Source organism: Physella acuta, unplaced genomic scaffold (genome assembly GCF_028476545.2).
Source record: "Physella acuta isolate Inbredline_101_S28 unplaced genomic scaffold, ASM2847654v3 ptg000017l, whole genome shotgun sequence".
NCBI lineage: Eukaryota > Metazoa > Mollusca > Gastropoda > Physidae > Physella > Physella acuta.
The window spans coordinates 4,268,798-4,412,976 of NW_026731537.1; the positions used below are offsets into that span (position 1 = coordinate 4,268,798).

At 39.4% G+C, this 144,179-nt stretch overlaps 9 protein-coding genes, 1 long non-coding RNA gene and 9 other non-coding genes across 21 annotated transcripts in view; 6 read left to right on the forward strand and 13 right to left on the reverse strand.

The window, feature by feature from the left end:
• Positions 1 to 174: 174 nt before the first annotated feature.
• On the reverse strand, positions 175 to 292 carry Trnal-caa (transfer RNA leucine (anticodon CAA)). Its single transcript has 2 exons — positions 255 to 292; positions 175 to 220 (listed from the first exon to the last, which is right to left on the reverse strand). It is a non-coding gene; the product is annotated as a tRNA-Leu (tRNA).
• Positions 293 to 2,019: 1,727 nt separating this feature from the next.
• Positions 2,020 to 2,138, reverse strand: Trnal-caa (transfer RNA leucine (anticodon CAA)). The gene is made up of 2 exons: positions 2,101 to 2,138; positions 2,020 to 2,065 (listed from the first exon to the last, which is right to left on the reverse strand). It is a non-coding gene; the product is annotated as a tRNA-Leu (tRNA).
• A 1,000-nt stretch (positions 2,139 to 3,138) lies between these two features.
• Positions 3,139 to 3,256, reverse strand: Trnal-caa (transfer RNA leucine (anticodon CAA)). The gene is made up of 2 exons: positions 3,219 to 3,256; positions 3,139 to 3,184 (listed from the first exon to the last, which is right to left on the reverse strand). It is a non-coding gene; the product is annotated as a tRNA-Leu (tRNA).
• A 554-nt stretch (positions 3,257 to 3,810) lies between these two features.
• Trnal-caa (transfer RNA leucine (anticodon CAA)) lies at positions 3,811 to 3,929 on the reverse strand. Its single transcript has 2 exons — positions 3,892 to 3,929; positions 3,811 to 3,856 (listed from the first exon to the last, which is right to left on the reverse strand). It is a non-coding gene; the product is annotated as a tRNA-Leu (tRNA).
• Positions 3,930 to 4,316: 387 nt separating this feature from the next.
• On the reverse strand, positions 4,317 to 4,434 carry Trnal-caa (transfer RNA leucine (anticodon CAA)). Its single transcript has 2 exons — positions 4,397 to 4,434; positions 4,317 to 4,362 (listed from the first exon to the last, which is right to left on the reverse strand). It is a non-coding gene; the product is annotated as a tRNA-Leu (tRNA).
• Positions 4,435 to 5,495: 1,061 nt separating this feature from the next.
• On the reverse strand, positions 5,496 to 5,614 carry Trnal-caa (transfer RNA leucine (anticodon CAA)). The gene is made up of 2 exons: positions 5,577 to 5,614; positions 5,496 to 5,541 (listed from the first exon to the last, which is right to left on the reverse strand). It is a non-coding gene; the product is annotated as a tRNA-Leu (tRNA).
• A 408-nt stretch (positions 5,615 to 6,022) lies between these two features.
• Trnal-caa (transfer RNA leucine (anticodon CAA)) lies at positions 6,023 to 6,141 on the reverse strand. The gene is made up of 2 exons: positions 6,104 to 6,141; positions 6,023 to 6,068 (listed from the first exon to the last, which is right to left on the reverse strand). It is a non-coding gene; the product is annotated as a tRNA-Leu (tRNA).
• A 3,744-nt stretch (positions 6,142 to 9,885) lies between these two features.
• LOC131938988 (uncharacterized) lies at positions 9,886 to 10,833 on the forward strand. The gene has a single exon (XM_059297234.1). The coding sequence runs from the start codon at positions 9,886 to 9,888 to the stop codon at positions 10,831 to 10,833; it is 948 nt and encodes a 315-aa protein (XP_059153217.1).
• A 3,293-nt stretch (positions 10,834 to 14,126) lies between these two features.
• Trnal-caa (transfer RNA leucine (anticodon CAA)) lies at positions 14,127 to 14,244 on the reverse strand. Its single transcript has 2 exons — positions 14,207 to 14,244; positions 14,127 to 14,172 (listed from the first exon to the last, which is right to left on the reverse strand). It is a non-coding gene; the product is annotated as a tRNA-Leu (tRNA).
• Positions 14,245 to 14,810: 566 nt separating this feature from the next.
• On the forward strand, positions 14,811 to 19,590 carry LOC131938471 (deoxynucleotidyltransferase terminal-interacting protein 2). The gene is made up of 8 exons (XM_059296528.1): positions 14,811 to 14,930; positions 16,051 to 16,563; positions 16,760 to 16,829; positions 16,949 to 16,997; positions 17,763 to 17,831; positions 17,988 to 18,152; positions 18,753 to 18,862; positions 19,458 to 19,590. The coding sequence occupies exons 2-8, from the start codon at positions 16,080 to 16,082 to the stop codon at positions 19,531 to 19,533; spliced, it is 1,023 nt and encodes a 340-aa protein (XP_059152511.1). The 5' UTR covers positions 14,811 to 14,930; positions 16,051 to 16,079; the 3' UTR covers positions 19,534 to 19,590.
• A 613-nt stretch (positions 19,591 to 20,203) lies between these two features.
• On the reverse strand, positions 20,204 to 21,878 carry LOC131938480 (uncharacterized). The gene has a single exon (XM_059296539.1). It carries the CDS (start codon positions 21,504 to 21,506, stop codon positions 20,484 to 20,486), a length of 1,023 nt encoding a protein of 340 aa, XP_059152522.1. The 5' UTR covers positions 21,507 to 21,878; the 3' UTR covers positions 20,204 to 20,483.
• A 7,140-nt stretch (positions 21,879 to 29,018) lies between these two features.
• On the reverse strand, positions 29,019 to 29,110 carry Trnam-cau (transfer RNA methionine (anticodon CAU)). Its single transcript is given in 2 exon segments — positions 29,019 to 29,054; positions 29,074 to 29,110. It is a non-coding gene; the product is annotated as a tRNA-Met (tRNA).
• Positions 29,111 to 39,722: 10,612 nt separating this feature from the next.
• Positions 39,723 to 40,285, forward strand: LOC131939001 (baculoviral IAP repeat-containing protein 3-like). The gene is made up of 2 exons (XM_059297246.1): positions 39,723 to 40,068; positions 40,278 to 40,285. Exons 1-2 carry the CDS (start codon positions 39,723 to 39,725, stop codon positions 40,283 to 40,285), a joined length of 354 nt encoding a protein of 117 aa, XP_059153229.1.
• Positions 40,286 to 59,323: 19,038 nt separating this feature from the next.
• LOC131938468 (uncharacterized) lies at positions 59,324 to 74,031 on the forward strand. The gene is made up of 5 exons (XM_059296513.1): positions 59,324 to 60,123; positions 61,285 to 61,571; positions 64,549 to 64,715; positions 66,113 to 66,351; positions 73,101 to 74,031. Exons 1-5 carry the CDS (start codon positions 59,663 to 59,665, stop codon positions 73,240 to 73,242), a joined length of 1,296 nt encoding a protein of 431 aa, XP_059152496.1. The 5' UTR covers positions 59,324 to 59,662; the 3' UTR covers positions 73,243 to 74,031.
• Positions 74,032 to 76,197: 2,166 nt separating this feature from the next.
• Positions 76,198 to 105,814, forward strand: LOC131938449 (centrosomal protein of 135 kDa). 3 transcript variants are annotated; one of them, XM_059296491.1, is made up of 29 exons: positions 76,198 to 76,325; positions 79,160 to 79,362; positions 79,855 to 79,987; positions 80,366 to 80,533; positions 81,700 to 81,827; positions 83,308 to 83,406; positions 90,650 to 90,778; positions 90,971 to 91,135; positions 91,341 to 91,406; positions 91,850 to 92,000; positions 92,284 to 92,432; positions 93,183 to 93,299; positions 93,826 to 93,951; positions 94,278 to 94,370; positions 94,650 to 94,712; positions 94,819 to 94,992; positions 95,139 to 95,216; positions 95,827 to 95,978; positions 96,559 to 96,697; positions 97,522 to 97,653; positions 97,809 to 97,864; positions 97,990 to 98,158; positions 98,774 to 98,884; positions 99,103 to 99,288; positions 99,699 to 99,908; positions 103,376 to 103,578; positions 104,664 to 104,768; positions 105,004 to 105,174; positions 105,443 to 105,814. In XM_059296491.1, exons 2-29 carry the CDS (start codon positions 79,174 to 79,176, stop codon positions 105,558 to 105,560), a joined length of 3,780 nt encoding a protein of 1,259 aa, XP_059152474.1. In that variant the 5' UTR covers positions 76,198 to 76,325; positions 79,160 to 79,173; the 3' UTR covers positions 105,561 to 105,814. The 3 variants fall into 3 exon arrangements, with proteins under 3 accessions (XP_059152474.1, XP_059152466.1, XP_059152481.1); XM_059296483.1 differs by having other exon boundaries at positions 76,209 to 76,345; XM_059296498.1 differs by lacking the exons at positions 76,198 to 76,325; positions 79,160 to 79,362; positions 79,855 to 79,987; ... (1 more) ...; positions 81,700 to 81,827; positions 83,308 to 83,406 and adding an exon at positions 88,438 to 88,524.
• Positions 105,815 to 127,794: 21,980 nt separating this feature from the next.
• Positions 127,795 to 129,364, reverse strand: LOC131938501 (uncharacterized). Its single transcript, XR_009386304.1, has 3 exons — positions 129,010 to 129,364; positions 128,694 to 128,748; positions 127,795 to 127,905 (listed from the first exon to the last, which is right to left on the reverse strand). It is a non-coding gene; the product is annotated as an uncharacterized LOC131938501 (long non-coding RNA).
• A 1,163-nt stretch (positions 129,365 to 130,527) lies between these two features.
• Positions 130,528 to 138,214, reverse strand: LOC131938490 (uncharacterized). The gene is made up of 5 exons (XM_059296548.1): positions 138,069 to 138,214; positions 137,222 to 137,276; positions 131,708 to 131,827; positions 131,281 to 131,389; positions 130,528 to 130,666 (listed from the first exon to the last, which is right to left on the reverse strand). Exons 1-5 carry the CDS (start codon positions 138,162 to 138,164, stop codon positions 130,618 to 130,620), a joined length of 429 nt encoding a protein of 142 aa, XP_059152531.1. The 5' UTR covers positions 138,165 to 138,214; the 3' UTR covers positions 130,528 to 130,617.
• A 2,270-nt stretch (positions 138,215 to 140,484) lies between these two features.
• LOC131939037 (uncharacterized) lies at positions 140,485 to 141,591 on the forward strand. The gene has a single exon (XM_059297288.1). It carries the CDS (start codon positions 140,485 to 140,487, stop codon positions 141,589 to 141,591), a length of 1,107 nt encoding a protein of 368 aa, XP_059153271.1.
• A 1,419-nt stretch (positions 141,592 to 143,010) lies between these two features.
• The window catches only part of LOC131939048 (uncharacterized), a 6,791-nt gene continuing 5,622 nt past the window's right edge, over positions 143,011 to 144,179 (reverse strand). Inside the window, exon 2 of the mRNA XM_059297298.1 lies at positions 143,011 to 144,179. This exon is cut by the window's right edge and continues 896 nt beyond it. Within this exon, the coding sequence (XP_059153281.1) occupies positions 143,043 to 144,179 (1,137 nt within the window). The 3' untranslated portion in view covers positions 143,011 to 143,042.

The following is a 144,179-nucleotide window of genomic DNA, read 5'->3' on the forward strand; positions in this document are numbered from 1 at the left end:
GTAGTTAAGGACTTTGGAACGAAAAAGTGTACCATTTTTTTCTGTTACGACGCAATCTTCCTTCATACATATGGGTTTATTTTCCGTAGAGTTAACTCGTCAAAAAATGGTGAATATTTATTTTTATATTCTGTAAGTTGAAAAAAAAATGTTTCTAGCATGAACTAAAATAAGTGTCAGAAGTGGGATTTGAACCCACGCCCACATTCGTGGACCAGAACACTCGACCCCGCCAGCAGCGAGAAGGTTTGAACCTTGAGTCTGGCGCCTTAGACCGCTCGGCCATCCTGACTTGATAACTTACAGCCGATTGATAAATATTATCGAACAAAAGGTATCGACTATCAGTGAAGTTACATTCCCGAGGATGTGGTGAGGGGGCGGATAAAATGTTTGCGACGATGTACGATTAGAGGAAGGTAGTTGTTAAGAAATTGTGCCTTCCCACTTTTATACACTGAAATTGTATTTTTCAACTAAAGTTTAAGTTATTTTACATTTTTAAAAGATTAATTTTGGTAAGTGGTAATGAAAACCAATCAATGAAACAGTGGCGGAACTATAAAAAAAGGGCCACCCTGCAAACATTTTTTAGGGCCCCCCCATATATATATATATATATATATATATATATATATATATATATATATATATATATATATATATATACGAACATATGATACTTGCCTATTCGGGTTTTGAAAAAAAAAATCAATTAAAACAAATTATAACATCATGTCGTGTGTAAGTGCCTTAGTGTGTTTTGTGAAAATCAGTTTTATTTTATTTTTGTTATAAGACCTCTTAACCTGAAGTCGGTCAAAAGAATTTAAAACATGAAAGCTTTGTAAAAGTAATGGTGTCTCGTGTTATGTTTATTTTTATGTTGTTTTTTTTTTGTATTTATATTATGAATTTTAAATTTATTTCCTTTTTGTACAATATCATTCTTTAGTAAATACTTAATGAAAAATAATAATTAAAAGAAATAATTCCTTTTTAATTTGTTTAGTACAAATCAGAGTTTCTTCCAGGCATCTCTTCGAGGGAGGGGGGCTTAGACCCCCCACCCCCACCCCCCCGAAGAAAGTCTACCGCCCCCCCCCCCGAACAAGATGGATTTTATATAGTAAACATACACTTTTACTAGAGTCCGACCGCCCCCCCCCCCCGAAAAATGTTGACTGCCCCCCCCCCTTCCGAAAATATCAAGTGCGCCTCCGGAGAAAAAGTCTGGAAGAAACACTGGTACACATCTATTAAAATGAGCTTATGAGTACCCTAATAAGTCATGGAAGTGGTTTGAACGTTTGCTTATCTTTTATAAGTTTGAATGTAGGAGAAATAGGACTCGGATTTCACAGTGGTTTAAAAACAAAGGGAAAAAGAATATACATGAGCGTGGGGTGGTATAGAATAAAGATAATCCAACCGCAGCTACTACGTTAATCTTTTTGCAAAACAACCATCAAGTCAAAAATGCAAGAACATAAAAAAATTTAAACTATAACAAAAAAATTATTATGGTCGGCTGTTGGGCCCCTATATGGCCTGCCCCCCCCCCCCCCCCCCCCGCATTGCGGGGTCTGGCGGCACTGTAGTTCCGCCCCTGCAATGAAACGTCTGTAATATAGACCCGGGATGCTAAAATGTGTCGGCAAGTATTACATGACTTTATGGTGACATGACATGGCAATTCGTCATTTAACAACAAATGTCAAAAAGTACAGTATGACCCGCGTATAACATGCTACAAACCATGTCATACATCAATGTGTTTGTGTTATTTATTTACCTTAAATTAATAGCTGCTATGTGTTTTAAGTTGGTATTTTTATAACCGTAGTGGGTAGTTTTGAACCAGCGCAAGTAAATATATATATATTTCCTTACAAGGGGCTAAAATGCAATCCTTGTTCCTCCAAAGTTTTAGGTTTATGGTTCAAAATGTTCAAAAACATATACATATAACAGAGACATTTTTTTTTAAATTTGTAATGTGAAGCAAAATAAAAACTTTGTCAGAAGTGGGATTTGAACCCACGCCCACATTCGTGGACCAGAACACTCTACCCCGCCAGCAGCGAGAAGGTTTTAAACCTTGAGTCTGGCGCCTTAGACCGCTCGGCCATCCTGACTTGATTAATTGAGCAATTATCTGATTAAAAGGGTTTGATCATGTCTGATTTACGACCTTAAAAATATTCTGGTAATTTGAAAAGGGAATTTTAGCAGTTATTTTTCATTTTTAAAAATATTTTGTTTTGGCACCGAGACCGCTTAAAACACGCAAGCAAGAATTCAAAGAACTAATAATATCATGTCACAATTTGACATTTCCCTTCATTGTCAGTAAATGTCGATTTACTAAAAATCATGTCACTATTTGACATTTCAATGTAATGTCAGTAAGTGTCGACGTAATAAAATCATGTCACAATTTAACATTCACTGTAATGTCAGTAAGTGTCGACTTAATGATAGTATGCCACAAGTTGACATGTCGCAATGGCGGTAAAGAGAATATTAAACCTTTCCAATGTAAAGCAAAAAAGATAATTCAGAAGTGGGATTTGAACCCACGCCGACAATCGTGGACAAGATCACTTGATTCAGCCAGCAAGTATGGCATCCTAAGTCTGACGCCTTAGACAACTCGGCCTTTATTATGACTTATTAACAGCTCATAATAATAATAATTCTTAAACTTAATTAAGGGATGGCCAATTACTGGTATGAAACATGCACATGCAGAAAGGGGATAGTGGCTAAGTAGATTTTTTGTTAAGAGATCAAGATGGGGGGTTATGAAATTGTGACTTCACACTTGTACATATTACAACTTAATATTAGCAGTTACTGAACATTTTTCTAATATGGTAAGTTGTAATAAAAATTGATCAATGAATCTTATTTAATAATTTAATATTTGACCCGGGATTTGTAAAATATATCACTCAGTGAGTATTACAAGACTTAATGGCGTGTAGTTTTGGTTAGGAATTTTGAACGAGTGCGTGTAAAAAAAAATTTTTAATGTGTAAATAGAATCTGTCTTCCTCCATGTTCATGACATAGTAAGCCTTTAAAATGAGTACAATATCTTAAATGTAAAGTAAAATTAAAAAAAAAAAAAGTTGTCAGAAGTGGGATTTGAACCCACGCCCACATTCGTGGACCAGAACACTCGACCCCGCCGGTAGCGAGAAGGTTTTATCCTTGAGTCTGGCGCCTTAGACCACTCGGCCATCCTGACTTTATTTATTCCTTCTTTATCTAACTAACTGAGTTAAATCATGACCAATTACCTGGAAATTTGAAAACTGAATTTTAGCCGTTTTTTTTTACATTTAAAAAATATTTTGATTTGGTCCTGAGTCCGCTTAAAACTTGCCACCAAGAATTCAAACAGCTAATAATAGCATACCACAACTTGACTATTCCTTTTTTGTGAGTAAATGTTGACTTAATGAAATCATGTCACAATTTGATATTTCCCTTTATTGTCAGTAAGCGTTGACTAAATATAATCAAGTCACAATAGAGGTAGGAGTAGGTGTACATATTACAACTTAATGCTAGCAGTAATTTAACAGTTTTCAAATTTGGTAAGTTGTAATAAAAATTAATCAATGAATCTAATTTAATATTTGACCTGAGATTTCTAAAATGTATCACTCAGTGAGTATTATATGCCTTAATTGCGTGTAGTTTTGGTTAGGCATTTTGAAAGAGTGTGTGTAAAAATCTTCTAGTAAGCCTAAAAAATGTGTAATAATATTTTAAATGTGAAGTAAAATTTTAAAAAGTTGTCAGAAGTGGGATTTGAACCCACGCCCACATTCGTGGACCAGAACACTCGACCCCGCAGGTAGCGAGAAGGTTTTGAACCTTGAGTCTGGCGCCTTAGACCACTCGGCCATCCTGACTTGTTATGTCATAGCTCGATAATAATTATCAAGCCTAGGATTGAGTTCACATTCCTTGGAGAGAGTGGAAGGGAAAGGAAAAATGAGGCATTAGACTTTTGTAAAGAGAATAAGATGGGGAATGTTTTCGAACTTGAAATTAGCAGTTACTTAACATTTAAAAAAAAAGATAAATTATAATAACATTCGATCGATGATTCAAATGTTATTTCGATCCGGGATAGCTGAACATAATCAGCATGTATTACATACATTAATAATTTGCGTGCAGTTTTGAACCAGTTCGTGTACATTTATTTTTTTCTGTGTAGGTGGAATCTACCTCCTTCATAATGTGTCTAAAAATTATGTGTAAATAATTTAAATGTGAAGTAAAATAAAAACTATTGTCAGAAGTGGGATTTGAACCCACGCCCACATTCGTGGACCAGAACACTCGACCCCGCCAGTGGCGGGAAGGTTGTATCCTTGAGTCTGGCGCCTTAGACCGCTCGGCCATCCTGACTTGATTTATTCCTCCATTATCTAACAAACTGAGTTAAATCATGATTGATTTACCTCTTTTAAAAATAAACTGGTAATTTGAAAACTGAATTTTAGCAGTTATTTTACATTTAAAAAATATTTTGATTTGGTAATGAAATCATGTCACAATTTGACAATTCCCTTTATTGTCACTAAGCGTTGACTGAATAAAATCATGTCACAATTTGACATTTCACTGTATTGTCAGTAAGTGTCGACGTAATTAAATCACGTCACAATAGAGGTTAGAGTAGACTTTTTGTTAAGAGATCAATATGGGGGTTATGAAAGTGTGACTTCACACTTGTACATATTACAAATTAATATTAGCAGTAAGTTAACATTTTTCTAATTTGGTAAGTTTTAATACAAATTGATAAATGAATCACATTTAATATTTGACCCCGGTTTTCTAAAAAGTATCCGTGACTATTGCATGACTTAATGGCGTATAGTTTGGATTAGAAATTTTGAACGAGTGCGTGTAAATACAGTTGTATTTTTTAAATGTGTAGATAAAATCTGTCTTACCCCATGTTCTTCATGACATAGTAGGCTTAAAACAAAAAGATATCTATATATATAATTCTCTTCTTGAAAACACCAAGCTGTAAGCGCGCCTAGCAGCCCCCTCTCTTCATCTCTAAGTATATCCCTACCACCCCACCCCCACATGGTCTGGTGAGCTGTGGTTCACGCTAAATGTTTACAATCGTAGAGCCGGGTTTAGTGACGGCTATTAGGGGCAGATAATTTAGTTTGAAACGATTTTAAACTTAGGGGAGGTAACTAAAAGGAGGCTGCTTTCACGGGGGAAGGGGGTAGGGTTGGGGGAAAGGAGGGTGGGGGGTATTGTCCTTAACGACTTACTGATAGTGTTTTAAAGCAAATATTTCCAGTGGCAGCATTGGTACTGTCGAATTCACAAATTATGAATTACTGAAAAGTAGAAAATAAAACAACTAAATAGCGTCGTATGATACGCCGCGGGTCGGCTGGTGTAAAATATTTTAAATGTGAAGTAAAATTTGAAAAAAAAGTTGTCAGAAGTGGAATTTGAACCCACGCCCACATTCGTGGACCAGAACACTCGATCCAGCCAGCCGCGAGAAGGTTTTGAACCTTGAGTCTGGCGCCTTAGACCACTCGGCCATCCTGACTTGTCACGTTGTGACTTGATAATATTTATCAACGCTAAGAGATCGTCAATTATTGAGTTCACATTCCAGGGAGAGATGGGGATGGGGGAGGGGAAGGAAAAATGAGGTAAAGAGAATACAATAAGGAATGTTATCAAACTTGATATTAACAGTCACTTAACATTTTTAAAAATGTATAAATCGTAATAACATTCGATCGATCATTCTAATGTTAAATTGGGTCGGGATTGCTGAACAGTATATAAGCATTTTTTACTACATCAATTAATGGCGTGTAGTTTTGAGATAGAATTTTGAACCAGTTCGTGTACATTTATATTTTCTGTGTAGGTGGAATCTATCTTACGTAATGAGTCTATAAATTATGTGTAAATAATTTAAATGTGAAGTAAAAATTTTTAAAAATTATGTCAGAAGTGGGATTTGAACCCACGCCCACATTCGTGGACCAGAACACTCGACCTCACCAGCAGTGAGAAGGTTTTGAACCTTGAGTCTGGCGCCTTAGACCGCTCGGCCATCCTGGCTTGATATGATGCGCATTGTAACAGTAGACAAATTAGGTTGTTACATATATCGAATCAAGATTTAAAGGAAGAGTGTCTGACTCTTTGTGACGATTCGGGGAGGTGAGGGGGGGGGGGGGGAAGGATTGAGAGGCTGGGTAACTATTAGGAAAAAAACATGACGTCATAAAAGGCGCCCCTGAAGAAAATAAGCAAAATAAATATTTTTTTGCACCTGGTTGTTTAAATAAAACACAAAAGTGCCGTATTACATGCTGATGAGAATTGAAATGACATTTAAAGACATCTATTAATTAATACGGCTTTATTAACAGCAAAAAATAAGAAATGTGAAGATTTTGAAAGTCAAGGCACATTTTTTTGCCCATTAATGCAATTCTCAAGTCGCCAGAACCTCCCTTGTCCAAATATAAAGGACACGTGGGGTTCTGGCTTAATTAAAAGGAATTGCAATGATAAGATAATGAACTAGGTATGTAGAATGTATTGAAACAGACTACTAATGAAAATGTAATGAAAACGTAATGAAAAATGTAATAAAATAACTGAAAATGTAATGAACATGTAATGAACATGTAATGGACATGTAATGAACATGTAATGAACATGTAATGAACATGTAATGACATGATGAAAATGTAATGAGCATGTAATGAAAACGTAATGAAAACATGATTACAAAAATATTGCACCCCCATTTCCTCACACAGGCACCTGAGTGTCCCATGTGTTCTGGTCTACGGTCTTCTGCGGACATGTGAGGACGATGTCGTTGTCTTAGAGCAATGTGGTTGTCGGGTCAATCACGTGTGGAGCCTTGTCTTGATACAGGTGAGTTAATCTGATACAGGTGAGATAATCTGATCAGGTGAGTTAATCTGTTCAGGTAAGTTAATCTGACCAGGTGAGTTAATCTGATCAGGTGAGTTAATCTGATACAGGTGAGATAATCTGACCAGGTGAGTTGATCTGTTCAGGTAAGTTTATCTGACCAGGTGAGTTAATCTGTTCAGGTAAGTTAATCTGACCAGGTGAGTTAATCTGATCAGGTGAGTTAATCTGATACAGGTGAGATAATCTGATCAGGTGAGTTAATCTGTTCAGGTAAGTTAATCTGACCAGGTGAGTTAATCTGATCAGGTGAGTTAATCTGATACAGGTGAGATAATCTGACCAGGTGAGTTGATCTGACCAGGTGAGTTAATCTGACCAGGTGAGTTAATCTGATCAGGTGAGTTAATCTGAACAGGTGAGTTAATCTGACCAGGTGAGTTAATCTGACCACGTGAGTTGAACTGACAAGGAGAGTTAAGTTGACCAGATATTTCTATAAGCCAGGCGAAAATCCAACCCAAACAATGCTTGGCTTATATCTCAAATACCAGTCCTATTCGTTTTGAACAAACATCCACATATTCACATTGAACATATAAACATATGCTAGGTGGGTTTCTTTAACATTTTCTTCGCTTTACAATTAAAAATATGTTTGTTACTAATTCTAATAATTCGGCCTGTTTACGACAGTGCGTTTCTTGCGATGTAGACGTGATTCTACGGATGAATTCACTCATAATTTTCCTTTTTCGTTCCTTACGGACCATAGGGCCTCCATCAAATCTTTCCACTCCCCAAGGTCTCCTGCCACTCTTTTTAGCTTTTCGCAAATCCTACCTCTTCTTCCAGCACGTTACGTCGCCATGTCTTCCTGGGTCGACCCCTACGTCGCCATGTCTTCCTGGGTCGACCCCTACGTTGCCATGTCTTCCTGGGTCGACCCCTACGTCGCCATGTCTTCCTGGGTCGACCCGTACGTCGCCATGTCTTCCTGGGTCGACCCGTACGTCGCCATGTCTTCCTGGGTCGACCCCTACGTCGCCATGTTTTCATGGGTCGACCCCTACGTCGCCATGTCTTCCTGGGTCGACCCCTACGTCGCCATGTTTTCATGGGTCGACCCCTACGTCGCCATGTCTTCCTGGGTCGACCCCTACGTCGCCATGTCTTCCTGGGTCGACCTCTACGTCGCCATGTCTTCCTGGGTCGACCCCTACGTCGCCATGTCTTCCTGGGTCGACCTCTACGTCGCCATGTCTTCCTGGGTCGACCCCTACGTCGCCATGTCTTCCTGGGTCGACTCCTGGTTCGCTTGCCCCGGGGATTCCTCCATGCCAGGACTTGTCGGGCTCTATCGCCAGCGTCCTTCCCAAAATTGTGCCAAATCCATCGCTATTTCCATGATAAACCTAATGACGAGCAAACTCTGTGTACGGTTGACTTAGTTTGTCCATCATTAAATATTTGTTCATCATAACATGTTTACATTTTACGTTTTTCACCATTAATGTTTTTTCATCATTACATTTTTTTCACTATTATATGATGTTTGTTCACTGTTACATAATGTTTCATCATCATCTTTTTCCGTTCGTTCCGAAAACATTCGGATCAAATGAAATCAACCTGTTTCAATGAGCTCGAACTACAGGGGAACAATGTGGTCAGCATTATGCCAGCCGCCTTAGTTTTCCCGACATCCATTAGAGCGAGATAGACTCTATAACGTCTTATAGATTAGAGTCAGGGCTCTGAACTCGAGAGATCCCGGGATCCGAACTTTTAGGTTAGCAGTCGTAAACCATAACATCCGACCACACCATCCCTACATAATGTTTGGTCATCATTCAATGTTTTTCATCATTCCATAATGTTTGTCCATCATTACATAATGTTTGCCCGCCATTACATAATGTTAACTCGCCATTACATAATATGATCTCACCATTACATAGTGTTTGGTCACCATTACATAATGTTTACTCACCATTACATAATGTGATATCACCATTACATAATGTTTGCTCACCATTACATAATGTTTGCTCATTATTACATAATGTGATCTCACCATTACATAATGTTTGGTCACTATTACATAATGTTTGGTCATCATTACATAATGTTATCTCACCATTACATGTTTGCTCACCATTACATTATGTGATCTCACCATTACATAATACAATCTCACCATTACCTAACCAGGATGAATGGAGGTTCGTTGACTGTGCGTGCGGGGGTGGATACTTCAATGAAGACTCGCCCACGGAAACTTCACACGAATACTTCTTTTTGACCGACCCGGAAAACTTCATTATGACTCACTTCCCAGTGCGCATGCGCAATAAAGAAATAGCGGAGATAGAGGAGACAGAAATAACAGTCTGTGAATCGTCAAGTAATGAGGTATGTTGACAAAACAGGCTGTCACTATGTTAACAAATACTGTTGGAGATTTGAAGTGCATTGACAAGACCAGGCATCTCTTCGTGATGCCCCCCCCCCCCCCCCGCCCAGATAAAAATGTGTGAAAGAAACACTACACTACGAACTAACCGGCATGCTCTTATTCTTAAGACCAATCACAGAATGTAAAAAAATCCAGAAACTACAGAGATTTAGAGATTTGCGGGGTGTGTTGTGAGTAGGGATGGGGGGGGGGGGGGAATTGTATTTGAATTTTTTTTATTTTAGTGTTGTTGTTTTATTTTTATTTTTAATAATCAGGTAAAAAGTGCTCTGCAAATGTTAGAGGTGCCATTAGGATTCGACATGTTCTGTAGACACAGCGTGTTGTCGCCCCTGGCAGTGGAATGTGCTCTAGAACGCAAGTCGCATTTATTCGCTAACGTTTCGCTCATAAAATGCGAAACATTTCTTTTCAAGTCAAAACACTTAGACAACATGGCCGCCATACTCAGAGGGCGAAATTCTAATGACGTGTACAAGCATAGCGTTTTATGCACTCGGGGTAGCGATGGCGGATTTCAGATCATAGTCAAACCAAAAGAAAAAGGCGAATACAAACTTAGTGTTTTTGGTCGGAAAATAAACTCGGGAGATGCATCGTTCTATCTGTTGGTGAACTACTTTCTTTCGGCGGATGAAGTGGAAGAGAATTTTAACCCTTTCCCGGAACATTTTGGAGTTTGGGGAGCCAATTCTATGGCGGGGCACTGTGGCTTCACCCCTGCGATAGAAAAATTTGACGTGCTTGCCTGTCGCAGTGGGGAAATTTACATGAAGCTGCCTGTTTCGCGACTCGTTCAAACGAAATCTGTAGTGAGGCCAGCTCAAAACGAGGCAGGTGGTGATTTGTATCAAAGCGAGGCCGTCTGTAACCAATCAACGTTGAATCAGTACTCACGTGGTGTGGTTCATGTCAGAACGAGGCTTCCAAAAATAGGTTTCTATTCTTTGTGTCTGTTTGCCCAGTACCATGATCCTGTGGACAACAGCACGGGTTACGTCAATGTCGCGAATTTCTTCATCAACTGCCAAAACTCGTCTCTTACACCATCCCCCTACCCCAGGACTTTTCCAATGACGCAATGTTTCGAGTGTCTTCTGCTAGAGCCTTTAGTGGGGGAACTACTGGTCAACGAACAAGTCCGATTTGTGCTCAAATCTCCGCTTTTAACGAAAGCTACGATAGGAAGGGAGGTTATGCTGAAAGGTCAAGGTGACCCAGACGATGACGTGTGGTGGCTCGTCTATACACCGAAATGTTCCGGAAAACAAATTTTTGTCTACGGTAGTGTCGAGGAGGACCAAAGCTCGCTAACGGCGATCTATATGTTCTCTGTCGTAGGCGGGGAAGATGACGTTGTCACAGTTAGTACACATATGTGATGATGTGTGAATGACATAGCGAGATGACGTACACACCATGGGGCAACACATATGTGGTGTCTTACATCAGTGGCGTCACTAGGTCGGGTGTCTCCCAGTGCGGTAACTGAGGGTGGAACCCCACCCTTCTCCAACAATTTAGCAATTTCGGTTTGGTTTCACCCCTCTCCCCCTCCTATTATGTTATTTCAACCGGATAAAACATTATTTTAACAGTAACACCTTTCGTCATGGCGTCACCCCCTTAATGGTGTCACACGGTGCGGACCGCACACCCCTCCCCCCACCCCGCCTTGTGATGCCCCTGTCGTACATTGATTAATTGATGGTTTGATTATGGTAACATACATCATAACACTCAATGCACATGTGATGACGTATTACACATCGTTTCACCTCCACAATTTGTCATCTTATCCATTACAAACTCAATAACCGCCACAGATAAAACCCGTTTTGATTACATTTTTATATTACATTATTTGTTATTCTTGGCGTTAAGGTAATTTTATTTTCAGCAAACTTTTGAGAATCGTTGGGAAAACAAAACTTTTAAATGCATCAACTGATCAACTTTGTGTTAATTTTTTAAGTTATCTCCCTTGCTTTACAATTTAAGAATGGTTGTTACACACAGTGATATGAGTTGAGTGAGGTAGGATTTACATGGCACGTATACAAATCAAATAATAAAGTTCGTTAGGCCACAAAAAAAGGTTTGAAACCGCATTTCAGCTCACAGATGACGAAAACAAATATCACGGAACAATAAAGAGTTAAAATAATTTGAAATTGTATTCTTGTTTTTTTTTTATATTGTTCACTTTTCTGTTAATGGTGGATTCACTTTTGTTTTATTATTAACTGTGAAATTTTTTTTTGTATGTTTCAAACGGTTAATTGTATGTTTTATTATTGTTATTTTTTTTCGTTTATGTGTTTGTTTGAGATCAGCTAATTGTATGTGCATGAGTGCATGTGTTTTTGTTAATTTTCTTTGCACTAGCTTAATAAGGTAGAGATTCCCCTTTAGACCAAGCGATCCGTTGGGCAGATGAACTAGAGTTCTTATGTTTCTTGACCTCGGCAAGTGAATGGATGGGTCAAAGCTTGCTGAACTTAGGGACGTTCTACTGACTTGATGAACCCGGATTCGACCTTTAGACTTTCGGTTTAGCAGATAGCGCTATAACGCTAGGCCACTATGTCCTATGTTTGCAATAGAGTACTAGTTTATATATCAAACTTAATGATGCAAAAACGCTCTTCAGAGAGGGATTTGAACCATCGCCCACATTCGTGGACCAGAAAGCTCTATCCCGCTGGGTCGCAAGAGTGAATTGACACCTAAAGTCCATCCTGGCATAGCGACATTTGTGCTTCATAAATATTTCTAATATTTTGAAATTACAAACTTAGCATTTTCATTTAAATCAATCGATATTCGCCCAGTGAAGTGCTCGTCTAAGCCCCCCCCCCCCACCCAAACTTTCGATTAACATATTATAAACCCTCCCCCCTCTCCCCATAAAATATCGCCAGAATTTACCCATTTGCGGTTTTTATTAAAACACTAGCGTACTCGTCCCCGTGCGTTGCCGCGGGAATAGAAGAAAGTATGTAGAAATATATAAGAATGGTTTCATCAATGCGTTACCAATCATAAGTACTTAAATGCGTGACTTTGTTTTCTAAAACCGAGTTATTTAAATGTAAACAATGCCTGGGCTTGGATCATATTTATCGGGGCATGCTTTCCTACACTACCGCCCAAAAAAGCCCGGGGCGCCAAATCGCACACTGCCGTGGCGCCGGCGGACGCGCCTGATCATGCTTAGTCTTTTTCTTCTTCTTCGTTCTTAATTTTAAGTGATGAAAGGGACCGAGAATTATTTACCAGAGGGTTTGAACTCGAGACTTTTTCGAATTTAGCAACCATGAGCTTTTTTGCCGACTCGACCACGCCTCCAACACAATTAAGCGTTACGTGTCAACTGGTTATGCGTCATTGAGACCATTGACTCCGATTTCAGCCTGCTTTTCTTTTTGGATTTGCTTCCATAGCCTTTGTCCAACCAAGAACAAACTACAAGGCAGCAGTTGTTTGATTTTGGAGTTGTCTCTCCTAGAAGAGTGGCTGTCCCCAGCTAACGAGCCTCATCTGCCCGAGGGTTCGAACTCAAGACTTTTCGGTTTAGCAACTATGAGCTTTACAGACTCGACCACGACGACCCCTATCATTCTTAGTGAACGACTCTAAAACCAAAACTTATGCATAGTCTTTCGCAATGTTTAAAACGAACGTAGGCGCCATAGCGCTCACGGGATATCACGGGGCGCCAAATTGCACCCTGTCTGTGCGCCGGTAAACGCGCCTGATTCAATTTAGTCAATGACTATAACGCCGCATCTTATCCATGGTCTATCTCACTGTTTAAAACAAACGTAAGCGCCATAACGGGAAAGACCAGGGCGCCAAATCGCATCATGCCGAGGTCAGCCCGTGCAAAATTAACTCTTCCCCCCCCCCCCCCAATCACAAGATAACCTTCTCGGGAGTATTCTCATCAACTCCCCAAAGTTTTATGGCACGCGGTGTTGAACCGCATCAGACTTTAATTATTTTAATAGACCGTTTATAAAGAAAAATCGCACCCTCCCGTGGCGCCGCCCTTGTGAAATTAAAAAAAAAGATTTTTTGCAGAACCCTTCCCTGGAGTGTTCTCATCAACTTCCCAAAGTTTGATGGCGATCGGATGAACGGTGTAAAACCGCAATCGACTTTTATTTTTTTATAAACCGTATATAGAGAAAAAAACAAATCGCGCCCTGCCGGGGCGCCACCCCTGCGAATTTGAATTTTTTCTTTCGCAAAAACCTCCCCAGGAATATTCTCAACAAATTCCCAAAGTTTCACAGCGACCGGATGAAAGGCGTAGTCATGCATAAAATACTGACACACAGACAGACACACACTTCATGAACTCTCGTCACAGATCAGCACATAGGTTTGACTTTCCCTCTCCCCTAGGTCATTTATCGACAACTTCTAAAAGCCATCCAACAGCTAATATTTTTCTAATAACAAAGATTTGTGTGTGTGTGTGTGGCCATCTCAATTCAAGCCCTTATTGTCAGAAATATTGTAGAAATGGCACTCGTTGGTTTTTAGTTGTTTAATAAAGATAGAGAATACACAGCGGACGTTTAACATACTATTTAGTTGCTTCAATAATTTCAGAATAATGCTTCTTGAAAAATTTTTTTTTTAAAACAAGTATTAGCAAAAATATTGTCAGAAGTGGGATTTGAACCCACGCCCACATTCGTGGACCAGAACGCTCTGCCCCGCGACAACGCAGGAAGGTTAATCCTTGAGTCTGGCGCCTTAGACCACTCGGCCATCCTGACTTGAACACATTTGGATTTCTAACGATCATATACCTAAAGAAATTGTATCTTAACGACTTTCAAATATACATATTTAAAGTTTATGCCTAAATCAGTTATTTTTATTATTCGAGTATTCCCTAATTGTAAAAGCAACCCAACGGCAATGCGTTTTGCTATGGATAATGCTGCTTGGCTAAAAAGTCATGTAATCTTTTATCTGTCTAGAAGGGCATACATAAAAATTATTATTTTAAAGGCCCTTATTTAAATGTTGGGCCTTGGTACTAGATCTAGTACTGCTAAGCTAGTAGTAGTGGACCTAATATGTTGTAATTAAAATAGTAATATTCTAAATAGGAGATGTATCAAAGGTCAAAAAAGGCCTAATCAAAATAAATAACTAAATACTAAATAAATAGGCCTACATAAAAACATCTTTGTCATGTGCCTACAACAATATTACAATTTAAATATGTAAGCAAACAACAGAAATATTCGAAACAGGGTCAAATCCTTACTAAATCTACTAGATCTAGATTCTAAAACAAGATTTAGAATCTAGATCTAGATTAGAACTGTTTATCTGGCATCTGCCTAATGTTATTGTACGGTTACTTTGTTCTAGAAATCTAGATCGAGATTCTATGCTTTTCGACATTTAGCGAAACCAAATGTTTTTCTACCATGCTTAATAAAATTTTAAGGTAAACAAAGATACTTGATCAAAATTTTTTTCAAGGTGATGCAAAGCACTAGTCTATATTTACAGATCAAGATTAGTAGATTAGTTAAATAAAGAATTAATTTCTTAGTTATTTAGTTAGACTAACATGATTACAACTGTTACATTAACATTTTAATTGATTTTAAGTGTAGGGCCTAAGTCATTTGACATTTGATTTTAAGCGTTCGTTGTCGACTAATTGTCAACATCACAACAATTCTGTCAATTCACATGTCACATATTGTTACATTTCTACATATTGAATGATATTGGCAAGTTTAAGTAGGCCTACTTAGTAGTCTATTATAATTAATATAATTATTTTAAGCTTTGGCTTTGCAGAAGCCAAGTGTGTCTTACACGATAGACAGTGACTCTGCTGTCTAGTCTACTCTAACTAATCTAATAAAATCTAATTCATAGTTGAATAAGTAGATTGTCAATTGTAAGATAGGATACTTGGCGAATTTCAATCTTATTTTAATATTTATTCCAAAACCTAGATTAATTAATCTAGGTGTAAAATCAGACACCAATCCAACATTTGTTACCTAGGCCTATACCCCTCCTATGGTATAGATTATAGTATTATAGATAGTAGGCCTAACAAGTTACTTGTCATACTTGACTTAATATTATATTAATAAGAGTACTCAAGACTGAAACTATAAATTTATCAAGACCAGAGCCAGATAGACTCGATAGTAAAAAAAAAAAACAACCTGTAAAAACTTAACATAGCTAAAGCGCCCTAAGGCTAAGTACTAGAAAATAAGTAGTAAATAGGCCTAGGGGTCATTCATTTATAACGTCCACACAGGGGGGTGGGGTCTGTAAAGAATCGATTATTGTGGGGAGGGGGGGGGGGTTGATAAACAATTTCTTTTTGCATTATTTTACATTTGAAATCAAAGTTATGTTTTTGGGCTGTCATTGTAATGACTGCCTTATAAATATTGTTGTTATATTTAAGACCTTTATGTAATTACTATTTAAAAGGTTACCCCAGAGAATAGATATGTGTGTGCTTTTACTACATGTTTTGTTTATTTATGATTTACAAAAAAAATAAGATCTTTGTTTTTATTTTTTAATTGAAGTAATCTCCCCTTATTGTGAGATTGTGAGGATGGCAAAGAAAAGAAACACTGTTAACAAGTCAGATGGAGGGTCACAGAATGAGAAGACTACACTACAAACACATTCAGGCGAGGCCAGTATGGAGGAGTCTGATACAGATACCGATGTAAAAAAGCCAAACTTGAATAAAAAACCCACATTAATAGATAGCTCAGATGAAGAGGATACTTCAGGATCAGATGAATCTAGTGCCAGTGATGATGAAGATAGTTCTGACACAAATGAAAATATTCCAGACAAACAACTTAAGCATAAAAACTTCAGGTTGTCTTGTTTACATGACTGGGATGAAGAAAAATTAACATCCTGTGTCAAAAAGTTTTTTGAAGAAACAATTGCTAAAAATCAGCAATCAGGGTCAGCTCTGAAAATAGGAGGTTACTCAGAGGATTACACGCCTTGGTGGGAGGAGTTTTCTAAACCTAAACAGATTGGAATCATGCATGCTGCAAAAAAAATTCACCAAGTTCAAGGTTTGTAACATAGTTTTTAAACTACTTGTTCCCTTGTTGCAACATGTTTAATTTTATATAATTTATTTTTAGGTGTCGTTTTGTATTTTCAGACAATACTTTCTCATGTTGTTGTTTTAAATTTCTTTAATACATAACCTGAAGATAGGATTTATTATGTTGTAATTATTTAGATTTCATTGTTTGATTCTGACAGATGATGACACATTTGATAACTGGTTTGACAAGACTCCAAAAGAAGGAACCAACTGGTTATGTGGTCCAAGGTAAACCATAATTTACTCTAGTGATGTAGGATATATCAAAATAGCAACTCATAAAAATACAGTGAAATGATAGATAAAAACAATCACCTATGGTATAACTGTTTGAATTGTTTCCACAGCTCTGCACCCAAATTACAATCAGAGAAAAAGTCGGCTGTAGAGGATATTGTAAGTAACTTCGTCATATATTATTTACACTTTTTCATCTATACACAGCTGTAGAAAAGTTTATAATTAAACAACTAGGCCCACCTAGATCAATCACAAGTGTTTTTTTTTTAAATGATCTTTTTTTATCTAGATTTAAAAAAAATAGTTATTCAAGAAATAAGGGAATTTTAAACATGTGTGATCACCCTCTCACATTTTCTGGTGAGCAGGAGAAAAATCCTGACATGGTCTAGGGGTCACTGTGAGTTCACATTGGTTTAGATACTGGTAATGTAGTCTTATACCATATGTCATAGTTACACAGTATCCAATTATAATGGAAAATCTATGGTCTTATTAGTGAAAAAAGTTTTTTTAAAGTTGGCAGCCCTGTATATATACTCAAAACAAAATAGAATAAAACCTATTAATTTAAATACATTGTTCATTTAAACTATTTTTTGACATAACTTTTTCATTTACTTTAGCTGTAAAGATATTAACACCATTTTAAATTAAAACTTACATGGCTTTCTTAGAATTTATGACCAAGGTGTTTCTGCAAGGGGAGGGATGGTTAACGAGACATTGTAATGTTGTAATATTGGAATGTAATTTAAATGATACCAATGCAAGTTTATTCAATAATCATATTAGCAATGTAAAACAGATGTTAGTAAACTAAATCACTAAGTAGATTATTACATTCTCCTGTCATATTTTGTGGAAAGTGTGTTGTGCATTCACTGAGGCTTTCATTAAATTTACCAATTTTGTTTTCAGGAAGTGCCCTCTATTTATGATGTCAGACCTCCAGCTAAAGGACGCAGAGCACTCAAGAAGGAAAGAAGAGTAGGTATCAGTTAGTTGAAAATGGACTTTTTTACAGCCCATTATATTCTCCTGTTCAAGCTTGATGAATTTTTTAATCTATTCTTTCAGTTATAATATGTTGACATATAAAAAGCTATTTGTTCCCTGATGCAAGATTTGATTTTGTTTGATTAGGCTGAGAGAGAGAAAACACTTGGTGACAAATGGTTTGGAATGAAGGCGCCAGACATTGATGATAAGCTCAAGAATGACATGGAACTTATAAGAATGAGAGGGGCGCTGGACCCCAAAAAGTTTTACAAACATCAAGACAGGAAGGCATTGCCAAAATATTTCCAGGTAAATCTTCATCATATAAATATATACATTGCATATATATTGTTATGCTACTATGCATTTTATAAAAAGAGAAATTCTTTTCCAGGCAAAATGTGATAAGTTGATTTTGGAGATGGATTTAATCAAGATGTATAAAAAAAAATGAAAAAATACAAAACAAATACTTAAATATTTCTTAATTGCAAAATATCTAAAAATAAAATTTAAAAATTCTAGAGGGAATAAGCTTGTTCTACACCTTGCTGGTTTCCTACATGGCTTTTTATAGAATGTTTAGGCAAATTAGACACTTTTCTTTTCTAATCACTTTTTTAATAATATAAGGCAAATATAAAATTCTATTAGCATGTTATGTTGATACAAATAGTTATCCATTTTCACTAAATAACATTCTCAATCTTATCAGTTATCAAAATACCAGAATTCATAACAACATTTTATCATATTATCATTGTGTTATCACTATTAGCATTTACTGTTATATTATAAGCATTCCATCATCCTTTTTCAGTTTGATCGTATGAAAATTATTTTTTTCACTGATTGATGGTAACAAAGTTGTTTTTGTAGTGTTTAATCATACCACAATATTTTTTCCAGATGGGCACGGTGGTGGATGAAGGCACTGATTTCTACAGCAGTCGTCTCACCAAGAAGCAAAGAAAACAAACTTTGGTGGAGGAGCTTATGGCAGATGCTAATATACGACAGTATGTTGGATTTTTTCAACTTACTTTAATTCAAACCACGTTTATAAAATTTTAAGAAACGTTTTAAAATTATGTATATTATTTTTATTAATTCTCTATAAAATCTTTCTCAATTGTAATTTTGTAACTTTTTTAGATATTGGTACTTAAATTGAAACTTTTTGTAGATAGTACTACCGAAATCATGACTCTTATCACAAATTGACACTACCAGTGATACTAGCATTACTCTGCTGGTGGTTCACAAATTGATTTATATATGTTTGTCAGTACTAAAAATAACTAGTTTTAGGTTGTTTCAAGGTTCAGTTTAAAATCTTGCTCCTTAGTGTTTGTTTCTAGTTAAAGTTATCAAAATACTAGTTAGAATGATCAAATTTCTAGTTAAAGTATCACATTATATAGTTTAAGTGATCATATTTCTTGCTATAGTGATAAAAATTTCTAGTGATGAAATTTCTAGAAGTAAAGTGATGAAATTTCTAGAGTTAAATTGATCAAGTTTTTATAGTTAAAGTGAACAAATTTCTAGTTAAAGTGATCACATTTTTAGCTAAAGTGATGAAACTTGAATCACATTTTCTTTTCTTCTCAGATACAACAAGAGGAAATACTCTGAGCTGCAACAGAAAATGAGAGTAAAGAAGTCCAAACTGAAACAGAAGTCTTAGTGTTGTCAACATCCTTATATTCTTTGTTGTATCAGTTAATTAAAATTATGGTGATATAACTAAACCAGCTTTGTCCTTATTTTTATAAATGTAGTTTTACTTCCTTTTAAATACTTCAACCTTTTATTGTGATATGTTATATTTGTTGGATATTTTTGTTATTAAATGTAAATGTCCTGATAAAAGGAAGTAAATTGTATTAGGAGGGGTAGGATTGATGAGGAATTGACATGTATCGAATTTTTCTCTGGATGAGGAATATTGAAGGGATTGTAACCACGTTTGATTAACCATAAAGAGTTGTCTCCCTTTAATACTAGGTTGTTTCCCATATGAAGCAAAACTGAACAGTTGCCTACAATATTTATTACGATTGACAGTGTCAATGTTTGTATTGGAGATTGCTGTTTTCTAGTTAATGAACAAATGGTCTAAAAAGGTTCAGTTCTAAGAAAAACTTTTTGTTTCTCCCAATGCTAAAGTTGGGTTCAAGAATTGAAACCTTCTAAAGTACAGTGTACTAGTAGTAATGTATTTAAAATACCATAAGTAATCTACTACTTGCCAGCAGTTAACCACTCTATGAAGTACTGGTACTCAAGAAATTTAAAATGATGATTTATTGATTTTTGTGTAACAAAAATATTTGACTGTAAAGGGATGAGTGTACATCAATAAACATTCTGAACATTTTATTAGCGACATTTGCTGTGATATAAACATAAAGAAATATTTTAATGGAATAATCATTTTGGGAACAAGTGGCCTGTGTTTTGGTCAAACAAATGCCATTTATATGTTGTTTTTTTTCACTGGATCTATTACTTCCACACATCAAATAAAAGGCGAAAATGTATTGGTTTATGTACCTCATAATGAGTGTGTTGAAAAATAATCCTTGGACCTGCCATAGGAATAATAAAAGAATTGTATCAGCATTTAACCCTGTTTCACATGTGGAGTTGGTCTGGGGTACTCATTGACATGACACCGGAAGACACGGTGCGCATTTGGTTAGGTCTGTCTCGACACTTGCACAATCGTGTGCAGTATTCTTTCAGCACGTCGTAAAAGTCCCGGTTCTGGCTGGCGTAGACAAAAAAGTTTGAGCAGAAGTGAACGCACGTGATTGTGTTGAGAGCTTGAGCTACTTCTGCCTTGAGCTCAGATGGGCTGGTCAGTGTTTGAAACGCCTGAAAGTAGGTCCAGGGACTGACCGTGCAGAAGTAGGTCGTGAAGACGATCAGAGACATCTTCAGGGCTTTCCAGTTCCGGCATAAAATATAATGCGTCTCTTCACAGGAAGTCCTGGTCTTGTAGTCCGGCCCAACGACCAGTCTGAGGATGGCTCTTTGTTGACGGTAAGAGATGACGATGATGTGGACGTAGGCGGAGAAGATGACGAAACTGACCACGGTGTGGGCAACCGGAAATACGTACTTGATGTTGGCGGAGAATAATCCTCTACTTATCGCGATGTAGCTGCCTGCGAAAGAAGCAACCGAAAAACCCAGCAACCCTAAAACTGTTACTTTAACATTCCAGCTTCTCTTGTAGACCAGCGGATGAGCTATGAATATCCATCTCTCCAGCGTGATTAGAATCAAACAGCCGTAGCTGTAAATAGTCGCGAACCACCAGAGAAACTGTAGAGCAGACGAGCCAGCGTATCCCAGGTCGCTCCAGTCGTTGGTGACGCAGCCGTAGATTCTGATCCCGTTGAAGATGAGGCCGAAGATTCCTTGGAACACGTCGCACACGGCTAGGGAGGCGAAGAAAACGTTGGAGAGGATCCTCAGCTTGGAGTTGCAGCTGATGACAGCGAGGGTGGTGATGTTGGTCAGTACCGTGACGACACTGAGCACGATCTCAACGTGGTAGTACACAAGAAAGCGAGCCTCGATCTGAGTGTAAATAAACAAAGAGGAGATGATTTGGGTCAGGTTACCGGTGACGTTGTTCAGTGGCGCCATAGTTCATTCATACTTGTGAAAAAGTTTTGAGCTGTTGATCTGGTAATCCATTTTTCTAGAACAAAAACAGCACAGACCACAGAAAGTCCTTTCAGGTAAGATTTAGCTTCACATTTTTAAGTAAACAAATTATTTTTTCTATTGTGTAATACAGGGGGCTCTATGCTTAGAGAACATGTCAACATAATGATGGATCAGAAAGCTAATCATTGCTTTGTCATCTTGTGCTACTTTATTCCATGAACTGGTGTGATTATTCCGCCAAAGAACTGGGAGATAAGGAGATCACGTGATACAAGGTGGCCTCGTTCAGCACCGGAAACGCCCAGAACAATATGGCTGTTGACAGCATTGCTCCGTCGATGAAGGGTTATTTTTTTTTTAAAGATACGCTAAAATTGTCAGTGTCAAAGTGGACTGATAAGGTGTGTTGGAAGACAAGAACAATAACACCATCCATTGTTTGAACAATTGAGAGTTTTAACGTGGTTTGGATGAAGACGCACGCAGATTACGCCTGCAGTAAAGTAACTGATCCAGGTCATTCGGTAAAGGCCCATCACACAAGACTGTCTTCTGAATTGGAAAACAACTCAACAAAGAATATTAAAAATACATCATAAGTAGACATTATATTCCACAGAAAGCCTAGAAGTAATACATGTAACGTGGTCAGTGTTTCTTACAGACTTTTTTCTCCAGGGGGGGGGGGTGCACTTAAAATTTTCGGGGGGGGGGGGTAGACTTTCTTTGGGGGAGGGGGGGGGGGGTGGATACTGTAAAATGTATATATTTTCTATATAAATTCCATTTCGTTCCGGGGGGGGGGGTAGACTTTCTTGGGGGGGGGGGGGGGAAGCCACCCGAAGATACGCCTGGAAGAAACTCTGAACGTGATTCAATAGGCAAAATATTTGTATGTATTGTAAGTCCAAAAATATACCACTTCTTACTGCTCTGATTTCCATAGTATTTCCATTTAAACCATAACACAATAACTAATTAGGCTAGTACACAATTAGTCCTGATTACAAAATTAGATGCAATTAAAAACGTCACCTGTTAGTTTCCGAACCATTTTTAGATCGCATTTTCTGATTCACCAAATTTTAAGAAAACACCGAATTAGTTTCTAATTGTAGAAAATAATGAAAATATTATGTGCTACAAGACACAATATGTCTTACATACATCTTTATGGCCTAAACTTTGAGGATACTGTAGTAAAGCAATATTTGTATGGCATATCACGAAAAAGAAAATTGTTTATTAGTTAAGATAGAGCCTGCCAAAGCTAAATTTTAAAAGAAAGAAATACTGCAGATAGCAGGCCTTATCAGCGTCCCAATCTATAATTAGGGTAATTTTATCTCCTTCGGCTATTGATGTAATCTCGTCTTTGTATTGGTTGAATGTAAGCTCAATAGCTGTTAGTGTTGGTTTTATATAAGCGTCTTAGTACTTTTTGTTAATTGAATGTAAGCGTTCTAGCTGTTTGTATCGGTTAAATGTAAGCGCCCTTGCTGTTTGTATCGGTTGAATGTAACTAATTGTAAGCGCCCTTGCTGTTTGCGTTGATTTGCGTTGAGTGGATGTAAGCTTTCTATTCTTCAAATCTCTGAAGTGGTCTAAAGCTTTCTTATTTTGTTTTTATTATATGACTAAAGTAAATTTTAAGTGGTCTCCCCTTATTTCTTATTCATATTTACAAGGGAGATAACAATAATAACATTGTGATTGCATGTGTTATTTCCCACCTTGTGTTTTAAAAACTAAGAACTAAAAAAACGTTCTAAACTGCCACATAGACTTAAGGTTAAGGGTAGAAAACGTTGTTGTGGGTCGGGGGGAGGGGGTGGTGGAGGGTAGTTTAAAAATGCCTTTAACACACACTTTAACAGGTAAATATTTAATAAAATCCACCAATTCTACAACTTTGGACTTGATATCTTGACTTTCATGCATTCTTGATACTCTTTGCACCCAAGTTGCAAACTCCCCCCCCCCCCCTCCTCACCGTTTCTAACTTCTTCTTACATTCCCGCACCCAAAGATAATCTACACATCCATCTCCCATCACACGATCTCCGTGTAAACACTCCACATATTCATCTACCAGGCTGTCAACCACAATCTCACTCTGACATTTTGTGTCAATTTAGAAATGGGCGTGTTACTTCCCCTTGAGTCTACCCCAGCCTGTTGACTCTAGTTTACATAAACCCCGTGCATCCATACACCACCATCATCAATACAGCAACTACATCCATACACCACCATCATGCAAACACCACCATCATGCACACACCACCATAATCCACATACCACCATCATCCACACACCGCCATTATCCAAACACCATCACCATCCACACACCACCATCTCCCACACACCACCATCATCCACACACCACCATTATCCAAACACTACCATCTCCCACACACCACCATCATCCACACACCAACATCATTCACACACCACCATCATCCATACCCCACCATCATCCACACACCGTCATCATCCATACCCCACCATCATCCATACCCCACCATCATCCATACCCCATCATCACCCACACACCACCATTATCCATACCCCACCATCATCCATACACCACCATCATCCATACACCACCATCATCCATACACCACCATCATCCATACACCACCATCATCCATACCCCATCATCACCCACACACCACCATTATCCATACCCCACCATCATCCATACCCCACCATCATCCATACCCCACCATCATCCATACCCCACCATCATCCATACCCCATCATCACCCACACACCACCATTATCCATACCCCACCATTATCCATACCCCACCATCATCCATACACCACCATCATCCATACACCACCATCATCCATACACCACCATCATCCATACCCCATCATCACCCACACACCACCATTATCCATACCCCACCATCATCCATACCCCACCATCATCCATACCCCACCATCATCCATACACCACCATCATCCATACCCCACCATCATCCATACCCCACCATCATCCATACCCCACCATCATCCATACACCACCATCATCCATACACCACCATCATCCATACACCACCATCATCCATACACCACCATCATCCATACACCACCATCATCCATACACCACCATCATCCATACACCACCATCATCCATACCCCACCATCATCCATACACCACCATCATCCATACCCCACCATCATCCATACCCCACCATCATCCATACCCCACCATCATCCATACACCACCATCATCCATACACCACCATCATCCATACACCACCATCATCCATACACCACCATCATCCATACACCACCATCATCCATACCCCACCATCATCCACGCACTGCCATCATCCACAAACCACCATCATCCCACCACCACCATTATCTATACACCACGATCATCCATATACCACCGAGCACCAATACAGCAACTGCAATCCATACACCACCATCATCCACATACCACCATCATCCACACACCACCATCATCCACACACCACCATCATGCACACACCACCATCATCCATACACCACCATCATGCACACACCACCAACATGCACACACCACCATCATCAATACACCACCATCATCCATACCCCACCATCATCCACACACCACAATTATCTATACACCACCATCATCCATATAGCACCAGCATCTACACTCCATCATTATCCAGTGACCGTCAGTCGGATAGATCACCAACCTTATAACTACCACCTCGAAGAAATTTCTAGGCACGCGGCATGAATATGCAAATTTCTATGTCATCAGAAATGATAGGTGATTTTCTAAAAAGGTCATTCTAAAATCTGCCAGCAGATGGTAGAATTCAAGGTCGCCATACTTTTGGTCTCTAGTATTTGAACAGGAATAAACTGCTAGGCTGGTGCTTGGTGTAGGTTTATTTCAAATAGAAAATACCATCGCGAGACCAGAACAGAATTAAATCAAAGCTGTGATTTTATAAAATAATAATTACTAATATTCTCTCTTGATAATTTGTTAGCGGAATTTTCTAATAATCCAAATGAAAATAAACCGGGAGTGATCTCCCCTAAACTTTCTCGAATATTCTTATATAAAATAACAGGGGATGGGAACTCGGGCTATAGACATGATTTTTAATCCATTTTTAAATACTTAAAGTTTTAAAAATAGAATAAAATCTCGTAGACAAATTAATTGCACACCAAGTGAACGCCAAAGAAAAAAGCGCATAATGGTGCGCAATATTATTATTACTTTTAAAATTTACATTAGTTTTTTGAGAAATCGGAAGTAGCGTAAAGTACTACTTCCAGTCAACGGAAATGACTCAAAATTTGATAGAAGGTAGAGAATTAGATCTTTTACTTACATATGAAATTTCATTTATCTATCTGAAATAGTACTCAAGTTATAGGCTTTTGAAAAATTCAAAGTAGGAAAAGTACCACTTCCGGTTCGGAAATCGCTCAAAAGTTGATACGGATCTACGATTTTGATAAAATACTTATATATGAAATTTCATCAACCTAGCTGTAACGGTTCTCAAGTTATCGTGTTTACACACGGACAGACAGACACACAGACACACAGACACACAGACAGACACACAGACATACGGACAAGATTGCAAAATTATGTTTTTCCGTATCAGTGAGGTGTGAAACGTCGAGATTTGTAAAAATCTCGATTTTTTTTTTTGCACGATTACAAGACTTTCTCTATACTTCGTATATACGAGAAAGTAAAAAAGATAAGGTAAACATTTCAGTAATAAAAAAAATGATCTATAGCCTATATAGGTTTATTGATTGAATAGAAACACAAACAGGCGTTGTTGATATACGAGCACTAAACCTTTCACACTTAGAGCAGAAAGATAGTTACAGTTACCTAATTCAAAATTAGCGCTTAGAAAATTGAAGAGTTATTGTTAAAACACTGAAGATGAGAAGTGTAAAATGTAAGTAACATATACACAAAGCAAATATAGCCACAAATACACGGAGAGCATCATGCAACTACACTAAAACTAACGTCATATGCCTAGATCTGCAAAAAAATCATCCACCTAAAAATGTCCAATATGTTTACAATATTTATAGCATTTAATATGTCTTCTAATTCTCCAAAACTTCTTGCATTCCAAAAATATAGGCCTCTAACGCATTAAATTATAAAACCTCTCTTATTTTATAAGTTTAATGAGCGCAAATATTATATTTAATATGTCATGATCCTCACTGGAAACTAGCACCGCGCATAACCTAACCGTAACGAAACTTGCTTTTCAGTAAAAGGCTACACCATTGACATCAAACTTTAAGTCCAAGGTCGAGTGCTTGCTCATGCCGTCAATATAAAGTTGACGTATTGGGTTAGGGATTAACAGGTGAAAGGTTAAGCCAACTCATTAGATTTCTAGGCTGTTCTTTTAGAGCCAGGGACGGCGCAGATTAGGCTTGGCCTCACAACAAAACAAAAACTTTTACCCACACAGCCAGGGTGGGTTGGACATGGGTAGGGGGGGGGGTGACCCGGGGGTTGGAGATGAGGGGGGGGGGGGGGGCTAGTTCAGACTTTAGTGGCAATTTCCGACGTCGGTGATAAGATAGTGGTACATTTCGGCTAATAAAATCAGTGACGTCATTATCCCCCCCCCCCCCCCCCCCTAATCGAGTGATAATTTTACCCCCTTTCAACGCTCTTAAACACTAAGGGTGTGCGCGTGAGTGTGGGAATAATATCCCCCCCCCCCTTTTCCTCCAAAAAAACTATTTTAAAATAATATGTCTGATAATTAAATTTAAAGAGTGCAAACTGTCTTTGGTTTCAACACAAGCTATTTATATCCCGCACGTGACGTAAGAAAAACGAAGCCTATAAATAGCAACGTGTCAGCCTATATAGACACATGTCCACCAGCCACTATCAAACTTTTTCTTCTCTTCAAACAGATCGGGGATTCCGCATTCCCAGCAGCCCTTGTGTTGACGAAGCAGGATAGGTTCGTCTTTTTGAAAGGCCACTCGACTCAAAGCTAGAAGGCCATGGCAAGGAGCGGGGTGACTGGTTCAAATAAACGAAATTTAAAGATGGCGGCCATGACGGCGAGTCTGCCGACGTGACCTGAATGGGTTATATGTAACTATAAATAGGGGCGCCTTCCCTTTACGTGTAGATTAAATTAAAAAAATATTTTACAATTAATTTAATGGTAATTTTGTTAAAGTAAAAATATTTTCCGAAATACAAATTCCTCAATGCGAGCAAATACTAACGTAATAGATGTGAAATAAAAACGATAATAGCATAACCACAACACTCAATCAATGGAATAGTTACACTCGTAACAGTTCGCACACTTTCATCAACACAACCATGTAAATAAAACTTTATTTAACTTTAATCGCCTTCTGTGTGAATGAGGTAAATTTTGTAAATACATTTTGATCCACTTCTTATGCAGAGATTTCATTCAAACTTTCCAGATAGGCCTACATTCGTCTCTTAAGTGAAAGAAAGAATATCTATTTATAAATTAAAATTTTTATAATTTAATCCGAGATCAAATGAATTATTAAAAAATGATTTATAGGCTACTAAATTAAAAAACAAAACGGGAGACAACAAGATTAATTCATAGCTTTTATCATAGTGATTGGTTTTTTATTTCAATTATAAAGTTATCATTGCCCTGAAAATAGTTAAATACAACAATCTCTTTTTAGTAAAAAAAAAAAGTATTGGTCGCTTTTGCAGTCCACTACACATTTAATGACCAATGCTTTACTAAAGAAGGCAGTCTGCTTTACTTTATTATGTTCTTTGCTTTCAAAAACTAATTATAAAGGTTTTCCCACATGTTTTAATAAGTTTTAACGAATTAATGTCAGGAACTTGGAATACGGTACTGTAACTCTGAGTGAGTGGTCATGCACCAATGGCTCGGATCTACCTCCCTTGGAAGACATTCCGTTCCTTTATTAATGTAGCTCTTGTTACATTATAACAAGAAATAGTACGCCAAATGTATAGAAACGATGTTTAACTGTTAATGTAAATAATTATCTAGACGAATTATTTGAACACATACCACGCGAAGGGACTAAAGATGTCCCCCGGTCAAAAGAAAGCTACGGCAGACGGGATACATGGCTATTGTTCGCGGTGTTACGGATAGGTCGTTTACACAACCGTCTGGAAAGATCCGGTAATGTCCCATAAGTTGGGGGGGGGGGGGGGGTAAATTGTAACATGGTGGATTTATACATGAGTGTAGCATCGTAAAATGGTGGATTATAGATTTAAGTAAAGGGTAAGATGATAGATTTTTGGGTGATAGTTCAAAATTATACAAGATTTTTATATAGGCCTAAAAGTTATATTATAATTTGATAATACCATAAGTCCAAAATACAATTAACGCTCAGATATGTTGCCAATTAACATTTATGTAATTGCATTAACTAAATTTCTATTGTCATGAAGAAAAAAAAATTATGCCCCGGGTGAGGATCGAACTCACGACCTTCAGATAGCTCGACCTAGTTGTGATTATGAGACTGACGCGCTACCTACTGCGCTACCGAGGCTACGTGTTATCACCGCTTTATAAATTGGAAATTATTTTTCCTAGACTGTTTCGTCGATTTTGACTTGTGAGTGTATTTAGGTATTTAGTAACTAATTTTTTCTTCACTTGACTTCAATAAAGAATGTTAATTATGTGGTTTTATGTGGTTTTCGATTTGTCAGTGTGGGGGGAGAGGGTGGTTAATTATTTTTCTATCCGCCATTAACTGAAGCACAACCAACACATTTGCCCCCAAAAAAATAAACGTCAAGGATGAATATATTCTCCTTAAAACACGAGACTTTTCTATCTATAATAATAGTTTCGCTGTCTGTCTGACAAGAACCCTCTGTCTGACAAGAACGCTCTGTCTCTATAATAATAGTTTCGCTGTCTGTCTGACAAGAACGCTCTGTCTGACAAGAACGCTCTGTCTGACAAGAACGCTCTAGAGAAAACACAAGCAATTTAAAAACATGCACAGTAATTCGAAAAACGAAATATGACGTCGACACATTTAGCGTAGAGTAGAACATAATCTCAAACCAGAGAGTGCACACAGTAATGTAATGACGTCATTGATTCTCGCGTAAACATTGAAAAAAAGGAAATGTTGTCTAATCTAAATGGTTTGCGTGAAGAGTTTCTTGCATACAATTCTTCGGGTAGGGGCGAAGCCCCACCCCCCGCGTAAGAATGTCTGAGCCCCCCCCCCCTCCCCAACTCAAAAGAAATTTCCTCATCGATACTCTATAATAAAATTACCGCCTAATTAATGTGTCTAATCTAAAAAGTGGTTTTCTTGCAATGGGACGGTAGACATGTTTTTTTTGGGGGGGGGGGGGGTGGAGGGGTGGGGGGGGGGGTGTGGGGGGGTGGTGTGTGGGAGTGGGGGTGGGTGTGGTGTGTGGGGGGGGTGGGTTGGTTTCAGTGTTTCTTTCAGACTTTTTCCTCCCCGGAGAGGGGTGGGGGTACTTGAAATTTTCGGGGGCGGGGGTAGAATTTTCTGGGAGGGGGCGGACACTGGAAAAAGTATATAATTATATTTCGTTGAATGGGACGGTAGACATGTTTTTTTTTTGGGGGTGGGGGGTGGTGGAGGGGGTGGGGGGGGGGTGGTGGTGGTGGGGGGGGGGGGGGTGTGTGTGGGGGTGGTGGTGTGTGGGGGGGGGGGGTGGGGTGGTGTGTGTGGGTGGGTGGGTTGGTTTCAGTGTTTCTTTCAGACTTTTTCCTCCCCGGAGAGGGGTGGGGGTACTTGAAATTTTCGGGGGCGGGGGTAGAATTTTCTGGGAGGGGGCGGACACTGGAAAAAGTATATAATTATATTTCGTTGAATGGGACGGTAGACATGTTTTTTTTTGGGGGGGGGGTGGGGGGTGGGGGGGCGGTGTGTGGAGGGGGTGGTGTGTGGGGGTGAGGGGTGGGGGTGGGGGTGGTGTGTGGTGAGGGGTGAGGGTGGGGGTGGTGTGTGGGGGTGGGGGGTGGGGTGAGGGTGGTGTGTGGGGGGGGGGTGGGTTGGTTTTAGTTTAGAGATAAGAGACAGCACTATCAGCCAGCCTAGCGCCCGTTGTACCCTTCCTCAACGGGCCATTTTTCTCGTTAATACTAATAGTTTCGCTGTCTGTCTGACAAGAACGCTCTGTCTGACAAGAACGCTCTGTCTGACAAGAACGCTCTAGAGAAAACACAAGGAAATTAAAAACATGCATAGTATTTCGAAAAACGAAGTATGACGTCGATACATTTAGCACAGAGTAGACAATAATCTCAAACCGGAGAGTAAACATTGAATAGGAAATTTTGTCTTATCTAAGTGGTTTGCGTGAAGAGTTTCTTTCATACAATTCTTCGGGTAGGGGCGAAGCCCCACCCCCGCGTAAGAACGTCTGAGCCCCCCCCCCCCCTCCCCTCCCTAACTCAAAAGAAATTTCTTCATCGATACTCTATAATAAAATTACCGCCTAATTAATGTGTCTAATCTAAAAAGTGGTTTTCTTGCAATTTCTTTAATGCAATTCTTCGGGTAGTGGCTAAGCGCGACACCAGTGTTTCTTTCAGACTTTTTCCTCCCCGGAGAGGGGTGGGGGTGCTTGAAATTTTCGGGGAGGGGGCGGACACTGGAAAAAGTATATCATTATATTTCGTTGAATGGGGCGGTAGACATGTTTTTTTGGGGGTGGGGGGTGGGGGTGGGGGGGTGGGGGTGGGTGGTGGTGAGTGTGGTGGGGGGGTGGGGTGGGGTGGTTTCCTCATCGATACTCTATAATAAAATTACCGCCTAATTAATGTGTCTAATCTAAAAAGTGGTTTTCTCGCAATTTCTTTAATGCAATTCTTCGGGTAGTTACTAAGCGCGACACCAGTGTTTCTTTCAGACTTTTTCTCCCCGGAGAGGTGTGGGGGGTACTTGAAATTTTCGGGGGCGGGGGTAGAATTTTCGGGGAGTGGGCGGACACTGGAAAAAGTATATAATTATATTTCGTTGAATGGGACGGTAGACATGTTTTTTTTTTTTGGGGGGGGGGGGGGGGGGTGGGGGGGGTGGTGTGTGTTGGGGGTGGTGTGTGTGTGGGGGGTGGTGTGGGGGGGGGGGGGTGGTGGGGGTGGTGTGTGTGTGGGGGGGGGGGGTTGGGGGTGTTGGGGGGGGGGTTGTTTTAATTTAGAGAAAAGAGACAGCACTATCAGCCTAGCGCCCGTTGTATCCTTCCTCAACGGGCCATTTTTCTCGTTAATACTAATAGTTTCGCTGTCTGTCTGACAAGAACGCTCTGTCTGACAAGAACGCTCTGTCTGACAAGAACGCTCTGTCTGACAAGAACGCTCTAGAGAAAACACAAGGAAATTAAAAACATGCATAGTATTTCGAAAAACGAAGTATGACGTCGACACATTTAGCATAGAGTTGAAAATAATCTCAAGGCGGAAAGTGCACACAGTAATATAATGACGTCATTGATTATCGCGTAAACATTGAATAAAAAGGAAATTTTGTCTAATCTAAATGGTTTGCGTGAAGAGTTTCTTGCATACAATTCTTCGGGTAGGGGCGAAGCCCCACCCCCCGCGTAAGAACGTCTGAGCCCTCCCCTCCCCAACTCAAAAGAAATTTCCTCATCGATACTCTATAATAAAATTACCGCCTAATTAATGTGTCTAATCTAAAAAGTGGTTTTCTTGCAATGGGACGGTAGACATGTTTTTTTTGGGGGGGGGGGGGGGGGGGGGGTGGAGGGGTGGGGGGGGGGGTGTGTGGGGGGTGGTGTGTGGGGGTGTGTGTGTGGGGGGGGGGTGTGGGTGGGTGGGTTGGTTTCAGTGTTTCTTTCAGACTTTTTCCTCCCCGGAGAGGGGTGGGGGGTACTTGAAATTTTCGGGGGCGGGGGTAGAATTTTCTGGGAGGGGGCGGACAATGGAAAAAGTATATAATTAATTTTCGTTGAATGGGACGGTAGACATGTTTTTTTTGGGGGTGGGGGGTGGTGGAGGGGTGGGGGGGTGGTGTGTGTGTGTGTGGGGGGTGGGGGTGGTGTGTGTGTGGGGGGGGGGTGGGGGTGATGTGTGTGGGGGGGGGGGGTGGGGGGTGGTGTGTGGGGGGTGGGTTGGTTTCAGTGTTTCTTTCAGACTTTTTCCTCCCCGGAGAGGGGTGGGGGTACTTGAAATTTTCGGGGGCGGGGGTAGAATTTTCTGGGAGGGGGCGGACACTGGAAAAAGTATATAATTATATTTCGTTGAATGGGACGGTAGACATGTTTTTTTTGGGGGGGTGGGGGGTGGGGGGGCGGTGTGTGGAGGGGGTGGTGTGTGGGGGTGAGGGGTGGGGGTGGGGGTGGTGTGTGGTGTGTGGTGGGGGTGGTGTGTGGGGGTGGGCGGGTGGGGTGGGGTGGGGGTGGTGTGTGGGGGGTGGGTTGGTTTTAGTTTAGAGAAAAGAGACAGCACTATCAGCCTAGCGCCCGTTGTACCCTTCCTCAACGGGCCATTTTTCTCGTTAATACTAATAGTTTCGCTGTCTCTCTATGTATCTATCTATCTATCTGTCTGACAAGAACGCTCTAGAGAAAACATAAGCAAAAATTCTATCTGACAAGAACGCTATAGAGAAAACACAAGGAAATTAAAAACTTGCACAGTGAAACGAAAACGAAGTATGACGTCGACACATTTAGCATAGAGTTGAAAATAATCTCAAGGCGGAAAGTGCACACAGTAATATAATGACGTCATTGATTATCGCGTAAACATTGAATAAAAAGGAAATGTTGTCTAATCTAAATGGTTTGCGTGAAGAGTTTCTTGCATACAATTCTTCGGGTAGGGACGAAAGTAGTATATTAGGTCACTTTTGATTATTATTTTTGGCGGAGGAGCGGAGGGTGAGGAACAATGACATATAGTAAAATACTCAGAGCAGGATCCGCAGCCTGGTACAATGAGATATAGCAAAATACTCCCAGCCTGGCGCATCGGGAGGGTAAGGGTGGGTGAGCAGGATGTGCAGCCTGGTACAACGAGATATAGTAAAATATTACGCCAACTGGTGTTGGCGGAGGAGTGAAGGGTGAGTCACCTTTTGGTGACCTTGTGACGTAATCATTGACCGTGTGACGTAATTAGTGACCTTGTGACGTATTCACTGACCTAGTTACGTAATTTTAATGCGTTTTTTAATTAGATTTAATGAGTTTTTAAAATTTTAATTAGTTTTTATGTTTATATTGTGTAATTTTTATTAACGAGTTACATAATTTGATTATTTGTTTACTTTTTAATTATTTTTATTTTGTTTATATTTTGTAATTTTTAATTAGTTTGAATTTAATTACTTTGTTTATTTTGTGTAATTTTTATTCAAGAGTTACGTAATTTGATTATTTTGTTTATTTTAAATTTTATTTTATAATTAGTTTAATTATTTTAATTAGATTATTAGTTTGAAATTCATTTTATTTCTTTGATTTTAATTACTTTGTTTAATTTAATTACTTTGATATATTTCTTTTCTTTGTTGTTTAATATGTTGGTTTGTTTATTTGGTTGTATGTATGTTTTAAATTCTCCCCTACAACGAACGTGTACTAGAACAGTCTTTGTATACCAGCCTTTAACCAGCCGTGCAACATGTGTTACTTATCGATCCGCGAAACTTTCCTTTGTTGACACGCGCTGCGTAGTGATTTATGGGTATTATATTGATCGCAGCCGCTGGGCCATCACACCTAATTAAATTTTGTTATGCATCACCGATTTTTCCCCGCTCGGGTTGACAGGTCATGGTAATTAACGACGTACATTAAGTGGTTTTCCGCGAAGTACGTAGGTCATTATGCAACAGCTGTTGTGCGACAGCTGGTGGTGTAATTAGGCTGTGCAACCGTATAAATGACCGCTAAAATTTTGTTCTAATCACTTCAACTTCGGACTTCACACCAAACTTCACCGCGACTTATCCACACTGCGACCTCTGTTGACTCCCGAGACTAACCCACGCCAGCTTTACCAATCATCACATCTACCTAACCCTACACGGACCACATCTTTTGTGCGTGTTTATTCTATTAAAGGTAAGGATAATATTACTTTTGTGTTAAGGGAGCTAACCCCTTTTAATTAAACCTTTTTTCTAAATACGTAGTCACAGGTATTTACTTTAATTTTGTATCATACACCGAGGTAAGGTTAATAGTACGTATTATTTTAAGGGAGCTAACCCCATTAAAATCAAATCTTATTAAATAAGTAGTCACATGTATTTACTTTACTTTTTGTATCGTACACCGAGGTAAGGTTAATAGTACGTATTGTTTTAAGGAAACTAACCAATTAAAATAACCTTTAAATAAATATGTATCTAAATAAGTAGTCAATTGAATTTTCTTTTTAGTGTACAACCGACTCATCGACACAACTGTTCCATCGACTGACCCTATTGAGCTACCTACCCATCCCTGAGGCATCCACTGAACCAAACGTTCCAACTACATCCAACTACACCACTTCGGATCTCCACATACAGTTAACTACACGTTCAGCTTAGACGCTCAAACCCAGAGGTACGTTTCAATTTTCAATTTTGTTTTAAGTATGTTTTTTATTTTATGATTTTTATTTTATGTATTTACTTTCTTTTTATTCTACAGCCAGCGACCTACCCAAGCATCCGACTACTAGACACTTCATCAATAATGGAAACCGCCCAGTCTACCAGCCACCCAGCCATGACCCGTAACAAGTGTGACATATGCGAGCGGGTATTCACCCTTAAACATCACTTGACAAGGCACCAAGACTCTGCACACGGACGACAAAGACATCCCTGCACAACATGCGGGAAAGTATTTACACGACTTGACAATTTGACAAGACACTTTACGAAAGCACACAACAACCAAACATCACCGACCGACACCCCATCAGCAACCAACAGACAAACACACCAACCCACATTAGTGACCGATAGAAAAACACACCAACCCACATTAGGGATCGACACACATACTGTCCAACTCCCATCAGCGAGCCAAACAGTTCGTACCGCGACCAACACTAGCCCCTTAAAACGACACACGACGTATGACGACATATCAAACAACAAACGCGTAAAGACTAACAACGACAGTAACCTTAATTCACACACCACTATTTTTCCTGTAGACGAGCTTAGGGGAGATGCAGTAGACTTACACCCGACCACAGACAAACCTTCACCCACATGCCTTCTTACAGACATTCCTGACTTTATTAAACATAATCACGCCATTAACATGTTACAACAGGATTCAAATTCAAAACCTTACACAGACAACTTCTCCTTTTTTAGATGTTTAGCCACACATTTAGGAGCATCCATAATAAATCTTAGAAAGCCAACATTAAAACTCGCGAAACAGTGGCAAGTGCACCAAGGTCTCGGGAACTTGGATAATTTTAGCGGGGTTAGGTTGGTCGAAATTCCCCTCTTAGAGTCCTGTTTTAGTGTAAATATTGAGATTTTTGAATTTGACGAAAACCAGATCCTTTCTCCGAAACTTAGAAGTAGTGATAGGTTTAGGGAGACTGTAGGCCTATATCTTTTATTTTTTCAAAATCAGTTTATGTACATTAATAATATAGGTGGGGCGGGTCACTCTTTCGCGTGTTCTGTGTGTAACAAATTATGGCCCACCGTTCAACAAATGAACAGACACGTGAAAGGGTGTAATGGAGGGAAACCCGTAGATAGGTATAAGGGAGGGCTTTATCAGACACAGCAAACAATCTGGGAGTTTTTAGCGTCCTATGGGTTAGTTGTAGATAGTAACTTTGTTTATCCCTTCCGAGCAACTTACGATTTCGAATGCTATTTCGACCATACCGAGTTACCCCCGTTAGGTAGAGTTACAAAAAGCGTAGCCAAACACGTGCCTTTGTCTTGCTCTGTCGCCTCAAACGTAGATGGGTTCGTCGAACCCCATGTTTTATTTCGACTGGTGACCCTCAAGAATTAGTGACTAGAGTTATTGACAGACTCCACATAATCGCCGAGGCAGCTTATGGAATTTTGAAAAAACAGTTCGAGCCTGTTTTTAAGCAAATCAGGAAGTTATTTCCACCTAAAGCTAGGGGTAGTGAAAATAAGTCGAACGACAAAGGGTTTGATAGGTTTCTTAGCGGTAGATTAGACGAATATTTGCGACAAATGCCGGTTATAGGGTTTAATTCAGGAAAATATGATATAAATCTCGTTAAGCCGTATTTTATTCAGTACTTTTTAGCTTATTCAAACACAGAAGAGGGGTTAGAGGAGGGACCTAGAGCTAGTTGTAACGATGACGAAGACGACGTAGAAGATAAACAAACACCGTTTAAATATGTAGTTAAAAGAAATAATAATTTTATGTGTATATCAACTAATAAATTAAAGTTCTTGGATATAGTTAATTATCTAGCACCTGGGTTTAGCTATAGTAAATACCTTGCCGCGTATAATGTTAAAGAGACCAAGGGATTTTTTCCGTACGAATATGTAAAAAATTTAGCCGTCTTAGATGAAACGTGTTTACCTCCGCATTCGGCCTTTTTTTCATCATTAAAAAATTGTAACATTTCAGTCGAGGAGTACGCGACGTGTAGGCAAATTTGGGTAGAGAAGGGGATGCAAACTTTTAAAGATTATCTTATTTGGTATAACAATATCGATGTAAAACCGTTTATCGAAGTGCTCGAGCAGCAAACTAATTTTTACAAAAATTTAGGGGTTGATATTTTTAAAGACGCGATTTCTGTCCCGGGGGTAACCTTAAAATACTTATTCAAAACACTTCCCGAAAACGTTTCTTTTTCTTTGTGTTCCGAGCGCGAATCAGAGTTACATAAAACAATCCGAAATAATATCGTAGGGGGCCCCTCCATTATTTTTCATAGACATCACGAAAAGGGTGAAACGTTCATTAGGGGGAATAGTAAAAAGGTGGTACAGGCAATTAAGGGGTACGACGCGAACGCGCTTTATTTATGGTCTTTAATGCAAAAAATGCCGACGGGATTTCCGATTATTAGAAATAGTGAGGAGGGGTTTAGACCGCGTAAAGCGAATCATTATGGGGAACAGGCCTTTCAGTGGTTATCGTGGGTTTCAAAAACACAGGGGGTAACTTTAAAAACCGCGTTTAACGGGGGCGAAGTTAGCTTAGGATCCCGCCATATAAGAGTAGACGGGTGGGACGCGAACACTCGAACCGTTTATCAGTTCCATGGCTGCCTCTTTCATGGACACCCTGACTGCCCCTTAACTAAAGACAGAACAGTAAACCCCATTAGTAACAGACCCTTGACTGAGTTATTTAAAAAGACAAACGAAATTACGAAGTACTTTACCGAGACTGTTGACGTTAAAGTCGTAGAAATGTGGGAATGTGAGTGGGGGAACCAGAAAAAAATGAACCCAACTATTAAAGACTATTTAAACTCTATTGACAAATCACAAAAGACAACGACACCGACCTATGGTAAGAAATGGCCTCTGACTGAAAAACAGATCATCGATTCTGTTTTAGACGACTCGTGTTTTGGTATGATAGAATGCGACATTAAAGTACCGGATAGTTTAAGAGAACATTTTAGTGAGATGACACCGATTTTTAAAAATACGGACGTTACGCGCGATGACATCGGACCGTTTATGAGACAATACGCGATCGATAACAACTTATTAACTAGCGGTAGACGGACTTTAATCGGTAGCTTTACAGGGGAGAAAATTTTATTAGCGACCCCCCTTTTAAAGTGGTATTTAAATCATGGGTTGGTGGTAACTAAAATTTATCAAGTAGTTGAATATAATCCGGTTTCCTGTTTTAAGACATTTGGGGATACAGTTTCAGACGCCCGAAGAAAGGGGGACATAGACGACAAATACGCGATAACGAGTGAAACAATGAAATTGTTAGGAAGCGCGGCATATGGTAAAACTTTGACGGATCAAACACGACATGCGGACATGACCTACTGTAGGGCTAGGGATATAGGGGATTGTATTAATAATCCGCGCTTTAAAAAAATGACAAAACTTACCGACGATGTTTACGAAGTAGAAACGTTAAAAAAGAAGATAGTTTGGGATCTCCCTCTTCAGATAGGCTTTTTCGTTTATCAGTACGCAAAACTTAGAATGTTAGAATTTTATTATGACTTTATAGACAAATATATAGATAGAACCGACTTTCAGCTATGTGAGATGGACACGGACAGTTTATACTTAGCCTTAAGTACCGATGACTTGTTAAAAACCGTTAGACCGGGACTAGAACACGAGTTTTTTGACATTTACGATAAATGGTTCCCCTCAGAAGTATGTGACTCACATAGACCACAATTTATAAGCGGCAAAGGCACGGTAGATAGTCATTGTCTGGGGTGTAGGGCTAGGAAAATTTATGAAAAAAGAACACCGGGGTTGTTTAAATTAGAATATGAAGGGGATGGGATGGTATCTTTATGTAGTAAGACGTACCACTGTTTTGGCGAGTATAATAAAACATCAACCAAAGGATTATCTAAAAAAATCACAACACATTAGGCAAAGAATCTTTCATGCAGGTCCTCACAACAAAGGAACCAAGTGGTGGGACAAACACAGGGTTCAGAGCATACAACACGGGGATATATACTTACACCCAACACAGAAACTCACTTTCTTACTTTTACATTAAAAGACGAGTAGACGCAGACAATGTGACAACATCTCCCCTAGACATATAAGAACCTTTAGTTTACCAACCATGACTTTAACGAGACTTTAATGTAAATATGTAAATAAGACAGAACCATGACGGTATGCTGATGGGGTTGTTTTTATTCAATAAAAACTTATGATATAAACGGTCTTTTTTAAATTTTTGATGTGAGTTATTGTTTTGTTACTTGTCCCTGAAAGTTATGTAACTCGGTATCCTGTATAAGAGGCATGACTGAAATCAAAATCAACCATTTAAAATACTGGATCCGAGTTGGAAACAGCTCTTTACGGCATTGATCGATAGCCCACCCAGGCGTGGTATTCAGGGAATACTATAAACACCGCCGTATAAGAACCCTATACCATGTCCGGTGAATGTTTTTGTCTTCAGTGCTGTGGATGGGATTCCAGTGAGAGCACGGGAATGTCGGATCAAACGGAAACGGGTCTTGATATTGGACCAGATGAAGTGAGATTGTATCCTGTACAGATGATCAGTAGCGTTCATGAGACTAACCAAGGGGAGATGAATCTAGGGTATGAGAGAGTGTTTGTACAGCGACCTATAGGTGGAACCTTTATTGAACCCCTTGATGAGACACCACCACCACCCAACCCAGCTTCTGACAGGGACAGTGACATCAGGTTCAATGATGAGGAGGAAAGGTTGCAAACATTTTCAGGGTGTTGGTCCGACGTCTACCCGGTCGACCCTATCAGTTTGGCTAAAAATGGTTTTATCTTCATTGGACCTGGCGACCTTGTCAAGTGTATTTTCTGTTTGAATACTTTGAGAGGTTGGGAAACGGGTGATGTGGTAGAAGAAGAACATCGACGCTATTATCCAGACTGTCCTTTTGTACAGGCTGCACATTCACACACACACACACACACACACACACACACACACAGGAGTTGTTTTAAGTAAATAAAATTTTTTATATACATTTAAATGCTCTTTTGTGATTTATTGTAATAGCTGATTAAAAGGTGTGACAACTTTCCCATCCAACTTTGAAATCCTACGCAGTCAAAACATCGGTGTCTGTTATACACCGCAAACCAAACTTTTTTCACTCAAACCAAAAAGCTCTCACATACACACACACGCACACACACACACACACACCATCACAAAACGAACTGGTAAAGACAAAAACAATATTACATCGGGAAAACTTCACCGACCCTAGTATAAATTCTATCCGCAACAACTCCAAGACCTGGATGGACAGAGTTTGAAACAGGCCTCGGTGAAAACTTCACCGACCTTAGTATGAACACGGCCCTAATCCAACTCCAAAACATAGGCCCTACATGTAACATTTTTGAAACCTACCTAGGTGAAAACTTCACCGACCCTAGTATACATTCTACCCACAACAATTCCAAGAACATGTATGTATCAACATGCCTCGGTGTTAACAAAACTCCCTCGACTCTAGTGTAAACTCTACCCCTAACAATTCCTAAACATACATGGTCTAGCTTCGAACCCTGCCTCGGTGAAAACTTCACCGACCATAGTATAGACTCTACACCAACCCCTTCCAAAACATCCGTGAACCAACATCACTCGGTGAAAACAAAATCCTTCCCACTCTAGTATGGATTCGGCCCCTAACACTTCCAAAACATGCCCGTATCAACTTTGTAACCTGCCTCGGTGTATGATACAAAATTAAAGTAAATACCTGTGACTACGTATTTAGAAAAAAGGTTTAATTAAAAGGGGTTAGCTCCCTTAACACAAAAGTAATATTATCCTTACCTTTAATAGAATAAACACGCACAAAAGATATGGTCCGTGTAGGGTTAGGTAGATGTGATGATTGGTAAAGCTGGCGTGGGTTAGTCTCGGGAGTCAACAGAGGTCGCAGTGTGGATAAGTCGCGGTGAAGTTTGGTGTGAAGTCCGAAGTTGAAGTGATTAGAACAAAATTTTAGCGGTCATTTATACGGTTGCACAGCCTAATTACACCACCAGCTGTCGCACAACAGCTGTTGCATAATGACCTACGTACTTCGCGGAAAACCACTTAATGTACGTCGTTAATTACCATGACCTGTCAACCCGAGCGGGGAAAAATCGGTGATGCATAACAAAATTTAATTAGGTGTGATGGCCCAGCGGCTGCGATCAATATAATACCCATAAATCACTACGCAGCGCGTGTCAACAAAGGAAAGTTTCGCGGATCGATAAGTAACACATGTTGCACGGCTGGTTAAAGGCTGGTATACAAAGACTGTTCTAGTACACGTTCGTTGTAGGGGAGAATTTAAAACATACATACAACCAAATAAACAAACCAACATATTAAACAACAAAGAAAAGAAATATATCAAAGTAATTAAATTAAACAAAGTAATTAAAATCAAAGAAATAAAATGAATTTCAAACTAATAATCTAATTAAAATAATTAAACTAATTATAAAATAAAATTTAAAATAAACAAAATAATCAAATTACGTAACTCTTGAATAAAAATTACACAAAATAAACAAAGTAATTAAATTCAAACTAATTAAAAATTACAAAATATAAACAAAATAAAAATAATTAAAAAGTAAACAAATAATCAAATTATGTAACTCGTTAATAAAAATTACACAATATAAACATAAAAACTAATTAAAATTTAAAAAACTCATTAAATCTAATTAAAAAACGCATTAAAATTACGTAACTAGGTCAGTGATTACGTCACAAGGTCACTAATTACGTCACACGGTCAATGATTACGTCACAAGGTCACCAAAAGGTGACTCACCCTTCACTCCTCCGCCAACACCAGTTGGCGTAATATTTTACTATATCTCGTTGTACCAGGCTGCGCATCCTGCTCACCCACCCTTACCCTCCCGATGCGCCAGGCTGGGAGTATTTTGCTATATCTCATTGTACCAGGCTGCGGATCCTGCTCTGAGTATTTTACTATATGTCATTGTTCCTCACCCTCCGCTCCTCCGCCAAAAATAATAATCAAAAGTGACCTAATATTCTACTGGCGAAGCCCCACCCCCCGCGTAAGAACGTCTGAGCCCCCCCCCCCCCCCTCCCCAACTCAAAAGAAATTTCTTCATCGATACTCTATAATAAAATTACCGCCTAATTAATGTGTCTAATCTAAAAAGTGGTTTTCTTGCAATTTCTTTAATGCAATTCTTCGGGTAGTGGCTAAGCGCGACACCAGTGTTTCTTTCAGACTTTTTCCTCCCCGTGGGGGTTGGGGGGTTGGGGTGGTGTGTCTGGGGTTGGGGGTGGGGGGTGTGGGTGGGGTGGGGGTGGTGTGTGTGGGGGGGGGGGGGTGGTTTTTGTTTAGAGAAAAGAGACAGCACTATCAACCTAGCGCCCGGTGTATCCTTCCTCAACGGGCCATTTTTCTCGTTGCCTATAGTTACTCTTGTTTCAAGGGGAGGTCAATCTCATCTTGTGACAAGTTCTCTCCCCTTTCGGAAACTGGTAAAGATGACAGAAATCCTCGCCACGCCCAGACGGCGTTGGTCTCCATTTTTGAGAGCAGCTCGCTACCTTTTGTGTAAATATTAAATTAAAAAGGTTGCGCAAAGCATCTCGGATGAGGGATACCTGTCAGGGGGAGGCTGCATAAGGGGAGAACAGCATTTAATGCCAGTTACATCAGTTAGCTTTTTTTTTTAAAACACGGTTAAGCTGGTAATACACATCTTCTTAAAATAGAAAAAAATCGCGATGGTGAAAAGATAACTTCCTGCTGATTAGTTAACAATGACGGTACACACACACACACATAATACATACATATATATATATATATATATATATATATATATATATATATATATATATATATATATTTGTGTGTGTGTGTGTGTTTGGGTTTGTGTTTGGGTGTGTGTATAGAGCTACATACCTATGTATGTTATTATATTGGAAGCCTAATGTTGTTACCGTTATTGAATAAATTGAATTGAAATTGAATACATAACATGCTTATGGATATCTATATGTGTTTATATGTGTATTTGTATGCGTTTCTTCGTTCTTAATATAAATATCGGTTGGAAATACCTCCAACACAATTAAGTATTAGTTATCAACTTGTTATGCACCATTGGGCATGTTGACTCCAATTTCAGCCAGCTTTTCCTTCTAGATTTGATCCCGTAGCCTTGGTTCGTCCAAGAACAAACAAAATACAATGAATCGGTTGTTTAATTTTGGAGGTTTGTATGTAAGCGAGCCTATAATAGATGTACGCCTATATATATATATATATATATGTAACTAGTGTAGGCCTAGTTACTAGTCACTATTGTTAAGAACGCAATAGTGCAGGTGTTGGACTGATAAGCCAACTGATAACGATCATAAAGCCACGGCGTATTTTGGGAAAGATACGACAAGCGCTGTCAACTTTGACACGACTTGGCTGATGAAACAGTGCAGGTGTTTTATTAATCGGACTGTATGACAGAAGCGGCGTAATTAACATTCTGATGCAACGATTAGAATCGATTACGATTACGATTACGAATCCGATTACGAATACGAAGGGATATATAGGAAGGCGACAGCTGAGTAGGAGATAAGTGGGGATCAGTGAGGATCAGTCAGTCAGTAGAAGTGTGGCAGTATCAAGTTGGTTATTGAACGGGTTAGCCGTATTGTGTTAAGAAGGACGATAGACATGTGCATTCAGTTATGTGAAGACTAGTGAGGACTGTTGGGGGTCAGTTGATTCAGACTATTATTGTGAAGCATTCCTTTTGATTCATTATATTATTGTGAAGCATTTCTTTGATTCATGTAATAAAAGGATCAATAGCGAACCTGCATCTTCGAGTATCTATACTGTGGTCGATGTTGTGTAGAATGAGTGGTTAGACTCGGTAACATTTGGCGTTGTCGAGCAGAACTCGTTAACATTTGGCACTACAGGCAAATAGTCTCGTTACATTTGGCGCTGCGGACAGGATGAATTCAACGAGACTTGCCGCTTGAGGCACCCATAGTCAACCTTGTTCATAACTGTGTTTCGTGTGTGTGTGAATTCGGACATTCAGGAACAGTGAAAATTGAGGAACGAGGAAAAATTTTCATACACACACGGTAAGAAAGAACTCTTTTTTTTACTCAAGGAATAAAATGTCTACCTGGACGAGAAGCAGACCCATATTGTGGTCCTGCCCAGAGAGTCCCACATTAACAAATTTTACGGGGACGGTGATCCAGCTTTAACCAACAGGTTCAGTGAAGAGGTCAAAGCGGCCTGGGCCTCGAGACACATGTCACCAGAGGAAAGATTAAGACTGCTGATGGGCAGTATAGGAGAGACGGTTAGGGCAGAGGTCAAATGCCACGATAAAACCATCCAATCAGATCCAGATAAGGTGCTGGATCTAATTATGGAGACCTTTGGGGAGAGACGGTCGGGATCGCAACTGCTATCGGGGTTCGTAGGCTTAAAGCAGAGAATGGCGGAGAGTGTGATGGAGTATTCACACCGAATGAACAGGGCCTTTGATTCGGTAAAGGGCAAAACACCTGACATTGATGTACGCCTACTGAGGGACCATTTCATCGAGGGGCTAGCAACCCCGATCTTAAGGAGAGAGTTGAAAGAGGAGGTCCACAAAGACCCGCAGTTGACCTTCCTTCAGGTCAGGAACTCAGCGATCCGCAGGTCCGAGGATGAGGACCAATCTAACTGTTCGGTGGACAAAGTCTCTGTGCCGGAACAGAAACAATCCCCACCCACAGGGACCGGCACGGTGGAAACCATGATGGCTCGACTGTTGGCCCACCTGGATAAGGTTGACCAACGATTGGAGAGGTTAGAAAGCAGGTCAACAGCTGAGAATCAGGAAAAGAACGGGACAAAACAGAGACAGGTTGGACGGCCGCGACCCGCCGGTCCATCGCTCCGGTGGACGGCTGACGGTCGACCAATTTGCTTGTCCTGTTCACAACCCGGACATATGGCACGGTACTGTCAGGGAAACGGTCGTCCTCTGTAAGGCAGGGCCAGGCTACAGAGGGGCGAGGTTATGGCCCAAGAAACAAAATGATGGGAGTCTGTCCCGAAATGGTGATTACGATTGGGGACATCGCGGTGAAGGCAATTGTGGATACAGGCTCCCAGGTGACGACAATTACGGAAAATTTTTACACCAAATGGATGAAAGGAAAAGACCATAGGTTGAGGTCTGACACATGCATGCGCCTGACGGCAGCTAATGGACTAACCATTCCATACTGTGGTTATTTTCTGGCGGATGTCGTGGTGGCGGGACATAGGTTGAAGCAGGTTGGGGTGTTCGTTACGAAACACAACCTAGAGACAAATGTGTCAAATATACCTTGCCTGTTGGGCATGAATATTCTTGGCCAGTTGCCAGAATTTCTTACAAATATTGTCGGATCGACCACACCAGGTCGGGGATCCAAGTTGGCCAGGTTTGCCAAGACCAGAGGAAGGATATCAGTCCCGGCAAACACGGTCAAGGCAATCACATTACAAATTGGTGATAGAAGCGTGAATGGTGATGTGATGATAGAACCATGTGGCGCCGCACTGAGGGCAGGCGTCGTGTTACTGCGGACATACACATCAGCGGAGAAGGGACTAGTTCAAGGATTAGTGGCAAATGTTTTGGATGAGGAAATTTTTATACCGCCTAATACTCTGGTAGGAGTACCACAGAACGTCGAGGTACTAAGGTCGGCACAGTGCATCGAACTGAGCAATACCAGCAGCAATGAAGTAACAATTAGGTCGGTCAATGTGACGGCCGAGGTGAAGAAAGAGGATGGCCGATCATATACATTCCCGGAAACTGAGGACCCAAAACTAAATGAATTGCTGAATAAGTACAGGGATATATTTGCCTCGTACGAGGGTGATTTGGGTTACACGGAAGTAATAAAACACCAGATACCCTTACTACAGGACAGGCCTGTGGCGCAACCTTATCGAAGATTACCACCAAGTCACTACTCGGCGGTGAAAGCACACCTGAACGATCTACTAAAAAAGGGAATTATTACAACCAGCACTAGCCCGTATGCGGCACCGATAGTAGTGGTAAAAAAGAAGTCAGGGGAGATAAGACTGTGTTGTGATTACCGGAAATTGAACAATATCACAAGAAGGGATGCATTCCCCTTGCCTCGTATTGATGAATGTCTTGATGCGTTGGGGGGAGCAAGATTTTGTTCTACCTTGGATTTGGCTAGTGGCTACCACCAAGTGGCCATGCACCCCAACGATCAACATAAGACTGCGTTTATTTCTCCACTGGGACTGTACGAGTGGACCCGTATGCCGTTTGGTCTAACTAATGCGCCTGCTACATTCCAGCGAGTAATGCAGAGTGCTATGAGTGACTTTCTATTTCAAGTAATGTTGGTGTACTTGGATGATATACTAGTTTACTCAAAAACTTGGGAGGACCATCTAAAAAGATTAGAACAAGTGTTTCTCCGTCTTAGGGAGATAGGAGTAAAGCTGAACCCAGACAAATGCGGCTTCGGTCTGAAATCGGTACATTTTTTGGGTTATGTGATTTCGTCGGATGGCATCGCCACTGACCCAGATAAAATTGCAGCTGTTAAAGAATGGAAACAGCCAACAACTACAGTAGAGGTCAGATCATTCTTGGGCTTTGCTTCCTATTATAGAAAATTTGTACCTGGTTTTGCAAAAATTGCCGCACCGTTGCATGACTTGGTAAACAAAATGACAAAGAAACACAGTAAGGAGAAAAAGAAAGGTAAAACACAACTGATAGGTGAATTATGGACTGATGAATGCCTGAACTCGTTTAAGCTCTTGAAAAAGGCTTTGACAGAGACGCCGATATTAGGATACGCGGACTTTGACAAACCATTTCGGCTAGAAATTGACGCCAGCTCGAAAGGTCTGGGAGCTGTGCTATCACAACAACAAAAACAAGGTTTCAGGGTTATTGCGTATGCCAGTCGAGCTCTGAAGGAATCAGAGAAGAACATGACAAATTACAGCGCCATGAAACTAGAACTTTTGACATTAAAATGGGCTGTGACTGAAAAATTCAGGGACTATCTATTAGGTGCTAAATGTGTGGTATACACTGACAATAACCCCTTGAGTCACCTAAAGACAGCAAAGTTGGGATCCATCGAACAGCGATGGGCAGCAGAATTGGCACTCTTTGACCTGGAGATAAAATATCGCCCGGGGTGGTCCAATGGCAATGCGGACGCTTTATCAAGGAATCCGTACGAGAGACCGGGCGATGAGGAAGAAACGCTGACAGGAATATGTGAGGTCAGAGCGTCAACAGATATCCCTCACGGGGTGCAAGTGATGCAAAACGGACAGACCGGGGTGGAGCACATTTCCACAGAGCCCGGACATATGGACATTAGTGATTTTAATTGCCTTAATCACAAAGAGATAAGAGATGCCCAGAGAACGGATAGTGGCTTACAGCCGCTGTTGAAACACGTCCAGGAACAAAAATTCCCAGGAAGAAGGGAAAGAGAACAATTTGGTCGAGAAACAAAGAAAATACTGAGTCAGTGGGACCGTCTCAGTATAAAGGATGGTGTTCTCATGCGGAGAATTTATGACCAAATTGATGGGACAATACACCAGGTGGTGGTGCCTGGACAATTACGAGAAGAAGTGCTAAGGTTGGCACATGACAGGGCAGGACACCAGGGTCAGGACAGGACGCACAAAATATTACGACGGAGGTGTTACTGGCCCAATATGGAGATGGAGGTCAAACGCCATTGTGAGGCTTGTGTTAGGTGTCAGCATGCGAAAATGCCAGTTGTCAAAATGAGACAGCCATCAGGACACCTACTGGCGACAAAACCACTAGAGATTGTGGCTATGGACTTTACGTCGTTGGAGCAATCATCGGATGGGACGGAACATGTGTTGGTAATGACTGATGTATTCACCAAATGGACTGTGGCGGTGCCCACACGAGATCAGACTGCCAAAACAGTGGCAAAGGTCTTAATAGAACATTGGTTCATCAAATATGGCATACCAAGACAATTACACTCTGACCAAGGAAGGGCCTTCGAGTCAGAAGTAATTAACCAACTGTGCAGCCACTACGGGATCAACAAATCTAGAACAACCACATTTAATCCGAAAGGAAACGGACAGTGCGAGCGGTTCAACCGCAGCATGCATGATTTGCTGCGTACTCTAGAACCTGAACAAAAAAAACGTTGGCCTGATTTTCTCCCAGAGTTGGTATATCTATACAACTGCACCCCCCATGCCACAACCGGCTTTTCGCCACACATGTTGCTGTTCGGACGGGAGGCTCGACTCCCTCTTGACTTGTTCCTAGGAAAAAAGGAGAGTATGACTGGCTCATACACTGCACTGGAATATGTGAATGAACATATGAGACGAATTAGAGAAATGTACAGGGTAGTACAGGAAAGACTAGAACATGAAGCACGGCGAAGGGAACCGCCGGTACAGACAAAGGACCCGCCACTCAAACTGAACGACAGGGTATTACTGCGTAGCCACCCGTTAGGCAGAAACAAAATCCACGACCTCTGGGGACAGGAGATATGGCAAGTCGTGGAGATGCCTAAAGTAGCAGGTGGCCCCTTTAAGATAAGACCCATCGATCACACCAAACCGGATCGGTGGGCGAATATTGCTCAATTAAAGAAATATTGTCATAGTCAAGAAGAGCAGTTACACACAAGGAAACCCAAGACAATTAGGGAACCGGAAACTATAACGGAAATTCACATACCCATCCCGGAACCATGTCACCATCAACAGAACAACAGCGATACAAAAGTGGAGGATAACGGCAACGAAGAGGATCCCGTTCCTCCCAGAAGCAGAGAGACAGTAGACCATCAGATAAGTGGTCCGCGGAGAAGTTTGAGAAACAGAAAGAATACGAAATTTTTCGTCAGCAACCATCAATTCTTTCATGGTCGCGCTGGTATGAGAACAGACTGTTAAAAAAAGTTATAAAAGTGAACTGGTGAAGGCACCAAACGAAAAAGGTGGATGTGAATTCTAGAACTGCCTTGTGTCTGAGGAATATGATGTAGACACACTTGATATGTGAAATAGGGATAACTGTCAATCTTTTACGAATGGGACGACATTGACAGTGAATGGAACAATAATTTTTTTTACGATGGTGAGATTGACATTTAAGAAGTGCACCTACCAAGCGTTGTTTGTGGTTGAAAACACACAAAAAAAAGGCGGCGGTGGATGTAACTAGTGTAGGCCTAGTTACTAGTCACTATTGTTAAGAACGCAATAGTGCAGGTGTTGGACTGATAAGCCAACTGATAACGATCATAAAGCCACGGCGTATTTTGGGAAAGATACGACAAGCGCTGTCAACTTTGACACGACTTGGCTGATGAAACAGTGCAGGTGTTTTATTAATCGGACTGTATGACAGAAGCGGCGTAATTAACATTCTGATGCAACGATTAGAATCGATTACGATTACGATTACGAATCCGATTACGAATACGAAGGGATATATAGGAAGGCGACAGCTGAGTAGGAGATAAGTGGGGATCAGTGAGGATCAGTCAGTCAGTAGAAGTGTGGCAGTATCAAGTTGGTTATTGAACGGGTTAGCCGTATTGTGTTAAGAAGGACGATAGACATGTGCATTCAGTTATGTGAAGACTAGTGAGGACTGTTGGGGGTCAGTTGATTCAGACTATTATTGTGAAGCATTCCTTTTGATTCATTATATTATTGTGAAGCATTTCTTTGATTCATGTAATAAAAGGATCAATAGCGAACCTGCATCTTCGAGTATCTATACTGTGGTCGATGTTGTGTAGAATGAGTGGTTAGACTCGGTAACATTTGGCGTTGTCGAGCAGAACTCGTTAACATTTGGCACTACAGGCAAATAGTCTCGTTACATATATATATATATATATATATATATATATATATATATATATATATATATATATATATATATATATATATATATATATCTTACTACTGTCATTACGTAACACTGTCATGACGACACGTCATCACATGTCATCGCCTCCTACTGTCATCGCCTCCTACTGTCATCGCCTCCTACTGTCATCACGCCCTAATGTCACACCTTCAACAGGTACAAAAGTTTGTCAGCCGACACCTTGTCACTAAGCCAGCCAAACATTGATGGTACAGACAGAGAAAGGTAAAGGTATTTAGTCTGTAGGTGCAAGCTAGGTGTAGACCTTACCTGAAGGTACATCAAATGGTTAAAACAGGTTGAATGTATTGTTTTAGTCTAACTATAAGGAGCATTAGTATAATTATAGACCTGCCAAAGCCTATAAAGACCTTTAAAAATACATATGTATATATATATATATATTTATATATATATATATATATATATATATATATATATATATATATATATATATATATATATATACAGAACCTTCACCAATGCACCAAATATCTTATAAAATGAAGTTTCCAAATCAAGTTATTGTAATATTGTGGCATTAATGTAAGTTGAAATTTTATTTTTGACTTTCATGATAATTGATGGGAAATAATTGAACATGATGGATTCATGTCTATGAAGTATTTATGGAATGGTATCATAGAAAGTATAAATTACACATTTGATACTTAATTCAATATGGTCACTGGTTTAAAACCCGATTTTTTTTCAACACTTTTTTTAAACGGTTGAAAAAAAAATGTGAATGAGTTTCTTCACTGTTCTTTTTTTTTTCTTTTTTTTTTGTCACCCCTGCAAGCTGCCTAGTGTAAAATCAAATGAGAAAATGCCGTGAAAATTCACACTGAACAAAAAAACACACAAGGGGCAGGTCACTCGCTCGGCAAGTGCTGCGTACCACTTGTTATCTGTCTTTGAAAATTCTTTCCAGTTTACCGAAGTTTAAAAATAATTAGCTTATTAGGAAAACAAACGAAAAATGTTGCGCTGAAAGGTATTCGATTATTCTCACTTCTCGACAACCCGTAGCCATTTTGTCATATTTCTGATACAAATAAGATTTTATCTCACTTGTTTGAATATGAATAAATTATCGACTACATGAAAATGTGTATGAATATCAATGTACTTTAAAAAAAAAAAATTCAACATCTTTAAAGAGAATTTTCTCGATTATATCTGAGTTTAATTGTGTCAATACCACATGTCGATACCAGTACACAGAGAGAGGCGTTCCGCAGTATCGATCTAGTCGGTATTCGGTGTGTACACAGACCGATCTGGTCCGGAGATTATGTGCGATGCAAACATGAAAGCGAACGACACAAACGTCTGATAGATGTTCAACACAAAAATGCGATTAGACTCCAGACGACGAAATCCCGCCCAACGTTTGGCCTCGATGTGACGCGAGTCTCCATAGCAGACGACACTAAATTATTCGCGATTTTAATTGCTGCTCTCGATCGCATAATTAATATTTTTATAAGATTAAAATAGGTACAGTTAAGTTAAAGTAATGATACTATTTCGTATCTAAAGGTGGATAGGGCAGTTGGAGGGGAGTTCACCTGTTTTCGATACATCAACCCATGAAAAGTTTGTAAAGCTAGTTCTATACTTATCCTCCTTTCCCTAAACTGAGTCAGGTACCCTTCAAAGCTGAGTCGACCCAAGTACATCCTAAAGACTCGCCTGGTTTCGAACCAAGACTTCCATGTATTGCACTGCCTTTTCAGGTGGTGTCTGAAATAGCTTTAACTTAAAGATAAGTAATCGAAATATCATTCGTTTCATTTAGTGCCACATCCAGCTATATATATATATATATATATATATATATATATATATATATATATATATATATATATATATATATATATATATATATATATATATATGTAAGTATCATGTACATATACTTTTTACCTTTTGTGTTGTGAGAGGGGGTGACACCCGATCTTGCGACGCCACGGATAATGTTATGCTACAACATACTACGTGGATAATGTTACATTGCTACATAATGCTTGTGAAACTGTTATGTTACAATCAATGTTTCTTTCAGGTATTTTACCGGAAGTGCCCCCTCCCCGTAGCCTACATAATAGAAAACATAACATCTCAAGTGACCCCTCCCCCCCCCCCCCCCCCCGAAGAAGAAAAAAATTGTTTTTAAAAAAACCACTGGTTACAATCCCACTGTTGCTAATATTAAACTGTAATGATCATGCATGACCCCCGAACGACGCAGTCACCCCAAAGTCACGTGGGTGATGTCAGGTTGTCACGTGATAGTGCCCGGATGTTTACTGTTCAGGTGAGTCTGCCCGAGTCAGCCGACGGAAGGGTGGACACACATTGCATATCCGATAAGTGTCGCGACACGGGTCTCCACTCACGGTACTCACACACACATACATACACACACCCACACCCTCTCACCCCCCACACACACCCACACCTACGTGTTCTCACACATACCCACACATACCCCCCACACACAATCCCACACATACACACATACCCACATCCAACACCCACACATACCCACACCCACACAAACCCACACATATCCACACCCTCCCACCCCCCACACACCCACACCTACATATACTCACACATACCCATCCACGCACACACACAAACCCACATCCACACATCCAACACCCACACATTCCCACACCCACACAAACCCACACATATCCACACATACCCACACCCACACATACCCACACCCACCCATCCACTGGTGGATTCAATTTCGCTTCCACCATGTCATATTTGTTCTGATTATATTCAACAAAAGTGACTCAACAAATAGCTGGCACCCTAACCATCCAGGGACATTTGAAATATGACAAAATATTTCCTCTTGGACCAAAATAAATTGTATCACATTTAGAAGACGAATCTGCAAGATGTGTTTATCTGAATGTTAGCCCTATATTTGCATTTTCTTTTCTTTAGCATTCAGTTGTATTTCCAATCTGAATGTACGCAATTTACAATAATTTATAGGGACAATATATATATATATATATATATATATATATATATATATATATATATATATATATATATATATATATATATATATATATATATATCTTTGCTGTTTGAATTTTGCCAAAGTGTACAAAACACCATTATACACACACCATTAAATGTTAAAGAGACGCGGCCGTTTATTATCTAGTACCATCTCAGTACAATTAACTATCATCAAGATATGTGTGTATATTATCATGGAGACGTCCCAGTTTATGTATATAAACTGTATATATCATGAAGACGTCTGTATATCATGGAGACTTTCCTGTGTATATCATGGAGACGTCCCTGTGTATATCATGGAGACGTCCGTGTGTATATCATGGAGACTTTCCTGTGTATATCATGGAGACGTCCCTGTGTATATCATGGAGACTTTCCTGTGTATATCATGGAGACGTCCCTGTGTATATCATAGAGACGTCCCTGTGTATATCATGGAGACTTTCTTGTGTATATCATGGAGACGTCCGTGTGTATATCATGGAGACGTCCGTGTGTATATCATGGAGACGTCCCTGTGTATATCATGGAGACGTCCGTGTGTATATCATGGAGACGTCCCTGTGTATATCATGGAGACGTCCGTGTGTATATCATGGAGACGTCCATGTGTATATTATGGAGACGTCCCTGTGTATATCATGGAGACGTCCCTGTGTATATCACGGAGACTTCCCTGTGTATATCATGGAGACGTCCCTGTGTATATCATGGAGACGTCCCTGTGTATATCATGGAGACGTCCCTGTGTATATCACGGAGACTTCCCTGTGTATATCATGGAGACGTCCCTGTGTATATCAGACGTTCCTGTGTATATCATGGAGACGTCCCTAGCCAACAATCCCCGTATACTTAAGCTATCCAAGCTTCTATTTTGGTTTTCTTAGTGCGAACAAACACAGTTGACGATCTCAACTACCCCTACTGGTGAGGTGAAGGGGGTAACCGCAAGATGACGTCGGCACAATGACAATCTCCACACCCTCACTGGTAGTTTGAGTGGGTAAACCGCAATATGACGCAAGCAGTGTAGAGAGGAGCAGAGGTGATGACGTATGATCAAACTGCTTGGGGTAAAAGTGTGGTGGGTGGGGGGAGTTCAATGGCTTTAAAATAAGACATATTGTCTTGATGATTGGAAATATTTGACCTGTATTTGTCGTTCTGTTTTTAAAATTTAAAATTTTCCTTAGAAGCCAAGATCACCAAAGTGTATCAGTTATTTACCAACAATGTCCAATGATGTTACATCTAAAATGACTGGAGATATTTGTAAGATAATTTACTAAGTGCAGGGTCAAGTAGCACATCACTCGATTACTCTACCGAAAGTGTTCAGTTCGAACCTTGGGCTGGAGTCCACACATCTCTAAGGAATACTTGACTGGATATTTTATTGGCCACAGCTACAGAAACACATTAACTCTACTTCTTCCTCCCCATAATAGGGGAATGTAGCAAAAGATAATATTTGACCAGATTATTGAATGGTTGCTTATTCTGGTGCGTTAAATATGGTTGTCCTGTTTTTAAAAAGTTTTTCTAATGTTAGTGTTTTACTTGTTATTGATTTGTTTTACTTCAAATAATTCCTCAAATTTTCTCAGCTATAAAAAGACGCCCTAAATTTTGAACCTAAAGGCTGGCGCCAAATGTCGCCCATTGAGGCGCTAACATTAACTGAATGGTAAAGTAGAGTCAACATCTTAAACAACTTTCGCAATACACCACCACTCACATAAAACATCTAAGATAAACCGCCGCTTTGAAGCAATTTTTTGCTATTAGTTTAATGCTTGTGCACAGACATCAGAGCTTTCAATAAAAGTCTCCCTTCATCCAACCCGACAACCTGTAGCTACAGTCTGTATGTTACAGGTTGTATGTTGCAGGCTGTAACCATCAACCAACAATGAACACAATTATGCCGCACAACATTGTCACGGGTGTAGACGCGGGGAACAAGCAACATATCTTTGAAAATTTCCAACTTAAATATCCTAAAATGACTTTTTAAAAAGTATCAAAGATGGAGGTTACTTTACTGTCGTCTGCCAAAGTACCCTTCAGAGGATTCAACAAGCCCAGAGGGCGGAGGCCAGAGGGTGGATGAAAGAAAATCTCAAGCATCAAACGGAATGTTTCAAATTCTGCATCGTGACATAGCAGGCAGTTTTAGTTTGATATTGCGTTCTAGGGGTAGCTGTCTTGGCATGATTACATTGTTAGCTGTCACGACATGATACATTTGTAACTCTCATGATGACATTGCTTGCTGTCATGATGACAGCTAGATGCCATGACATGACACATTGGTAACTGTCATGATGACATTGATGGATGCCATGACATGACACATTGGTAACTGTCATGATGACATTGCTAGATGTCATGACATGACACATTGCTAGGTGTATTTAACAGTAACAGAAGTCTTAGATTGTTTTTACCCTTTCAACTTATGTAGCAGCTTTTAAGTCGATAACATCGTGTGTACACAAATATAAGAGTTTAACTACACACACGTACATTACAGTAAATACCATTTCAAATTCCCATCTAGTACACATACGTATCAGATTATAGTAAACACCATTTCAGATTCCCTATTAGTACGAATAAGTATCAGATTATAGTAAATACCATTTCAAATTCTCTGCTTAAAGTCTTAACCCGTTAAGTCATGAAATGTCCCTGGATAATATTGACTTAAGTCATTTAGTTGACATTCCCGCCGGCGGCCTGGGGTAGAGGCACTCGAATGTTGCGTAATTCTTTTCAAAATACACGTCACACTTCACCGGAAGACATTTTTGTGACGGTAAGATCAGCTCAAGGTAACACTGAGGTCAACACAGTTTTGATACATTTCTGAGGGACCAGAATTTTAGAATGGCGTCAGGTTTCAATGTTATAAGGTCGTCAACGATCAAATAAATTGTCAAATTCATTCACGGTGAAATTATGTACGGCAGTTCTTCATTTGTATAACATAGGCAAAGGTCTGTTATAGTGTGTGTGCGTGTGTGTGGTGGGGTTGGGGGGGGGGGGGGGTTACCTAGGAATTTACCTTACATTATAACATTTATTATGATCACGCATTATGCATTTGTAGTATGGAATTTAATGGAAGCAAAAAGTAACTGCTAAATATTGTTAACAGTTTTTGATAAAAGTAATGCTTATTAAAAGTAAAAGCAACAAAACAACAACAGTAGCAGCAAAACCAACAATGTATTATGCAAGCTCAATTATAGACTACAAACAAAACTCTGTTTTACATAATTGAAATTCCCATTTTAAGAAGCGTTGTAGAAGCAAAACTATTTTGGTAGCTCAAAATTGCGACGACATTAGTTTTAGATAGAACAAAAATGGTTCTAAATATATAACTTTGAAATGGCTCTCATTGAGAACATAAGTCCCTGCGTCACTCTTCTATTTCAGGTCAATAAGTGTAACAACTGCTGACCTCACTTTTTTGAGTGGGTAGTTCATTAGTTACCTGACCTCTCCTTACCTGCGAACCTCTCTTTTGTATTGACGGTCATTCCCTTTGAAAGGTGAGGCTCCGCCGCATAGTATCTGCATATATAACTATATAACTATATATATATATATATATATAGTTATATATATAACTATATATATATATATATAGTTATATATATAGTTATATAAAAATATGTATATGTGTGTGTGTGTATGTGTGTGTGTTAGTTAATGTTCGAACCCTGTAACAAAATTGAAATCGATCAAGAAACTTAACAGATAAGTGCATCTCAGATTACACTGTAAACATATCTAATAAAAAATAAAGTATTCAATTTGCCGTTAAAAATATCAGTACCAAGAGTAGAATATTCAATAACAAATGCAAAGATAACTATATGATAGGTCAGGTGATCTGGTGTGTGAGATGTATAATAAATGTTGCATAATAAATTATTAACTTGGCTGTAGGAAGTAGATTTTCTAAACACGATTGTCAATTTATCGTTTGGTTATATGAAGGGTGCCTCACTACGCATGCCACACCCTGAACCCAAATACAGTCATCTGGTGACTCGATACGTCTTTTGTCTATCTCTGCTATTAACTGATATATTCGTTTAAAGTAAGGGTTTCATCCTAATCGGTCTGAGAGATTAGTTATAATCAACAGAAATTATGCTTCTGGTAAAAGATATTTTTTTTTAATTTTTTCAGACAATTCACTGTCGTAGGAAAGGAGTGGGGGGGGGGGGGGGAGATAGTTGTCTTTGGCCACATTTAATGACAGTGTGAGGCCAAAAAGTTATTGAGTGGCCGACATTGTGGTTGAGGGGCCATGTGGCCTAAGTGGCCATGCATACATCATACGTCCATTTAAACCAGCAGGGCTAAGATCCTGGGACGTTGTGTAGACTCGTATTAAAAATCTGATATAAACAGGAACCGAACCCGAGACAGCTGTGACCACTACCACTCCACCACCAGCCGACCATGGTCACAACCTCACGACCTTCGACCTTTACCTTTCCTCACCCGCCCCACAACACCTCACAGTAACAGACACCCCGCCCCACACCGACCCCATGAACTTTACTAAAATGTCGTCAAACTACAAGTATGCGAACCGCTGATCTCCAAATAGATTGAGGTGTGCAAACATCTTCGCTAAGCTGCCATCTATTGATTGGCGCGGTCCTTCTCTGCTATAAATAGACGTGTGTCCGTACACTTGTATCAAGGAAAACTGGTAAAGTATCAAAGGATGGAACAGCCGATGGTGCAATCAACACAACAGCCAATACTGAGGTGATGAATGGATACAAAGGAAGAAATTATCTAAGATATCGGCATAACACCCTTCATAAAACCATTACATATGATCGTCATCAAACATAATTATGCATTTAACAAGTTCCTTTTTATAGTCCTCAAATATAAAAAAAAACCAAATATAAGTGCATTCTCTTGTTGGGGTATCTTAAACTTTTAATGTATTGAAGAGGTTAGAAAAATATTGAAAGAAGAGTAAACACAATGTATAATGTATTGTATAGTGGGTCTAGAGAGAGGGGTGTGATGGAAGGGGGGGGGAGGCGGAATTAATGCACTTAAACTAAGACTTTGTGGTGCAATCTCAAAATCAATCGTAACACCCTTTTTGACACAATTAAATTACCGCAAATTACATCACGAACTATAAAATGTAAATATTATCAAGCATTACAACGCGGAACTACTAAAAACGATTATTTCTACAGATTGTGCAAGGAACAAAAGATCAGAATTACCACCCATTACATCATCGTAATGAAGTACAACCACACAATGTATCAACAACAGCATATACTGAACATCATCAATAACTCATTAGATTTTACAATTAGCATGTATTGTGTCACCAATGACCACAGCATCTAAACTCCCACAACAACCCCACCCTCCACCCATCCCCACCACTCCTGTACACGTCATCATGTCATAGACACACCACGTGATCAACGTAACGAACATTGTCACCAGGTTAATCACGGGGTTAATTTTAACACCCGGTAATTTCAAGTTATTTTAACCTGCAGTGGCCTGCGCAGTGGTATGTCGTGGGCCGGCTCTGCGGTCAGCCGCAGGTAAGGATGGGGTAGGCAGGGCACCCACAGGTGAGGATGGGGTGGGCAGGTCGCCGCCGGTACCGACTAGCCGAGGTGGGATGCGCTGCTCGCCTCGCGACAAAGAAATACGTAATGACTCGCCAAACGAATGAATCCCGGATATTACCTGTTCAAAAATTTGATTTACTTTGTAGTATAGGTAATTAATTTAAATTTATTCAAGACACCGCCGGACGTAAAAGAAAGCATAGAGCTGTGGGTAAACTCGAGCCTTGAGGAAACGTGAGGGAGGGGAAGAAGCGGAGGTTTTTTTTATTTGAACACGATTTTCTCGAATTCAATAGTTCGACAGAAGAGGGCACCGCGGAAAAGGTTTAAATTCCCCGTCTCGCGATGACGCGCAGAAAGAACAAAATAGGGAAAAGTTTCGTTAGGTAGTTTCGGTCGTTCAACATTCGTAAGAGCAGCAGTCCTTAGAAGGAAGCAAATTCTGAATTACGTTTAAGGATAATTTTTTTCACTGGAGATTTTCAAATAAGTTCACATTTTCTTAAGGATTTTAAATCATTCCCGACTAGCATTCATTAGTACAGAGCTCATAAGTTTTTTCTTTTACTGTTTTTACAAATTCTACACAGATTTTATTGTTACGCGTTCTTTTAGCGTACATTTTGTTGAGGCAAACTATCGTCTTTCACGCAAGATTCTAGAACTTTCTTTAAACACAGCCATGGCAAGCAGGATTCAAGTGTTCATCAGCTCCACTGTGTTCATCATTTTGTTCGCGTCCCTCACACAAGTGGGGGGTGTCGACGTCCAAGACCGCGCCCCAACCTTTAAGTCAGCATCCCTGCCTTTCTTCGCCCCTGGCTCATCGTCTGCGGCAGGCTCAGACTTCCTGTCATTCTTCTTAAGCCGAGCTGTCTTACCCGACAACAAACAGGGTGTCGTGGCAACCTCCACGCCAGCACCAACTACTACAACCACGACAACAACCACGACAACGACGAGTTTGGTCAAGAACGACACCCGGATATTGAACTCTGAGGGTACCGTCAACAAGGACAGAGCGAGCCTGATGTACTACGCCACCAAGTCTCCAGTGGTCAACCAAGACCGAGTTCTGAGCTCGTTGGACATTTTTCTCAGCAAGTTGGTGCGGCCACCCCTGTACCAGGTCATTGGCAACCAGTAAGTCTTCAGAGTCTGTGTCTGTCTGTATGTCTAATCCTAGTCTGTTTTATGTCTGTCTTTCTGCACCTTCATATATCCTTTTTTTTTCTCTGTCTTTCTGCACTCTTATATCATGTTTTTTCTCTGTCTGTCTTTCTGCACTCTTATATCATGTTTTTTCCTCTGTATTCTCAGAATCATAGCATGGTTTTTCTCTGTCTGTATTCTCAGTATATTAATTTTAGAATCTGTGTGTTTTATTTCTGTCTGTATTTCAGAATGTTTTATCTCAATAGTCTCTGTACCAGAGCATGTTTTTATCATTGTCTGTATTCTCATAATGTGCTCTATATCCACACTCTTACAGGATCTGTTTTATGTCTGTCTTTTTGTACTCTCAGATTCTGTTTTCTCTGTGACTGTATTTCTTAGAATCTGTCTGTCTATACTCAGCCAATCTACGACAAAAACATGGGATGTGATGTTTGTTTCATGTGTTTTCTAACTCTCCCAATGTGATTTGATGTGATGTTTGTTTCATGTGTGTTCTATCTCTCCCAATCTGATTTCATTGGATGTTCGTTTCATGTGTTTTCTAACTCTCCTAGTGTGATTCGATGGGATGATAATATATAATGTGTTTTATTACTCTCCCAATGTACTCTACAACTCAGGTAAATGGCTCAAATATTTCTGTAACCACCACATTCTATCCCCACTAAGGCAATGTAACATTTCAACGCGTCAATGTACAAATCCAATCTTTCATTCATTACTGAAATATGTGATCACATCACATACCGAATCTCATTTGACTGGCATTTAACATTTTCGTCACAGAAGTCTTAGGTTATTTATGCGTCTAAGTACGGTAGCAGCACTTTAGCGGAATATCTTAATATCTTCTGTACAGTATTTTCGAAGACTTCTACGGAATTCAGATATTTTAAAACGCTTCTGGTCTATTGTTAAAAACACATTCATTAGCTTGTAATTAAAACGTAATTTGTCTTCGAAGAACACAAGGTAAAAACCCAAGCATATCGACTTTTTATTTATTAACGTATGGGGTTAAGTAATGTTAAGTGTACTTGTTAATTGCTTTAGTTCTCAGTTCACATGAATACATTCTTCTTTTTCTCTGCTGTAAGCGATTTCATGTGACCATACCTGTTGCAGGAACCTACCTGTGCAGACGACCACGCCAGCCAAGGTCAGCCAACAAAGCGACAAGACATTCGTCTACATAGAAAGGGGCGTGCTCCGTATCGATGCCGCCCCAAAGACCACCACGCCCAGTGCCGAGACCACGCCCCGCACAGATACCACGCCCCGAATAGAGAAGTTCATCCCTGACCTCTACGACAAGCCCTTTGTGGGCGTACCTGAAGGTTTTTTCAACGATGACGTCAAGGAGGTGGAGCCTAAAGTGAACAGGACTCGCAGAGCTGCAGGCTCGGATAAAGGTGAGTTTAAAGAAAGTTCTGGAATAGTTTTAAAGGTTTAAAGATAGTTCTGGAATAGTTTCAAAAGTTTAAAGAATGTTCTGGAATAGTTTCAAAGCTGTAAAGATAGTTCTGGAATAGTTTCAGAAGTTTAAAGATAGTTCTTGAATAGTTACAAAAGTTTAAAGACACTTCTGGAATAGTTTCAAAGTTTCAATGGCACTTCAGGAGTCAGTTCAAAAGTGTAATAGTTTCAAAAGTTTAAAGATATTTCTGGAATAGTTTCAAAAGTTTAAAGATATTTCTGGAATAGTTTCAAAAGTTTAAAGACAATTCTAGAATAGTTTCAAAAGTTTAAACACAATTTTTTGAAATAGTTTCAAAGTTTCAATGGCACTTCAGGAGTCAGTTCAAAAGTGTAGAGGAACTCCTTAAAAATTACCAACAGTTTTAAAGGAACTTCCTGTAACAATAGTAGTAGTAGGCACGGTGACATATTGTACAAATTGGCCGTTTGTAACATATTTCACATATTTTAAACGAATTTTAAAGAACGTTTAAAATAACATTAAAAATAGCAGAAAACCATATTTCTTCATAAAGTGTGTGAAGATGTATAGAACCAACTGAATGAGAAACGTGGTTAGGCGAGATTTGCAGCTAGACCAGAGCACTGATTTATCCAGAAATTTCTAAGCCAATGAAACATAATGTTTTTTTAGAATGTACCATACATATATTTTTTGAATGTCAAAATTTTTAGAAAACACCCAGTCAGTTTCTAGTTTAATTTTGTACTTTCTGGAATAAATGATGATCACTAGTGAATAATCTTGAAACACATTAACATCGGCGGAGGTTCAAATACAATTAAGAAGTCGAGTAGGAAATGAATGCATTAAATTTAGTTTAACCATTTAGTCAACAGTGGTCAGTTGTCACTACACTTGTTAAAGTTGTCCATTCTATTGTCCCCAGTGGTCAGCTATCTGGCACCGTGCTACACTTGTTAAAGTTGTCCATTCTATTGTCCCCAGTGGTCAGTTGTCTTGCATCGTGCTGCACTTGTTAATGTTGTCCACTCTATTCTCCCCAGTGGTCAGCTATCTGGCACCATGCTACACTTTTTAATGTTGTCCACTCTATTCTCCCCAGTGGTCAGCTATCTGGCACCATGCTACACTTGCTAATGTCCACTCTATTCTCCCCAGTGGTCAGCTATCTGGCACCATGCTACACTTTTTAATGTTGTCCACTCTATTCTCCCCAGTGGTCAGCTATCTGGCACCATGCTACACTTTTTAATGTTGTCCACTCTATTCTCCCCAGTGGTCAGCTATCTGGCACCATGCTACACTTGCTAATGTCCACTCTATTGTCCCCAGTGGTCAGCTATCTGGCACCATGCTACACTTTTTAATGTTGTCCATTCTATTCTCCCCAGTGGTCAGCTATCTGGCACCATGCCACACTTGCTAATGTCCACTCTATTCTCCCCAGTGGTCAGCTATCTGGCACCATGCCACACTTGCTAATGTTGTCCACTCTATTGTCCCCAGTGGTCAGCTATCTGGCACCATGCTACACTTGCTAATGTCCACTCTATTCTCCCCAGTGGTCAGCTATCTGGCACCATGCCACACTTTTTAATGTTGTCCACTCTATTGTCCCCAGTGGTCAGCTATCTGGCACCATGCTACACTTGCTAATGTCCACTCTATTCTCCCCAGTGGTCAGCTATCTGGCACCATGCCACACTTTTTAATGTTGTCCACTCTATTCTCCCCAGTGGTCAGCTATCTGGCACCATGCTACACTTGCTAATGTCCACTCTATTCTCCCCAGTGGTCAGCTATCTGGCACCATGCTACACTTTTTAATGTTGTCCACTCTATTGTCCCCAGTGGTCAGCTATCTGGCACCATGCTACACTTTTTAATGTTGTCCATTCTATTCTCCCCAGTGGTCAGCTATCTGGCACCATGCCACACTTGCTAATGTCCACTCTATTCTCCCCAGTGGTCAGCTATCTGGCACCATGCCACACTTGCTAATGTTGTCCACTCTATTGTCCCCAGTGGTCAGCTATCTGGCACCATGCTACACTTGCTAATGTCCACTCTATTGTCCCCAGTGGTCAGCTATCTGGCACCATGCCACACTTGCTAATGTTGTCCACTCTATTGTCCCCAGTGGTCAGCTATCTGGCACCATGCTACACTTGCTAATGTCCACTCTATTCTCCCCAGTGGTCAGCTATCTGGCACCATGCCACACTTTTTAATGTTGTCCACTCTATTGTCCCCAGTGGTCAGCTATCTGGCACCATGCTACACTTGCTAATGTTGTCCACTCTATTGTCCCCAGTGGTCAGCTATCTGGCACCATGCCACACTTGCTAATGTTGTCCACTCTATTGTCCCCAGTGGTCAGCTATCTGGCACCATGCTACACTTGCTAATGTCCACTCTATTGTCCCCAGTGGTCAGCTATCTGGCACCATGCCACACTTGCTAATGTCCACTCTATTCTCCCCAGTGGTCAGCTATCTGGCACCATGCCACACTTGCTAATGTTGTCCACTCTATTGTCCCCAGTGGTCAGCTATCTGGCACCATGCTACACTTGCTAATGTCCACTCTATTCTCCCCAGTGGTCAGCTATCTGGCACCATGCCACACTTTTTAATGTTGTCCACTCTATTGTCCCCAGTGGTCAGCTATCTGGCACCATGCTACACTTGCTAATGTCCACTCTATTCTCCCCAGTGGTCAGCTATCTGGCACCATGCTACACTTGCTAATGTCCACTCTATTGTCCCCAGTGGTCAGCTATCTGGCACCATGCCACACTTGCTAATGTTGTCCACTCTATTGTCCCCAGTGGTCAGCTATCTGGCACCATGCTACACTTGCTAATGTCCACTCTATTGTCCCCAGTGGTCAGCTATCTGGCACCATGCTACATTTGCTAATGTTGTCCACTCTATTGTCCCCAGTGGTCAGTTGTCTGGCTCCCTATCAGTTTGAGCCGTGCCAGTACTACAAAAGATGTTTCCAGAAAACACAAGAGAGCTGTGAGTCGAAGACCGGATTCCGTGGAGACGAAGCTTCTAGACTGTGTGACACAGCACTGGAGGTCACGAAGACCGCTGCATCAGACATCGTAAGTTGGGGTCGGTGCTGGTTGGGGGTGTGAGTTGTTGTTGTTGGTTGGTGGTGTGAGTTGTCGTTGTTGGTTGGTAGTGTGAGTTGTCGTTGTTGGTTAGCGGTGTGAGTTGTTGTTGCAGTTGTTGTTTGGTGCTTTAAGTTGTTGTTTCTATTGCTGTAGGTTGGTGGTGTAGGTTGTGGTTGTTGATGGAGGTTGGTGGAAAAAGTTGTTGTTGATGTTGTTGGAGGTTGGTGAAGTAAGTTGTTGGTTTAAGTGAGTAAAAATGTGCTTTCGATATAATTTGTCGGGGTAATGTGCTAATGATTAACGATGATGGGGCAAGTTTTGATGTTAAATGTGTGTGGTTGCTGGTGTAGCCGGGTGTTGAGCAGCTACAACTGTTTTTGCGTGCGTGTTTGTTTGTAGGTTGGTGATTTGGTGTTGTCTTTGATGACGCTAGGTATCGATGTCATTGGTTGTTTATTTGTGTGGTCAAAGTTGTAAGTTGCTTGTTGGTGTGTTAAAAGTTGTAAGTTGTTTGTTGGTGTGTTAAAAGTTGTAAGTTGTTTGTGAAAGTTGTTAATAATGTATGTGCTCGCGTTTATGTCTTTGTTAGAAAATTTTGTTTTCGTGTTTGTTTGTTGGGTTGGTGGTTGTTGCACCATTTGTTTTCCGGATGTTTAAATTACATTGTTATTAGTGTTGATAATTACTTTAACTTTAAAGGTGTGAAGAGTTGTGTTTTAAATAATGCATTTGTAACATTTTCAATAGTCGTAAAAATTCAATAAGTTATTTTATAGTTGAAAAATAATTTAGTTGACAATAATTTTTCGTGTGTCGCCATACTACAGTGGGTTTTGGTTTTTGTTTTGGGGTTAAAATTAAAGTTGATAAAAATATGTTTGTAATTATGTAAGTAAAGTGAAATTTCTCGCAACATAAAATGTAGTTTAATTAAACTTCAGTTAATCATTAAACAGAAAACCATGACAAATTGTTAATTGGGGGAAATTTAGATTTAGGTTAGGGCTAAGATCTGAGAAATATAGTTGACATGGGCTATGACATAGGCCCTATTGTTTGTTTAGGTATTTTTGTATTAAATTTTGAATTTCGTGCTGTTCCTGGTTGTATAAGGCCAAGGACATGAGTACTGATATACGATATAAACTGTCGTGAAAAGTTGCGTTTATTTTGGTATGAAACTCACTGTAAATTACTCATGTTGTCCTCTTGTTTGTCCTCATTTGAAGTCTAAGAAACTTAAAGCCTAATGAACATTCACTTGTTTGTCCTCATTTGATGAAGTCTAAGGAACTTAAAGCCTAATGAACATTCACTTGTTTGTCCTCATTTGATGAAGTCTAAGAAACTTAAAGCCTAATGAACATTCACTTGTTTGTCCTCAGCTGAAGACCTACTTGAAGGACGTCGAAGACTGCATCAACTACGAACTCGTCAACGTCATCGAGTCTCCCACGTGCGGTGACGTCACGACCATCATTGAGAACGCCCTGCTCACCTTCAACCGCTCCAACTGTCTCTTCTCCCGGGGGAAGTTCTGTGACGTCATAGCCGACCCCGAGTCACGCCGCGACCTGTCGGCCATGTTTTCACTGCCGACACCTGACCGAGAGTTCATGACGAGGTGAGTAGGTTCATGACATCACAAGATGTGTGTGTAGGGGTGGGAGGGGGGTGAATTGTGGTCACACTTTATGACCTTATCTGATGTTGTAATATTAAAGAAAAAGGTGAAATTTAATAAGAAAATCTGCCATCTTTCTGTTTAAGTTAAAAAAAATGTATTGAAGTCAAATGTATCTTTAGGCGGAGGGGGACACCAAATTACTTAAAGTTTTAGTACATTAACCATTTATTGTTTGGTGGAGTGAGTGTCACCATGAGTTACCGCACCTGTTGTCAGGGGCGGGGGGTGCGGACCGCACCGGGTGACACCATTTAGGGGGGTGACACCAAGGCAAAAAATAGCAAAATATATAGAGAAAAACTTGAGTGGGGGTTGCAAATCGAAAGTTTGAGGGGGGGGGGGTGCAAAACGAAAGTTTGAGTGGGGGTGCAAATCGAAAACTTGAGGGGCGGGGTGTGCAAATCGAAAACTTGAGGGGGGGTGCAAATCGAAAGTTTGAGGGGGTGGGTGTGCAAATCGAAAATTTGAAAGTTTGTCCCCGGGAAGGGTCGCTACGCCTCTGGGGGGTGACACCATTAAGTACCGCACCGGGTGACACCCGACCTCGCTACGCCACTGCCTGTTGTCACCGGGACTAGTGACGCCACTGAATAGGACTTTTTTAGGGTTAGGATAGGGTTAAGATAAGGTTAGGGTAAAGTGGGGTTAGCAGAACAGAAAAAAAAATATTAAAAAAAACGTTAGGCCTATACGTCCTGATGGTGACAGCTATAAAGTGACTCGTCAGGGTCTTAACTCTTAACTAAACGTGACCTTAAGGTTAAGGCAGGGCCGACAACTTCGGTCTCTTTGACAAATGCGTCTCTGTGTACTGTGTGTAAACTGTTATTTAAAACAACCACCACATGGTTGGAACATAAAATATACGCTTTGGTGTGCTTTCTTTAAAAAATAATAACAAAATCTTAATTTCCGTCAATTGTATTTGAGGAAAATATTTGAAAATACCACTCGCCATAGGTCGCAAAAGTGGTTTTGAATAATTGATAAGAATTAATTTACGAAACAGTACCCCCACCATAGCTGGGTATAGAGCAAACCCAAAACTCGGGATATAACAATTGTCGGAAACTATAGAACACGGGCCCATTCAGTATCTGACATAAAACAGTCTGACGATGACATAGAAGAAACAACCATGTAGAAGTGCCATTTAGACCTACAAGAACACAACCAAAAATTACCCAGCAGTACCCAGCACAGAACGAATAAAAATTCTACATCCGGTATCGTTCCTGGGTCAACAGTGGACCTTGTGTCAACTCTGCCATTGCGCAGCCTCTCCACTGGTATCCGGTACTAGACGTCTACAGAAACGTCACTTGTAGAAGTGGGTTGTGGGGGACACATTACGTAGACTAGCAAGTGAGAGGGATATCGAGAGAGATAGGGAGAGAGAGAGAGAAAGATGAAATGAGTATGCGAGTGTTTGAATGTGTGTTAAAAGTGTGCGTGAAGAGTGTGAGAAATGTGTATTCGAGCGAAAAGTGTATGTGTATGAATGAGTGAAGAATGTGTGTAAATGTGAAGGGTATGTGTGTTCGTGTATAAAAGAGTGTATTGATAAGGCCTCTCTGTTTGTCTGTCTAACACACGAAAGGTTATAAAAATATGGAAGGCAAATAAAGCCGAGATGCGACCAGGCATAACTTCACCTGCGTGATTCATTGGGAGGCTGGAGGATGTTAGGATTTTTTAGAGAGCCATGGTGTGGGGGGATAGGTGGACACATGGTGTGTGGGCAATAGGTGGGGACATGGTGTGTGGGGGATTGGTGGACACATGGTGTGTGGGGGATTGGTGGAGACATGGTGTGGGGGGATAGGTGGACACATGGTGTGTGGGGGATTGGTGGACACATGGTGTGTGGGGGATTGGTGGACACATGGTGTGTGGGGGAATAGGTGGGGACATGGTGTGTGGGCAATAGGTGGAGACATGGTGTGTGGGGGATTGGTGGACACATGGTGTGTGGGGGATTGGTGGAGACATTGTGTGTGGGGAATAGGTGGAGACATGGTGTGTGGGGAATAGGTGGGGACATGGTGTGTGGGGAATAGGTGGAGACATGGTGTGTGGGGAATAGGTGGGGACATGGTGTGTGGGGAATAGGTGGGGACATGGTGTGTGGGGAATAGGTGGAGACGTGGTGTGTGGGGAATAGGTGGAGACATGGTGTGTGGGGAATAGGTGGGGACATGGTGTGTGGGGAATAGGTGGGGACATGGTGTGGGGGGAATAGGTGGGGACATGGTGTGTGGGGAATAGGTGGAGACATGGTGTGTGGGGAATAGGTGGAGACATGGTGTGTGGGGAATAGGTGGGGACATGGTGTGTGGGGAATAGGTGGGGACATGGTGTGGGGGGGGGATAGGTGGACACATGGTGTGTGGGGGATTGGTGGACACATGGTGTGTGGGGGATTGGTGGAGACATTGTGAATAGGTGGACACATGGTGTGTGGGGGATTGATGGACACATGGTGTGTGGGGAATAGGTGGAGACATGGTGTGTGGGGAATAGGTGGAGACATGGTGTGTGGGGAATAGGTGGAGACATGGTGTGTGGGGAATAGGTGGAGACATGGTGTGGGGGGAATAGGTGGAGACATGGTGTGTGGGGAATAGGTGGGGACATGGTGTGTGGGGAATAGGTGGGGACATGGTGTGGGGGGGGGGATAGGTGGACACATGGTGTGTGGGGGATTGGTGGACATGGTGTGTGGGGGATTGGTGGAGACATTGTGAATAGGTGGACACATGGTGTGTGGGCAATAGGTGGGGACATGGTGTGTGGGGAATAGGTGGGGACATGGTGTGTGGGCAATAGGTGGAGATATTGTGTGGGGAATAGGTGGAGACATGGTGTGGGGGGGATAGGTGGACACATGGTGTGTGGGGAATAGGTGGGGACATGGTGTGTGGGGAATAGGTGGGGACATGGTGTGGGGGGGGGGGATAGGTGGACACATGGTGTGTGGGGGATTGGTGGAGACATTGTGAATAGGTGGACACATGGTGTGTGGGGAATAGGTGGGGACATGGTGTGGGGGGAATAGGTGGGGACATGGTGTGTGGGCAATAGGTGGGGACATGGTGTGTGGGCAATAGGTGGAGATATTGTGTGGGGAATAGGTGGGGACATGGTGTGGGGGGAATAGGTGGGGACATGGTGTGGGGGGAATAGGTGGAGACATGGTGTGTGGGGAATAGGTGGGGACATGGTGTGGGGGGAATAGGTGGGGACATGGTGTGGGGGGAATAGGTGGGGACATGGTGTGTGGGGAATAGGTGGGGACATGGTGTGGGGGGAATAGGTGGAGACATGGTGTGTGGGGAATAGGTGGACACATGGTGTGTGGGGAATAGGTGGGGACATGGTGTGTGGGGAATAGGTGGGGACATGGTGTGTGGGCAATAGGTGGAGATATTGTGTGGGGAATAGGTGGGGACATGGTGTGGGGGGGATAGGTGGACACATGGTGTGTGGGGGATTGGTGGAGACATTGTGAATAGGTGGACACATGGTGTGTGGGCAATAGGTGGGGACATGGTGTGTGGGGAATAGGTGGACACATGGTGTGTGGGCAATAGGTGGGGACATGGTGTGTGGGCAATAGGTGGGGACATGGTGTGTGGGGAATAGGTGGGGACATTGTGAATAGGTGGAGACATGGTGTGTGGGGAATAGGTGGGGACATGGTGTGTGGGGAATAGGTGGGGACATGGTGTGTGGGCAATAGGTGGGGACATGGTGTGTGGGCAATAGGTGGAGACATTGTGAATAGGTGGAGACATGGTGTGTGGGGAATAGGTGGGGACATGGTGTGTGGGGAATAGGTGGAGACATGGTGTGTGGGGAATAGGTGGGGACATGGTGTGTGGGGAATAGGTGGGGACATGGTGTGGGGGGGATAGGTGGACACATGGTGTGTGGGGGATTGGTGGACACATGGTGTGTGGGGGATTGGTGGAGACATTGTGAATAGGTGGAGACATGGTGTGTGGGGAATAGGTGGACACATGGTGTGTGGGGAATAGGTGGGGACATGGTGTGTGGGGAATAGGTGGGGACATGGTGTGTGGGGAATAGGTGGGGACATGGTGTGGGGGGGATAGGTGGACACATGGTGTGTGGGGGATTGGTGGACACATGGTGTGTGGGGAATAGGTGGACACATGGTGTGTGGGGAATAGGTGGGGACATGGTGTGGGGGGAATAGGTGGGGACATGGTGTGTGGGGAATAGGTGGGGACATGGTGTGGGGGGAATAGGTGGGGACATGGTGTGGGGGGAATAGGTGGGGACATGGTGTGTGGGGAATAGGTGGGGACATGGTGTGTAGGGAATATAGTCCTTTTCTGTGGGGAATAGAAAGAGAGATATTGTGGGGAATAGAGACAACCATCTTTGAGGAATAGAAGGAGCAGTGACATTTCTAAAATCAACAAAATACGTAGATGATTTTATTTTTAAAATTATCTGAATGTTTTTGTGGCCCCCCTCCCCCCCCGTCACACGTCGTCACAAAAAGTCAGACCCCCCCCCCCTAAAATGACGTCACACCTCAACCTACAACCCCCCCCCCCCCCCCTCAAAATTGCAGTTGAATTTTTTTAAAACATCGATATTTTTCCAAAATCTTGTCTAAACTATTACAATTTATTAAAACAGTTATCTAAAACGCAAAATAACGTCTAAAATTCGTTTTCTAACATTGCTTTTTTATAATGCAAAAATGTGACGTCGCAACATCTGAACCCCCCTCCCCCTCATCACACATCGTCACAAAATTATAGACCCCCCTCCCCCCTACGAGTGTGACGTCATTTATGGATGACCCCTTAGCAGAGGCGTATCCAGGTTTTCGTTGTAGGGGGAGCGAAAAGAGCAAAAAAAGGGTCGAATTTTTAACACGTTCTATATACGTGTATAATATATATATATATATATATATATATATATATATATATATATATATATATATAATTACTAGTATGTCATTACTAGCTGTATGTCATTACTTCGCTGTGATGTAAAGTAAATTGAAAGTAGCACTCTGAAGAAATAAGAACAAACACACAATGTAGGCCGACAAAACAAACATTGTATCAATCTAGACAAAAAAATATACACACACTACAACCAAAAACAACGAACGTAACACAATCTGTTTTGTAATTCTTGTAAAAAAAATTTCTTACATAATAATTCCTGGGAAATTAATTAAGACAAGTGAAATAGGGGAAATAATCACTCTCTTAATATAAATATGTACATATCTACACATTTAATTATAAATGTCAAAACAAATAAATAATTACTTTAGAATATAATGAAATTGTTTAACACTATTCGTGTTTACAAAATGTTTTTGTCTATTATCAGAATTTAATATATAGTCATCATAAATGCTATAGTATTAAAGCATAATGAAAGATTTTAAAATCAGAGTTGGTATAAAACCGCGCTTTTCGTTATAACAGAAAAACATTCGGAATAACAGCCTACATTTAACTAAATGATGGTCTTTTAGTTCAGATCATATGTTTTTTTTAATTAACTACTGCTTTTTTGTGTTCTTAAAAGATCATTTTTTAACATAGTGATAGGTATGTGTTAGATCTCTGTATTGCTCACACACCTTTTTACTGTCCGGTCAATTTAGGTCAATTATCCAACCCAGTGTATACCTAGGTGTGACATTAATGTAGCTCTACACAATTGTGGTGGTGAGGAGGGGGGGGGGGAGAGTTAACCAACTCAGAGTGAACATAGCGTCAGTTTTTAGATGACTGGTCTAAACATACATATATATTACACAAATATATATTACACAAATATATATTACATAAATAGATTTAAATAAGTAGCAGTGGTATTATGACAATATTTTTTTTTACAGAGGGGTCCATGGGGGAGGGGGGTTGTAACTGTTTCATATAATTTGTAATCGTAATCACTATCACCCAAACTGTAAGAATACTACTACTTCATCGTGATGACATTGTTGCCCTTGTCAAAATTTCCCCACCACTACACACTTTTGCTCATAAGTAAATTTAAATAGAGGTGCCACATCAGTTGTATTTGTTACTGTATTGCATTTTTTTAAATTAATCACAAGATTAAAACTGTATGTATAAAGTAATTATGTGTGAAGTTTTATGTATAACATTTTCTAATTCAATTATTCGTAAGCAAATACATTATACAGTTGCCTTAAACTTAAAACCCCTCTTGCCAAGTGGTACTACCCGTAGAGGTTTTTTAAATATTGCAATGCATCGTAATGGTTATTTTTAGAATGGCAAACGGATGCAGCTGTTAATACGTATTGTAAACGTAGACGCTACTAGACTAGTACAATAATGCTTTAATTGCCGCATGAAAAGAAATCTTGTGATTTACATAGATGTGCCGACAAAAAATAATTTTTTAACAAATATCATTGTTTAAAACTTTGAGTTTAAAAAGTTTCCAAAAAGGCGCCACTTTGCTGAAAATGGCCAGAGGGGGAGCGGCCGCTCCCCCTGCTCCCCCCTGCGTACGCTACTGCCCCTTAGACACATCGAATAAAATTAATAGAAATAACTGTAAATTACTTTTACATTTTAAAATGTTAACATATCTTGTTATGTGTTATTTTATTATCCATATGTAACGATTTAACAAAAAATTCACAGGCTTCTGATCAACTTTGGTGACATGACACGATTGTGCAAGGGTGAAGGGGCTCAAAAATTCCTAGCGGACCTCATGGAGCAAGTGAAGAAATCGCCACAGAAATATCGAGTGCCCGATAGACCAGTCCCAACTTCCGGTTGAACTTCTGCTTCAAAATAAATCTGTGTTATGTTTCAACTAAACTCGAACAATCAATGTTATCTTGTTAAATTATGTACATTCTTACAATAATCGGATTATTTCGTCATTGTTCTGATTTTTACGGTATTTACACAAGACTTTGTGAACAGTGGAGGAATGAACTCACCCGGTGTATTTTTTGTCTCACCGGTGTACACCTTTATGTTTGCCCGTGATTTTTTTAATGATACTTTTTTTTTTAAATTGGGGACAAGCACTTAATAACGAATTAACTGACGTTAATATAATTGTACATCTGAAATATTTTTTACCTTATAGAACATGGAATATTTATTTTTAAAAAAAGCTAATTAGTAATTTAGTTTCTATAATTAATGTTGTTGCTGAGAATCACTCTTTTTTCTAACTGTCCTACAAAGACAAAGTTAGCCAATCGTATTTATAAATAATAATTTACTATTTATTGAAATTAGAAATAAATTGCATAATCAAAAACTATTGTATTATCTCTAATTAAAAAACTATATTCATATTGTTTACATATTAAACATTGAGAAAGTTAAATTTAAAAAATCACATCACCGTGTGTTTCTTGAACAAGAAAATTTTGTTTATATGGGAACAACTACACTAACTGGCTTTAACTTTCCTACCACTGCCTTCAACGACTCTGTACCAAAGATTTTCACAAGCTGTGCACCCTCAATCCTGTATCGCCACACATTACTGTAGATATGTGTATGCTCTTTTAACAGAAGAACTAAATAAACAGCGCTTAAAACACGAACATTTTATGTTTTCTCTTCAATCGTCTCTGAGTCTACCCAGCTCTAACGAGTACCTGGCTAAGGTAGGGGGGAAAAGCGGCTGGGCAACGTGTTGACCAAGATGTCCTTCCACAAGACGTGTTCACAGATACAAGTAAACTCTTTTTCATCTGCACTAAGGACAATAATGTCTAAAAAGATGAAAAATTTCGTCCTCAAACTGACAACATATTTTGTGCATTACATAGAGAGATTCAAGAAAGCATTTTGGAAAAGCCATACAGAGAGTTGAGAATAAATTGGAAAAAAAAGCCAGCAATTATTTCCAACATCCTCTATATCACCATAACCATAACCATAATCATCACCATCACAACCCTCACCATCACCATCTGAACCCCCACCATCACCATGAATAGCACATCGTTCTCTCTCCTGTTAGCATCATCATCATAAAACACGATGTCGATATTTCCACCTACGTCGTCTTTATCATCCCCATGACCAAATCTCTCCTTATCACAAGCCATGCTCACACCAGGTAATTTACCGTCAGTATTTGATATACTTTCTATCGGCGACCACGTCCGCTTTGATCCAAAAAAAAACAACAAACAATCGCATATTCCCATCCAACACTAGTTCCCCCAGTCAAAAATTCCTGCAATGAGCCGATGATAAAAAGAAAATTTATTGACTTGCAGGCGTCTCACGAAGACGAAGACAGAAGACCATGGAATAATTGAGGAAGGTAGAAAAAATAACATTGCTGCTCCTAATGTCGCCCTCAGGATAAGTCGAATCTCTGTTATAATTTACTACGGATTGTCGATTTTGACACATTTATTTTAGATGCAACTCCCCTTTTGGATATGGGACCACTCTCCTCCACCCAATTATGGGTCTTTTCTGGTGCCTCTTAATTCCCTGTTCACTGTTTTGTCACTCAGGTGCATCTGTTATGGTTTATGGGGACTTAAAACGTCGGAGGTAGTTCCAGTGATGCCATGGCGGCTTAAGGGTAAAGCTGGCTGAATCCAGACCAGTACCCTCGTTTGTTTTTGTAGATGTGGGAGAGTGTGTAAATCCTTTTTACACGCTCAGGTTTAATCAGAGGCGTAGCGAGGGGGGGGGGGGGGGCGGGGGGTGTGCGGACCGCACCGGGTGACACCATTTTGGGGGTGACACCAAGGCAAAAAATAGCAAAACATATAGAGAAAAATTTGAGGGGGGGGGGGGGGTGCAAATCAAAAGTTTGAGGCGGGGGTGCAAATCGAAAGTTTGAGAGAGGGGGTGCAAATCGAAAATTTGAAAGTTTGTCCTCGGGAAGGGTCGCTACGCCTCTGGGGGTGACACCATTAAGTGCCGCACCGGGTGACACCCGACCTCGCTACGCCACTGGGTTTAATCCACACCTGATGAAAACAACTGGACAGAATTTTTACTTGTTTTTCCTGACGAATGGCGTTGCTGGGTCAGGCGTCACACGGTGCGGTAAAGTAATTGTATGTGAGTGTGTGCATGCTTTAACTGCTGAGCTGAGATTAATTATGCTGATCTTATAGCCCCGGTTTAAATCTAAATGCTCGTGAGTTATGTAATGTTCTGTAGGGCCTATTGCACCACTGAATTGACTGGAAGTTTTTAAAGCCTTAAAGCCATCGCGTGATCTATGGTTATTTGCTGTTGACAGTATAACGTTGTTACCCCCCCCCCCCCCCGAATAGTGGCGTATTTAAATAAAATCGTGAGCTGTTAAAATTGTCTTGACAACACATACATTTTTTTTCTCTGTATACGACTCAATCTTCTATGATAATTTTCCCCTCTCCCCTCCACTTAACTCAATCAGATGGCGTCACTATGAACATACTTGGCGCATTTAACCATAGCAACTATCAAATCTTTAAAGATAAACACTTTTGTGTTGGCGTCAGACACCCCCCACCCCGATGTCATCTAAGCTAGACAGAGCATACTTTTTGACCATTCTTTTGAGTGTTCGCCTTAGTGGTTGCAACCATCAAATAGACAAAATGAATTTTAGATTATGCCATCTCATTCTTCATGGAGGAAGTGTCTCTGATACACCTCTTGTATTATGCTTGTATAATTTATAAATAAAGAAAGACAACTCTAAATAAATTCTTCTGTGAAAGAGATTAGAAAAATGGTTTCCGTGATTTTCAAACAAAAAGTCTTGTTAAAACTTGTTGATTAATGAATGTTGATGATTTTTACTGGAGCTATGTTTATTATTTTTCTACACAAATGACTACAAAAACAATATATCCTTGAAATAATATTATTTTCAAGGTAAAAATAACTCAAATAAGGTAGATTAAATTAAATAATTTTATTAGAATCTCTGTCTCTAGATTTTTAATAAATTCTTCTTTACGATCTGCTGATCTGTCATCCAATTCAATTCTTATATTCTTATTCTTGAATAAGTTGAATTTGTAGAAGAAAAAAAAATGAAAATAGGATCGTCCTACAAAATTATTTAGAATCTAGATCTAGAATCTAGATCTAGTCAACATCTAGATAGATCTAGATCTAGGTAAAATCACGATACAGTGTCGGAAATTATTGGGTAATGTTCGTTGAGTTTCGGTCGGTAACATTCATTGCTGTAAACTGTAAACCATAGTTTATTTGACTGTTGAAAGAAAAATAAAGTCAAGTGCATTAAATTAATGTTTTAACTTAATTTAATATTTAACTGACAAAAAATTAGGCCTAGCAACAATTAGGCCTAGGCCTTAGTAAATCTAAATATTATTAATAACGTCGAGTGTAGTAATTAATGTTTTTTTTTTAAGAAACACAAAAAACCTGCAGAAAATTTGCGACAACCAGCTCTAGATCTGTTAGTAAAATAAGACGATTAGATTTACTAAAGTTAAAAATAGTAAGAAGAACTAGAATAATGTTTAGTAGCAGCAATAATTAGCACATACACTTAAAATACTTAGAAATACAAAATAATTAGCAAAACAGTATTTAAAATGCAACTAAAATCAATCCTTGCACATTTTTAAACATTATGTATTAAAAATAATATGGCGGCAAATAAATGATTGTTTACAGTATTTCCGGTGGTTTCCGGAACGGCTCGACAGACTACGCCATGGCTTTACTGTTTTTTACTGCTGTACAGTTCCGGAATAATAACCGACGCTATATCGTGATTTTACCTAGATCTAGTCATCCCTCATGCCTATCACTATCACTAACCTTTGAAAGTTAAAAATACTAAATACTTGAATACTTTTTTAGTAATATTAGTCAAGTAGTAGGCCTAAGGCGTAAATCATTTTGAAAATTTTCTCAGTCCCTACCTAAGGCGGTTTTAAGTCATAAGTGAATTAAGTGCCACTAAGTGGTAAAACTCCTTTTTAGCTTATTTTATTCCCCGCTTCACGTTCAGCTCCAGTTGAGCGTATTTTATTATAAACACAACCAAAACACACAAAAATCTCTAACCCATTTAAGAAGATTCTTTTATCGAATACTGGACTAACTAAAACAATTTTGTTTTAGGTTTAGCTTACACTTTTCTGCATCACTTTAGTTACACTCACACTTTACTAGTAAACTTTAGTAATTTTTACAACTATTTATCTGTGCTAATATTATAATTAGTCCATAGGCCTAACCAAAGTAGGCCTTGTATTAAGACTTGATTTAGATCTAGTATAAGGAGTCATCCGTTATTATGACACTCTCAAAAAATTGAAATTTTAGACCACCCCTCACACTTCTGTCCACACGATCACTTAGAATGGACTGCCCAACACTCTCTCTGTGACAATCGACATCCACAAAAATTTTAGTTCTTTAAAAACTTACTTTTAATGAAGCCTACTAATTTTACAATATGTGTATTTGTAGATGTTAACGGTTAGCATTTTCAGACTGATTTATTGTGTTGCAATCATCACTCAGGCCTAATCACCACAGAAGTATGAAATTTATATGTAAATATTGCAATTGTTATTGAATTAGATCTACCAGCTAAACATGTTTTACTTTACTCAGACACTGGCTTTTTTATCTTTTTACATGGACACTGATGTATACATTTTGTATGCAATTTAAAATGCTTCAAGTTGAAGTGTATTGCAACACAGACACTACTTTGATGTTAAATTTAACCTTACATCCTCTGTAGAAGCTTTAGTCTTACATTAAATTATGATGACTAACTTTGTAATTCATCCCAGTGATGTTATTTTGATCAGACTTCTTCACTAGTGGCCAAGCGATTCACTATGTAACTTAGTAATTGCTATGTAATAAAACTTTTAAATTCATAGCATCATTATAACTTCTATCTAGTGTACGCCTATACATTTATTTACCTATACTTTCCTTACCTTAAGAAAGTCTGAAAAATGAAAGAGGAAAGAGTTAGATTTAGAATGGCATCTATGTCCCTGTTTCTGACTGGCATGGCATTCCACTTTTATTCTTGTTGATCTTACTCAAATATGTTTATGTTTGTGTCAGTTTCATCTTCTGAAATGTATATTTAAATTTATATTTTAAATATTTCATGTTCAAAAAATTAAAATAAGAAAAGGTGCATACATAGAGAAGTTGAAAATTAGTTAATTTCATTGATATTTTTATTGTAAGTTCACATAAATGAATCTGACTCCAGTGAGTTTTGTTTTATTTCACAATAAAAATTAAAGATTCAGATTTGACCATTATTATTTATTCTTTAGAATAAAACTTACACTCACATTCAGTGTATTGACATTTTTCACTCAACATTTTGCATTAAACCTTTTACAAATCAAATAGATCTATGTTTCATAAAAAAAACAACCTCATCCCCAAAAGTGGATGACGCACAGATCTATGTCTCTCCGAGGCTTTAGCTGTATTAGTGTGTTGTAATGATGCTTATATATTGCAGTAAATATGTTGGTGCAGTATTGAATTCCTCCATAAAACTTTGACTTGATAAGATTCTTTTACTTGTTCATTGACAAAGATTTATCGAATTGTTAAGAGATTACTAGTAATGGCTGTCATTTAATTAAAAATAGGCTCATCCAACTGCAGCATGTCACAACTGTAGAAAAAACTCTATACACATTGTTGTATTCTAGTAACAAACATGTTCACTTTTTCAGTTGGTGAACCCAACATGGCCACAACTACAACTGTGACCTCCCAGGCACAGCAGAAATTTAGCAATCTCCGACGCCGACTAGATCAGTTGGGGTACAAGCAGTCACTGGGCATTGAATCATTGCCATTGGTGGAAAAGTTGTTTGTCGATCTAGTTCATACAACAGAGAGCCTAAAAAATGCAAAACTTGAACTGGCAAAAAAGGTTATTTTTTTTATTTTAATCACTGGTTAAAATGTTGATTATAATTTAATGGGTTTTAGAGAAATTATTGAAGATTTAGAATTAGAATCTATAGCCCTTCAGTAATACCACTGCTTGTAGAAGGACATTCAGCTTCAATTTTGCACAATATTTTTGTAGTGTTATTTTTTTAATCTGGACAGTTTTAATCAATTTTAATTGGTTAAAATGACTTGTATTTAAATTGGCAAGATTATCATTAGATAAATTATGCTTAGCTTATAATAGATAACAATTAAATTGCAACTTAATTTATTTTAAGTTTCATTATTTAAATTTAATTTAAACATCATTAATTTTTTAAATAGAAGTATAGATTCATCTGTTTATTTGTATCAATCCTCCTACCTGTATAGATTCATCTGTTTATTTGTATCAATCCTCCTACCTGTATAGATTCATCTGTTTATTTGTATCAATCCTTCTATTTGAATAAATCCTCCTATCTGACAGACTGAAGTCCACCTGGATGTGGACTCAGCTGTGGAGCCGTACAAAAGTGATAACGCTAAACTCATTAGAGAAAACAATGAAATACACATGACAATAATCAAACAGAAAGAGGAATCTGATGCTAAAATTCGAGGTATCTTTACAGTTTTAAGTTAAGTATCTACCTATGAAAGGTCTCAAACTGAAATATAGTTTTGTTAACTTAGTAAATGTAGAATTGTTTTCTTAGTGTGACAGAGAGAATATTTTTGGTTAAAGGTTAAACAGTAATTAAAGTCTCTTGTTTGTGCAAGATATAAATCTTTTTTTTTATTGATATAACTAATTTCTTATAACTATTATAAAAAAAATCCTAATATTGAGTTATTTTTAAAAGATTAATATCAACTGCATTTAAAGTTTTCAACACTCAGAAACAGTTTTAAAAATAAAAATTTAAAAAAATTAACAGCTTTCTTTCTAGTAATTGTATAGAATATGAGGCAATAATGGTAATAAAATTCTGTTTTAGAACTAAAAGCATCCCTGCGAGACTTGGAGCACAAAAACGCAGACCTGCAGTTTCTCAACAACCAGTACGTCCACAAGGTGAGGCAGCTAGAGAAGGAGTCCAAGGAAAAGTCTGAGACAATACTCAAGTTACAGGAGAAAAACTTTCATGCTGTAGTTCAGACACCAGGTATGTTAACATTTTAGTTCATACACCAGGTATGTTAACATTTTGGTTCAGACACCAGGTTTGTTAACATTTTGGTTCAGACACCAGGTATGTTAACATTTTAGTTCAGTCACCACGTATGTTAACATTTTGATTCAGACACCAGGTATGTTAACATTTTGGTTCAGACACCAGATATGTTAACATTTTGGTTCAGACACCAGGTATCATAGCAGGTATGTTAAATATTTGATTCAGACACCAGGTATGTTAACATCTTGGTTCAGACACCAGATATATTAACATTTTTGTTCAGACACCAGGTATGTTAACATTTTGGTTTAGATACCAGGTTTGTTAACATTTTGGTTCAGACACCAGGTATGTTAACATTTTGGTTTAGACACCAGGTATGTTAACATTTTGGTTTAGACACCAGGTATGTTAAATATTTGGTTCAGACACCAGGTATGTTAACATTTTAGTTCAGACACCAGGTTTGTTAACATTTTGGTTCAGACACCAGGTATCATAGCAGGTATGTTAAATATTTGATTCAGACACCAGGTATGTTAACATCTTGGTTCAGACACCAGATATATTAACATTTTTGTTCAGACACCAGGTATGATAACATTTTGGTTTAGATACCAGGTTTGTTAACATTTTGGTTCAGACACCAGGTATCATAGCAGGTATGTTAAATATTTGATTCAGACACCAGGTATGTTAACATTTTGGTTTAGACACCAGATATATTAACATTTTTGTTCAGACACCAGGTATGTTAACATTTTGGTTTATATACCAGGTTTGTTAACATTTTGGTTCAGACACCAGGTATGTTAACATTTTGGTTTAGACAGCAGGTATGTTAAATATTTGATTCAGACACCAGGTATGTTAACATTTTGGTTTATACACCAGGTATTTTAACGTTTTGGTTTATACACCAAGTATGTTAACATTTTGGTTCAGACACCAGGTAGGTTAGCATTTTGGTTCAGATGCCAAGTATTTAAAACATCTAGGCAATGTTTTACTTTTTTACCATACACTATTGACAGGTTCTATTAGTTATAATTAAGGCACCAATGTGATATAGAAAAGAATGTTCATGAAAGCATTTTAATTTTTTTTCTTTAAGCTGTTGTCTGCCATATTTTTATGGTCCAAATATTTAATAGGTGGAAGGAAAAAGAACATTCCTTTCCGACGACAGCGAATGGAAATAGACCAAACTGTGCCAGAGAATGATGGCTATGGGTTTAAAGTTCCACCACCAGATGACCCCTATGTTGCTGACCTGTTACAGGTAAAGTTGTAAGGGGGTCTAGAGGCTGACATTTGTGGGGTGTAAGGGGTCTAGAGTCTGACATTGGTGAGGTGTAAGGGGGTCTAGTCTGATATTAGTGAGGTGTAAGGGGGTCTAGAGGCTGACATTGGTGAGGTGTAAGGGGGTCTAGAGGCTGACATTGGTGAGGTGTAAGGGGGTCTAGAGGCTGAAATTGGTGAGGTGTAAGGGGGTCTAGTCTGATATTAGTGAGGTGTAAGGGGGTCTAGAGTCTGACATTGGTGAGGTGTAAGGGGGTCTAGAGGCTGACATTGGTGAGGTGTAAGGGGGTCTAGTCTGATATTAGTGAGGTGTAAGGGGGTCTAGAGGCTGACATTGGTGAGGTGTAAGGGGGTCTAGAGTCTGACATTGGTGGGGTGTAAGGGGGTCTAGAGGCTGACATTGGTGGGGTGTAAGGGGGTCTAGAGGCTGACATTGGTGGGGTGTAAGGGGGTTTAGAGGCTGACATTAATGGGGTGTAAGGGGGTCTAGAGGCTGACATTGGTGAGGTGTAAGGGGGTCTAGAGTCTGATGGTGAGGTGTAAGGGGGTCTAGAGTCTGATGGTGAGGTGTAAGGGGGTCTAGAGGCTGACATTGGTGGGGTGTAAGGGAATCTAGAGGCTAACATTGGTGAGGTGTAAGGGGGTCTAGAGTCTGATGGTGAGGTGTAAGGGGGTCTAGAGGCTGACATTGGTGAGGTGTAAGGGGGTCTAGAGTCTGACATTGGTGGGGTGTAAGGGGGTCTAGAGTCTGACATTGGTGAGGTGTAAGGGGGTCTAGAGTCTGACATTGGTGGGGTGTAAGGGGGTCTAGAGTCTGACATTGGTGAGGTGTAAGGGGGTCTAGAGTCTGACATTGGTGAGGTGTAAGGGGGTCTAGAGTCTGATATTGGTGAGGTGTAAGGGGGTCTAGAGGCTGACATTGGTGGGGTGTAAGGGGGTCTAGAGGCTGATATAGGTGAGGTGAGAGTGGTAAGGTGTAAGTGGATTTAGAGGTATTGGAGAGGTGTGCTATGTTACATGACACCAGGGTTATAGAAATATAGTAACTAGGTCAAGTTAGTTCATAGGTTAGACCTAATTAATTTAATAAAAAATGTGATTATATACTGTGCAAAATATTTCTTAATTCTGAATTTTATTGAATGTCACTTCTTTGCATTTTGGGAATTGTATTGGAAATGGTGTCTTTGTTAGCATTTAGTTTCTCTTTTTTTTCTTACCCTATAAGAAATTCTTTTCACTTCTGACTTGTATAGTTGAAAGTCTGTAAATTACGTTAGAAAATTTGAAATAAAATGTATCTGGTGTTCTGATAAGTAAGTCAAAAACATTGATGATTGTATTATAATCAAAACATAAACCATCTTAGGGTATAAAAACTATTTTTTCAACTTCCAGTACATTGTTTCAATTAGTAGCATACAGCAGTGAAGGCTTTACAATTGTAATATTTGTTGCAGGTGGCAGATGCCAGGATAGCAGAGCTAGAGGCGGCAGTGTCCGAGGCAGCTGACTTGAAGGAGGTCATGGACAGAAAGCTGCAAGGCTTCAGAGAACAGGTCAGTCACATTATGTTTTACGCTTTTTTAAGAAAACAATTTTATTGCTCTACCTGCTTATGTGGCCAGATCAAATAAAATGACTGGTGCCATTGTGAAGCTGCTCAGTTGCTTCTGTATGGCCAACCAGAGTGGCCTGTACATTTTTTGAGGCCAACCAAAAAGGCCAAGAAACTGAGTGTGGTCCACAAAAATAAAAAATAAATGTTTTCTATAACACAATGGCCAGGAACATTGTGTGGTTTACTGTAATTAACAGCTGCCATATTGTGTGGTTTACTGTAATTAACAGCTGCCATATTGTGTGGTTTACTGTAATGAACAGCTGCCATTAGGTGCTTCACAATAATTTTTTTTTTTACTTTTCTTTGCCACAAAATATTCTGTAAATATTCCCCATCAGCTGATGCTGATTCTGAATTCTGCAATGTTTGTTGATAGCACCATAAAAACATTCATCTGGTTAGAGTTTTACTTTAATATTTTAATACTTTTAAAAAAAAATTCTTAAAAATATTTTAATGTTTTACTTCTTACCTGCATTTGCACCACTAATGGTGTCCTTACCTGTTGTTTCACCACTAATGGTGTCCTTACCTGTTGTTGTACCACTAATAGTGTCCTTACCTGTTGTTTCACCACTAATGTCGTCCTTACCTGTTGTTTCACCACTAATGGTGTCCTTACCTGTTGTTACACCACTTATGGTGTGTTGCACCACTAATGGTGTCCTTACCTGTTGTTTCACCACTAATGGTGTCCTTACCTGTTGTTGCACCACTAATGGTGTCCTTACCTGTGTTTGCACCACTAATGGTGTGTTGCACCACTAATGGTGCCCTTACCTGTTGTTTCATCACTAATGGTGTCCTTACCTGTTGTTTCATCACTAATGGTGTCCTTACCTGTTGTTTCATCACTAATGGTGTCCTTATTTGTTGTTGCACCACTAATGGTGTCCTTACCTGTGTTTGCACCACTAATGGTGTGTTGCAACACTAATGGTGTCCTTATCTGTTGTTGCACCACTAATGGTGTCCTACCTGTGTTTGCACCACTAATGGTGTGTTGCACCACTAATGGTGTGTTGCACCACTAATGGTGTTAGATGTTTGGGAATTATTCATTTCTAATTGATATATATTGTAATGTTTTAAGCACTTTGCATTATTGATTTAAATGACTTTTGAAAGTAATTCTTTCAATTTAATTTCTGTTTTTAAATTATGACAAAATTTCTTATAAGAGATTGTCTATAAATGACATGTTTTCTCTTCAACACCCCCCACCCGCCCACACCATTGTCACATTATACACAAAACAAATCTGGTTATGCTCCTACCCCCCCCCCCCCCCCCCCCCGGTATTGGGTTAATTCCCTTTAACAAAGGGATGTTATCAAATAACTAAGAAGCTACTGTTAATTGTATGATATCCTAGTTTATTTAGCCAAAAACATTGCTAATCATAAAATGATTCTTAAATGTTTAGCAAAACCTTTACAGTAATTCATTCTTATTGGTCTATTTAAAAGCCTAAATAAAAATGCGAAATAACTGCAGATAATCGTAATACTGAAACCATTGATAGTTGATATTAACATAGTCTACTTTTTATTCTGTCACACTTAAATTTTGATTTTAGATTTTCTTTTGTGTTGGCAATAAAAGTTTTTTTTAAAAACATTGTTTACTGGTCATCCCATAATCCTGGAAGAACTAATGGGGCACCTTAGTCGACCCCAACTTAATTAGTTATCATCCTTCTCCCTCTGCTAGCTCTATATTAATAATGTTAATATTAAATATATGGAAGATTACATTGATGCCAGGTTTTATACATCCAAATGACAATTCATGAATATTTTATTTCCTTCATCAATCCTATAACCCAGGTGGGGGGGGCTCACCTAAGTTGACCCCTACATAATTCCTTGCCACCCTTCTTTCTCTGCTGGTTTTAGTAAGGCTACAACAGGCAGCCCAGTCCATTTCTTGATGTCCCCCATCCGTTTTCTTGTTGCTTCCCCCATCTGGCTTAGTGATCTGTATCTGTCCTTTCTATATGTAGTACTAAAACAGATAGTGTTAGTTACCTCACAAATAGGGCTGGTAAGTAGGTCACCAACCAGTGTTATGGCTCATGCAGGTTTTATTGAACCGTAGAACTGGTTTGTGACCTACTTACCAGCCCTATTAAGGATAATTACAGGTACAAAGGACGTTTCGACCCAATGTGGTGAGGTAACTAACACCATCTGTTTTATTACTAATTGCATTAACCTCACTGTAGCTACCATTTGTATTTATCTCCTTTCTATATAGATTCTATATTTTTAAATTAAGTATTTTTCTATTTAGTCCATGAGGAGGGGGGAAAGAGTTGAGCGTGCCCCGTCCCAAAAAAAAAAAGCAAGTTCACCTAAACACTCCATGGACAAAATAGAAGACAATTATAATTTAATCTATCTGAAAATATATACTTAAACCAGTGTCGGCCGTCTGCATCCTCCCCCCCCCCAACGTTTTAGATGAAGAGAGTCATCTATCTAGAACATTTCCAAATAACTTGAGAGAGACTAAGGTCACATCTAAAACATCTAGTATGGAAGAAGGCTGTGATAGGGCTACCCGACTTGTGTTAGTTTAAGCCAAGAGAAAATGATCAGTGTTTCTTCCAGACTTTTTTCCCCCGGGGGGGGGGGGCACTTGATATTTTCGAGGGGGCGGTCAACATTTTCCGGGGGGGGGGGGGCGGACACTAGTAAAAGTATATGTTTACCATATAAATTCCATCTCGTTGGGGGGGGGGGGGGGGGACGATTGACTTTCTTGGGGGGGGGGGGGGGGGGCTCAAGAGATGCCTTGAAGAAACTCTGAAAATGATGAAACCAGTCTCTCTAATGACAACCACCTGACATGAAGAACTTTGTCAATCACATTTATAGGGCACAACTTCAACATTTTCAAAGGTGGCGCTAAAAAAAAAAATGAAATTAAAATATTCCCAAGTCCATGCTTTTTGTAATGAAATATGAGTAGGTCTCATAGAATTTTTATGAACTTGAAATTTGATTTCTTGTACAATAATCGATTTCTTCGCCACGCATCGATTTTTTAAGATCAATAGTTGTTATAAACTTTTTTTCCTAGCTAGACTAAAGAGAAATGATCGTTACAGAAAAGAATGTCAGTTATCGGCGAGGTATCTGCTTGTGAATCTCAGCGTGTTGCTTTTATAGCAGACGGCCACGCTTAATACTTATACAGTACAAAATCTTTGTTCATTAGAAACACATTAGAGTTATCGGTCCTTGTCGTTAAGGGCATAAATACTAGCAGCTACGTTTATATTATTACCCAAGCTTTCGTTAAGTAGGGCTGTTCTGTGTCTGGTTTCCTAGGTTTTTTTTCTTTTCGTCTTTTAAACAGTTTGAACCCTTTGTTGCTGCTTATTCTGCGATTATTATTGTATTTTAGAGTTCAGCGTATAAACATAAAAATTCAATGCATGCTACAGCATACGCAATAAAAATTATATTAAACGTATGCATACAGATTGTGTTAAACGTATGCTGAAGTAAACTTAAGCTACAACCTACAGATCAATGCTAAACTTACGCTACAGCATACACGTTATCTTAAACATATAATAAATCATAAACAGTAACAATAATGTTTAACGTATGCTGCAGCTTACAGATCGTGTCACCCTCTAATTGTTTCAGACTACCCGAATATTTCTGTAAGAACCGTCTCAGTCAGTAATTAGCTGCCTACGTCCCGAATATTTCTGTAAGAACCGTCTCAGTCAGTAATTAGCTGTCTACGTCTCGAATATTTCTGTAAGAACCGTCTCAATCAGTAATTAGCTGTCTACGTCTCGAATATTTCTGTAAGAACCGTCTCAGTCAGTAATTAGCTGCCTACGTCCTGAATATTTCTGTAAGAACCGTCTCAGTCAGTAATTAGCTGCCTACGTCCCGAATATTTATGTAAGAACCGTCTCAGTCAGTAATTAGCTGCCTACGTCCTGTGGTGTGGTGTTGTGTTGTTACCCCCCCCCCCCCCCTCCCCCCTTCCCTCGTAGTTTGGCCCGATTGATTGTTTAGTTAGTCAACAACCCCGACTGCCGGTCCTGCTAGTGTGTTTGTGACTTACCTAAAACGTTTTCCTCTGCACTGTAGCAGATCTTTATTCTAAAAATAGATTGGTTATCTATTAGTAAATTTCAGTGCTCATCCAGAGTTTACAGGTTTTTACCAGTGCCAAATATATCTTAGATTTCTACCATTTTTCTTTTTTTAGCACATATCCGATAATTTTTTAGTTTTAGTACATATTCGATAATTTCCCAGTTTTACCACATATTTGAAAATTTCCCGGCTCAACCAAAAATTTTGACCGTAGCCCAATTTAACCAAATATTTTGAACACATTGATCAGTGTAACCATAGATTTCAATCATTGTCCAGTTTAACCCAGTCCTCATAAGAATAGAAAATAAACAACAACCGATCATTCACTCGACCCTTCTACATCATAGCCCTAGATTTCAACCACTATCCAACTTGACCACCATGTGTTCAGCAATTTTGGAGCTTGCGCGAAACTCCACAGCTAGTATTTGTTTACATCAATTATACATCGCCCTCTTGATTGACTGTTATTGATAATAGATCGTTACTGATTAGTTCTGTCCTAGCGGGCAAATCGATCCCCTCCTTAAATGCCGGCAGTAAATTATGTATCGATATGGCGGTCATAAAATAAACAGCTACGTTTTAATAGAGATATAAGAAATCATATCTTCTATGTTTAAATGTCCAGTCCCCTACTTTATCACATATTTTAAAACATTATCTTAACACACCGAGTTTACAACATTACACGCGGACGTACATGTGTTGAGAATCGTCTCCCACCACCTATGTGTGTCCTCAATCAGACGGTGTTTGACACTATCTCAATCAGAATCGATTCCTCGTGTATCGTTTAGCCCGCTGCCCTCCCCCGAGTTCCAGCTCTGTCTGGGCATGTCATGCCAATATGCCCGCCAAGTCGGCAGTTCCGCCTGTCAGTACCTGGCTCGTTCTGTGAGGACCGTGTGTTCGGATAGGTAACGTCTGCTTGCTTTGGTTTTTTTTTTTTAAATTTCTGCAATAGAATCTATATCTTGTACGGGTTTTTTAACTGTTTTTAAGTTTTTGTCTACGGTGTACATGTTTTATTTGGTGTACACATTGTTGTGTTACATTCCATGGTGTGAATTTTGTAGTGTACTCATTGGACTATACAGGACACCGCTTGTAGTTTGTCCTATCCCATATTTCCTTAACTACCGTAAGTAATTTGTGATATTCATATTCTGTCATCTCGGGTTCAATTATTGAGATGAATAGTCTAGCTATATCTCTAATTGTCGCGCTTATTTGTGGTTGTTTTTGTGATTAGTTAGCGGGAGAAATTAGGACTTTACCTAGTCATACAATTCTTTTTTTAATAATTGGCCACCTACAGATTTCTAGATCACTTACAGTGTAAACCACTTATTAAAAAAAATACTTTTTACAACTCCCAAATTGCTTTTAAAAATGACATGACTATTGCCGCTTTGACGTTTCGGTCGACCTAGGACAATTTTTAATATCCTAAGAATTATGTGTGTTTTTTTCTTGACCAGGCACACACATTCTAGATTGTAGTGTCCAATATCACGGGCTTCACAAATTAGCCCCTGATTACCGCCCCTTGTACTAGCACCACACCATTTGTTTCCCCTACAGTGAGTCCTGGCTATATCCTGTTCTGTGCTATACCTTTTCGACTTTATTGTGTCCCCTTCACTACTCTACCCATAAGACCCGATTATTTCAGTATTCTACCTCTAAGACCTGATTCTTTCCCCTTGAGTGCTAAACCTCTAAGACTTGATTGTTTACCTATGAAGCCGTGTACAGTGTTCACATAGACGTGTTACATAGACGTGCCATGTTTCAACTTGTCACCAGTGTTTTAAATGTGTTCGATTTCTTGTGTGTGTGTGTGTGTCACCGATCAATAACCAGCGACCCTAGACCAGCCGTACTTGGAGACATTTGATACTGTGGGGGAGGGGATTGCTCATTTTATTCCCCTTTCCCGTGAAATTTGCTGTTTATGTTTGTGGCTTGATATACTCTATGCATTGTAGTTTTACACTATGTTTTATTTTATTTGAATACCACCAATTGTCTTTGGCTCTATTACACCAATACTCGTAGGCTGTGCCAAGCTGCTCTGATCCTTACGCGACGTAAAACTGATTTTGTAAGGCAAATACCCCCTACAACACATAACACCTAGACGTGTTCTTTGCAAACAATAGCACGTATATTAGTTATACACATAGCACGTACACCTTTCTGTAAAACACAGCACACAGCACCTATACATGTGTACAACACAGCACACAGCGCCTACATGTGTTCTGTACAACACACAGCACCTATACATGTGTACAACACAACACACAGCACCTATACATGTGTACAACACAACACACAGCACCTATACATGTCAGTTCGCTGCTTGCCGTCGTCACGTCAGTGTGCGACTGTCGTATCGGCTATTGATTTTTTCGTCCCCTGCGATCGATACGGTCCGATACGTCGGGTTATAATCCTCTGGGCGATAAGTCTGCCATTGATTGATAAGCCTAGCGTACGTACGTACCTCATTGGAGCCGAAAGTTTCTAGTTTTGAATTACCTCTCTTTGATCCTTATTACCGTTCTTTGATCGTAATTATAATTCATTGATACTAATCACCGTCCATTGAATTACGACAGTCTAAAAACGTGCAAGTGTGTCCATTGAATTGGAAATCCTTAAGCGCCCCCCCCCCCCCATCCCTCAAACACTAAGCTGAGAATTATACCATTATTACAGAACTTTCCTCGAATTTTTTTCCAACATTGATAATACTAAAGAGTAATCTTATTTTTAGAGCAGTTTTGTATACAAATTTACCAATCTATTCATAAAGTTAGCTGAAAAAAAAATCCGTTGGTTTCTCCTAGTAGTTATTCAGTATTTGAATCATGACTAGCTGCTTTAAGATTAATTGAAGATCAATTCAATTGCATGTTACTATGCTATCATAAATTTTGTGTCAGCTTAGTATAGGTATGTGTCCAGTTAGTATCAACTAATTATTTTCTATCTAACAAACTTTGATTACAACTGATGAATTGACACCACCAGCTGTCAAACCGTGATGAGGAGATAGACAGACTGACCAGAATGTTGGACGGTGGACGACCCAGTGATGTTGTGGCTCTGGATGCCAAGAATCGGGCCAATGAACGCATGATCTCTCACCTGAATATTCAGGTAACTTAACATTACAACATACACAGTATCTCATGTACTTTAGAATATATACATATGCATATACATGTGCATATACATCTAGTTTTCAAAAGGTTGTTTGAAGAATCACATGTCCCTGTTTAAAGCCAGCAGTGGACTTTAATTTGCGTAATTTTTATACCTTAATAAACTTCTGTCTAATGTGGCCATCAGGTGGACTACCTGCAGAACAAGAACCGGGAGTATGAGAGGAAACTAAGGGAGGCAAACTACCAGCTGGACTCCGCCCTGACCGACAGGGAGAGGGTGGCCAAAAAGCTGCAGGTAGACAAGGAGATAGTGGTGCAGGCCGCGGACAGGGAGATGAATGAGGCCAAGGTAAGTCAGGCTTTTCTTTTGATCAAGTTTGTTTGGATGTTTGTCAATCTGTGATATGGCTTGTTGCCCTTTTAGAGTTCTTATTGGCCTTTAACAAAAAATAATAATTAAATAATTAGCAAATCAGAGTTGTTGCCCTTGAGCCTGAGTTATTGTCCCTGTACCAGAGTTATTTCCCTTGGTGTAATCTTGCCTTTTTTACCAGGATGAGTTGGAGAAATCACGTCATGAACTGGAGGACATGGACCTGACCGTTGCCCAGTTGAAAGCTGTAGGTCACTAGTATAGTTCTCCTCTATATTTATCTTTATGAGACTGTTGTACGAACATAGGCAATATGTTAGCTTAGTAGCATCCCACCTGAACTGGTTGGTATCTGTTGGATCACTTGCCATTGGATTGTGTAGAATGTGACTGCTGATGCGATATACCACCCATCTTCCTATTTATCCTTGTATTTAATATATTTGCACTTTATGCATAGAGTGAAAAATTACTGAGTTCTAAATTACTTTCTTTATAAGCAACAATGATATGTTGATTTATCAATATTTCCAGCATATAGTCAAGTATTGAGTGAAGCCATACAACTAAAGAGTTGCATGTAATTCTAGCATTAGTTAAGTATTGAGTGAAGCCATACAACTAAAGAGTTGCATGTAATTCTAGCATTAGTTAAGTATTGAGTGAAGCTATACAACCATGTAATTCCAGGAACAAAGTCGTTTGATTAAAGAGCTGAGTGACACCAGAGCGCGCGTGTCCACTAGGGAGGCGGACAATGTCAGGCTGGAGGGTCTGCTGGACAGGATCACAGAGGAGAAGAAACGTCTGGTACAGCGGGTCAACAAACTGACCGCTAATGGTGAGTTAAATCTTAGACTAATGGTGGGTTGTACTAACCGGTTCATGCTGAAAACTTAGTGCTTGTTGCACTTACCTCTAAAATTTGTAGCTGTTAATTTTTTTATTATGCAGTCATAATGCAATACAAAATAGCTAATTACGGTCTGGGTGCGTGTGTAATTGTAAGATGGGATAACTGGTTTGTGATTAGGCAGCCTATCTTTATACAGAGCAAAGGCTAGCTGCTTGTATAGTTGTATTATTACTAACTGGTTTTGATTTGGCTTCCAACCTTATTACAGAGAAGGAGCTTGTCCTTGAGGTAGAGAGGCTGAAGAAGAAGAATGGCCCCACTGTGAAGAAAAACAAAATTCCAACCAAACTGGACATGTTCATCAGAAGTATTGAACAAGACAGGGACTACTACAGGGCACAAGCTGAGGACTTGGAGGTTATTTTTGTTTTTATAGTGATCTCCCTTTGTTTTCATTTTAAATATTGTCGTCTCCCTTTTCAGATCTAATAAGTTTGTCATCTAATGTTATGCATTGCTTTAAGCCTTACATATAGTGGTTGAGTGGTAGAGCACATGGCTGGCAACCAGAAAGTCTTTAGTATTGTTTCCTGGGGTAGTCAGTAAATGTTACTACCAGCTTTGAAGGGTACATGAGTTTTGTTGGCAATAGTAAACGTGGCTACATATAGTTCTGATATCATAGTCACTTTCTTTGCCATGGTCATATGTGATCCTGTGACAAAATTAGTCACTTTGTACATTGAGTTATTATGAGCTTAAGGACAAAATAGAATGAGGGGGTCTAGGAATAGGATATTAGTTTTGGAATTTTAGTTATATCTACCAATTTTTATTTTATCTGTATGTGCACACATTTGTTTTAAGAGTTTGTGAAAAAATTTAACCTAAAAATTTATTAAATTGTGTTTGAAAATTAGCAAATAAATAATTCAAAATTGCACTGCAATGATGTTTTGAGCAGAGTCTGTAGTAAAATGATCATTGTTCAGGGAAAACTAGTGTTATACGTAAATAGTTTTCACCATTGGAATCAGCTTTAATAATGCTTTAGGACATACTGAGAAACTTAAAAATAATTATAGGTGCTAAGCAGCTCTTATAGACAAAGAGTGAGTGTAAATAAATGTGTGACTGTTGGCTAATTTGTTGAACTGATAACCACAGGCTTTGCTGAAGGGAGAGATGCCTAAAGGACATGTCAGCCTGCGCACGAGGTCGGCCTCATCGTCCAGGGCACAAAGTCCAGCAAGAAAAGAGGCTCCAGCCAAGTCCAACAAAAAGGTTGGCAGCTTTTTGTTGTACCTGACAGGTTTTTATGTTGTATATGTGGCAGGTTTTCTAACACAACAAGATTATGTTGAGTTAGTTTCAATCACTTCACTGATGCAGTTGATGTCACAAGGACACATATGGTGACCTACTTTTACAAAACAGTTGCTGCTATTTTAAAATCAAGACCTGCGGTCCCCTTAGCACACATTTGGAGCACAATTTTATATATCATTAAATATAACAAATTATTATAAATAATGGAGAAAAAGTATCACAAAACTGATATTTTTTTAAAAGTGTCTATTTATGTAACCTTAGCAGAAGTCCCCCCCCCCCCCAAACCTATATCAGTGTATCTCATCATAGCCATGTTTGATAAGGCTACTTTATTTTATTGTGTAAACAAGTGTAGAGTTTTTGTCTCCTGCCCCCAGCTCTGGATTAAATCCACATGTTTGAGTGAATGATTGTTATCCCCCAACACTGGTCAGATTTGTTTGTCAACAAGTGTAGAGTTGTTGTCCACTATCCACAGGACCTGGCCCAGTACGAAGCCATCATCCGTGTTATGGAGGAAGAGAAAGACTACTACAAGAAGGAGTACGAGACACTGAAAGCCACGCGCAGATCTGCTTCTCCTATTAAAATCATTCCAAAGAAGGTAAAGTTGCTTTGTACTGTATCTCTAATGAACTATCTAAAAATAGTAATTAGGTCACATTGTATGAGTTCATACTATAAGGCTCGTCATCAACTATAAAACATGCTAGTGTACTAATCTTTTGGAAAGTAAAATTTTATTTGGTTAGATCTGCCTTTATAAAATTGATAATTTCAAGATAAAATTATAAACAGTCAGCCTCCAAAGTTTCTAATTTTACTTTTCAATAATGGCTTTTCTTCTGTAGATTTGAGTCTATAATTTTTTTTATTAACCAAAAGAGAATGATTTCATGTTGTGTAATGTTTATTTTTCTCCAACTCCAGAGTGTGGCTGAGGAGTTTGAGATGGCCAGACTGACCAGGGAAAGGGATGAGCTCAAATCTTTGCTGGACAAGTTTGAGAGGCATATGGCAGAGGTCAGTGTGTGGGGCAGAGGTCAGTGTGTGGGGCAGAGGCCAGTGTGTGGGGCACAGCTCTCTGTGTGTTTGAGTGTGTGTGTATGTGTCACAGGTGTATATGGCTGAGGTTTGCTAGTATACATCTGAAAACATGTTTGTAAAATCAGAACACAAGGGAGAGTTGGGGGGGGGGGGGGGGGGGGGAGGGTCCAGAGGGTACTGTTTGAGACAGGATTTAGGAGATACTATATAAAGCCTTGAGCAAAAAATTTTGAATCATAACTGATCTATTTTTAGATCCAAGCCAATGTGAAGGTCTTAACATGTGAAAGAGACAAGCTGAGTACAATGTATGAGGAGGTAACTTGTTTTTAAATCTAGAGTTACATTGTATGATACTAATATTTTAATAGCTCACTGAAATCTTTTACCAGCACTGTTTACTTGATCAAATTGTGTCCCCCAGAGCAAAGACGAGCTGATGAAAGTCAGGCGTGAGCTCATCTCCTCACCCAAACAAACCAAGACCTCCCTGGCAGCCCAGGCCATACTGAGGAGGATTGAGAACGAGAGAGAGGATGCCATTTCAGATCTGAGAAGAATGACCACAGAGAGGGACAGTCTTCGAGAGAGGTTAAAGGTCAGTTCAACAGTTTTATCAAGTGATGCAGGCAAAGTTTAAAATGTTTTTTATTGTGTAGGATAAAGTTTGGTCAAAGAAATGAAACTGTCGCAACATGTGTTACCATCAACCTTTGGCTGATTGGCTGACTGTTTTTGTTGCAGATTGCCACAGAAACCTCCCTGTCTGACAGGGCCAAGCTGGAACAGCAGGTGGAAGATTTAGAGTCAACTCTTCATACAGTAAGTTTAATATTGTGTTGTTGTTTTTTTACTCTTCATACAGTAAGTTTAAGATTGTGATTTTTTTTTGGTTCACTCTTCACACTGTAAGTTTAATTTTGTGATTTTTTTTGTTGACTCTTCATACAGTAAGTTTATTAAATTTTTTGTTGACTCTTCACACATTAAGTTTAATATTATGAAATTTAATTTTCACTATTGCTTTTCCACACATTTTTTACATTTTTTATGAGTGTTATCCTGTCATACACAAAATTTGGCCTTATTAAAAAAATATATTTCTAGAAGTTTTTTTTTTAAACTAAATATTTTTAAGAGAAGTGTGAATGTTCAATTGATCTAGTACACTATTGAAGATCCTCTACTGTACTTCTGTAAAGCTGAATTGGGATTGTTGATAGTCAGCTTTTATATATTAGATTAGTTAAGAGAGGTGGTGCATTGATTATGCTTAAGGCCCTGGCCGATAGTAACATGGGCCTTGTTATATCTTGTTGAAGCTAAGACAAAATTTTGGACTCTCTGTATTTTGGTGGCCCCTGGTCATCCAGACCCTCCCCACCCCACAAAGTGCATGTGTAGATAAAAGATTGTGTGTGGCTAACCACAGGTGGAACAGGAGCGTAACGAGCTGATGATCCGCATGAACTCCCTGAAGGACGAGATCAAGATGATGGAGGAGCAGATCAAAGACCAGGTCATGCGACTCAATGAGGTGGTGGATGACTCCACCAAGAACAAGACATCCGCCACTCAGATGAGGTGAGGGGACAAAATATCTGGTGGGAAAAATGGGACTAAAATAGCTAAAGAAAAAGAGATGTTATAATTAATGATTACTTAGATTTTCGTGAATGACTTTAGAAGTTTTACTAGTGCTTTATTAGGTGAGGTAATGTTTGGCTAATTCAAGGTTTGAAAAAAAGCTTTAATGTTTTATCAGAGTTTATCTATTCCAACTGCCATAAATGTTACATTAGAATAATTTATTGCAACTCCCCCAAATGTTTTATTAGGGTTTATCTATTGTAACACCCCCAAGCATTATATTAGAGTTTATCTATTCCAACTGCCATAAATGTTACATTATAATAATTTATTGCAAGTCCACCAATTATTGTATTAGAGTTTATCTATTGTAACTACCCCAAATGTTTTATTAGAGTTTATCTATTCCAACTGCTTTAAATGTTACATTAGAATAATTTATTGCAACTCCCCCAAATGTTTTATTAGGGTTTATCTATTGTAACACCCCCAAACATTATATTAGAGTTTATCTATTCCAACTGCCATAAACGTTACATTAGAATTATTTATTGCAACCCCCCCCCCCCCCCAGGATGCTGGTGGAGGAGACGGAGAAAACGTTGGAGGACACCACTCGTAGACTGTCCAGGAGGGAGGAGGAGCTACAGAACCAGGCTGAGAGGGTCAACAACCTGGAGGAGAAAGTTCTAGACCTCCAGAGAGTGGTTCAGGTAGTCAACCTTTCATAAACATTCTGATACATTCGTTTTATTTTTTTATAATACTTTATATACAGTTTTTTAGCGCAATTTCCATTCTGGAGAATTGCGTTTATTAACCCGTCATTTCTGGATGTATGAATGTATGCATGAATGGATGGATGTGTGTCCGCAGCTTTAAGTCGTATCTCCTCCTCAACGAAGCAATATCGAGGACTAGTTCCAAAAGCAATTATGTTAAGCAAGTTACGAGGATGAACATAGGCCAAAAAAATTCCGGGTTTCTTTCATGGATTTCCTGGAAAATCCAAAAAACCTCGAAAAAATGCAGTTTTTGGCCCATATTTCGGCAACCAGACCACTTAGCGACTTGAAACATGTACCAATCGATTCCTGACATAATTTAGAACAATATTGCCAAAGAAAGTTTTCAAAAATATTCTTTCGTTCGGTCACAAAATTTTTTTTGAATTAATTAAAATTTGGATCGAATTAGTAGGCATTTTTATCCAACCACACCACACGCGTCATCACGTTCAATAGCTGCGCCATCACGTTCAATGGCTGCGACATCACGTTCGGTAGCTAGGCGCGCAATGGTTTTTAGTCATGTAACTCTATTGTAAATAAAACATGTATTTTAACCAATGGTTTTACTAACCCTGCTCTTGATTTACGCTATTTTTAGATAACATAAGGAAATTGCGCTAAAATTGTCACTAGACTTTTTAATTACCTTGTTTTTAATTATTTGTGATTGTCAGTTCATATCTAGACATTTGATGTTTTTAGATATTAATACACAGCTTTTGTAAGCAATCTGGACCATGTTTCAGGTACAAAAAGAAGAAATTGATGTGTTGAGGTCAAATCTCAAGTCCATGGATAGAGAGAAAGATTCTCTGCAGACAGTTGTTGATGAGAAGACAGAAAAAATTGCACACTTCAACGGACAGTTACATGATAGGGTACGGTTCTTTTATTCTTTGATTTAAAGATCTTTGGTTTAAATTTTGTTTCATTTTTTTTAAATGTGTGATGTGCTTCATTCTATTTTAAATTATTACATTTGGTTACTTTTTATGATTATTAGTAATTTTAAAATATTTGATTTTCATCACAGGAGAGGTATATAGGAGACCTAAAACTGAGGATTGGTGAAATTGAGGCACAGTTAGAGTAAGGCTCTACTCCATCTCTTTTAGTTTTATGTCTGGACTGTTGAAATCTGCTTAACACAAGTATTAGCCTGGGAAAGTTTTAGTTGTAGAAATTCTGACAGCCTTTCTATTTTGGTGTTTCAGACATGCCAATGAAACCCTGAACCTTAAAGACAGGGAACTGAAGAGCATGAGACGACAGTTGGACTCGCTATCAGAGGACCTCACAGAGACGTCACGAACTAAAGACGTCACTGGCCGAGAGAACAGGAGGCTGCAGGATGACCTGAATGTCATGACCAAGGAGAACCAGGTTTGTGACAGGTTCATTTCTGATCTTAGACATTAGGTTTTATCAGAGGCGTGGCGGGGAGGGGGGGTACATATGTCCCCTGGCGTCAACCCTAGGGGACGCCAAAATGGGTTTGTAACAAAATTAAAGCTCATTTTAGCTGCAGTTTTGCATTATAAATATAAAAAAAATATGGGGGGGGGGGGGGGGGATTGAAAGTTTGTCCCCTGGCGCCGGGAAGGGTCGCTACGCCTCTGGGTTTTATACCGATTTGTGATAGGTTCATTGCTGTTCTTAGACATCGTGTTATAACATTACTTTTACACACATTTGTTACTTCGTTAGTTTTCTTTCTAGAGGTGTGAGTATTTACCCAACAATTTTTTTTTTAAAGCCACCCAAGTTTTGATCCTTGAATTTACTCATTCATTTTTTTGTCTTGCTTTATTATACTCCTTATTATTTTGTTCTATAATCAGTTAAAATTTTCCCCCTTATTTGTCCTCAATTTTCCCTTACTTTATTTCGTAATTTCATACAATTCCCCCCCCCCCCCCCCCCCCATTCTGTAATCTCATACAATTTCTCTCTTCCCCTTATCCTCTAATCTCGTACACTATTGAATGTTTATCCCAGAAACTGAACCAAGAGCTGGAGGATGCTATAGAAGAGAAAGATGCCCTAAAGACTCAGGTACAGCAGTACATCCTGGAGGTTAGAAGGATTGAAGACACACTCAGTGCTAAGGTTGGCCTTTACAGCTATGTTAGAGCATTGTGTTTTACAATGTTATTTAAAGTGTACATTTTACTAAAAGCAAAATACATTCATTTGAGTGGCTTGCCTAGATATTATATTACTTACTTGATCCAGTTATGAATTTTTCACAGAAAGGTATATTTTCATGTTGCTTGTCGTACATAATATTTTTGATGCTGAGATTGTAATGAAAGTGAAATGTCCAGGAACAAGAGAGGGGCGACCTCCTGGAGCAGTACCGCAAACTTTCAGCAGAGGCCGAGCAGTACCAGACAGCCAGCCACCAGCTGGAGAGCGAGGGTTCGAACCTCAGGCTGGAGCTGATGACCAAAGACTCGGAGATCAGACGTCTGAGGGACAAGGTGGACACGCTGGAGAGGGAGATCCAGGAGGTGGGGGGGAAATTTCTTAAAATAATTTCACAGTTGTTGTTACACCAAAAAAGTTCTCTTAATATGGAGAAATTGTAGCTGCATAATGACGTCAGGATGTATGAAAAATATTTTTGTATTGCAATACTTACCCAGGTCATTGACCCTGAACCTAGCCCTAACCCTGTTAATAGCAGGAGAAAAAATATTTTTATGGTAATACATTGTCCATCTGCTATTTTTATAAGTACCAACATTTTATTAGAAATGTGAAATGTTATAAAGGTAAATGAACTGAGCCAAAAATAACAAACGGAACATATGTTATAAAAGTAAATGAACAGATACAAACATAACAACATATAATGTTATAAAGGTAATTGAACCAGGCCAAAAATAACAAACAGCATATAATCTGTTTGTTTCTGTAGCACCTCCAGTCCCACCAGGCGTATGAGATCCAGGTGTCCAACCTGACCAGGTCTGTGGCCCACCTGGAAGAAAACCTGAGGGTCACTGAGGAGGACAAGCAGGAGCTGCTGGCTGACCTGTCCGCGGCCAGAGAGCTCTGCTCCAGGCTGGAGACTAGCAAGGAAAACATGAACAGGCAGCTGACCGCCTCGGAGCTGGACAAGGAACAGGTGAGGACAGGGTACAGTATGTTGTGTTAGTGTGGTGACAGGGTACAGTATGTTGTGTTAGTGTGGTGAGGACAGGGTACAGTTTGTTGTGTTAGTGTGGTGAGGACAGGGTACAGTATGTTGTGTTAGTGTGGTGAGGACAGGGTACAGTCTGTTGTGTTAGTGTGGTGAGGACAGGGTACAGTATGTTGTGTTAGTGTGGTGACAGGGTGCAGTATGTTGTGTTAGTGTGGTGAGGACAGGGTACAGTATGTTGTGTTAGTGTGGTGAGGACAGGGTACAGTCTGTTGTGTTAGTGTGGTGAGGACAGGGTACAGTCTGTTGTGTTAGTGTGGTGAGGACAGGGTACAGTATGTTGTGTTAGTGTGGTGACAGGGTGCAGTATGTTGTGTTAGTGTGGTGACAGGGTGCAGTATGTTGTGTTAGTGTGGTGACAGGGTGCAGTATGTTGTGTTAGTGTGGTGACAGGGTGCAGTATGTTGTGTTAGTGTGGTGACAGGGTGCAGTATGTTGTGTTAGTGTGGTGACAGGGTGCAGTATGTTGTGTTAGTGTGGTGACAGGGTGCAGTATGTTGTGTTAGTGTGGTGACAGGGTGCAGTATGTTGTGTTAGTGTGGTGACAGGGTGCAGTATGTTGTGTTAGTGTGGTGAGGGCAGGGTACAGTATGTTGTGTTAGTGTGGTGACAGGGTGCAGTATGTTGTGTTAGTGTGGTGACAGGGTGCAGTATGTTGTGTTAGTGTGGTGACAGGGTGCAGTATGTTGTGTTAGTGTGGTGAGGGCAGGGTACAGTATGTTGTGTTAGTGTGGTGACAGGGTGCAGTATGTTGTGTTAGTGTGGTGACAGGGTGCAGTATGTTGTGTTAGTGTGGTGACAGGGTGCAGTATGTTGTGTTAGTGTGGTGACAGGGTGCAGTATGTTGTGTTAGTGTGGTGACAGGGTGCAGTATGTTGTGTTAGTGTGGTGAGGATCTGGTACAGTATGTTGTGTTAGTGTGGTGAGGATCTGGTACAGTATGTTGTGTTAGTGTGGTGACAGGGTACAGTATGTTGTGTTAGTGTGGTGAGGACAGGGTACAGTATGTTGTGTTAGTGTGGTGAGGGCAGGGTACAGTATGTTGTGTTAGTGTGGTGAGGACAGGGTACAGTCTGTTGTGTTAGTGTGGTGAGGACAGGGTACAGTATGTTGTGTTAGTGTGGTGACAGGGTGCAGTATGTTGTGTTAGTGTGGTGAGGACAGGGTACAGTATGTTGTGTTAGTGTGGTGAGGACAGGGTACAGTCTGTTGTGTTAGTGTGGTGAGGACAGGGTACAGTCTGTTGTGTTAGTGTGGTGAGGACAGGGTACAGTATGTTGTGTTAGTGTGGTGACAGGGTGCAGTATGTTGTGTTAGTGTGGTGACAGGGTGCAGTATGTTGTGTTAGTGTGGTGACAGGGTGCAGTATGTTGTGTTAGTGTGGTGACAGGGTGCAGTATGTTGTGTTAGTGTGGTGACAGGGTGCAGTATGTTGTGTTAGTGTGGTGACAGGGTGCAGTATGTTGTGTTAGTGTGGTGACAGGGTGCAGTATGTTGTGTTAGTGTGGTGACAGGGTGCAGTATGTTGTGTTAGTGTGGTGAGGGCAGGGTACAGTATGTTGTGTTAGTGTTGTGAGGACAGGGTACAGTTTGTTGTGTTAGTGTGGTGAGGACAGGGTACAGTTTGTTGTGTTAGTGTGGTGACAGGGTGCAGTATGTTGTGTTAGTGTGGTGACAGGGTGCAGTATGTTGTGTTAGTGTGGTGAGGACAGGGTACAGTATGTTGTGTTAGTGTGGTGACAGGGTGCAGTATGTTGTGTTAGTGTGGTGACAGGGTGCAGTATGTTGTGTTAGTGTGGTGAGGATCTGGTACAGTATGTTGTGTTAGTGTGGTGACAGGGTACAGTATGTTGTGTTAGTGTGGTGAGGACAGGGTACAGTATGTTGTGTTAGTGTGGTGAGGGCAGGGTACAGTATGTTGTGTTAGTGTGGTGAGGACAGGGTACAGTATGTTGTGTTAGTGTTGTGAGGACATGGTACAGTCTGTTGTGTTAGTGTGGTGAGGACAGGGTACAGTATGTTGTGTTAGTGTTGTGAGGACAGGGTACAGTTTGTTGTGTTAGTGTGGTGAGGACAGGGTACAGTTTGTTGTGTTAGTGTTGTGAGGACAGGGTACAGTTTGTTGTGTTAGTGTGGTGAGGGCAGGGTACAGTATGTTGTGTTAGTGTTGTGAGGACAGGGTACAGTTTGTTGTGTTAGTGTGGTGAGGACAGGGTACAGTTTGTTGTGTTAGTGTGGTGAGGACAGGGTACAGTATGTTGTGTTAGTGTGGTGAGGACAGGGTACAGTATGTTAGTGTGGTGAGGACAGGGTGCAGTATGTTGTGTTAGTGTGGTGAGGACAGGGTACAGTATGTTGTGTTAGTGTGGTGACAGGGTGCAGTATGTTGTGTTAGTGTGGTGAGGACAGGGTACAGTATGTTGTGTTAGTGTGGTGACAGGGTACAGTATGTTGTGTTAGTGTGGTGAGGACAGGGTACAGTATGTTGTGTTAGTGTGGTGAGGACAGGGTACAGTATGTTGTGTTAGTGTGGTGAGGGCAGGGTACAGTATGTTGTGTTAGTGTGGTGAGGGCAGGGTACACTATGGTTTGTGGACAGGGTACAGTATGTTGTGTTAGTGTGGTGACAGGGTACAGTATGTTGTGTTAGTGTGGTGAGGACAGGGTACAGTATGTTGTGTTAGTGTGGTGACAGGGTGCAGTATGTTGTGTTAGTGTGGTGACAGGGTACAGTATGTTGTGTTAGTGTGGTGAGGACAGGGTACAGTATGTTGTGTTAGTGTGGTGAGGACAGGGTACAGTATGTTGTTTCTGTGTTGTAAGTACAGGCTACAGTATGGTTGAGAAAAAGTGTAGATTAATACATCAAATTTTTCTGTAGATTATCTCTTCCAAATTGTTTATTAAAGAAGATGGTTTTGTAGACTAGTTAGTCAAGACCTTAAAATGGTTCATTTTGGGCTACATGTTTTAATACTTAAATATATGGCTTACTCTGCTGATTGATAAGAAATATTTGTTTTTACTCTACTTGATGTCTAAAAATATTTAGTTGACTCAATTATTAAATTTAGTTTGTTTAAAAAAAACAATTAAATTGAGTTTGTCTAAAACACTGAATGCTGTTTATATGAAACAATCAAATTTAGTTTGTTTAAAATACTGAATGAAGTTTGTATAAACAATTAAATTTAGTTTGTTTAAAACTAAGAATGAAGTTTATATGAAACAATTAAATTTAGTTTGTTTAAAACAAAGAATGAAGTTTATATGAAACAATTAAATTTAGTTTGTTTAAAACACTGAATGAAGTTTATATGAAACAATTAAATTTAATTTGTTTAATTTAAACACTGAATGATGAAAATGTTTGTATGAAATGATGTCCCCAGCTCCAGAACATCATCTCTGACCTGCGTCAGGAGTCTGAATGTCTGCGCTCCCAGATTGACCAGGAGCGGGGTCAGGTGAAAAACCTGGAGAGTGTCCTGCAGGACAACAGGGAGAAGGACTTCCAGTGTCAGCTGACCACTCAGGAGAAGAACACGGAGATCCAGATGTTGAAAGACAGGCTGTCACTCAATGAGAGCAAACTGTAAGTGGGCTTTTGTGGGAGGTTCATTGTGAGGGGGTTTTGTGGGAGGTTAGCTGTGAGTGGGGTTTTGTGGGGGGTTAACTGTTAGTGGGGTTTTGTGGGACGTTAATTGTGAGTGGGCTTTTGTGGAGGTTAATTGTGAGTGGGCTTTTGTGGAGGTTAATTGTGAGTGGGGCTTTGTGGAGGTTAATTGTGAGTGGGCTTTTGTGGGATGTTAATTGTGAGTGGGGCTTTGTGGGGGGTTAATTGTGGTCAGGGCTTTGTGGGGGGTTAATTGTGAGTGGGCTTTTGTGGGAGGTTAATTCAACTTAATTGTGAGTGGGCTTTTGTGGGAGGTTAATTGTGAGTGGACTTTTGTGGGATGTTCATTGTGAGTGGGGCTTTGTGGGAGGTTAACTATTAGTGGGCTTTTGTGGGACATTAACTGTGAGGGGGCTTTGTGGGTTAACTGTGAGTGGGCTTTTGTGGGAAGTTAACTGAGTGGGCTTTTGTGGGACATTAACTGTGAGGGGGCTTTGTGGGTTAACTGTGAGTGGGCTTTTGTGGGAAGTTAACTGAGTGGGCTTTTGTGGGACATTAACTGTGAGGGGGCTTTGTGGGTTAACTGTGAGTGGGCTTTTGTGGGAAGTTAACTGAGTGGGCTTTTATGGGAGATTAACTTTGAGGGGGCTTTTATGAAGGGTTTACTATAAATGTGGCTCTTTGGGAGGTTAAATGTAAGTGGGCTTTTGTGGGAGGCTAACTTTGAGTGGGTTTTTTTTGGAGGTTACTATAAGTTGTGGTTGGGAGTGGTCTAGTGTTAGAGAGCTAGAATGCTAACCTGAAGGTTTCGAGTTCAAATCCAGGTTCTAATCAGTAGGCCGTCCCTGAGTCCACCCAACTCTAATGGGTACCTAATTCACGTTAGGGAAAGTAAAGAGTGGACTTTAGTGGCTTGTTACTTCATCCAGTTTAATTTGCTTTATGAGCTTATACACCATAGAAAACCTATATTTGTCATGTAGATCAGTTAAGTATCAACAAGATCTAATCAACAGGTTATGGATGGAGACTTAATTATTGTTTTAATTTATCTACTTTTACAGTCAAGGCCAGAGCCGAGAAGTTGCATCCCTTCGCACAAAAAATGTGGAGCTAGAGGGTGACGTGGAGAGGATGAGGCGCCAGTTGGCCACCGAGAGGTTTGAAAGGTGAGTTGCTTTAACTGTGGGAAGATGTAGGTGAGACTTGTGTTAGAAACTTAAAGCTTGTTAGTCCTGAGAGGTTTTATAAAGCTAGTGTTAGTTGTCATTCTTCAGTACTTCAAATTAATGAATAGAATTATAAATTTTTATTCCTTCAACATTACTTCTATATTGTGTCTAAGAAGCTTACTGATGTCGTTATGTATTATATGTAACACGTGTAATGTTTATGTCTACCCAGAGATCGTATGGCCCAGGAGATGCGACGTAATGGCATCCAGCCCCCTGTCATGTTGAGTGATTACTCTGGCACCAGAACTCTGAGTCCTGCGAGGTCCAGGAGCCCGGGCAGATCCTACAGTCCTAGTGCCAGGCCAAGGTCAAGATCTAGGTCAAGGTCTCCTGGTGTCAGGTACAAAAACTTTAGAAAAAGTTTTATAAATATTTAAAAATGTATAAAATTTAAAACATTTATAGATTTATAAAATTTATATTTATAAAATTAAAAAATTTTTTAGAATTTATTTATTAGCATCAAATTAAATTCGCCAGTGAAGGTACAGTTTTCATTCCACATTTTAAAATCACACAATTTATACTTACAGTATGAAATATTTTTCTTAAATAGTTAGTTTCCAATGTTTTCTTCTCTAAAAAGTTTTTTTTGTGTTTATTTTCAGGTTTCGAACCAGCCCAAACACCTCACTAATCAACACAAGTCGTAGGAGCTACCTGTATGATGATGACTACTTGACAACTACCTCCCCCAAAACTACATATAACCAGGACCTGCTTTAAAGACTCACTGTCACATGACCCATTCAATCACATGACAAATGTGTCACATGATGCAACAAAAATCATATCAACAGTAAACAGCATTCCCAACAACATAGTATTAATTGTATGCAGCTAGTGTTAAAGGCTTTCTTCATCAACCAGTAGGTAGATCTAGATCATAAGATAAGAACTTTCCATTTTCACATGCATAGAATAACACATTATTGTTGTCATTGCTTGTCAAGGGAGACAATGCAAGTTAGCAGCACACAGGAGTTCAATGCTGAAAGTCAGTTGTTTAGTAAAATGTGGTGTGTTTAAATTTAGATTAACTAAATGGGTGCCTTCTACTTACAAAACATTCTGCCAAAACAATTTTTATATTTGAAAAAAATTTCTGTTCATAATCAAATTTTTAAATAATTTAATGGCTGTTAACATTTTTTTTTTTAAAAGTATCTGTGAATAAAATGAATCAGATTTATCTGCTTTTCTAAACTTGAATCTTAGTGCCAAAATGTGGATGTTTAGTCTAGAACAAAATACAACATTTTTTTTGTTTTAGATTTAAATAATTTTCTTATCTTTACAAATGAAGTTACAAAACCTATCATGAATGTGATTCTATAAAAATATTACGTGCAGTCAGCTATAAGAACTTCATAGCCCCTGATCCAGATTTCTCTCTCTATAACAGTGTTTGTACCTTATAGACAATATATAATTTTATTCTGTTTATTTCTTGCCACTTTTTAACTATGCATAATGTATCAAAGAAATCCCATGATAAACTCTCCTTTAGATACAGTTGTATTAGTTGATTTTTTAGTGTTTATTTTTTATACAACTCTCTACCCTACCAGTTATCTACATGTAAAAAATAATTCTGTATTTTGTAAGCGTCTATAGAAAAAAATATTTTGAATGATCTAAGCATGACTTTTGTATAAAACAAATGTATCTGACTGTCTCTAGGTTTTTGTATGTAAAATAACTTTAATTAGAGGACTTTTTAATTAAAGATTTGTATGCAAATGTTGTTTTCTCAACATTAGCAAAAATAAGTTTTAGTACTGTATATTCATAGATTGAAAAATTAATTAAAATTTTTAAAAATTGTAAACAATCAAAGCCCTGGACTGTGATATAATTTTTCTCATCCACTGGATATTTAGGTTTGAAAATTCATGGACTGGATATTTAGGTTTGAAAATTCTTGGACTGAATATTTAGGTTTGAAAATTCTTGGACTAGATATTTAGGTTTGAACATTCTTGGACTGGATATTTAGGTTTGAACATTTTTGGACTAGATATTTAGGTTTGAAAATTCATGGACTGGAATATATTGTTTAATATACATTAACTAGAATTTGAAGTTGTTAAAAAACATGTATCAATGATTGGAAATGTTGGGTTTGAACTTTTTTGAGTAAATATACTTGGGTCTAAAGTTTGATTTAAAATTTGTAATTGATCATTTGAGGTTTATTTTGCCTTAAAACAAATGTCATTGTATTTTGATCAATATTTTTTTGTTAGTTTCAAACAAAACATATATTCTAATGCGAGTAGAGAAGCTGTATTTGTAAGAAAGTTTTTTAACTATTTATTCTTGTACAAATTTATTTTGATCCTGCTTTGAACTTGATACAATTTTAAAAAGATGTACACAATGTAATCTCTGATGTTATTTTATGTCTCCTGTTGGCAGATCCAGCGTCCAATGTTGTACAGGCATATGTTGTGTCCAATGTTGTACAGGCATACGCTGTTACACATACATTCCGTCCACCACTTATAAAAGAACAATTTCTATTTTAAACCATCATACTAATTTATAACTTAGTGTAGAAAATGGTTTTAAAACTATTTTATATAGTTTTTGCAATTATTATTTACAAATAATAATGTAACCATAATTTAGCAGTAGGATATTTATTGTATTGTAAAAAAAATAATTCATTGATAATTTCTTTTCACCCTGGCTGTCTGTGGCCGTGGGAACCTGTTTTAAAATATCCTTGATCAAAACTTTAATAAAATAGATATGAAATAAATTAATTAAACAACACTTTCAATGTTGGGTTTTTTATTGCTCCAACTAAAAAAACTACAGTGGCGTCGCGAGGTCGGGTTTCACCTGGTGCGGGACATGGTGTCGACCCCTCCCCAAAAAAACCTGTGTTATATATATATATATATATATATATATATATATATATATATATATATATATATATATATATATATATATATATATATATATATAATATAATATATATAAAGATCTACATAGGCCTATATATATACTAGCGTACCCGATATAAGAAAGTCTGATGAAATATATAAGAAGGTTTTCATCAATGCGTTACCAATCCCATGTTTTAAGACGCGTGACCATGTTTTCTAAAACTGAGTTATTGAAGGAAATGTAAACAATGCCTACGCTTGGATCATAAATATAGGACACGGGTTTACCTCAGTGGCGTAGCTACCGTAAAGCTAGCGTAAGCAAGGCATAGTGGCCCAAGGCAAATAGGGGCCCTTTTTCGAAAGTTTGAGGGGGGGGTGCAAATCGAAAGTTTGTCCCCGGTCGCCTGGAAGAATCTCTACGCCTCTGAGGGGCCCACAAACACTTTTTGCATAGGGGCCCAAAAATCCTAGCTACGCCATTGGTTTACCTACAATACCAACACTACCGAATGAAAACCTTACGTTAATCACTCACCAAAATAATGAAGTAGAACACACTTCGGTGACCACCCATGTGTCAGGGTCGCTCTCGGGAGCCGCTGATTACACTAACGCAGGGGCGCCGCGTTCGGCCCCTGGCTACAACTAACATAGGCGCCATAGTGCTCACAGAACAACCCAGAGCGCTAAATAGCATCCGGAAACAAATGATGCAGATTGCGTCTATCAGTGTTTCTTCCAGACTTTTTTCTCCGGGGGGGGGGGGGGGGGCGGTAGACTTTCTTCGGGGGGGGGGGGGGGGCGGACACTGTTAAAAGTATATATTTTCTATATAAATTATATAAATTTCATTTCGTTCAGGGGGGGGGGCGCGGTAAAAAAAATTTGGGGGGGGGGGGGGGGGTGGGGCGTCAATTGCTTCAGTGACACAAATAAACATGATTTTTTTCTTTAACACGTAGAAAAATGAATATTTGACTTGTTATAAACATCAGTGTGGCTGATGCAATTTGTTAGCGTTATTAATGGTGTATTGTTAGAAGCTCTAATTGGATCGTTTAAAAATAGATGCTAATTGCATCATTGTGACGAAACTGTACCGAAAAAATTTCCTCGCGTTACAAACTTAATTTTTTCATTATTTTGAGAACTTTAGGCTTTGGAATTCTTTGGATATTTTACGGACTAAAAGAAAAAAAAAACAGTGTTAATAATCTAACCTTGGTTAATTTCCCTGATTTAAAAAAAAAAACGTATTACATGAGCTTTGGGGTCCGAAACTGAATTTTTTTGTTTGCAGCCAGATCACACCCTACCAGGGCGCCGGCTGACATGCCTGATTCAATTTAGTGAGCGACTGTAATGGCCCATCTTATCCATTATCTACTGCACTGTTTAGAACGAACGTAGGTGCCATTGCGCTCACGGGAAAGCCCAGGGCGCCAAATTGAACCCTGCAGGGGCGCCGGGAGACGCGCCTGGTTCGATATAGTCAATGATTATTGTTGCCTATCGTGTCTTTAGTGTATAGCCTTTTTTAATGAACGTAGGCGCCATAGTGTTCGCAGGGGAGCCCGGGGCGCGTCCGGTCGTGCAATCTACGGGGCGCCGACGGTTGCGCCTATTGAAGTTTTAACGCTGACTACAGTAGAACTCCTTACCCGCTATGCAGGGTGCATGATTAGCGGATGCCACGTGTTCACATAGCCGCTCTGGAACTCTGGACGCCAAATTGTGTATTGACGAAAATCACACCCTTGCAGGCGCCACCATTATCATATTTTCATTATTTTGTTCACAGAAACCTCGGGAGTATTCTCATAAACTCCCCAAACTTTCATGGCCCACGGATGAAAGGAGTCAAACCCAGAGTTTCTTCCAGGCGTATATAGAGAAAAATCGAACCCTCCCGGGGTGCCGCCCTTGCGAAATTACAAAAGATTTTTTTTTTACAGAACCCTTCTCTGGAGTGTTCTAGTCAATTTCCCAAAGCTTGACATCGATCGGATGAACGGTGTTAAACTGCAATCGACTTTTATTATTATATACGCTATATATATATATATATATATATATATATATATATATATATATATATATATATATATATATATATATATATATATATATATATACATATGTATATATATATATATATATGTATATGTATATATATATATATACATATGTATATATATATATATATATATATATATATATATATATATATATATATATATATATATATATATATATATATATATATATGTATATATATGTATATATATATATATATGTATATATAATACATATAACATATATAATTTTATTAGGATCTGCGGCAAAAATTTTAGACTCAAAATTTATAGACCAGCCGGTTTATTTTGTTATCGAAAAGAAACTTAAAAAAAACTATTTGAATAACTTCTTACTTTTACTTCTATTATATCTGTATATCCTGTTCACGATTTGAAAACTATAAAATGGTTGGAGTATTGACGCAGTATACAATGAGAGGTATCAGGCCTACATATGGGAGTTTACCTCAAAAGGTATGGTGCTTTTGATGGTATACAAATACCACCGGGGAGTGTACTGTTCAAGTTTCTAATGTAGAGCGTAAACTTGTCGGCTGCCCATTGGCTCCATGCAACAATCACACGTAACATCTACACTCAAATAAAACACCGGCCATCACAGATCTGCCTTAAACTGATGTGCATCTACGGGGAATAGATGAAGACAATGGGAAATGTGTGAAAGTGTAATCAAGATAAGTTTTACAAAACTTTTCTAATCCCATTGAACTTCCGTTTTGATATGTTTAGAATTTTGTTTTGCATCTTGATTTGGCCACGTGGACTCGCTAAAGTTTATTATGACGTTCTGGCAGTGGCGTAGCGAGGTCGGGTGTCACCCGGTGCGACACTTAATGGTGTCACCCCCCAGAGGCGTAGCGATCCGTCCCGGGGACAAATTTTCGATTTGCACCCCCCCCCCTCTCCCTCAAGTTTTCGATTTGCACCCCTCCCCTCAAGTTTTTCTCTATATATTTTGCTCTTTTTTGCCTTGGTGTCACCCCCCTAAATGGTGTCACCCGGTGCGGTCCGCACCCCCCGCCCCCTCCCCTCGCTACGCCTCTGCGTTCTTCTGGTATTCACGAACTTATCTATATTTAACTTTCATATGACCTCTTACTGTCAGTTTGATTAAAATACGACAACAGTTATTTGTGTTTCAAAGGTCTAGATCTAGGTGCTGACTATATATGCTTTCACAACAGGGGGATTCATCCAGAGCGAAGGTATGACCACATCTGATTTGTTTAAAGGATTTGTGTCTACCTGTGATTTTATAATAACAAACTTATTTAGTGTTTCGGTGTATGGTATAATCAAAGAAATCTTTTGAGTTGCCAAAATACGATATGGATACATTCTGATACATTTTTAATATTTTATTATTTTTTCAACTTTTTTCTTAGTTTTTTTTTTCCCATGGCAAACTACAAGCACACGATGATGGTTCAAAGCGTCTCTTCTAGTCTGTGTGTGGTGGTTGTTTGCTTACACCTTGGCCTGTCTCGCAGTCTAAACGTCCAGAATTACCAGACTGCTGACGGCTTTCTGGGAGGAAATACAACAAGATGCACCTCAGACGTTGAGCCAGGTGAAACCTTTGGCAATGAGCAGCACTGTCTGTCAACTATTGATTGCCATAGAACAATGAAAGTCGAGCCAACCCACTCGTTTGAGCTACCAATGATGTTTTTGCTATCAGGAGCAGGCTCGAACATGGCTATTTCAGGCAGAAAACCAAAGTCATGCGGAAATTTGACTTATCTGAACCAAGCAACTATGACTCGGAATAAAAGCAGTCTGTTTAAAGATACAGTTATCTATAGTAACGTGAGCGATGTTATTCCTCTTGCCATGATACACAATCGCAATGCATGTGGACCCTTTCTGTGGTCGTTAGAAGAAGAAGACTGTCTACAAATAATCTCAATCATCCCTTATTCCTCCGTGTACTCCGTGAGTTCAAATGGCTCTCCTTTTTTCTCAACTTACCGGAATCGGACAGACGAATTAGTCATGCGGAAAATTACTGAAGACTCCGAAAATCTAAGAACTTGTCAAAATGAATCCATTTTGTCCTGGACACTAGTCTTGATGTGTGTAATGGTCATCTGCTTCCTTACATGTTTTCTTGTCATGAAATACAAAGCTTACATCACGGCACGTCTTCTGCAAGCAGTTGGGGGTGTAAGAGTTCAAAGGTCATCCGATTTTAAAACAGGCGTTTTCATTGGTTATTCCGATACGGACTACACATTTGCGTGTCACGATTGAGGCTATTTATAGAAAATACTCTCGGCCTAACAACTTTCCTCAGAGACCGTGATCTCGATGTGTCATGTAGCGTCTCTGCTGGTCTCATGAGCGGGATCGGATCCAGCTGGCGAATAGTGTTGGTCGTCAACCAGAGCTTCCTGTCAGACGATTGGTTCCTGTTCACGTGCAGGTCAGCCGTGCTGGCCACCTCCCCCGCCAACCCGGACCGTGTGGTTGTTGTGGTCGAGGAGAACCTGGTCCATCGTCTGCCCGTAGAGCTGCTTCATGTCGTCACAGACTTCAACATTCTTGTCGTCTGCAACTGGGAGCTCACGTCTGAGCTGAAGGAAAAACTTCGCTCACGTCTCGTCTGTAGATGATTGCACATCAGACTCTTGTATCTTATGTGTGTGATCGTAGTCATCTGCATCAGTGTATGTGTTGTTAAACACCTTCACAACGTTTTTATGAAGGCATACAACTAAGTTATATGAATGTAATCTATTATATCTGAAAATTGTACATGATCATTGGTCATACATCTATTCATCTTAGCTATATACTAGTTAAAATATTTTTAAAAATCTTATAAATCTAGAATTTTAGTATTTTTGCTGTAATGACGACGTATACGGGTGATAGAGCACTCGACTGCTAACCAGATAGCCTGAAGTTCGAATCCTGGTTTCGTGTCAGTTGAACGTCCCTGAGGTCACTGAAACCGGTGAACTCTACTTCACCTGCCATAAGGACTGTCAGGTTCCAAAGGGTACTCCACTTTATACCACACAATAAACTAAAGGTTTGCATCAAAAGCTAATTAATGCTCACCAGGAATAGAAAGAACTGCCACTTAAAACATGTGGTTGTCATATGGAGTAAAAAATGCACTATGCAGCATAATTAGCTTTTGATAAACATAGTTTATTGATTTAACAAAGCTTTGGTAATCAAACTTGCAATGTTTCCATGTATTCTTTAACTGGGTATTCTGTATATAGTAATAACACAATCTTGTGTTTGTGTTTGTTTGTTTTTTTAAAAAGAAGATTTTGTATCTATTTAGAAAAATAAAATAGTTTTTAAGCAAAATCAACATTAACAAAAAATCTTATTGAATAACTTTTCACATTTATCTTAACGTATCACGTTGAAGATTTGATAGAGTTCTATACAATCGTGAGTCGGTATTAGGCCTACATATTGAAGCTTACGTCACGAAGAAAAGGACACGGTGGTACATTTGTTATCTTCAGTGAAGCGTAAATGTGTCGGCATTCTGTTGGTTTCCTACAGTTACACATTAAATCTACACTCAAGTAAAACACATCAGACACATCCGTTTTTTAATAGTACCACGTTAAACGGCTGTACATTTAAGGGAAGTAAAATAAAACACAGGTAAGATACTCTATGTGAAGTGACATTTTATTCAGGTAAATTCTGCGAAATCAACACCGACGTGTCTTTAAGTTACTGCTGTATGTGTTGTATTTTGTAGCGGTGAACCTTTTTTATAACCTCATTGGGCGTGTTTCAATATTTGAAGTTTTTTATCTTCAAGCTAGCCGTGTCTACTTGGACTCACTGAGTATAATTGAAATTTTAGTTAAACTTATAACTTTTAATATTACGATCATTTGTCGTTTACATGCGTGAGTATAAAATTTGACATAGCTGTGATTTGTGTTTTTATATAAAAAGGTTGTTCTAGTGCATGGTGTGTTAAAAATAGGCAAAGTAAAGATCATTTCTAGGACAGATGGTTCATGATGTAGCAGTAGAAGTAGAGTTCAATTGTTCTCTGACCTCGGCATATAAAGGGGTATAGTGGTCTACACTACGCCGAGCCGCCTTTACTTTTCCCCAACTTCAGTCAGGTACCCATTAGAGCTGAGTGGACTAGAAAGTGATCCGAGCTTGAGACTTCGGATTAGTAAGCGAGTACTCTTCCACTCGACCACATCGACCGATAATAACATAGAGAATATTAAACAGACCTGATGAAATAGTAAACCGTGGTACCGACGGTAGAAAAATACAACAATCAAGCTTCAATGGGCTTGGGAATATTTGAGATGGGAGATCACCCTCGTCTTGTTGTCGTGAATATCCTGAAATACCGTATGTCAATCTACAATATTCTGTACTAGAGTGACCGCAGAATAGAACAAGATGGTTTAACCAAAGAAGAAAGAAAGATATCGTGATATCCAGTTGCCTATGCATTTTTTATGGTATAGTAAATCTAGAAAAGAAATAATATATTTATAAAGAAACCAATCATAAAATGGTTGTATTAAATAAGTGCTTCAAATAGACTATATGTTTATTCCCCTAACTAAATCTATTAAGCACCTCTAAATCCAGAGGCGTAGCAACACTTCCCGGCGCCCGGGGACAAACTCTCAATTTGGCGCCCCCTCGGGAGCACATTTTCAATTTTCACCCCCCTCAACTTTCGATTTGCACCCCCCCCCCCTCCCTGAAACTTTCGATTTGCACCCCCCCCCCCCCCATCAAACTATTTTTAATGCAAAAATGAAGCTAAAATAACATTTTAATTTGTTTTTTCAACCCATTTTGGCGCCCCCTAAGGTTGGCGCCCGGGGACATATGTACCCCCCTGCCCCCCATCGCTACGCCTCTGTCTAAATCACAGGCATATACGAATGAATCTAAAACCCTGTAGAATAGATTCTTCATAACAGAATTTTAAGTTGAGAGACACGTTGTGACGTTGGTTTAATGAAGTTTTCTCTAACTTAATGACTGGAGTTAACACAATCATTAAAGACGTAGGCCGTCTGACGTTAGTTTTTAAATTAGTTAGATTCTAAGGATAGAAAAATAATTTCATGAAAATTGAATTTCTCTGAAATATTTCGGTTACTAAAAAAATATAATAAATTTATACAAGATCGTAATAGTCGTTACGTAGTTCCACAACATATCTATACACAGTCAAATGAATGAAGAAGACGTGTAAACATGTGTAAAAACAAATGAAAGGCATGAAATTTACTAAATACACTTTGATGGCTCTAGAATGTTGAAGTGTATCGGTCTGTTGGAGTTGACTAAAGCTCATGGTTGCAAAACCGAAAAGTCTCGAGTTCGAACCCTCGGGCAGATGAGGCTCGTTAGCTGGGGACAGCTACTCTTCTAGGAGAGACAACTCCAAAATTAAACAACTGCTGCCTTGTAGTTTGTTCTTGGTTGGACAAAGGCTATGGAAGCAAATCCAAAAAGAAAAGCAGGCTGAAATCGGACTCAATGGCCTCAATGGCGCATATCCAGTTGACACGTAACGCTTAATTGTGTTGGAGACGTGGTTGAGTCGGCAAAAAGCTCATGATTGATAAATTCGAACAAAGTCTCGAGTTCAAAACTCACTGGCAGATAAATCTCGATCACCTTCAACACTAATAATTAAGAACGAAGAAGAAGAAGAAGAAGCAAAAACTTTTCTGACTTCAGTTTGAATTAAGCCATACAAATGTCTCAGCGTGAAGATTGATTATAATTTAATAAGATTTTCACACAAGTTTACTCGCTCATCTTAACAATTCAATAAATATTTTCAGAACAGGCTCAGCTTAAGGCTTCGTAAAAGGGCGATGACTCGGATATTAGTTGACGTCCTTTGTTTTGCTTTGGCCTATGTATATTTTACCATAGCAAATCTATCACCGGAAGTGGACAAGAGTAAAACAACATCCGGTACACGTGACATGGAGCTAAGTAGTGATTCACCTGTGACGTTTCACAAGAAGCCAGAAAATGCCAAACATCAGCAGTTCAATTTAATGTGGCGTAGGAACTATTTAAATAAAAATGATTCTTTATGTTCTGATCAAAATCTGATAGAACATTTTTCTTTCTCATCCAAAATGACGTCAAGATTTGGTAGATGCAGCAACAGTCTGATGTCAGGTGTTTTAGGGTTTTCATATAATAACAATATATTACACAATCAGTTGACTCAAAAAATGAGTAGACAAACGAACGCACTACGTTTCGGTGCTCATTGTCAATTTATGGAAACAAATTCTTCCAACATTTCAATTGAGTTTTCTAAATTCGAATTTCGTCCCCTGATGATTTTCGAAGATTCAGACTTTTTCCAGCAACGTAACACTACTTTGCCCAGCTGCTCGCACTGTGTATTCAACTATTTGACAATAAGTAATAAGGCATTAACAAATTTATTGAGACCCAACCAAACTTACCAGAGCAAACAACTTGATAACAACGAGAAAATTGCCGAAGACTCCGAAAATCTAAGAACTTGTCAAAATGAATCCATTTTGTCATGGACACTAGTCCTGGTGTGTGTAATGGTCATCTGTTTCCTTACATGTTTTCTTGTCATGAAATACAAAGCTTACTTCACGGCACGACTTCTGCAAGCAGTTGGTGCTTTCAAAGTTCAAAGGTCATCCGATTTTAAAACAGGCGTTTTCATTGGTTATTCCGATATGGACTACACATTTGCGTGTCACGAGTTGAGGCTATTTATAGAAAATACTCTCGGGCTAACAACTTTCCTCAGAGACCGTGACCTCGATGTGTCATGTAGCGTCTCTGCTGGTCTCATGAGCGGGATCGGATCCAGCTGGCGAATCGTGCTGGTCGTCAACCAGAGCTTCCTGTCAGACGATTGGTTCCTGTTCACGTGCAGGTCAGCCATGCTGGCCACCTCCCCCGCCAACCCGGACCGTGTGGTTGTTGTGGTCGAGGAGAACCTGGTCCATCGTCTGCCCGTGGAGTTGCTGTGTGCCGTCACAGACTTCAACATTCTTGTCGTCTGCAACTGGGAGCTCACGTCTGAGCTGAAAGAAAAACTTCGCTCACGTCTCGTCTGTAGGTGATTGCACGTCAGACTCTTGTAGCTTATGTGTGTGATCGTACTCATCTGCATCAGTGTATGTGTTGTTAAACACCTTCATAACGTTTTTATGAAGGCATACAACTAAGTTATATTAATGTAATCTATTATATCTGAAAATTGAAAATTATCATCGGTCCTGCACATATTCATCTTAGCTATATACTAGTTTAAAGTATTAAAACATTTTTTTATCTAGACTTTTAGTATTTTTGCTGCATGACGGCGTGGACGGGTGATAGAGCATTCGACTGCTAACCAGATAGTCTGAAGTTCGAATCCTGGTTAATCCTGGTTTCGTATCAGTTGAACGTCCCTGACTCTACCACATATGGGCACCTATCTTACGTTAAGGAAAGTAAATAAACCGGGAGTGGACACTGGAAAAAGTATTTAATTATATTTCGTTGAATGGGACGGTAGACATGTTTTGGAGTGTGTGTGTGTGTGTAGAGTTGCCTGAAAGAAAGTCTAAATGCGACTTTTGTCATGAATGAGATTAGGTGCATGGTTCAGGGATATGCCTATGACTATATTTTGTATAAATTAAAGTACCGATTCTGGATAAAAATCAGTTTTCAATGTCATTTTTCGTTTCCGGTTAAATTTAATTAAGGTGGTGATTTTGGTTTTGGTTTTAGTTTAGAGAAAATAGACAGCACTATCAACCTAGCGCCCGTTGTATCCTTCCTCAACGGGCCATTTTTCTCGAATATGTGTATATACATAACGCAAGAAGTTTAAAGTTTCAAGATCAAGTATAAAAGCAGGCGCACTAAGTGGTCAGTCACTTCAACTAGACCTCACCGTCTCTCATATCAGTCTTAGTGAACGGTTTATTGCTCGACTTTCTCCCTCATTTTACATCCATACATACTTTTTTTTTTACCATGAACTACCAGAATATAATACTAATAGAGCTAGAATAATTAAATTTAAAACAAAAAAATTACTCTCGGAATACTTTGAATCAGAAAAATTGTTTCTGCCACAAGTCTCAAGCATCAACAACTGGTGTGTTCTAAAGATATCAAATTTGATTCTTAATCATCAGTTGTATTTTTTAAAACTTTATTTTCTTTCTATATATTTATATAATTTTATTAGGGTCTGCGGCAAAAACTTAAGACTCAAAATTTATAGACCAACCGGTTTATTTTATGATATAAACGAAAATATAAAAAAATAAATACTTTTTTGAATAACTTCTTACTTTACTTCTAATATATCGGTACATCCTGTTCACGACTTGAAGACTATAAAATGGTTGGAGTATTGACACAGCATACAATGAGAGGTATCAGGCCTACATATGGAAGTTTACCTCACACAGCAAAAGGTGTGGTGCTTTTGATGGTCTACAAAAACCACCGTAAGGGGAGTGTACTGTTCAAGTTTGTAATGTAGAGCGTAAACTTGTCGTCTGCAGCAATCACACGTAACATCTACACTCAAATAAAACATCGGCCATCACAGATCTGCCTTAAACTGATGTACCTCTACAGGGAATAGACGAAGACAATGGGAAATGCTATGTAAAAGTGTTATCAAGATAAGTTCTACAAAACCTAATCTCTCTCGCCTCCAAGTGGTAAGTGTTGTTGTTTATAACATTATAATCTCATTGAACTTTCGTTTTGATATTTTTAGAAAATTGTTTTGCATCTTGATTAGGCCACGTGGACGCAAGAAAATGAGATATGACGTTCTGGCAATTACGAGCTCAATTATATTTAACTATTATAATTCTGACCTCTTCTGTCAGTTTGGTTTAAATACGACAACAGCTATTTGTGTTACAAAGGTCGACATGCTGATTAAATGTGCTTTCATAACAGGGGGATTTGTCCAGAGCGGAGGTATGGCCACAGGTTCTTTGTCTATAGGGTCTGTGTCCACGTTAGATTTTTTTATAGTAACAATAAACTTCAATGTATGGTATAATCCAGGGGTCTCCAAACTACGGCCCGCGGGCCAAATGCGGCCCGCGAAGTCCTCTCATCCGGCCCGCTGAGATCTTTTTGTCCAAGGAAAAATCGTGTGTTGGTGATGGCTGAGGAAGTTTGTCAAGAAAAATCAAAGACATGCCTGTATGAAACTGGCCCCCGAACTGAAATGTGATAGTTAATGCGGCTCTCGGACTGAAAAGTTTGGGGACCCCTGGTATAATCAAAGAAATCTTTTGTAACAAGTTTCTTTTGAGTTGCCAAAATACGAATTAACCTACAGAAGAAAAAAATAACAGCTGATTGTTTTTGGTCCACATAAAGTCTACTAGATTTTTTTTATAATTTGAGTACCGTTTTAGTTAGGCGGACAGAATTCCACGTAAAAGTATTATTTTCTATCGGCATATTTCTCTCAAATGTTGAACAATATCTGGTAAACGGAAGTGATACGTTGCTTATTTTTGTGAGAACGCGCTAACTTGAGTACTGTTTCAGTTAATAATAAGACACTATTTCTAATATAAGCATAAGATTTTATACCTGGATTACTTTAATGTTTGAGTGACCTCCTTGAATTTTCATTTGAATTTTTCGGAGGGGCGGACTAAAATTTCCGGGGTGGGGGTGGACACTGTTAAAAGAATATATTTTCAAAATAAATTCCATTTCGTTCGTAGGGGGTGGGGGGGGGGGAGGGTTGGTTGGTAGACTCTCTTCGGGGGAACCACATTTTAATCTAAGGTACTTACTAAGTACTTACTCTCCTGATTCTGTCAAATTTTAAATAACTTCCAGTGACCAGAAGCAATAATTTACGTTTTTTTTTCCACATTATCAAAAGTAGTAAGCAATGTTTCCTTTTATATAAACTTTATATAGTACTAATTTCCCGCTCCCCCGCTTGCGTTCAATTGGTGCGTAATTCTTTTTTTTTTTTTTTTTTTTTTTGCTACTCGGTTCTATTCTATTTTTATAATGTAAATATAAAAAAAATCGAACAAAAACATTTCTAAAGCCCGGTCTGACTGGAAATACCGCCCCTCCCCCCCCCCCCCCCCCTTAGTGTTATATAAGAATATGCGAAAGTATAAGGGAGATCACTCCCGCTATATTTATTAATCTTCAACCCACCTGCGAATATTGACGTCTCTATTCTGTACACATTCTGGGTGCACATATCGCTGTCACGTGATACCCCCTTTACAGTATCAAGTACACCATGACTTCACAGTCACCCTGTGGTTGCCAACAGCCCCACACTGTTTCAGTTTCAATTTCTATTTTAGTCAATATAACACGATTGATTTTAAACTCTATTACTGTTAATTAGCTCCAACCTTTTTTGTGTTATTAGGCTATTTCAAATCATCCGTTGATTGAGACCTTACAAGACAAACGTAGATCTCGGTGACCAGGTCGCACCTAGTGTGAGAACCAATGTATATGAAGAATCGTACGTCCTTTAGATCACCTGTTGTGGTGCTTTTAAATCAAACATCAACATTCGGAAATGTACGTGTAAGTTTTAGACAAAGCCGTTTATTAAAATGTTGTATTAAACAGAACAGATAATATTTTTAGGCTTATCTTAACAACTACAGTGCAATGTTATAGAATTATAATAACATTTGTATTTTTAAAAAGCCTCAGAATTTTTTATTTATTTTCAATGCACCTAATTTTAGTGAGCAAAACAAACCTTTTTTTCTATAGATGTAGGCCTAGATATTGATGTAGATCAAATAGTGGCCACTAAAACGTGTTAGATTTCTTATGCGATCGTCGCTTTCACCATAAGATCTACATTATTCTACATAATGAAAGGTAATCTTACGTGTTCTTATTGTTATTGCTTGAATTTTGTCAGTGGCTGAGAGCCGGGTGGTCTAAATGTAAAATCCAACCGACTCGAGCATATTAGCCCATCTTGATATTTTGAATAAACGATCGTCCGCCCTTCCTACTGACCACTCCGTCTTTACTTACATTCTGATAAATTATTACTTACTATTTTTCTTCTCTGATTTTCTTCTTATTTTTAGATAATTTTTCCCCAGGGCAAACTGTAAGCATTTGATGATGGTTCAAAGCGTCTCTTCTAGTCTGTGTGTGGTGCTTCTTTGCTTACACCTTGGCCTGTCTCGCAGTCTAAACGTCCAGAATTACCAGACTGCTGACGGCTTTCTGGGAGGAAATACAACAAGATGCACCTTGGACGTTGAGCCAGGTGAAACTTTTGGCATTGAGCATGAATGTCCGTCAACTATTGATTGCCAAAGAACAATGAAAGTCGAGCCAACCCACTCGTGTGAGCTACAAATTGTGTTTTTGCTATCAGGCACAAACTCGAGCATGGCTATTTCAGGCAGAAAACCAAAGTCATGCAGATATTTGCCTTATCTGAGCCAACCAACTATGTCTCAGAATAAAACAACAAAATTGCTTAAAGATACGGTTACGTATAGTAACGTGAGCGATGTCATTTCTCTTGCCATGATAGACAATCGCATTGCAACTGAAAGTTTTCAGTGGTCTTTACAACGCGTTGACTATCTAGAACTACCCATCCCTTGTTTAGCGCCGAAGATATCATACATAATTACAGATGACTTTTCATCAGACTGGAATTGGACTGACAAATTTGTCATGCGGAAAATTGCCGAAGACTCTGAAAATCTAAGAACTTGTCAAAATGAATCCATTTTGTCCTGGACACTAGTCTTGATGTGTGTAATGGTCATCTGTTTCCTTACATGTTTTCTTGTCATGAAATACAAAGCTTACATCACGGCACGTCTTCTGCAAGCAGTTGGGGGTGTCAAAGTTCAAAGGTCATCCGATTTTAAAACAGGCGTTTTCATTGGTTATTCCGATACGGACTACACATTTGCATGTCACGAATTGAGGCTATTTATAGAAAATACTCTCGGCCTAACAACTTTCCTCAGAGACCGTGATCTCGATGTGTCATGTAGCGTCTCTGCTGGTCTCATGAGCGGAATCGGATCCAGCTGGCGAATCGTGCTGGTCGTCAACCAGAGCTTCCTGTCAGACGATTGGTTCCTGTTCACGTGCAGGTCAGCCGTGCTGGCCACCTCCCCCGCCAACCCGGACCGTGTGGTTGTTGTGGTCGAGGAGAACCTGGTCCATCGTCTGCCCGTGGAGTTGCTGCATGCCGTGACAGACTTCAACATTCTTGTCGTCTGCAACTGGGAGCTCACGTCTGAGCTGAAGGAAAAACTTCGTTCACGTCTCGTCTGTAGGTGATTGGTGGCATTCACATGGTTCTTATGTAGGTAATCACCTATGTTTTATACATACTACCTCTTGTGTAGTTATGTAGGTAATCACCTATGTTTTTATACATACTACCTCTTGTGTAGTTATGTAGGTAATCACCTATGTTTTTATACATACTACCTCTTGTGTAGTTATGTAGGTAATCACCTATGTTTTTATACATACTACCTCTTGTGTAGTTATGTAGGTAATCACCTATGTTTTTATACATACTACCTCTTGTGTAGTTATGTAGGTAATCACCTATGTTTTTATACATACTACCTCTTGTGTAGTTATGTAGGTAATCACCTAGGTATTTATACAATAATACCACTTGTGTAGTTATGTAGGTAATCACCTAGGTATTTATACATACTACCTCTTGTGTAGTTATGTAGGTAATCACCTATGTTTTTATACATACTACCTCTTGTGTAGTTATGTAGGTAATCACCTATGTTTTTATACATACTACCTCTTGTGTAGTTATGTAGGTAATCACCTATGTTTTTATACATACTACCTCTTGTGTAGTTATGTAGGTAATCACCTATGTTTTATACATACTACCTCTTGTGTAGTTATGTAGGTAATCACCTATGTTTTTATACATACTACCTCTTGTGTAGTTATGTAGGTAATCACCTATGTTTTTATACATACTACCTCTTGTGTAGTTATGTAGGTAATCACCTATGTTTTTATACATACTACCTCTTGTGTAGTTATGTAGGTAATCACCTATGTTTTTATACATACTACCTCTTGTGTAGTTATGTAGGTAATCACCTATGTTTTTATACATACTACCTCTTGTGTAGTTATGTAGGTAATCACCTAGGTATTTATACAATAATACCACTTGTGTAGTTATGTAGGTAATCACCTAGGTATTTATACATACTACCTCTTGTGTAGTTATGTAGGTAATCACCTATGTTTTTATACATACTACCTCTTGTGTAGTTATGTAGGTAATCACCTATGTTTTTATACATACTACCTCTTGTGTAGTTATGTAGGTAATCACCTATGTTTTTATACATACTACCTCTTGTGTAGTTATGTAGGTAATCACCTATGTTTTTATACATACTACCTCTTGTGTAGTTATGTAGGTAATCACCTATGTTTTTATACATACTACCTCTTGTGTAGTTATGTAGGTAATCACCTAGGTATTTATACAATAATACCACTTGTGTAGTTATGTAGGTAATCACCTATGTTTTTATACATACTACCTCTTGTGTAGTTATGTAGGTAATCACCTATGTTTTTATACATACTACCTCTTGTGTAGTTATGTAGGTAATCACCTAGGTATTTATACAATAATACCACTTGTGTAGTTATGTAGGTAATCACCTAGGTATTTATACATACTACCTCTTGTGTAGTTATGTAGGTAATCACCTATGTTTTTATACATACTACCTCTTGTGTAGTTATGTAGGTAATCACCTATGTTTTTATACATACTACCTCTTGTGTAGTTATGTAGGTAATCACCTATGTTTTTATACATACTACCTCTTGTGTAGTTATGTAGGTAATCACCTATGTTTTTATACATACTACCTCTTGTGTAGTTATGTAGGTAATCACCTATGTTTTTATACATACTACCTCTTGTGTAGTTATGTAGGTAATCACCTAGGTAGGTATTTATACAATACTACATCTTGTGGAGTTTGATGTTTAGATTGTGTGTAGGCAAAGAAAAAATTCTCTAATTTGTACTCAGCACCTCAGTTTTGTATGGTCTCCTTTAATTTTTCAATACGTGTAGAGCTATTTACTTATACCGGATAATTGTGTGATGTAACACTTTGTTTTAGAAACCCAATCTTCACTTAAATCGTATTCTCTTCTAGTGTCCAACTTTACAAGGCCGAAAATTGTAATAATTTTGTATTTTGTTTTCTAAACAAAGGTCTAATTAAAGATCACTTACGTCAATGTGTTTGAACAGATTTCACGCGCTAATACAGTATCTATAACGACTGCCAAATCAAGCCAAAATTTGAATTTTGTTCTTTTAACATCTGAAATTTAACCCTCGTTAGGCATAGTTATGTCAATGTATTTTTTTCCATTATTTTCACAGGCTAATACAATTCCATAATGTCTGCCCCATTCAAGCAACATTTAATTTTGCGACAATTTTTCTAGATCTAGAGCTTTTTGTAGTTGATATTTTTTCTCTCCACACCTGGTGTTTAACCCTTGTTCATTTTTTTAAATAGTCATCTCGTTTCAACCCTTCAGAATTGCAATAAAATAACGGCAAAAAACCTTGGGAAAAACATAATTAGGATTTAAAAAACACCACGTCAAACTGGTCTGTTCGTATCAGAACGATCTTCTACTCCACATCGATCGATTCTGTCAGATGTTCTCTGTCGACCCGTCTTTCCCTTTTAGTTTTCGCAGTGTAGGCCTACTAACATTTTATAGTCAGTTTACTTTAGTTAAGTGTTACATTAAAAACGCATTTCTTTAACCGAATGGTTATATAACTTTAGTAAACAAATTAACCGTTATTGGTAAAACTTTCCGAGATCGACCGTTTGGGGAAGACCAATCTTCTTAAAAGCAGCAAATAAATAAAAACATCAGAAGATACAAGATTATTTATTTTTTACAAATAGTCTTTTGTTATTTACTTTTTGTAAACGGTCTTTTGTTATTTACTTTTTGTAGATAGGCTTTTGTTATTTATTTTTGTAGGTCTATATGAGCTTTTGTTATTTACTTTTTGTAATTAGTCTTTTTATAATTTACTTTTTGTAAATAAGCTTTTGTTATTTACTTTTTGTAATTAGTCTTTTTATAATTTACTTTTTGTAAATAAGCTTTTGTTATTTACTTTTTGTAATTAGTCTTTTTATAATTTACTTTTTGTAAATAAGCTTTTGTTATTTACTTTTTGTAATTAGTCTTTTTATAATTTACTTTTTGTAAATAAGCTTTTGTTATTTACTTTTTGTATAGGAGCTTTTGTTATTTACTTTTTGCAAATAGCCTTTAGTATTTACTTTCGTAAATAGCCTTTAGTATTTACTTTCGTAAATAGCCTTGGTATTTACTTTTCGTAAAAAGGCTTTTTTTATTTACTTTTTTTGTGTAGATAGGCTTTTCTTATTTAATTGTGTATATGATTCTATATTGTATATGAGCTTTTGTTATTATTATATAGGACTTTTCAAAAATACTCTGTAGTAAAAAAAAACCACATACATTTAATGAGTTATTTAAAATTTAATAATTTCAAGATATGTAAAATTTGACATTTTAAAATGTTATTAGCACCAAAAAAAGGCATCTAAGTTCGATCTTTGAATGTTGTTAACGGTTAAAGACAACAGCTCCACCTCCGTTAACTGGGGTGTATCTGGAGAGTAATTAGGCGCTTTAAAACTCAGGTATTATGCATCACCGAACAAGTAAACAAGTTATGTTGGATGTGTGTAGAAGGGGTGGGGGGTGGAGTGTAGTGGGGAGGGGTGGGGGATATTGAGAAAGCGTGTGACATTAGCATTAATCATTACGGCTTCTCTTAGATGTGCGAATGTGTGTTGTATTGTGGGGTGGGTTGATGTCCGGTAAACCAGTGTTTACAAATTGGGATGTGTGATGAGTGCGATTTTTGGGGAAATCGAACAAATGTGGGATTAGACGGAATTTCATGTCCTAACGTCTCTTAGTTTCATTTAAATATGCTCAACAGTGGAAAGCTGGGGTTTCAAAGGACAAAACTTTGGTTCGATAAGTCAACTTTCACACTAACAAACACTCACACACGCACGCACACACACACGCACACACACATACACACAAACATGCACACACACACAAACACTCACACACGCACGCACACACACACACACGCATACACACATACACACACACACACATTCCTTACTTGATCCCCTCTCTGTTGAACATTTTCTTCAGAGTTTCTCGGATGACTGGAAAGCCGTTCGGGCTGTGATTGCCGCGTCCCGTAATGATTTTCACGGATTTGGTGCTGTCTAATGCAAGATAAAATGTCATTTATAGCTTTACAGTTTATCACAGTTTTTTACCTGTCTGCGTCTAACAAATTTTCTTGTCTGCGTCTGATTTTCTTTCCCTGACCACCGCGACCGTCTAGTGACACGACATTTGTTTTCCTAATGACATGAGTCATTGTGTACTACGTATTTTAGCAGTTTTCACACGCTTTGAATTGTTTACTACCGCCTAGATGTCAACATTACACAATATTGGCCATTACTATATCTAGATGTCAACATTACACAAAATTGGCCACTATTATAACTAAATGTCAACATTACACAATATTGGCCACTGCTATATCTAGATGTCAACATTACACAATATTGGCCACTGCTATATCTAGATGTCAACATTACACAATATTGGCCACTACTATATCTAGATGTCAATATTACACAAAATTGGCCACTACTATATCTAGATGTCAACATTACACAATATTGGCCACTGCTATATCTAAATGTCAACATTACACAATATTGGCCACTACTATATCTAGATGTCAACATTACACAATATTGGCCACTGCTATATCTAGATGTCAACATTACACAATATTGGCCACTGCTATATCTAGATGTCAACATTACACAATATTGGCCACTACTATATCTAGATGTCAATATTACACAAAATTGGCCACTACTATATCTAGATGTGAACATTACACAAAATTGGCCACTACTATATCTAGATGTCAACAATACACAATATTGGCCACTACTATATCTAGATGTCAACATTACACAATATTGGCCACTGCTATATCTAGATGTCAACATTACACAAAATTGGCCACTGCTATATCTAGATGTCAACATTACACAAAATTGGCCACTACTATATCTAGATGTCAATATTACACAAAATTGGCCACTACTATATCTAGATGTCAATATTACACAAAATTGGCCACTGCTATATCTAGATGTCAACATTACACAAAATTGGCCACTACTATATCTTGATGTCAATATTACACAAAATTGGCCACTACTATATCTAGATGTCAACATTACACAAAATTGGCCACTACTATATCTAGATGTCAATATTACACAAAATTGGCCACTGCTATATCTAGATGTCAACATTACACAAAATTGGCCACTACTATATCTAGATGTCAACATTACACAATATTGGCCACTACTATATCTAGATGTCAACAATACACAATATTGGCCACTTCTATATCTAGATGTCAACATTACACAAAATTGGCCACTACTATATCTAGATGTCAACAATACACAATATTGGCCACTACTATATCTAGATGTCAACATTACACAAAATTGGCCACTACTATATCTAGATGTCAACATTACACAAAATTGGCTATTACTATATCTAGATGTCCACATTACACAAAATTGGCTATTACTATATCTAGATGTCCACATTACACAAAATTGGCTATTACTATATCTAGATGTCAACAGTACAGAAAAGTTGAATATTGCTACACGTATATGTCAACAATGCATCATAGTTGACCACTACTATAATTTTGATGTCAACATCTCAACTTACTTTGTTTACTGGACCAGATAAAGTCTCTGGTTTTTTGAATGGCGCTCTGCCTTGAATGTCCGTGAAGGTCTATGGTGGTTGACGTACATTTGGTCACCCTAGGTTTAGATGCTTTAGGGGCTGCACACAAGTGTAGCCAGGGGTTTAATGTTAAAAGATGAACACTCAAGATTCACTCAAAAGATCCATGCAACAATAACACAAAAGATGCACAGTAAAGATCAACATAACAATAGCACCAGAGATGCACTCAAAAGATCCCCACAACAATATCACAAAAGATGCACACTTAAGATGCACACAAAAATAGCACAAAAGATGCAGACAAAAGATCCACATAACAATAGCACCAAAGATGCACACTAAAGATTCACATAACAATAGCACCAAAGATGCACACTAAAGTTCCACATAACAATAGCACCAGAGATGCACACAAAAGATCCACATAACAATAGCACCAGAGATTCACAGTAAAGATCCCGATAACAATAGCACAAAAGATGCACACTAAAGATGCACACAAAAATAGCACCAAAGATGCACACTAAAGATCCACATAACAATATCACAAAAAAGCACTCAAAAGATGCCCACTGTTTACTAAAACAATCTTGTATTCCACAACTGCACGCCCAATCTAACAACTAACAGATACGTGTCGCCTAGTTGTTGATAATGTGTATTTTGTTTTAGACATCATTGGGTGTGTTTTGGAAGTGTGTATAGAAACACAAGGCAGAATAAACATATTTAATTGAAAGATTAACGGTAATGTTTTAAACAAAGGTTACAATTTTTAGAAAATTTGTATTAAAGTGATTGTAAATGATAAGTTAGTGCCACCCATCCACTCTATTATATAGACAAATCTATTGGGAATGCCATCAAAGACTTACATTTTTCACTCCTCCGTGTGCCGTTGTTTCTTTTCCGTCCCCCACCACAGCAGTACTTGTTAAAAAACAATAGACATCAACCAAAAACATTATACAACACAGCGAAACAATTAATTTCATGTGTGTAAAATGTGAGCCTTGGTCAATAGCATTTTTATTGTCTGAAATTGTCCAAACATAATCCCAAAAACGATAAACAGAGTTAAATACTGTTGATGTGGTGAATCAAATGCATGAAAAATAGAAATTTTAAACTAATAATCATGTGTACAGTTAAAACTATTCGACCCTTTTAAAAATGAAAATATGTTCTTACTTTGCAGCAGCAGCCAATCAAACAAATTAGACAAACAGCGATAGTCGCTGCTACACCACTTATTATATAAATCTGGGTGTCCGTCAGCTCCATACTGCTAGTCTGAATGTCGCCAAAATTTGTGTCACAGTCCACTGCACAAACAGGTTACGCGGTTTATTTTTATCCAGTTTTGTCTTTGTAGAACAAAGCTAGGGCACTATGTCTTGATATGGTTGTTTACAACGGGAATTCCTGGAATTATTTCAAATTCATTAAGTTATTTCCCCTTAAAGCTCACGTATCATAGCAACCAACGGTACTCGGACATGTTTGTCACTAAATATAGAAACACACGTGATTTGTTCGGTTTTGGTTGAGCGATTCTACCATTTAACATGATCGTCGTCTGGTTAAATATGTAAAGACAGTACAATAAAGCATTGTATCGATTGTTTCTGTCGGTTTGTTATGAGGGTTACGATTAGGGTTCTAGGTCAAGGTCTGAGTCTGATGTATGGCATTCGTTGGTTTAAAAGCAACGTTTACGATAATGACCTGTGTTATAGCTGGTGTAAGGATAAGGGTTTAGGTTAAGGTAGAGGTTCGATTCTGGCTTATTCAAAGAATATTAAGGGTCAGCGTTTGAACCAGGTTCATCTATGTCACTGAAGACAAATAGTTTAATTAACATAAGGACTAAGTTTAAATTAATTAAATCTGTCTAAATGTACAGTTTAAAGGAATGAATCCTTGTTATCCCAGGTCTGCAATATAAAAATAAAGTGGGATATTGTTTCGATTCTGTGCACTGAATGACTATCGATTTTGTTTTAAATTAAAATATTTATGCAAATAAACGTCCGAAGGTTTGGCTTTATCACGTACTGTCACAGTATATATAGATGCCATAAAACAATTTCTATTGAAATGTGAGGCAATATAGGGAACCTCTTAGTATATAAAGGGTTAATGAGTTTGTATTGTCAGTATAATGATTCCATTGTTTGATAACTTGCAAATGATAATCATGTTCAATTTAAATGTAATCAAGTAGAAAGAAATATTTATTTTAAAGTAAATGTACACACTTTTTTTAATACTATAAATGGTTTTACAATAAAAACTCTCTGAACAATATAATAATGTTAGGAATAGAATTCGCTTGAAACATTGAGCAGAACAGGAACATTATACATCTGGCACTTCAGTTTTGTCTTGTTGTTACACTGGCGGCACCTTCATGGGGTACAGCCAGTGATGATGCCATGCCATAGACCAGGGGTCTCCAAACTACGGCCCGCGACTTTCCATTGCACACATTGAAGCTGGGTTCTGTCTGATGTTCGCTGTAGACATTGCCTGCTTTTTTTTTTTTTTTTTTTTTTTTTTTGCAGTATACTTGAACTTTAAAGCCAGTTTATGTCAGTAAGGTATTACAATAGATAATGAACTAGGCTTTTGTTTTTTCAACTTAGAACTTCTTTTTTTTAAATACTGCATAGCAATAAAATAATTAACAAAACAATTTGAGTTATTAAAAATAATTTAATTTTTTGATATAATTATGATCCGATTAAAAAAAAACAACACAAAACAAGAAGAGCCTCTAAAATGAAACTTGGAAAGTTATTGAAGGTCGATAACAACAGCGCCACCTCTGTTGTCTGATGTGTGCCTGGAAAGTAATGTGACCTTATTAAATGGGCATTGTGTACCATTAAACAAACAAAGATGTTGTGTTGAATGTGTGTGTGGACAGGGTGTGTGTGTGGGGAGTGCATGTGATGATGGTGTTAAGCGTTACTAAACTACTATGTTGTGTTGATTGTGTTGGGGGAAAGTAAAGGCGACTGGTCATAGTGTGACCACACCATCCCTTAATATGCCGAGGTCAAGAAACATGTGAACTCTAATTCTTCTGCCCTCAAATCTTAAAACATTTTGACAATGTTCAATACTGGAAAACTACGGGACAAAACTTTGATTAGTCAAGTCAATATGTTTCACACACACACACACACACACACATCAGAGTTTCTTCCAGGCATCTCTTCGGGGGGCAAAGCCCCCCCCCCCCCCCGAAATTTTTTTACCGCCCCCCCCCCCCCCCCCCCGAACGAAATGAAATTTATATAATTTATATAGAAAATATATACTTTTAACAGTCTCCGCCCCCCCCCGAAGAAAGTTTACCGCCCCCCCCCCCCCGAAGATTTCAAGTGCCCCCCGGAGAAAAAGGCTGGAAGAAACACTGACACACATACACACACACACACACAAATGCCTTACTTGATCCCCTCTCTGTCGAACATTTTCTTCAGAGTTTCCCGGATGACCGGAAAGCCGTTAGGGCTGTGCTTGCCGCGTCCGGTGATGATTTTCACAGATTTAGTGCCGTCTAATGAAAGGCGGAAATAAATAATTTATTGCTTTAGACTTTAGAGTTTAGCCAAGTCACAGTTTCAGTACTGTCTGCTGCTTTTCTTTCCTGTCTGCCTCTAACTGAATGTATTTCTTGTCGAGCAGGAAGTTATATAGTTTATAATGTACTTTAGTTTTCATGTACTTAGAAGGGTTTATATTGCAACTAGATGTTTAGCACTATCATAGCATTGACGTCAACATCTGACGATATTTGACCACTACTACAAACTATAGATCAAATATTACAACACTCGTCTACTACTACAACTTTGATGTCAACATCTCAACTTACTTTGTTTACTGGACCAGATAAAGTCTCTGGTTTTTTGAATGGCGCTCTGCCTTGAATGTCCGTGAAGGTCTATGGTGGTTGACGGACATTTGGTCACCCTAGGTTTAGATGCTTTAGGGGCTGCACACAAGTTTTATCAGGGATTTAATGTTAAAAGGTGCACATAAAGATGCAGACAAAAAGCATTCAAAGGTGCACCCGCGCATACCGTATACAGAATACATCATTTACACCACAATTTTAGTCACAATCGAACAAATAACAAAGATATGTATATATATATATATATATATATATATATATATATATATATATATATATATGTAACTAGGTGTAGTTACCAAAGATGATAACAACGCAATAGTGCAGGTGTTGGACTGATAAGCCAACTGATAACGATCATAAAGCCACGGCGTAGTTTGGAAGGATACGACAAGCGCTGTCAACTTTGACACGACTGTTGTAATAACGCAGGTGTTATGCTGATAACGATCACAAAGCCGCTGCGCAGTTCACAGGCTGACGTCACAGTGCAGATGGCTTATTAAATCGGACTGTACGACAGAAGCGGCGTAATAAACATTCGGATGCAACGATTAGAATCGATTACAATTACGATTATGATAGAACCGAATACGATTACGAATATGAAGGGGATATAGGAAGACGACGGCTGAGATCTCGGGCTCTCTCTCTCGATCAGTCAGTCTGTGTGGCAGTATCAAGTTGGTTATATTGTGTTAAGAAGGACGATAGACATGTGTATTCAGTTATATGAAGACTAGTGAGGACTGTTGGGAGTCAGTTGATTCAAACTATTATTGTGAAGCATTCCTTTTGATTCAGTATATTATTGTGAAGCATTTCTTTGATTCATGTAATAAAAGGATCAATAGCGAACCTGCATCTTCGAGTATCTATACTGTGGTCGATGTTGTGTAGAATGAGTGGTTAGACTCGGTAACATTTGGCGTTGTCGAGCAGAACTCGTTAACATTTGGCACTACAGGCAAATAGTCTCGTTACATTTGGCGCTGCGGACAGGATGAATTCAACTAGACTTGCCGCTTTAGGCACCCATAGTCAACCTTGTTCATAACTGTGTTTAGTGTGTGTGTGAATTCGAACATTCAGGAACAGTGAAAATTGAGGAACGAGGAAAATTTTTCATACACACACGGTAAGAAATGTCTTTTTTTATTTGAAGGAAATAAATAAAAGGGAAAACTGAAATCAGAATCGAGGAAATTGAAAAGAACAGAGATGAGACACCTATGGGGCTGACCACCAGCATCCAGATAATTGGCATTGGTATCTCCAACTTGGTTGTGGGACAAATACTAGGCAAAGATGACAACCAAGATATAGATGGAACTCTTAGATACTGGAAATGTGTCATGATCTCCCTGTTGGGCAACACTATCTGCTGCATAGCTGCAACATTTTTCCTTGGTGTGAGTGGCAGACGCGGGAGTGGTATTTTAGATATCGGAAAGGGACAGAAACTCCTGCTGGCCCAACAATCTGAGTCAGATAAAGATAGCCCAGAGATAGGCAAGGGTGAGGATGACCCTTTGCCTCCAGATGGACCAGGACAAAATTTGGACAAAAAGCCGATCCATATTGTGGTCCTGCCCAGTGAGTCCCACATCAACAAATTTTACGGGGACGGGGATCCAACTTTAACCAACAGGTTCAGTGAAGAGGTCAGGGCTGCCTGGGCCTCGAGATACATGTCACCAGAGGAAAGATTAAGACTGCTGATGGGCAGTATAGGAGAGATGGTTAGGGCAGAGGTCAAATGCCACGATAAAACCATCCAATCAGATCCAGATAAGGTGCTGGATCTAATTATGGAGACCTTTGGGGAGAGACGGTCGGGATCGCAACTGCTGTCGGTGTTTGTTGGTATAAAGCAGAGAATGGCGGAGAGTGTGATGGAGTATTCACACCGAATGAACGGGGCCTTTGAAGCGGTAAAAGGCAAAATACCCGACATGGATGCGCGCCTGCTGAGGGACCATTTCATCGAGGGGCTGGCGACCCCTATGTCAAGAAGATATTTGAAAGAAGAGGTCTACAAAGACCCGCAGTTGACCTTCCTTCAGGTCAGGAACTCAGCGATCCGCAGGTCCGAGGATGAGGACCAATCGAACTGTTCGGTAGACAAAGTCTCTGTGCCGGAACAGAAACAATCCCCACCCACAGGGACCGGCACGATGGAAACCATGATGGCTCAACTGTTGGCCCACCTGCATAAGGTTGACCAACGATTGGAGAGGTTAGAAAGCAGGCCAACAGCAGAGAATCAGGACAAAAACGGGACAAAACAGAGACAGGTTGGACAGCCGCGACCTGCCGGTCCATCGCTCCGGTGGACGGCTGATGGTCGACCAATTTGCCTGTCCCGCTCACAACCCGGACATAGGGCACAACACTGTCCGGTGAAACGATCGCCCTCTGTAAGGCAAGGCAAGGCTACAGAGAGGCGAGGTTATGGCTTAAGAAACAAAATGGGACAAACAATGAAAGAGTCTCAAACAAGACTTGAAGAGAAATTATCAGATATTGAAAAAGAACTTCAAATCACAGCAAGGCTGGGATCCATCGAACAGCGATGGGCAGCAGAATTGGCACTCCTTGACCTGGAGAGAAAATATCGCCCAGGGCAGTCCAATGGTAATGCTGACGCGTTATCAAGGAATCCTTACGAGAGACCGGGCGATGAGGAAGAAACGCTGACAGGAATATGTGAGGTCAGAGCGTCAACAGATATCCCTCACGGGGTGCAAGTGATGCAAAACGGGCAGACCGGGGTGGAGCACATTTCCACAGAGCCCGGACATATGGACATTAGTGATTTTAATTGCCTTAATCACAAAGAGATAAGAGAAGCCCAGAGAACGGATAGTGGCTTACAGCCGCTGTTGAAACACGTCCAGGAACAAAAATTCCCAGGAAGAAGGGAAAGAGAACAATTTGGTCGAGAAACAAAGAAAATACTGAGTCAGTGGGACCGTCTCAGTATAAAGGATGGTGTTCTCATGCGGAGAATTCATGACCAAATTGATGGGACAATACACCAGGTGGTGGTGCCTGGACAATTACGAGAAGAAGTGCTAAGGTTGGCACATGACAGGGCAGGACACCAGGGTCAGGACAGGACGCACAAAATATTACGACAGAGGTGTTACTGGCCCAATATGGAAATGGAGGTCAAACGCCATTGTGAGGCTTGTGTGAGGTGTCAGCATGCGAAAATGCCAGTTGTCAAAATGAGACAGCCATCAGGACACCTACTAGCGACAAAACCACTAGAGATTGTGGCTATGGACTTTACGTCGTTGGAGCAATCATCGGATGGGACGGAACATGTGTTGGTAATGACTGATGTATTCACCAAATGGACTGTGGCGGTGCCCACACGAGATCAGACTGCCAAAACAGTGGCAAAGGTCTTAATAGAACATTGGTTCATCAAATATGGCATACCAAGACAATTACACTCTGACCAAGGAAGGGCCTTTGAGTCAGAAGTAATTAACCAACTGTGCAGCCACTACGGGATCAACAAATCTAGAACAACCACATTTAATCCGAAAGGAAACGGACAGTGCGAGCGGTTCAACCGCAGCATGCATGATTTGCTGCGTACTCTAGAACCTGAACAGAAAAAACGTTGGCCTGATTTTCTCCCAGAGTTGGTATATCTATACAACTGCACCCCCCATGCCACAACCGGCTTTTCGCCACACATGTTGCTGTTCGGACGGGAGGCTCGACTCCCCCTTGATTTGTTCCTAGGAAAAAAGGAGAGTATGACTGGCTCATACACTGCACTGGAATATGTGAATGAACATATGAGACGAATTAGAGAAATGTACAGGGTAGTACAGGAAAGACTAGAACATGAAGCACGGCGAAGGGAACCGCCGGTACAGACAAAGGACCCGCCACTCAAACTGAACGACAGGGTATTACTGCGTAGCCACCCGTTAGGCAGAAACAAAATCCACGATCTCTGGGGACAGGAGATATGGCAAGTCGTGGAGATGCCTAAAGTAGCAGGTGGCCCCTTTAAGATAAGACCCATCGATCACGCCAAACCGGATCGGTGGGCGAATATTGCTCAATTAAAGAAATATTGTCATAGTCAAGAAGAGCAGTTACACACAAGGAAACCCAAGACAATTAGGGAACCGGAAACTTACACGGAAATTCTCATACCCATCCCGGAACAATGTCACCATCAACAGAACAACAGCGATACACAAGTGGAGGATAACGGCAACGAAGAGGATCCCGTTCCTCCCAGAAGCAGGGAGACAGTAGACCATCAGATAAGTGGTCCGCGGAGAAGTTTGAGAAACAGAAAGAATACGAAATTTTTTGTCAGCAACCATCAATTCTTTCATGGTCGCGCTGGTATGAGAACAGACTGTTCAAAAAGTCATAAAAGTGAACTGGTGAAGGCACCAAACGAAAAAGGGTGGATGTGAATTCTAGAACTGTTTTGTGTCTGAGGAATATGATGTAGACACATTTGATATGTGAAATAGGGATAACTGTCAATCTTTTACGAATGGGACGACATTGACAGTGAATGGAACAATAAATTTTTTTTTACGATGGTGCGATGGACATTTAGGAAGTGCACCTACCAAGCGTTGTTTGTGGTTGAAAACACACAAAAAAAGGCGGCGGTGGATGTAACTAGGTGTAGTTACCAAAGATGATAACAACGCAATAGTGCAGGTGTTGGACTGATAAGCCAACTGATAACGATCATAAAGCCACGGCGTAGTTTGGAAGGATACGACAAGCGCTGTCAACTTTGACACGACTGTTGTAATAACGCAGGTGTTAGGCTGATAACGATCACAAAGCCGCTGCGCAGTTCACAGGCTGACGTCACAGTGCAGATGGCTTATTAAATCGGACTGTACGACAGAAGCGGCGTAATAAACATTCGGATGCAACGATTAGAATCGATTACAATTACGATTATGATAGAACCGAATACGATTACGAATATGAAGGGGATATAGGAAGACGACGGCTGAGATCTCGGGCTCTCTCTCTCGATCAGTCAGTCTGTGTGACATATCAAGTTGGTTATATTGTGTTAAGAAGGACGATAGACATGTGTATTCAGTTATATGAAGACTAGTGAGGACTGTTGGGAGTCAGTTGATTCAAACTATTATTGTGAAGCATTCCTTTTGATTCAGTATATTATTGTGAAGCATTTCTTTGATTCATGTAATAAAAGGATCAATAGCGAACCTGCATCTTCGAGTATCTATACTGTGGTCGATGTTGTGTAGAATGAGTGGTTAGACTCGGTAACATTTGGCGTTGTCGAGCAGAACTCGTTAACATTTGGCACTACAGGCAAATAGTCTCGTTACATATATATATATATATATATATATATATATATATATATATATATATATATATATATATATATATATATCACATGTATTGCGAGCGACAACATCCAACACTTACATTTTCCACTGCTCTTTGTAACTTTGTTTTTTTTCTTCTCACCAACACAGCAGCACTGGTTAAAAACAATTGGCATTAACCATACGTTAACCATACGTTAACCATACGTTAACCATACGTTAACCTCACGTAAACCTTACGTTAACCTTACGTTAACCATACGTTAACCATACGTTAAAACCATACGTTAACCTTACGTTAACCATACGTTAACCATACGTTAACCATACGTTAACCATACGTTAACCATACGTTAACCATACGTTAACCATACGTTAACCATACATTAACCTTACATTAACCATACATTAACCATACATTAACCATACATTGACCATACATTAACCATTCGTTAACTTACATTTCAAATAGGTTAACTGTAAATTAGCCATTCATTAACCATACATTGACCATACATTGACCATACATATAATTATACACTTCAAATACATTAACTATACATCCGCCATTTATTAACTATACATTAATCTTACATTAACCATACATTAGCTTACTTTAACCGTACATCAACCATATATTAACCATACATTAAACTTATACTAACCAAATAACACAATGAACCAATTAATTTCAGGTTTGTAAAATTGTGAAAGTATTTTTATATGTACAAGTCAGAATACCCTCACACATCACAAAGGTGTTGTAATTTAAATGACGGACGGGACTTTCTCCAACTCCTGTAACATTACTATTCGCCAACGCGTTTTTCGCTGCTGCACTCTAAATAATAAAGGGTAAGGCCTAAGCATGAAGAAAAAGGTTAACTTAACCTAATTGTTTTTAAAATTAAACCAATAAATCTCCGATAACAGTGAAATGTACTTACTTTGCAGCAACAATAAATCAGTAACAGTAAACAAACAGCTGTTAATATAGCTGCTGCTCCACATATTATATAAAACTGGGTGTCTGTCAGTTCCATACTGCTAGTCTGAATGTCGCCAAAACTTGTGTAATAGTCCACTGCACACACAGGTTAACACAGATTTTTTTTTTACCTTGTTGTGTTTGGGAACAAGGACGGGGCACTCGGTCTTCACCCAGTTATTTACAGCGGGAATTCCTGGAACTATTTGAAGTTTATAGTAATAGTTATTTCCCCTTAACACTCACGTACCATAGCAACCAACGATACAAAGACACGTATGTTTGTAAATATAGTAACACGTGCTTAGTCAGGTTTCGGTTTAAAATCTTATTTAAATAAGTATGACCGTCGTCTTGTTTTAATAATATCAAACGACAATGCTATACAGTACTGTGTACTGTATAGCATGTTAACTTCTATTGGTTTCCTTACGAGGGTTATGGTTAGGGCTTTGGTCAGGGTCTGATTTATGGCCTTCGTAGGTGTAAAACTAACGTTTACGATAAGGTTTGGGTTTAAGGTTAGTGTAAGGATAAGGGTTTAGGTAAGGGTTAAGGTGTGGGTAGATGTAAGATTATGGGTGTAACTTCGGTGAGAGTAATGTTAAGGGTTAACATTTAGGATGAATTTAGGATCAATTATTGAATTAACATTCTGGACACTGAAGGCGGAGATTAAATTCACTAATCCTGCCTATAAAGAATCCGTTGAAAAGAACTAATCCTGATATCCCAAGCCCGCAGTTTTAAAAATAATTTGATGTGTTTTTGTTTTTGCGCAGTTAGTGATGAAATTACTTTCGATTTTGTTTTAAGTTGAATACTTTATTTATATAAACTGATGGCAGCGCATTATTTTGATAATAAAAGTGTTGAGTCGATGCCATAAACCATCTATATAAATGTCGTCTAAAATTCGTCTGTTCTTTCTACCTAAATTCGAGTTTAAATTGTTTGTTGAAAACATGTCTTAAATTTTCTTGATGCACAGCTCCCAAACGGCAAGCTCCTTAGAAAAGGCAGGCTGGTGAAGAAATTATCAAAGAAGAACTTCTACTAGATTTTATTCTATTTTTAAAAGTTTAAGTAAACAAAAATCATGTCTATATTCCGAGTTGCCATCCCACGTAGTGTTATATAAGAATATTCGAGAAAGTTTAGGGGAGATCACTCCCGGTTTATTTTCTTTTCGCCTCAGACATGAAATTTACAGCGTCAGTTTGCCTTGCGTGTTCGCTTTCGTATTACTGTTTTCATAATCGGCTTGTGAGGACTGATACAGATTTAAGAGTAGTATTGTAGTTTACATCTGGTATACATCAGAAAGACAATCGATATACAATATTTATCATGACAGTTTGGGCATTACTAGCCTGGTGCATGATGGTATCAGATAATGTTCTCAAAATGTATTACCTGATTAACCAAGTGATTAACCCTTGCCTTAAAATCAAGGTGAATAATTTAAAACTGGTGGATTAGGCATCTCTGTCCTGGACTAGTCCCTCCCACTGTCCTCAGATGTATCCAATCTTCTTTGTGACTTCTTCCAGATCGTGTCTACATGTCTTCCTTAGTTGGCCTGTAGATTCCAGATTTTTGGCTGGACACCATGTTCCAGGTTGAAAGGTAATGCCACCAGTTTAAAATAAAAGCATACAGTACGATTTCAAAAGCATTTTGCATTTCATAGAATACTTTCTGAAGAATTCTAAGTCAACGTTCTTTAGCCTTTATGGTAAAAATCTATTATTTCAGTTCCTTTAAATATAATTTAAACAAATATAATTTTTCCCCACCCACCTATTACTGTGTGTGTTTCGAACCAATATTTTATAAAATAACAAGTGATTAGAGAAACAAACAAGGTAATTGGGACGAAGTATAAGTTTGATAAATACAACCGTCATGGTTAAAAAAAGAAAACCCAACCTAAATTGGTGGTTATTTCATACGTTTAAAATCGATTTTTTTAAAATCACCGTTGTAAGATGAAAGGCAATGTTGATAGAGTCAGTATAATAAACATAGGTGAACACAATTTTAATCATAGGTGAGCACAGTTTTAATTATAGGTAATCACAAGAATAATCATAGGTGATCACAGTTTTAATTAAAAGTAATAACAATTGTTCATAGCGTACACGTTGTTGGGGCTACTAAGTGTTTAAAAAAAAAACGACTAAATGGCTGCTTTAGTTAACATTGTCTCTCTTAAAAACATATTGACAAGAAATTTAAGATTATAGGAAAATGTTTAAATTGGTTACAGAAGAGGACTAAAATAAATGAAAACAGATGTATCATTGTTTGAATTTATTAGAACACCCAGATACCAAATTTGCTTTGAGAAGAAGCTACACTAGGCTACAGTCATGCAGACCCCTAAAACTTACCAGACGACCAACAGCTACCAGACGACTAAAATTAGCCAGATTTTTCTGACCACCCAGGTGTACACGAACAGCCAGGACAACTCGGTCATCACGAACGAAATGATTGGCTACATCAACACGTACGTCAACTTCTGGACCTTGACCTCCATCGCCTGCCTCGGTCTGGTGACCAACAGCCTCAACATCGCCGTCTTCTTCCGCCAGGGGTTCTCAGAGGGCGTCACGAGGTCCATGCTGGCAATCGCTCTCTGGGACCTGCTCAAATGCGCATGCGCAGTGCTGCACCGGATGTTCGGACCCATTAGCCTGGCCTCACCCTCCCTCAGCACCTCCTGGCTGAACTTCACCCTCCCGTACGTCGAGTACACGACTTTATTTGCCGGCTACGTCTCGTACTCACTCACGGCTTTCGTCTCCGTGGAAAGATGTCTGTGTGTCAGCCGGCCATTTACGGTAAAGATCATCTTTACGCCAAGATTTACATCAACTATTCTAATATCCATCTCAATCCTCGTCTACGGCGCCTACTTCGTCATGTTCTTCATCTACGTGGTCGTCTACGACTTTAGCCCGACTTTCAACGCCACCATCGCCAAGTACATCTACAGCAACTTCTACTACACCAACGGGGCTATCGTCATGGTCTACTATCAGACAGTCGCCATTCTGATTCCCACCCTCAGTTTTCTAATCCTATGTATGAGTTCAGCCGCCACAGTTCACTATCTTAGACGCTCAAGCAAGTTCCTTCACAAAGTTGGGGACGCTGTAGCTAAACCCCCAAAGAAAAAAGATCTCGGGATTTCCCCGAAAGAAAAGCAGGCGGCGAAGACGCTACTAGTGGTGGTGCTGGTGAATATTCTCAACCTTTTTCCGCGAACTGTGTTCTACGTTGCCCAGTTGGCCGAACCAGAGTTTTACCTACTCAGGAGGTACAACAATATTTTCTTCCTGACCACAAGACTTCTGACCATCTTAGACTTCATCAAAGCCTCGGTTAATTTTTTCATCTACAAGAGCATGAGCTCAAATTTTAATAAAACGTTTTTAAAACTAATGAACGTGATGCAACAAAACAAGGGGTAATGTGCAGATCACACAAACATTTAATAAAAAACCGAACAATGTACATTTATACAATAAATATTCATGATAATTAATACATTAAAATAGAGAAGTATTGTTATAAAAACTAATCGTTGCTAATGCGCTTTCTGTCTATTTGGGCACTCACTGTTTGAAGATAAAAGCAATCAAAGTTGTCTTTTTCGATAACAATAACATGAGAATTTTAGACTTTGTCGATAACATAAAATTAAACATTATAACTCTAGCTGTTCTATTTTTATCAACGATACTTTAAGTAAATTATTACCTAGATCTTAACGCTCACAATAGAATTGAGCACAGAGCATCCAATGTAAGTGTTGAATTAATCAAATTCCAATTATAACGCTAAAGCACAAGTACATGCTACAAGCTTTAGTTTATAAACTGGCCTTCACTAATACATCAGTACAGGAGATATTGCGCCTCGTTAGTCCGAGTCAAAGGTTCAGTCGGTCTAACGTCTCTCTAGTCCAGTCGACCTAACGGCCCTCTAGTCCGTGGTCCAGTCGACCTAACGTCCCTCTAGTCCAGTCGACCTAACGTCTCTCTAGTCCAGTCGATCTAACGGCCCTCTAGTCCGTGGTCCAGTCGACCTAACGTCCCTCTAGTCCAGTCAACCTAACACCCCCCCGATTGTCCTTAGTCCAGTCGACTTAAAGTCCCTCTAGTCCGTAGTCCAGTCAACCTAACGTCCCTCTAATCCAGTCAACCTAACTCCCCTCTGGTCCGTGGTCCAGTCGACCTAACGCCCCTCTAGTCCAGTCGACCTAACGCCACTCTAGTCCGTGGTCCAGTCGACCTAACGCCCCTCTAGTCCAGTCGACCTAACGCCCCTCTAGTCCGTGGTCCAGTCGACCTAACGCCCCTCTAGTCCAGTCGACCTAACGCCCCTCTAGTCCGTGGTCCAGTCGACCTAACGCCCCTCTAGTCCAGGCGACCTAACGCCCCTCTAGTCCGTGGTCCAGTCGACCTAACGTCCCTCTAGTCCAGTCGACCTAACTTCCCTCTAGTCCAGTCGACCTAACGTCCCTCTAGTCCAGTCGACCTAACGTCCCTCTAGTCCAGTCGACCTAACGTCCCTCTAGTCCGTGGTCCAGTCGACCTAACGCCCCTCTAGTCCAGTCGACCTAACGCCCCTCTAGTCCGTGGTCCAGTCGACCTAACGCCCCTCTAGTCCAGTCGACCTAACGCCCCTCTAGTCCGTGGTCCAGTCGACCTAACGTCCCTCTAGTCCAGTCGACCTAACTTCCCTCTAGTCCAGTCGACCTAACGTCCCTCTAGTCCAGTCGACCTAACTTCCATCTAGTCCAGTCGACCTAACGTCCCTCTAGTCCAGTCGACCTAACGTCCCTCTAGTCCAGTCGACCTAACGTCCCTCTAGTCCAGTCGACCTAACGTCCCTCTAGTCCAGTCGACGTAAAGTCCATCTAGTCCGAGTCAATGGTCTCAGTACTGCCATCCGAAGACATCACGTCCTGGAAAAACTCCACGTCGTTCTCATAAAAGTAAGAGTCCCCGTCTGCTGCGTTGCTGGTCAGTGCGATCAAAATGTCCTCGTCCTCAATGTCCCCGTCTTCAAGGTCAATGACCTCATCCCGGAAGAGCAGCTTCTTCTGCATCAAAACCGGAAGTTTAGATTTGTTTACCTTTTCTCGTCTAGTTGGCCCAGAACCCATCGCCGTGGACACTTCGATGAAACTTAAGATAACTAAAGATAAAGGCTCATTAGATTTTTCATTCAGATATGCCACGCCTTTTGGGCTGAATTTTTTCATCCTTTGTAAAACAGCTTCATTTCTTGATAAAAGTCCTACATCGTCTTTTGTTAAGTACCATATCTTCATAAAATAATCGGCTAGTTTCGTTTTATTCAAGGTCAAGGCTAATTTAAACGGCGAGACTGTGTGGGCGGTTGGCCAGCCGGTGATGTAATGATTTATAGGGGCGTCGTAAGGCGCCACCCCGGCAGATATCAGCGGGGGGATGAGGCTCTCAAAACTCGATGCTATGATCCGGTGGACTGAATCCGGCCTGACCCACTGGGCAGTCGCGCCACGGTCCAGCAACATTTTAGCCAACACATAACTCTCGTAGGACGGTCTCCATTTGTTGAGGAGCAGGGATATTGGAGTTGTAACACTGTCACAGCTATAGGCGACTTCATTGACGTCCGCGGCGTTCTCCAGCAGTACCTCGACAGTTTCAACGTTCAGTCTCTGGGCGGCCACCATCAAGGGCGTCAACCCTGAGGTATTCGGGTGGTTGACCTTCGCCCCCGCCTTGATCAGCAGACGAACCAGGTGGGCGTTGTCCTCGAAGGTATCAGCCGCCCGGCACAGCGCGGTGTTGCCGGATACATCCACTGCCTCAGTATCCACACCGTGATCCAGCAAGGTTTGAACCCAGTCCAAATCCCCCGCTACAACTGACTCGATCAATACGGTGTGGCCCATATTACAACGTTTTTCACAATCAGCGCCATATTTAAGTAAAAATCTGGCATTCTGGAAACATTTATTTTTTACTGCTAAATGTAGGGCCGTTTTTCCAGATCTGTCAGTTTT

Coding starts and splice junctions, on each gene's coding strand:
- LOC131938449 (XM_059296491.1), top strand. CDS start 79,174: ATGGCCACAACTACAACTGTGACCTCCCAGGCACAGCAGAAATTTAGC. Junction 91,407..91,849: donor CCGTTGCCCAGTTGAAAGCT/GTAGGTCACTAG, acceptor ATGTAATTCCAG/GAACAAAGTCGTTTGATTAA. Junction 94,371..94,649: donor TTGAGAGGCATATGGCAGAG/GTCAGTGTGTGG, acceptor ATCTATTTTTAG/ATCCAAGCCAATGTGAAGGT.
- LOC131938490 (XM_059296548.1), bottom strand. CDS start 138,164: ATGGAACTGACAGACACCCAGTTTTATATAATATGTGGAGCAGCAGCT. Junction 131,390..131,707: donor TATCTGGTCCAGTAAACAAA/GTAAGTTGAGAT, acceptor GCCTTTCATTAG/ACGGCACTAAATCTGTGAAA. Junction 130,667..131,280: donor TTCGACAGAGAGGGGATCAA/GTAAGGCATTTG, acceptor ATTACTTTCCAG/GCACACATCAGACAACAGAG.
- LOC131939001 (XM_059297246.1), top strand. CDS start 39,723: ATGTCGGATCAAACGGAAACGGGTCTTGATATTGGACCAGATGAAGTG.
- LOC131938471 (XM_059296528.1), top strand. CDS start 16,080: ATGGCAAAGAAAAGAAACACTGTTAACAAGTCAGATGGAGGGTCACAG. Junction 16,564..16,759: donor AAAAATTCACCAAGTTCAAG/GTTTGTAACATA, acceptor TGATTCTGACAG/ATGATGACACATTTGATAAC. Junction 18,153..18,752: donor CATTGCCAAAATATTTCCAG/GTAAATCTTCAT, acceptor TATTTTTTCCAG/ATGGGCACGGTGGTGGATGA.
- LOC131938480 (XM_059296539.1), bottom strand. CDS start 21,506: ATGGCGCCACTGAACAACGTCACCGGTAACCTGACCCAAATCATCTCC.
- LOC131939037 (XM_059297288.1), top strand. CDS start 140,485: ATGCAGACCCCTAAAACTTACCAGACGACCAACAGCTACCAGACGACT.
- LOC131938988 (XM_059297234.1), top strand. CDS start 9,886: ATGGCCGCCATACTCAGAGGGCGAAATTCTAATGACGTGTACAAGCAT.
- LOC131938468 (XM_059296513.1), top strand. CDS start 59,663: ATGGCAAGCAGGATTCAAGTGTTCATCAGCTCCACTGTGTTCATCATT. Junction 61,572..64,548: donor AGCTGCAGGCTCGGATAAAG/GTGAGTTTAAAG, acceptor TATTGTCCCCAG/TGGTCAGTTGTCTGGCTCCC. Junction 66,352..73,100: donor GACCGAGAGTTCATGACGAG/GTGAGTAGGTTC, acceptor AAAAATTCACAG/GCTTCTGATCAACTTTGGTG.